The 134,620-nt window shown below is 41.5% G+C and overlaps 4 protein-coding genes and 2 long non-coding RNA genes across 8 annotated transcripts in view; 4 read left to right on the top strand and 2 right to left on the bottom strand.

The window, feature by feature from the left end:
* Positions 1-5,627, bottom strand: part of SNX25 (sorting nexin 25) — a 131,991-nt gene extending 126,364 nt beyond the window's left edge. The window contains exon 1 of one of the 2 annotated variants that reach the window (XM_043558671.1): positions 4,958-5,627. In XM_043558671.1, coding sequence (XP_043414606.1) covers positions 4,958-5,374 — 417 coding nt within the window. In that variant the 5' untranslated portion in view covers positions 5,375-5,627. The remainder of the gene's footprint in view (positions 1-4,957) is intronic. The other variant, XM_043558660.1, reaches the window with a different exon arrangement.
* An 8,713-nt stretch (positions 5,628-14,340) lies between these two features.
* On the top strand, positions 14,341-56,493 carry CFAP97 (cilia and flagella associated protein 97). 2 transcript variants are annotated; one of them, XM_043558620.1, is made up of 5 exons: positions 14,341-14,470; positions 22,573-23,612; positions 41,710-41,978; positions 51,878-52,028; positions 53,380-56,493. In XM_043558620.1, exons 2-5 carry the CDS (start codon positions 22,589-22,591, stop codon positions 53,505-53,507), a joined length of 1,572 nt encoding a protein of 523 aa, XP_043414555.1. In that variant the 5' UTR covers positions 14,341-14,470; positions 22,573-22,588; the 3' UTR covers positions 53,508-56,493. The 2 variants fall into 2 exon arrangements, with proteins under 2 accessions (XP_043414555.1, XP_043414566.1); XM_043558631.1 differs by having other exon boundaries at positions 14,371-14,601.
* A 5,381-nt stretch (positions 56,494-61,874) lies between these two features.
* SLC25A4 (solute carrier family 25 member 4) lies at positions 61,875-65,896 on the bottom strand. The gene is made up of 4 exons (XM_043558646.1): positions 65,650-65,896; positions 63,825-64,311; positions 63,159-63,299; positions 61,875-62,322 (listed from the first exon to the last, which is right to left on the bottom strand). Exons 1-4 carry the CDS (start codon positions 65,758-65,760, stop codon positions 62,165-62,167), a joined length of 897 nt encoding a protein of 298 aa, XP_043414581.1. The 5' UTR covers positions 65,761-65,896; the 3' UTR covers positions 61,875-62,164.
* A 6,834-nt stretch (positions 65,897-72,730) lies between these two features.
* LOC122468571 lies at positions 72,731-84,674 on the top strand. Its single transcript, XM_043555303.1, has 6 exons — positions 72,731-72,847; positions 76,052-76,619; positions 77,464-78,018; positions 83,284-83,379; positions 83,985-84,148; positions 84,448-84,674. Exons 1-3 carry the CDS (start codon positions 72,731-72,733, stop codon positions 77,676-77,678), a joined length of 900 nt encoding a protein of 299 aa, XP_043411238.1. The 3' UTR covers positions 77,679-78,018; positions 83,284-83,379; positions 83,985-84,148; positions 84,448-84,674.
* Positions 84,675-87,798: 3,124 nt separating this feature from the next.
* On the top strand, positions 87,799-104,884 carry LOC122470704. Its single transcript, XR_006293978.1, has 4 exons — positions 87,799-87,848; positions 92,080-92,230; positions 96,130-96,348; positions 104,692-104,884. It is a non-coding gene; the product is annotated as an uncharacterized LOC122470704 (long non-coding RNA).
* A 23,589-nt stretch (positions 104,885-128,473) lies between these two features.
* On the top strand, positions 128,474-129,341 carry LOC122470699. Its single transcript, XR_006293976.1, has 2 exons — positions 128,474-129,055; positions 129,148-129,341. It is a non-coding gene; the product is annotated as an uncharacterized LOC122470699 (long non-coding RNA).
* The last annotated feature ends 5,279 nt before the right edge of the window (positions 129,342-134,620 follow it).

The following is a 134,620-nucleotide window of genomic DNA, read 5'->3' as shown; positions in this document are numbered from 1 at the left end:
CATGTAAAAAAATATTTTTAAGAAAAAAATTTTAAAAACAGTCAGTAGAATACTTAAATTTGCTATCGTCTCAAACAATAATCCATTTACGCAGGCAAAACTGATCTACTGAGAGCCTACCATGTGCCTGGCACAGGCACTGAGCAGCTAGGCAAAAAGTGATCTAACAAGATCGTAATAGCGGCTATTTAACAGGTACTCAGTAAATGCTTGTTAGATTTGATAAACCACTTGAACTTTTCTATCTGCCTGAACTTTGAAGTCTTTCATTAATGTTTTCTTCATATAGTAGTGGACTTTGGTTTCCTACATGCTATTAAGCATTTCACTTTTGTGGATATTCTCGTGTCGGCCTTCTGACCATCGTTAATTGCTTAGTTTTGAATTTATGGAACACAAATCAAGAAACATCCAACAAGTTACAGTGCAAAAGAGAAAATCCATATTATATGTGAATAATTGATGGGTAGAGAGGCTATTCTCTCATCTTCCTATTGTCAAAACGTAAGAAATAATTTTCCTTTTTTCCATTATATGAAGATGCGCTTTGTATTGCTGGTCCAGTAATGAAACTAAGTTTTCTAAACTACTAACTGGCTTCTGCCATATTTCTCTTTCCGTTGCCTTGGTTAGATGAGGTGCTAAGGTCAAGTTAACTGTGACCAGTGAATTGGAGGCTCTTGGTCCAGGTAAGTTAACTGGCCTGGCGCAAGACCAAACACAACCTTGGACCGGGAACGCCACGCTATGACGGCCTGCTCAACAAAGGTGGGCTAACAACTGTTAGTTACCCCCGGGGCAGGCCAACCCCACAGCACCACAGCTCCAGTGTGCTTGCTGGCCTGCCACAAAGTCCACGTTTTTCTAAGTGGGGCCCAGAGAGCAACTGTCAAGACCTTCCTGACCTTACAGAAAAGCTTCCTCAGGACCTGAATACACCACTGGATATTATTTCTACCTGAGTTGAAAATGATTGTTACTACTTTAATCAGCAGTAATTCTCACCCAAATGAAACAAAAATTCTTGCACATAGCAGATGCCCAACAACTACTACTACTGGATTAACTGGAGGGGAAAAAGCATGAAGTAGTGAGAACAGACAGTTTTATCATCATCTGCAAACACTCCCTGAGCTCCTGCTAGATACAGGTATAGCAAAAGGTGTCCATCAGGGGTCCTAATCACATGGAGTTTACAGCCAATAACTACACTGTGAGACCCACAGAAGCATTTTAGACACTCCCTGACACAAAAACCACTTTTCGCTTTCAGTGTGGCTTTTTTAGCTGCCTACTTTGAACGATGTATGCATTTTTTTTCCCTCTACAGGAGACCAAAAAGAAAACGAAGAAGAGGGAAGGAAGGATGGACAGCTAGAAGGACAGCATTTTAGAAGAATCTAAAATGTGTGAGAACAAATGACGATTCCTTCCTTCATGCTGAATCAAAATTTCTGTAGTAATGTACTCACTGTATCTTACAGAGGCACCATTTGGTTTACTACTCAACAGCCTCCCCCTCCACATATGTTAGATGACCTGTGTGGTCCAGCTGCTACCCCCACAGAACTGACAGATATTTTACACTACACCACGTGCTTATGCTTCCATTCATAAAGAACAGAGCATTAAACAAAAACAAAATAAAACTAAACACAAATTAGAAATACAGCACAACTAAAGGCTTGAGTAAATAGCACCAGTACTATTAAAAAAATATAAAATTTTATGTGAAAAATCTGCATTTCAATTACAATACAGACGTAGAAAGTAAAGTTTCTAATGTACTTACTTTCTCGTTAAAGACTATTATAAGGATCCAAGTTCAAAAAAAATGACCAATGATCTACTTTCCATAAATTACATTTCACTTCTTCTGGTACCTGAAATCTTCAGGATTACATATGCTGCGTCATGTTCTGTCACCTTTCAAGTACTATTTTCTCTGGGCGCCTGGGTGGTTCAGTTAAGCGTCCAACTTCAGCTCAGGTCATGATCTCGCGGTTCACAAGTTCAAGCCTTGCGTTGAACTCTGTGCTGACAGATCAGAGCCTGGAGCCTGCTTCAGAGTCTCCTCCTCGCTCCCTACCCCTCCCCACCCCCTGCGCTCTACCTCTCTCGAAAATAAACATTAAAAAAATAACAAAATACTATTTTCTCTAATTCCTCTACTAAACCATCTTTCTGGATGCTAATCCAAGTTTTATCTACCCAGAAGTATAAGTGAGTTGGGAGGTTTGAGGAAATGTATTTTCCAGGAAATAGGATGGTAACTAACCCACAACATGCAGCTTCTAGGCCTTCAGAGGACTAGAATACTACAGGATTTTGACCCTGACCTCACCATCTAAACTTCCTGCTCCCACTTACTAGGCACTCTTAATCACTTAACTCTTATTTTTTGTTTCAAAAGCATTTATCACTAACAAAAAATATCTCCTTTGTTGTCTGATCTCCCATAAGACTATAATCTCCAGAGAGTAGGGCTTTTGTGTGTCTCATTGATTCAACCCCAGCTTGCAGAATAATACTTGGCTCATATAAAACACTCAGTAGGGGAGCCTGGGTGGCTGGGTTGGTTGAGCTTCCAACTTCTGCTCAGGTCAGGACCTCAGGATCTGTGAGCTGGAGCTGGGCGTTGGGCTCACTGCTGTCAGCATACAGCCCGCTTCAAATCCTCTGTCCCCTTCTCTCTCTCTGTCCCTCCCATGCTCATGCTCTCGCAACCATAAATACAACATCAAAAAAAACCAAACTCGATAAAAACATATGGAGTAAATTATTTCTTACAATACTCAAAAGAAATGGAACATCATTTACAAATCAATAAGCCAACTAGTAAGATCTTTTGGATCCTTATTTTTCTGTCATTGTAGAAAAAAATCATGAGAAAAAACACACCTGCTTACCAACTCTTGCTAAATTAGATATGAAAAAAAATGGATAGTTAAATGAAGGTTTTTAAAGGAAATAAACACTACTAATTTTTTTAGAATACCAGGGAAACAGAAGTTCCTATACCTTAATATACTGAATTCCTGATGGATTTACAGAGTGAGGATGCCTGACTTCCTTACCTACAACCCTCCAGCCATTATCTCAGGGCTGCATTTCAAACTGACAGAATGACAGACTCAGGACAGGGTAATTTTGGCGAAGAGGGTGATGATTTTTACAAGAGTAAGTGGATCATATCATAAGCAAATACAAAACCCAGAGGACAATGATCCCTCTAACAAATATCCTTATGAACCACTGCCATTTCCCGTACCCGAATGTGCTTAGGCAACTTCAATTTCATGACAGTATCATTCAGTCCAGCAGCTAGTGCCACATTATGTTGTGTATTGATCTGTTGTGATTTCAAATCCATATTGTTTTGAATTGAGGTTGTTTTGATCTAGTTTGAGAAACCATGTCAAGATGATATCTGCAGAACTGTTGTGCTACTGAGTGCTTCTCCATATGAATATATGGATGAATAAGTATGATATAATGGGCTTTAAATACCAGCAGTTTGTGTGGTCCTACCCAGAGTGTTCAGGCAGGGCAAGGCTACTCTTTGCCGATCTAAACAGCTCTCTGTAGATCTTAAGACACTTGCTCCTGTTGTGGTCAGGCAACTCCCGGTCAGCAGGGGTGTTAAACCATACAGCAGTGTTGGGAAGGGAAGGGACATCTGTTCCTGCCGTGGTGAGGGTATTTCTCACAGGCAGTGGTACAGGCTGTGTAACTGTCCCCAAAGTACTAACCTTCAGGCCAGCCAGCCCTGCCTACCAACACCAATGCCACTGTCACTAGCTACATGTCCCAGCAATTAATACCCAACTTTTGGTTGAAAGGACTTACTCTACCAAGAACCAACTCCTAGAGAGGCACACCTCAAATAAATCTGGACTTTATTTCTCCACTGCCTGGAACAACAGTATAATTCACCTATCATGGGTCTGTGGGGTTTGTTATTTGCTTACCGGATTATTGAGAGACACTACCCTGTAACCTATGGCTTATGAAATAGAACTCATAATTATATTCCCGCAGTAGAAGTTATAATTCCCATAGTAAATCCGTGTTAAATACATTATTAGCAGAAACAAATCTCAGGCTCGGCATAATGTGCCCCGAACAAAACAAGCTACAACAGAATCAAGTTTCCTTATTTGATTTAAAGGGTTACGTATGAGAGAAAGCTGGGAGGCTGAGCAAGTAGCGGTCTGGCACTAAGGAAGAGAAGAGCTCATTTGAAACACTCTCATTTCCTAGATTTTCTAACCACCGCCCTGCTGTCCCACCCCTCCCTGGGATACCTTTGCTTTTGTTGCAGACTGAAGTGCTATCTGACATCCCTTTCAAAATCACAGAAACTAGCTGGGGCTGCGTTCTCAACATGGTGGAAGACAGGATGCCGCGGTAAGAAGTGTCCACAGCCTCGGGTGAGAGGTCCCGGCAGGGCGAGCTAAGCCAGACGAGCCTGTCTGAGCAAGTTTCCGCACCGGTGAAAGGTCATAAAGTTACCTCTCCCAGAAAACGGTTAGAAGCAGCAAACACCATGATCCGCACAGGGCGCAGCGCGTGCGTACAGGGGGGACTCCCCTCGCCAACTGCAGAGCAACATTCAAGATTTGGATTATTCAGCTATCAAGGTTGTGCCTGAGGATGGCTGTGGAGCAACTACACTGCCTAACAACGTGCATCTCGGCGAGCATCCCGCAAGCTCGGAGGAGCCCGGAGCCCGCCCCCTCTCCCCCCACCCCCCACCGGCGCGGGCCGAGGGAACGCTCGCTGCTACCCGCCGGGCCGACCAACCCCAGCCGGGTCTCTCTCCGGGAGGCCAGGCAGAGGGGACCGGCCACGCCGCCGCCACCCGGGGCTCCGAGAGCGGGCGGCGGGCACCGGAAGCGGGGAGGGCCCGGACGAGGCCCCGAGCGCGCGAGGCAGCGGGGAGACCGGTACTTACCCCCGGCCCGCGGCGGGCGGCCGCGGCCAGCCGTCTCCAGGTGGCGACGAAGTCGGGCGGCGGGGCTCGCCGGCTCCGGCAGACGAGGGAGAACAGGGTTCCCAAGAGGAAGGCGGCCGCGGCGCAGCCCAGGTACAGGCTGAGCCGGAGCAGGACGGTGCACGGCCCCGCGCCTCCGGCCGCCTGCCAGCAACCGGGCCCCAGGCAGGAGAGGCACAAGGCGGCGAGTGCGGCCACCGCCACTGACACTCGCCAGCTCCAGCCGCCAGGGCTCCCCGGCGCCGCCGCGTCTTCCCGGGCGTCCGGCCGCCGCTCGCCCGGGGCGCCCGGGGCGCCCGGGGCTGGGCGGCCGCCGGTGGCCGCTGCCGGCACGAGGCTGAGGCCGGCGCCGCTACTGTCGGTGGCATCGGGGTGCATGCTGTTTCCTGTACCGCTAAGGACAGGCACATCTCCTGCCCTGCTGTCCCCCGGCGCTGCCCTGGACGGTGGCCTCTGCGCGGCGCCCCCTCCCCTCGCCGCTCCCGCCGCCGCCGCCGCTCCGGAGGCACAGGCAGTCCGCGATCATGCCCTCGCCGGCGGCCCACCGAGGGAACGGCTCCAACAGACGCCGCCGAGCTCCTCTCAGCGACCCCTCAGCGCCGCCACCCGGCGCCGGCCCCGCAGCCGTCCGGCCGGGCGCGCCCAGGTAGCCGGACCGCGTTGTGACTTAAGCTGGCGAAGCCAGAGGCGGAGCGGGGGCGGGGGCGGCCCGGAGGTGCTCGTCAGGCGGGGGGCGGAGAGCGACCGCGGCCCGCTGAGTGACAGGTGGGAGGTGCCCGGCCTCGCCCGGCCCCCGCCGCCCACCCGCGGCGCGGGGGCGGGGTCCGAGCGCCGCCGCCCCTCAGGGGGGGGGGCGCGGCCAATCGCTGGGAAAACTGCTAGGTCCCTGCCCTCCTCCTCCCCTCCCCCCAGGGTACCGTCAGAGGATGGAAAATTTTGCCGCAGGTGTCAGAAGCGCTTGTAATTAATTCTCCGGCTCAGGTGATCCCTTAATCCTCGCTCTGGGCTCTTCACTGACAAGTAACCTCTTCGCCTGCTTAGGGCTCCCCAAATGTCTGCCTTATTTTCACCTGCTGTTTAGATTCGGGGGGCAAACCATTCCTACGCCTCACTTTCAACACAGGTTCCCTCAACGACCTTCCTTTCCCCACCCAGACGCCTCAGGGAAGGGATCGACGACTGTGGAAGAGGAATGAAGCCTGCAGTTGCTACTTATGGAAAGGCCCAGAGAAGTGGGCCTAGTGCCAGGGAGTGTACACAGCTGCCATAATCACTTTGGCTCCAAGTCCCTATATTTTTGTTACCAGAGATTCAGTACAAATGTTATTACCCACGCAAGTGAAAGCGGTCCAGATCGTTTTTAGAGAACGTATTTTCCTATTCTCCTATCATGGTCCCGTCGTTAATATACAGATAATGTTTACTGAAAAAAATGTTGATATGCTAGATAAATGCTAGTAAGTTACTACTAGGACCAAGAAAGCAGCAGCTGTATCTTTAATAGGTAAAAAGAATTGGAAAGGAAACGAAGGGAATTCTAAAGAGATTAATGATTTAAAAGGATGGGTGATAGGGCAAACCCGGAATAGAAAAAAGGGAAGGAGAGGTAAACAGACTGAGAGAGGCAGTGAGAAAGGACACGGGCAACAAAAGCAAAGTCTCAAAACTCTCTTCAAGTAGGAGTCCTGGAGAATTTCAACAGTTTAACAGCACTATTGTTTTCCAATGAAATGATTTATATCCTGCTTCCCAGGGAGCATAGTTAAGAAAAATAAGCATTGGGGGCGCCTGGGTGGCTCAGTCGGTTAGGCGTCCGACTTTGGCTCAGGTCATGATCTCACAGTTCATGAGTTTGAGCCCCGCATCCGCCTCTGTGCTGACCGCTTAGAGCCTGGAGCTTGCTTCAAATTCTACGTCTCCCTCTCTCTCTCTGCTCCTCCCCAGCTCATGCTCTGTCTCTCTCTCCTTCAATAATAAATAGAAACGTGAAAAAAATTTTCATAAAGAAAAATAAGCATTAAAATAATATTTTCAAATTCCTCTGACTATACTATTTTTCAATAAGGAATCATCTGTTCTTATTTCAACAAAGAAAAAAACACATTCATATGAAGTAAGATGTTTGATGGATATTTTGTGTTTTTACTATTTTTTAATTTTCTTGAAAGTATTGTTTTATGAAGAATAATTTACATACAATGAGCTGTGCAATTGATTTTTATATCTGCCAATTTGTTGTTTCAAGTTTTTATTTAAATTCCAGTTAGTTGTTTATTCTTTTAAAACAAAGTACTCCAGGGGCGCCTGGGTGGCGCAGTCGGTTAAGCGTCCGACTTCAGCCAGGTCACGATCTCGCCGTCCGTGAGTTCGAGCCCCGCGTCGGGCTCTGGGCTGATGGCTCAGAGCCTGGAGCCTGTTTCTGATTCTGTGTCTCCCTCTCTCTCTGCCCCTCCCCCGTTCATGCTCTGTCTCTCTCTGTCTCAAAAATAAATAAACGTTGAAAAAAAAAATTAAAAAAAATAATAAAACAAAGTATTCCAAAGGTTATTATCAGGAAGAAGACATACTGGAAATATGGTGTGTCGATCATCTATTGTCACATAACGAACTACCACCAAATAACCACTTTATTTGCTTATGATTTTGTGGGTCAGCAATTTGGGCTGGGGTCATTAGGCAATTCTGCTCTTGCCTTGGGTAACTAATGAAACTATGGTCTCCTGGTGCACAGGCTGGGCTATTTGGTCTATGGAGTCTGTTGAGATGGCTCGTCTCTGCTTCCTGTGTACTTATCCTCCAAAGGTCAGCTTGCCCTTCTTCACATGACAGTTTCAGGGATGCCCTGTGCAAATTCTTTTTAAGCTTTTGCTTGCATTACACTTGCTAATGTCCCATTGGCCAAAGCAAACATATGGCCCAACCAGTAATTAAACAGGGAGTGGTCTACACATGGACTTAAATATAGAGAGCTATAATTCATTGGTTTTATTACTTTAACAACCTACCTCAGTTTGCTCGACAGAATACACTAATCAGTTTCTCATGGATAATCTGGCTGCTCACCCAAATCAGTGGTATCCAATGACTTATCACTGCAAATATGTTAAAGTTCACATTTCTTTTCCCTGGAATTAATAGTTCTTCATAATCTAATTCCATTTATCTATAAAATAAAGAAAAGGACCTAAGTAAGGATAGGGACAAGGGAGACAGTATTTAATTGTTTGCCAGTAAAGAGTTTGGCAATAGAGCTTTATCATTTACCTTTATTTTACTCTAATATTTTCAAGTTATGAAACATAAAGCAAAAAAAAACTGCACTCACTTAGCTTTTTTTTTTAACGTTTATTTATCTTTCAGAGAGAAAGAGACAGAGTGCAACCAGGGGAGGGGCAGAGAGAGAGGGAAGATGCAGAATCTGAAACAGGCTCCAGGCTCTGAGCTGTCAGCACAGAGGCCAACGCAGGGCTCTAACCTACGAACCGTGAGATCATGACCTGAGCCGAAGCTGGACACTTAACCAACTGAGCCACCCAGGTGCCCCGCACTCACTTAGATTTTAATAGCCAGTATTATTGGGCAGCAGATTATAAAGAAAGAATGTAAATTGTGTTTACTTATTATCTAATTTCTCCAAAATGCATGTGGGCCAAAAATGCTTTTCGAACTCATCTATATGCTGTTTCATGAAATATGAGCTGAGTAAAATATAAAATAGGCAGGGCACAATATTGATTAAATGTACTTGCATAAATTAGGAAAGAATTTTGAATATTTTCAGATTAACACTATGTATTTAATATTTAAAAAAATTTGTTTACATTTATTTATTTTTGAGAGACAGAGAGAGACAGAGCACAAGCAGGGGAGGGGCAGAGAGAGAGGGAGACACAGAATCCAAAGCAGGATCCAAGCTCTGAGCTGTCAGCACAGAGCCCAACCCGGGGCTCAAGCCCACAAACTGTGAGATCATGACCTGAGCCCAAGTCGGATGCTTAGCCGACTGAGCCACCCAGGCGCCCCTATGTATTTAATATTTTATAAAGTTTGTATACCAAAAAGAAGCCAGTGTCTCTCATTTGGCATTTATTTGCTCTAAGAAAGAGAACATAATTATGGAAAATAAAAATTAGTATTAGAGGTTTTTTAAAATGTTTATTTATTAATTTTGAGAGAGAGAGGATGGGGGAGAGGCAGACAGAGGGGGAAAAAGAGAGAGAATCTGCACTGTCAACACTGAGTCTGACATGCGGCTCAATCTCACCACCATGAGATTATGACCTGAGCTGAAATCAAGAGCCAGATGTTCAACCCACTGAGCCACTCAGGTGTCCCCAAAATTAGTATTAGAGTTTTAATGAGTCCTGAACAGGGGTTGCACATAGCAGGCCCCTAATAAATACTTTTGAATGAATAAATCTGATATTCTTCCATGATAATATATCTAGGATAATTGAGTAGAGCAAAAAAAGTAATAAAATAATCTCATATTTTAATGGAAACTTCAACTTTTGAAAATCCTTTTAAAACATATGTCCCCCACTATAACTCTGTAAAGGAGATATGGTAAGCATGATCCCATTTTCCAGAGGAAGAAACTGAGGCTCAGAGAAGTTAAATGAGTTGCTCAAAATCACAGCTAGTAGGTGGTGGACCTAAATTATAGGATTCTGCTCCATTATGCTATCTTTCAAATACAGTAGTTAAAAGTAATGTCAAAGGACAAAATTGCTTCTAAAGTATACAAATAATGTCCTTACCAAACCAGTGCAATAAGAATAGCACTCATCTGGCTTTTAAGTAGACTGTAAACTTCTGTGAGGTAGTATGTGACTTCTATTCATTCTTTCATTCAGTCCAAAAATATTAGGAAGGTGCTTTGTTAAAAAACAGTATAGGGGCACCTGGGCGGCTCAGTTGGTTAGTCTGACTCTGGATTTTGGCTAAGGTCATGATCTCATGGTTCGTGGGTTCCAGCTCCACATTGGGCTCCGGGCCAACACCACCAAGCCTACTTGGGATTCTCTCTCCCTCTCTCTGCCCCTTCCCAGCTTAAGCTCATGCTCTCTCTCAAAATAAATAAACTTTAAAAAATAAAAATAAATTTAAAAATATAAAATACGGTCTTTGTCCTTGAAGAGCTCACATTCTGATTGGGGCAGGGGGGAGGAAGCATTAAGCAATGTAACGTATATTACTAAGGTATTACAAAGTTCTATGATGGCAAGAAGAGAGCTACTAATTCTGCTTTGTGGGAGTTCAGGAAATTCATATGTGAACCTAAGTCATTTTGCTTCCTCAATTTCCTCTATTCCAGCATTTAAATGTGTTGAACTACCCCCTTTTAGATACTTAAAAAATATGAAACCTAACTACATTTAATTTCAATTTGGTTTATAAACTTCAACCCAGTAAAGATTTCATCCTTCAAAACTTAATTCATAAATTAAAAAAAAAAAGTTTTCCATATGCTTATAAGAAGTTTAGTATAGATGAAAAAACCACCCGCTATTATCCCAAGGTCTTTTAATAGCTCTCTACAGAAATAGTCAAGCTCATATTCTGCTTCAAGAGGTATACAATAAGTGAAAAAAAAATGTTTTTTAAGGGGCCAAGGGATATTATTTACATCTTTTCTGATAAAAGAGTTCAGATTCAATGAATTTGGGGAAGAGCTTTTTTACACCTCTGAGTTGATGACCCTCTGTGACCAGAAGTATGAAGAGGCACAGAGCAAAATCTCTGGCCTGAAGGAGTTTGTTTACAATCGACTTCATGCATTCGTTGATTCATTCATTCAGTACAGACTACGGAGGATGTGCTCTTTGCAGGAAAAGAAAACCAGGGAAAAGGTAAAAGCTTACAAATTAATAGCCCAGAAAAAGAGCCGAAATTAAAGTTTAAGATATAAGAGGGGCGCCTGGGTGGCGCAGTCGGTTAAGCGTCCGACTTCAGCCAGGTCACGATCTCGCGGTCCGTGAGTTCGAGCCCCGCGTCAGGCTCTGGGCTGATGGCTCAGAGCCTGGAGCCTGTTTCCGATTCTGTGTCTCCCTCTCTCTCTGTCCCTCCCCTGTTCATGCTCTGTCTCTCTCTGTCCCAAAAATAAATAAACGTTGAAAAAAAAAATTAAAAAAAAAAAATAAAGTTTAAGATATAAGATTTTTTTATTTTTTGTAAGACATACACAAAATTTAATATTTTGACCATTTTTAAGTGTACAACTCAGTGGCATTAGGTACATTCACATTGTTGTACAACCATCACCGGCATCCATCCCCAGCCCCTGGTAATCTCTCTTCCTTTTTCTTTTTTTGAAGATTTTATTTTTAAGCAATCTCCACACCCATCATGGAGCTCAAACCCACAACTTTGAGATCAAGTGTTGCACATGCCACTGACTGAGTCAGCCAGGTGCCCCAATTCTATTCTAATCTGTTACTGTGACTTGCCTATTTTAGGTACCTCATTCATGTGAATGGACTCATGTAATATTTGTCCTTTTGTGTCTGGCTTATTTCACTTAACATAAATGTTTTCAAGATTCACCCATCATTATAGCACATGTCATAACTTCATTCTTTTTTGTGGCTGAATAATATTCTTGTATGGATTTACAGCATTTAAAAAAATTTTTTAATGTTTATTTCTGAGAGACAGAGAGAGAGACAGAGCCTGAGCGGGGAGAGGGGCAGAGAGAGAGGGAGACACAGAATGCGAAGCGGGCTCCAGGCTCTGAGCTGTCAGCACAGAGCCCAAAGCGAGGTTTGAACTCACGAGCTATGAGATCACGACCTAAGCCGAAGTCAGAGCCTTAATGGACTGAGCCACCTGAGGTTTGTTTATCTGTCTTTGGTGGACATTTGGGTTGTTTGTGTTTTGGCTTTGGTGAATTATGCTGCTATGAACATGGGTATACAAACATCCATTTGAGACTCTGCTTTCAATTCTTTAGGGTACCTTCCCAGAAGTGCAACTGCTGGCTCACATAGTACCTGTGTTCAGTTTACTGAGGAACTGCCATAGTTTTCCATAGCAGTTGTACCGTTTCATATTCCCAGGAGCCAAACACAAGGGTTCTAATCTCTCCACACCTTTGCCCACCCTTGTTATTTCCTGTCTTACTTTTATAACAGCAATCCTAATATGTGTGAAGTGATATCTCATGATTTATTTGCATTTCCCTAATGATTAGTGATGTTGAGCATCTTTTCCTGTGCTTATTGGCCATCTGTATATATTCTTGGAAGAAATGTCTATTCAAACCCTTTGGATAGCAAACTTTGACCACAGAGTAGACAATCGTCCCTGGCAAATGGTGCCAGCATAGTTTTACCAAGCAGAGTTAAGTGAAATCCTGGCGGTTAGTCTACAAAAAGAACAAAATGAGTCTGTGTATTTGTTGGTAGTTACAACCGAAAAGTACAAAATGCATTGTGAAGAACAAAAACAGAGCCAATTCCTTAGTGATGCTCCCTAGGCTATGCATAACCCTTAGTTCCCAGCTTTCTTTGCACTTCCTTGTAAAAAAAAAAAAAAAAAAAAAACATTATCAAATACCCATTGAATTAGGTTTTTAAGTGCTGCTATAATAAATTACTACACCCAGTGATTTAAAACAACACAAATGTATTCCCTTTCTGTTCTGGAGGTCAGAAGTCTAAAATCAAGGTATCAACAGGGCTAATTCCTTCTGGAGGCTTCAGGGGAGAATACCTTTTCTTCCTTTTGTCAGCTTCCAGAGGTGCCTGCTTTCCTTGGCTCAAGGCCACTTACATCACTCTGATCTCCTGCTGCTTTCTTTAATTAAAAACATCTTTTAAATGACAGTTAAAAAAATTTCTTTTAATGTTTATTTCTTGAGAGAGAGAGAGAGAGAGAGAGAGAGAGAGCGGGTGGGAGCGGGGGAGGGGCAGAAAGAGAGGGAGGCACATAATCTGAAGCAGGCTCCAGGCTCTGAGCTGTCAGCCCAGAGCCTGACACGGAGCTTGAACCCAAGAACCGTAAGATCATGACCTGAGCTGAAGTCGGATGCTTAACTAACTGAGCCACCCAGGAGCCCCTAAATTGACAGTTTTACTGAGATAAAACTGACATATAACAGCATGTAAATTTAGGGTGACATGATATATATGTTATGAAATGAATACCACAGTAAGTCCAGTTAACAACAATCACTTCACAGTTTTTTTCTCTTGTAATAAGTTTTAAGATCTACTGTCTTAACTTTCAAATATACAACACAGTATTGTTAACTATAGTCACAGTACTATACATTACAATCTTGCTTCTATGGCCACCCCTCCTATTAATGACTTGGAATCTTCTTGACTCTCATTTTTAAGAATCCATCTGATTACACTTGGAGCGCCTGGGTGGCTCAGTCGGTTAAGGGACCTACTCCAGCTCAGGTCACGATCTCACGGTCTGTGGGTTCGAGCCCCGCATCCAGCTCTGTGCTGACAGCTCAGAACCTGGAGCCTGTTTCGGATTCTGTGTCTCCCTCTCTCTCTGCCCCTCCCCTGCTCAGGCTCTGTCTCTCTCTTGTCTCTCAAAAATAATTAAGTGTAAAAAAAAAAAATCTGATTACACTGAACCCTCCTAGATAATCGAAGTTAATTTTCCCATCTCAAGATCCTTAGTCACATAGCCCAAGTCCCTTTTCCCACGTTAAACAGCATATTCACAGGTTCTGGGGATTAGGAGGTGGACATATTTGGAGCACCATTATTCTACCACACCTACTACACAACTGTGAGTTCAAAATCGAAAAATTATGGCATTCAACATATTCCACATTTTTCTCTTATTTTAACTACCCACCTCATTTACCAATAGTCAGAAGACTTTATAATGTTGTCACCAGCTTTTGAATCACACAACTAGTTCTTTGATCTGAACTTTACTGACCTAAATAATCGTAAAGCCACAGCCGCCCTCATTTTTACTACTGTTGTTTCGGGGAGGAGTTACAAGGTCATTAAAGCCACTTTCCCAATTAAATTGGCCACCCTAACAACTAGGTCCACCCGCATTGCTGTTAACAGCGGGGGCAACAGCAGTTAGCACCTTGACGGTGCACCGGGCAACTAAGGGCCTAAAAGGTAAGCTTCTTCCCGTGTCCCTTCCCACCCGAGAGTCGCGGGCCCTGCCTCCCAGTCCCGGCCACCCACCGCACAGCGCGTGGAGCCTCTCTAGGCCGCCGGCGAACCCCCCGCGCTCTATGACGCCCGCCGCGAGGAGCGGGGAGGAACCACCAGGAGCCGCGCCGCTCGCCGGGTCCCCGCCCAGTTCCCGCGTGGCTCGCAGCGCTCCCTCGGCGCCCTCCTTTCCCTTTCCGCTGTCTCCGCCTCCGGAAGCTCGAGCCAGGCTGCTGGGAGCCGCGAGCGGAGATTGCGTGCGCGCGCTAGCGTGTGCGCGCGAGCCTGCAACGCCTCGGGCGGCGCGCCAGGCGGCCGCAGCGGCCCCGGCGCCCAGGTAAGCGGCGCGCGAGCAACCTCTCCTGCCCCGACGCCCCGCCGCCCCGCCCGCGACGCGCCGGCCACCCTTCCCCTCCGGGATCCGTTTCCCCTCTACGGAGCCCAGGCTGCGGCGAGCACTCAGAGTCGGTATGGGGAAGCCAGCGTGGGAAGTTAGGAAGGCCGGCCGGCCGGGACCCCCTCCCCCAGCCCTTGGCTCTGCCGGCCCTACGGCCCGGCCGGCCTCTCGGGTGGCGGGTGTAACCACAACAAAGACGTCCGAGCCTGCGGTCGGCGGGTCCGTGGGGCCGCTCGCAGCCCCAGCCGGCCCCTGTGGGAGCCGCCGGGCCTGCCGTCAGGACGCTTTCGCGGATGGAGTGGGGACCGAGGTCGGCCGGAGTTAAGAAGTGGTTGTAACCAGGAGCTGGGTTCAGGCCACCGCCGCCCACCTCCGCGGCTTTGACTCTGAACCCTGACGCCTGAGGGGCTGTCAGTTTTCTGCTGCCGCCTGGGGCCGTAGGGGTGGGGGAAGGGGGTGGTCCGGAGGAGGTGGTAAACTGACCCTCTCGAGTTCTTGGAAAAGGGATGTTCATTTCGGGCCGAGATTTTCGTGGACCCCACGGGTTACCTTCTTTGGACCGTATTATATACATAATTATAGAAACAGTGTAATGTCACAGTAACAAAATGCCAGTTTAAAAAATGCCAGATTATTTGTGTGTTTTTCTGATGTATCTTGAGCGTTAGTATTTCTGGTTCTGTAAGAGCTAGACAAATGGTGAGTGTCCAGGGGACGCCCAGTCAGCTTTGACACATGCCGGTTTTCATTGAGCCCCAGAAGAGTTATTAAGTGATCTGTCATTTAATTTGTACCCTTTCCCAGTATGTGGTGAAGAGAATCTTTACAGTGTTATTAAATGCATATTTTTATTTACCAATGTAAATGGAATCTCATTAACTTGGAAATAAATGTTATCAGAAGGATTACTTGGTGGATGGGATCACTGGATAGTTTTTCTGTAAATTACGTTTAAACCACTGGAGTGTTTAAATCCTAACGATAACCTTGTCTGTTGGATGTTATGCCTGAAAAATCTCCCAGGGTTTATGCGCCACCTCCCACGAACTGCGACCACTTAGGAAGTTGGGTCCTTACAACTGTTGAGGACGACATGAACCATGTAAATACAAATAAGGGGATAGTTAATTCTGGTGTGGGGGGTGCGGTGGGGATTGGTGGGGGACGATTGTGGGAAACTATCAAGGAAACTAGCTCAGGGAGAAGCATTGATTTTTCTGCTTACATAGCTAGCAAAGAGACTAGGGTTCGGTCTTCAGTCTCCTAACTCCAGACTCCCTCATCGGGTAAACATTCTTTGAATGTCTAATATTTGTCAGATCCCACTTTAGGCACTGGGGATATAAAGATGAGCAAGATGCCAGGAATTCCCAGTTTGGTAAGGAGATAAGGCGGGAAACTTAGCTATGAAAAATAGGGATTTCAAAGAAGTTCCTAATCATTTGGCTTACAGATTGAGTTGGGATTTAGACCTAGTTCATAAAATGTTAAAGTTGGAAAAATCATATCTTCCTAATGCATGAATTCCTTTTGTAGCATCCCAGCAAGTAGACATGTAGTTTTTACTCCAACATTGTCTAGTGACTTCTGGCTCATAATCTTAGAAAGTAGCCCATTCCATTCGAGCAGTTCTTATGTTAATTCCAGAACAGCTTCCTTTTACATTATACATCTGTTGATGCAAGTTCTACCTCTGGAACTACCGATAACAGTTGTAAAATCTTTTTTCATATCACAGTTTTTTGAGTATCTGAATACCTGCTTTCTCTTAGCCATTTCTTTTACTAGCCTATGAATGCCTTGTTCTGTAAACCACTGATCATGACTTAAATTCTAGACTCTTCCCCCTAGCACCCAGAACTAAATGCTTCATTCAAGAAGTAGTTTGACCAGCAGAATATAATTCAAGTTGTCTTAGACTGTATATTACTCTCCCGATATGATTTAAGAGTATTTTGGTCTTTTGGTTCCTAAGTCATGCTTTTGCCGCTTGGTAAGCTCCGCGTCCTTTTTCAAAGAATCTTTTTTTTTTTTTTTTTTCAACGTTTATTTACTTTTGCGACAGAGAGAGACAGAGCATGAACGGGGGAGGGGCAGACAGAGAGGGAGACACAGAATCGGAAACAGGCTCCAGGCTCTGAGCCATCAGCCCAGAGCCTGACGCGGGGCTCGAACTCCCGGACGGCGAGATCGTGACCTGGCTGAAGTCGGACGCCCAACCGACTGCGCCACCCAGGCGCCCCCAAAGAATCTTTTAAGCTGGGGTCCTCTGTGCACCTTCCCTCCTTACCTTCCCTCATTCTGTGCCTGTGCTATTAATTGTGTTATTATTTGGCTGTTTCAGAGTATACCTCCCCATTGGGTTTTTAGCTTATTAATATTCCTCTGCTTATTTGAGTATAGCATAATCAGTAAGACTGCTGACTGGCTGGCCAGACTGCCTGGATCCAAATCCTGACTCTACTGCTTTCTGGCCACGTGGTCTTGAATATGTCAGTTAACCTGTCTGAGCTGCAGTTTCTTCATCTCGAGCCTCAAAGTTGTTACCAGTATTAAATGGTTGATCAGTGAAAAAGTGCTTAGAAAGTGCTTAGTATATAACCTATTATAACCTATATGAATGTTAGCTTCTTTAACATTTATCCAGAACCTTCTGAATCTTTATTTTCAACTGTCCATCTCAGTTTTTTTTTTAATTCACAAATTTGATAAAGCTTGACATCACAAGAAGCATACAGAAACAAACTAATAACTTGAAATTGGTCAGGCCGTTTAAATTTGCTAGGCCTTAGTTCTAGTGTAAGGGGGTACAATCTTTTCCTTTCAGGACTGTTGGGGATCTCTGAGGATACAGGAAGGGTATTAGTTCTAACTTGCATTATTTTGCCATGTGCCATCTTGAGGAACTTCACGTAGGTCTCACTCAAGGTTATCAGGGATCACAAGATTTAACTTGAAATGCCAAATACACAAAGAGGAGGCTTGCTGGAAACATTTCAAGTTTAGTGTCTTCCAGAATTGTCACTCTCCTTGCCAGAAATAACTTAGGAATTCACCACTGTATTTGGAAAGGGGGTTTGGTCACAAGCTCATATTGGATTCTAGGGAGTCACGAGTTAATTCAAAGTTCTGAATTCTTGTTACCTAGGTTAACACTTCTAATTTACCTAAGGATACTAGTTTATTTCATTTGTGGTGCCAGTGAGATTTGTTCCAATTTACTTTGTTAGAGGAACACTGCTACATGGCAGATCAGCAAAATGCATGGCAATCCTCTCCTACAGAGAACTCCTAAACCATTGCTAAACAGGTTCCGTTTTCCTTTCAAAATCCCAATGATGAGAAGAAAATCGTGTTACCTTACCCAGTTTACCATCATATAAATCATAGATATCACAGCCATGTATCTTAAAGGTTAAAAAACAAAAACAGATCCTAGTTCCTTTGGAAGGACCATACTTTGAAGCAGAATAGAACAGTGGTTAATAACAGGATCCTTAAACTATGCCTGCTTTAGAATCCTGGCTGTGCCACTCACTAGTTGTGTGACTCTGGGCAAGTTCTTGCTCTGCTTCATTTTTCTCATTGGTAAATAGGAGTAATAAAACTTCTTAAGCTTAGATACATTTTAGCTGTTAGTTGTACTAGAATACTAGCACTAATACAAATGGGACTTAGTTATGTTAATTTTGTGTATTTCCTGAAAAATGTAAACAGATTTTTCTGAGGATGGAAGGTGAAATGATTTGGATGATTTGTTTTTGAAAGATTTTTTTTTTAATTCTTTTTTTTTTAATGTTTATTTATTTTTGAGACAGACAGAGACAGCATGAACAGGGGAGGGGCAGAGAGAGAGGGAGACACAGAATCTGAAACAGGCTCCAGGCTCTGAGCTGTCAGCACAGAGCCCGACGCGGGGCCCGAACTCACGGACCGCGAGATGATGACCTGAGCCGAAGTCGGACGCTCAACCGACTGAGCCACCCAGGCGCCCCTGAAAGATTTTTTTAAAATGTTTATTTATTTTGAGAGAGAGAGAGAGAGGAAGGGAGGGAGGGAGGGCAGGGGGACGGGAGGAGAGGGAGAGAGAGAGAATCCCAAGCGGGCTCTGCACTGTCACCGTGGAGCCCCATGCCTGGCTCATACTCGAGAACTGGGAAATGATGACCTGAAACGAAATCAAGAGTCGGATGCCCCTGAAAGATTTGTTTTTTAAACTGACTAGGAAAATTTATGCTTTGGGCTATGCCATGAAACCATTTGTTTTGAAAATTTGAAGAAACCTACAAAACATTTGTTTTGTTTTAATCACAAAGGTATTCGTACCCATGTGACAAAATGTGAAAGAAAAAAAAAAACAATAATAACCCCTTTTTATTCCATCCCTTGACATTTTGGATGAAAGAGTTGATTACCTTACAAAAGAGGGTAATGTTTTTTGGAAATTTATGACAATGTTTATAAGAGCTACTTACTCACCATTCAGTGACTATTTTAATTGGTCGTTTTTCTTCTGAACTCAGGTGGGCAGAATTGGATTGACAATGACCAGTCATACTATCTTTTTTCTTTAAGTTTTTCTTAGTTAAGTAGGCTCTGGGGTGCCTGGGTGGGTCCTTTAAGTGTCTGACTTTTGATTTCTGCTCAGGTCATGATCTCATGGTTCTTGAGTTTGAGGCCCTCGTCAGGCTCTGTGTTGACAGTGCAGAGCCTGCTTCGGATTCTGTCTCCCTCTTTCTCTGCCCCTCCCCTGCTTGCACTCTCTCTCAAATATAAATAAATAAACATTAAAAAAAAAAAAAAAAGTAGGCTCTAGGCCCAATTGAGGGGCTCAGACTCACAACCCGGAAATCGAGAGTCACATGTTCTACCAACTGAGCCAAGCCAGGCGCCCCCAGTCACACTCCTTAGGTATGTGATGACCCACAATCACCAGCCTCTGCCAGGTTCTTTATCCTCACCCCACCCCCCAACCGTCTGCGTCCCTTCACAGCTTATAGTTGTTTGATGTATGTCCTTCCAGTCCGTGCTATGTAACTTTGTGCCTGTGAGGAATTTAGTTTTAAGTTTTACATAATTGTATTGTTGTTCATTTAATTTTGCTTTTTTAGTAAACTTTATTTTTACAGATCTCAGCTCACCCTTTTTGACTGACATATAGTATATTACATACAACATTTCGTTTATCCATTTTCCTCTTATTAGACATTGAGTTTTTCCCTACCTCATTTCTATTATAAACAGTAGGGCTATGATGAACATCCTTGTACATGACCCAGAAACACAATTGGGAAGTGGTAGAACCAAGTTTGAGCCTGAGTGTGTCTGACTCAGTTCCTTCTTTTTCGTTGTGCAGACTCGCAGTCATCACTTATTTGCTTAATTTATTGCAAGGACACTATTATAATAACAGTAATGGAAATATAAAAAATGCAGTGGGATTGTTGGTTTTTCTTCTAACAGGTCGACTTAATTTTGCCCTTTTTCCCCCTGGTTTTTATTTAAGTGTGTAAATTGTATTATTAACCCAGTATGGCTAACAGTTTTGTAGTGTTCATTTTTCATGCTGATATAATGATATCATATATCTCTGATATAATATAAGCAGAAATCCACAACCTCCATAATCCACAGTCATTTGGTAAATATTTTAGGCTTTGTGGACTATATAGTCTCATAGCTACTCAACTCCGCAGCTGTAGTGTGTAAAACTTTATTTACAAAAACAAATGGCAGGCCAGATTTGGCTCATGCACAGTAGCTGGCTGACTCCTGATATAATAATAATTTTGATGGAATCATAATATTCCTCTATTCAAGTTTTTTCAGTATTACTGAAATAATATGAGAATTCCATTCCTTCTTTTTAGTATTATATTCTTAGGATAAATTTCTGAAATGAAAGTACTGATTCAGAAGGCTTATGGCTTTCTTACAGCTCTGAAAATCAATTGCCAAAATCCTTTAAAAGAGATGTTTCGATTTTTATAAATTAAGAGAGTAAAAAAAGAGTAGACTTTAATTCCATAATGGATAAATATGACATCTAAAACCTTATTAAATATCTCTTGAGGACTTGTGGAGGAGGCTTCCTTCTGCTGATGTGAGTTTTAAAACTTGAGAGGGCATTGATCTGTGCTATGAGAAATAATATTTTTTCTTTTTTTAGTAAATAATATTTCTTATATTTAATATTTAGGTATAAGTTACCTAATTTTTCTTAAATTTTTAAGATCTACTTACACATCTCAATATAAATCAATTTAATTCGAATAAATGTTAGAATTTTAAAACTTATTTGTACTTTGATTAATCTGACTTAGCTTAAATTTCCCTGAACATTGTATGCCATTTGCAAGCTTGCAGCACAATTCAATTTTAGTATATTTAATTTTCTTATGTACCTTGAACACCTGACCAGGGATACTGACATATCTAATAGAGGAAGTCCTAGTAAGCACTTAGACTTTTTTTTTTTTTAATGTTTTTATTTTATTTTGAGAGAGCGAGAGAGAGACAGTGTGTGAGTGGGGGAGAGGGAGACACAGAATACAAAGCAGGCTCCAGGCTCCCAGCCATTAGCACGGAGCCGAATGGGGGGCTCAAACCCACGAACCATGAGATCATGATCTGAGCTGCAGTTGGACGCTTAACCAACTGAGCCACTCAGGCACCCCAGCACTTAGACATTTTTAATAAACCTAATTATAAGTCTAACCTTACTAATTTAATCAGATTCCCTAAGTGTTTAAAAGTTGATTGTGAATAGTTAAATTTTTTAATATGCCTTATATTCTTCAAAACCTTAAAGGCAAAAAAATTTACCCAATGATAAAATGTACTACCATATATACCTCTAATCTATCATATTAACCTATTGCATTAGTATTAGTAATGTAAGTTTGGTTGATTTTTAAATCATATTTGTACTTGATTTTATAGGTTGCAGTATCACTTCAACAATTAAAGGCTCCAGAGAATATAGATTATATAATCTTTTTTGTTTGATTTTACATAATAGAATTAATCATAATTTGAATATACTGAGCACAAAATTGGATTGTTGGCTATATGTTATTAGTTTATATATGCCTTTCCTTTAATGCAGCTCATATTATTTGCTCTTTTGAATGTCACTATGGACTAAAAGTTATCACAGAAGGACTTTTTCACTTTTGTGTGTATTTTGGGGGGCACCTGGGTGGCTCAGTCAATTAAGCATCTGACTTCAGCTCAGGACATGATCTCAGAGTTTGTGGGTTTGAACCCCGCATCGGGCTCTGTGCTGACAGCTCAGAGCCCGGAGCCTGCTTCAAGTTATGTGTCTCCCTCTCTCTGCCGCTCCCCTGCTCATGCTCTGTCCCTCTCTCAAAAATAAATAAACATTAAAAAAATTTTTTTAAGTGTATTTTGTGTGTTTTGTTTTTCAGTGTTAAATTGTGCAACCTGAACAGAGGAGGCCCCTTAAACTGGAGCCTTTCTTGTATTACCATTATATCAGGCATATTTGAATATTGTGCCTTCTGGTAACAGTAAAATACTCTAGGCCTTTGTTTTTCTTTACCTCCAGAAATAGAATCAGCTACCTTCCAAGTCATTATGATTTTTTGATTGTTGTTTTGTTTTTGGTTTTGGTTTTTGTTTTTAGTGTAGAATGGTGTTAGAGGACAAATTCTGAATTCAAGCTGGCTTAGCTAATTTTAGGAGGTTTTAATATCATCCTTTCTTAGTCTAAATTAATTGTACTTCTAGAAGGCAGATTTTCCTTAGGGTTCACCTAGGTATATGTTTGTGATATGCTTGCCTTGATGACTCGTGAACTGAATTATTAGACTTACTTATTTTTCAAATCATTGGTACAATTTGTTATTACTCCTCTAGCCCCATTATCATTTCACTGAGTTAATATTTTTGGGGTGTTTTTGTCATGTTTCTTTATAATCAAACGTCTGAGTTTGAGATATGCAATTACTGTAAAAAAATGAAAAGTATTAAGAAATTATTCTTCCGTCTGATGGTAACACTGGCCTCTTTTTTTTCAGATATATTTTTGCCATCATGGATCGTTTTGGAGATGTATCAGAAGGTGAAGTGGACCATTCTTTCTTTGACAGTGACTTTGAAGAAGAAAAGAAATGTGAAAGTAACTCAGTTTTTGACAAGCAAAATGATGACCCTAAAAGGAGAATAGACGAAGATACAGAAAATGTCAACTTGAAATTTGGAATACAAAGAAAGGAAAATGAAATAAAAAAGAAAATTCTTCCAGAAGAACACCCGGTAGAAAATGATAATATGCGAACCAGAAATTCTTTATCATTGTCCACTTCAAGATCAAAAAAATTGTGGGATGCTACAACAGGGCATAAAATACACTTACCCACTCCAAGTAGAATTCCCAGAATTGTGAAAGAAGGTGACGATGATTATTATACAGATGGAGAGGAGAGCAGTGATGATGGGAAAATGCAGCATGTCAGGTCCAAGTCAGCTAAACCACCTAATAACCTTAAAAAAAACATAAGTAAAAAGTATTCCAAAAGTAATTCTTCTTCCTCCTCTTCCTCTTTGTCTTCCTCATCTTCAAGTTCAGGTACAGATTGTTCAGATGCAGGGTCTGATAACTGTATTTCTGATACATCTCCATCATTAAAGAAACGTCTGTCTGGTGTAACCCACTTGTCACCAAAACAGAAATATAAATCAGGAGTAAAATCAACAGGAACACGGCCTTCAAGTACTAAACCAAAAGTCAATGACTACACTGAGGAATCTGAAGATACTGTGACAGATGTCACTCCTCTCTCAACTCCAGACATCAGCCCTATTCAGTCTTTTGAACTGGGAGCATCAAATGATCAAAAAGTAAAAGTTAAAAGGCAAGAAAACGTGAGTCAAGAAGTATATGGAAATGTTGAGGATTTAAAAAATAATTCCAAATGTTTGAAATCAACCAAAAAGGGGAAAGAAAAAACTGGGCCTGATCTCACTCCAGAATCTTCAGTGTTAGATTCCAACGTAGACCACAGATATAAACAAAAAGTCTTACATGACACAATGGACCTCAATCATCTTTTGAAAGGTAAGTTTCTTTTCTTTTTAAAAGCTGTATATATTGAACTTACATATTAAACTTCATGGTATATTGAGCTTAAAATATCAATTGCTATGAATTTGCATTGATTTTTCTAAATACATTTTATTGTTGGATAATTGATATTATAGTAACTTTTCCAATTACTCTATTTTACTGTAAAAATATCTGGAATATCATTTATACTATTGAAAAGCTAATTAACTAGGAGTAGAAACTACTTCACCCTAAGTTTTGTTTTAGTGCCTTACAAAATCATAAAACCTAGAGGGAACAGCTAGATAGGATAAGTGGGGGAGGCGGAGCCAGATGTTTTTCACATTTGAGAGGGATGTGGGCATAAGATACATTTCGCTTTTTTTTTTTTTTTTTTTTTAATTTTTTTTTTTTTTCAACGTTTATTTATTTTTGGGACAGAGAGAGACAGAGCATGAACGGGGGAGGGGCAGAGAGAGAGGGAGACAAAGAATCGGAAACAGGCTCCAGGCTCTGAGCCATCCCAGAGCCCGACGCGGGGCTCGAACTCACGGACCGCGAGATCGTGACCTGGCTGAAGTCGGACGCTTAACCGACTGCGCCACCCAGGCGCCCCCATTTCGCTTTTTTCTTTAAGAAAGACAACAGCGCTGAAGTTAAAAATATCCTAACCTGTTGTCTTCATGTCAGAGAAAGTGGTGAGAATGCTGGCAAATGAAAGAACTCAGAATAAACTGTAGGGAACTATTCAGATTTTAAGTTAAATATTAAAGAGCATTATTTGAAAATAATTACCAAGTTGATGAAACAACATAATTTAAGTTTCAGTTCCTTTAAGATTGAAAATTTTTTTTGAAGTATAATTGACATAGAGTATTCTATTAGTTTCAGGTGTATATCATAATGATTTGATACTTTTATACATTATGAAATGATCCCCATGATAAGTCTAGTTACCATCTGTTACCATACGAAGTTATTATAACTTTATTGGCTATATTCCTTATAGTGTTCATTACATCCTCATGACTTAATTTATTTTTATAACTGGAAGTTTGTACCTCTTAATCCCCTTAGCTTATTTCATCCTCCCTTCCCCCAAGCCTTCTTCCCCTCTGGTAAGCAACAGTTTGTTTTCCTGTATCTAAGAGTTCTGTTTTGTTTGTTCATTTGTTTGTTTTTTTAGATTCCACATACAAGTGAAAGACAAATATGGTATTTGTCTGACTTATTTCACTCAGCATCATACCCTCTAGGTCCATGTTGCCACAAATGGCAAGATCTCTTTCTTTTCTATGGCTGCGTAATATTCCATTGTATATATATATATACCACATCTTCTCAATCCATCCATCTGTCAGTGGACACTTAGATTGCTTCCATATCTTGGCTGTGGTGAGCAATGCTGCAGTGAGCATAGGGGTGCATATTATCTCTTTAAATTGTTTTCATTTTCTTTGGATAAATACCCAAAAGTGGATTGCTGGATCATATGGCATTTCTGGGTTTTTTTTATTAAAAAAAAATTTTTTTTTTAATGTTTACTCATTTTTGAGAGACAGAGCATGAGTGAGGGAGGGGCAGAGGGAGGGGGAGACACAGAATCCAAAACAGGCTCCAGGCTCCGAGCTGTCAGCACAGAGTCCGATGCGGGGCTCAAACTCACGAACTGTGAGATCATGACCTGAGCTGAAGTCAGACGCTCAACCGACTGAGCCATCCAGGCACCCCTGGCATTTCCGTTTTTAATCTTTTGAGGAACTTCTGTCCTGTTTTCTGTAGTGGCTGCACCAATTTACATTCCCAACAGTATAAGAGGGTTCCCTTTTCTCTACATCCTCACCAACACTTGTTGTTTCTTGTGTTGTTGATTTTAGCCATTGTGACAGGTGATATCTCATTGTGGTTTTGATTTGCATTTCCCTAATGATTAGTTATGTTAAGCATCTTTTTATGTACCTATTGACCATCTGTATGTCATCTTTGGAAAAATATATATTCAGGTCTTGTGCCCTTTTTTGTTGTTAATTTTTTAATTAAAGTATAATTAATATACAGTGTTATTAGTTTCAGGTGCACAGTGTAATGATTCAACAAGTCTATACACTACTCAGTGCTCATCATAAGTGTACTCATAATCCCTTTTATCTTTTTCACCCATCCCCCCCACCTCCCCTCTGGCAACTACCGTTCTCTGTATTTAAGAGTCTATTTGTCTCTTTTTTTCTTTGTTTTGTTTCTAAAATTGCATGTATGAGTGAAATCATATAGTATTTGTTTTTCTCTGGCTTATTTCATTTAGTATTATCATCTCTAGGTCTCCATGTTGTTGTAAATGGCAAGATTCCATTCTTTTTGATGACTGAATAATATCCCACTGTGTGTGTATTTATATGTATACATATATACACACATACATACCACATCTTCTTTATCCATCTATGGATGGACTCTTGGGTTGCTTCCATATTTGGCTACTGTAAGTAATATTTCAGTAAACATAAGGGTGCATATATTTTCAAATTAACGGTATGTTTTCTTTGGATAAATATCTAGTAGTGGAATTACTGGATCATATGGTATTTCTATTTTTAATTTTTTGAGGAGCCTCTCATACTGTTTTCCACAGTGGCTGCACCAGTTTGCATCCCCACCAACAGTGCTTGTCTTGTTTATTTTACCCACTCTGACAAATATGAAGTAGTATTTCATTGTGGCCTATTCGGGTCTTCTACCCTTTTTTTTTTTTTTTTCCAACGTTTATTTATTTTTGGGACAGAGAGACACAGAGCATGAACGGGGGAGGGGCAGAGAAAGAGGGAGACACAGAATTGGAAACAGGCTCCAGGCTCTGAGCCATCAGCCCAGAGCCTGACGCGGGGCTCGAACTCACGGACCGCGAGATCGTGACCTGGCTGAAGTCGGACACTTAACCGACTGCGCCACCCAGGCGCCCCAATTCTACCCATTTTTTAATCAAGCTTTTTTTTTTTTTTTTTGATAGTTTTTGAGAGTGTAAGTTCTTCATGTATTTTGGATATTAACTCCTTATCAGATGTATGATTCGAATATCTTCTCCCATTCAGTAGGTTGCCTTTTCATTTTGTTGATGGTTTTCTTCACTGTGCAAAAGCTTCTTAGTTTGATGTAATCCTACTTTAGCTTTTATTACCCTTGCCTGAGGAGACTGAGCCAAAAAAATTTGCAAAGACTGATGTCACGGAGCTTACTTCCTATGTTTTCTTCTAGGAGTTACATTCTACAGGTCTTACATTCAAATCTTTAATCCATTTTGAGTTTATTTTTATATATGGTAGAAGATAGTCTAATTTCTTTATTTTACATATAGCTGTCCAGTTTTTCTAACACCATTTATGGAAGAGACTGTCTTTTCCCCATTGTATGATCTCACCGTCTTTGTCATAGATTGACTATGTGTGTGTGTTCTTATTTCTGGGCTCTCTGTTCTATTCCCTTCATCTACGTGTCTGTTTCTGTGCCAGTCCATACTCTTTTGAATACTGTAGCTTTGTAGTAGAGTTTGAAATCAGGAAGTATAATACCTCCAGCTTTTTTATTCTTTTTCAATATTGGCGTGGCTATTTGGGGTCTTTTGTTTTTCCATACAAATTTTAGGATGCTTTGTTCTAGCTCTGTGAAAAATGCCATTGGCATTTTGATGGGGATTGTACTGAATCTATAAATTGTTTTGGGTAGTATGGACATTTTAAGAATATTAATCTTCTAACCCATGAGCATGATATATTCTTTCATAAGCTGTAAATACTTTTTAATTAGTAAAAATCTTTAGTGCTGTATTTCCACATCAATTTATTATTACTTTTTGGATATGTCAATTTGTTGTTATTATTTGGTGTGAAAGAAACTATATTTTAGGTAAAGTAAAAGCAAGTTGAAACGTTACCTTTACACTAGTTAACATAACTGTGAAATATTAGGTTTCCAGGTTAGATTTTAGGTCAGTTGAAGACAACATTTTTATTTATTTATTTTTTAATTTTTAAAAAAATGTTCATTTATTTTGAGAGACAGAGTACATGCAGGGGAGGGGCAGAGAGAAAGGGAGACACAGAATCCAAAGCAGGCTCCAGGCTCTGAACTGTCATTATAGAGCCCGACGCAGGGCTCGAACTCACGAGCTGCGAGATCATAACCAGAGCCAAAGTTGGACACAGAGCTGACTGAACCACCCAGGCTCCCCAAAGACAACATTTTTAAGTTGTAAGTAGTATTTTCCATCTTTGTTTGAAATGTCAGTTGAAAGAATAAATCTTTAGCTACATAATTCACATGGGATGGTAATGTAAGAGCATAAACAAATCCCTTATGTAGTCAAATTATTCTCACAGTCAGATGGATAAGTATTTTGGACATTTGAACGTCCCCTTTTTTGTAGGTTTTCTTTTTTCTTTGCTCTGATTGTATCTATTGATTGTTTAGTATGTCTGAAAAATCAGACTCTTGGCTTTGCCCATCACCATCTATGTTTTAGGCCTCCACTCACTGTTCTGATAAATGCTCCTTCAGTCTCTTAAAACTTTCAGGATTGAGGAGTTTTGTTTTTTTTTTTTTATTCTTGCCCCTTGTGTCTTCCCCTAACAATGAGAGTGATCTTTTAAAAATAAAATCAGTCTTACCAGTTTCCTTCTTAATTCTTCAGTAGGCTTACTCGTACATTAAAAGTAGAATCCAGGGCACCTGGGTGACTTAGGTGAACATCTGACTTGATTTCGGTTCAGATAAGATCCCAGTGTCCTGGGATGGAGCCCCACATCCAGCTCTGCACAGAGTCTGGAGTCCGCTTAAGATTATTTCTGTCCCTCTGCCCCTCTCTTACTCTCACGCGTGCTCTCTCTCTCTCTCTCTAAAATAAGTAAAAGTAAAATCCAAATTCCTTACAGTAGCCTAACAGACTCCGTATTAGTGATTCTTACCCTACATGGTATATTAGTGTCATACTGATGCCTAGGCTCTGCTACAGGAATTCTGACGCAGTTAGTCTCGTATCCTTTAAAGTTGATGAAAACCATTAGTCTACATCATATGGATATCCTGCAACTCCTTTTTTTAAAAATTTTTTTAAATATGTATTTTTGAGAGAGAGAGAGAGGGAGAGAGAGACAGAGTGTGAGCAGGGGCGGGGCAGAGAGAGAGGGAGACAGAATCTGAAGCAGGCTCCAGGCTCTGAGCTGTCAGCACAGAGCCCAACGTGGGGCTTGAACTCACAAACCGCGAGATCATGACCTGAGCTGAAGTCGGAGGCTTAACCGACTGAGCCACCCAGGCACCCCCCCCCCTTCTTTTTTTTAAATCTCTTATTACCTTGCTCCAGTCACAATGCTTCCTTACCATTCTCAGGATGCTCTGTATTTATGGGGCATTTCCACTTGCTGTTGCCTTTTTTCTTTGCATAGGGTGCTTCTTTCTGTTGCTCAAGTCTTAGTTTATATATCACCCACTCAGAGATACTTTTTCTGAATGTTCTGTCTTGAGTAGCTTCACATCTCTATTTCACATCTCTGGCTCTCTGTCACAAAGCCTGTTTCCTTCCATCAGAATACTTACCAGACCCTGGAATTAGTGTAGTTTGCTTACTTATTTCTGCCACTAGAGTATAAGCAACATGAGGGTAGGATCTTGCTCATTGCTGGAATCTCCAAATTCAGCAGGTATTGGCACAAAAGAGACACTATTTGTCAATGAAGGAACTGAGGAACCCAGCTACAGTGTTGGGAACTGTACTTTTCATATGTTTCACTGAAATTTGATTGTTTTTAACAATTACCTATTCTTAGATTTGCCATCTGAAATACACGGAATACATGTGTGCTTCCTTCAAAGTTATAATTGTTAATATATCTGATTAATTTCCTTTTTTAGAGAAAATCTCTATTTCTTTATCAAGCCATCCACTGTAACAATTTAAAAAAAAAATTTTTTTTTTTAATTTTTTTTTTCAACGTTTATTTATTTATTTTGGGACAGAGAGAGACAGAGCATGAACGGGGGAGGGTCAGAGAGAGAGGGAGACACAGAATCGGAAACAGGCTCCAGGCTCTGAGCCATCAGCCCAGAGCCCGATGCGGGGCTCGAACTCACAGACCGCGAGATCGTGACCTGGCTGAAGTCGGCCGCTTAACCGACTGCGCCACCCAGGCGCCCCAAAAAAAAAATTTTTTTTTTAACGTTTATTTATTTTTGAGACAGAGAGAGACAGAGCATGAAGGGGGGAGGGGCAGAGAGAGAGGGAGACACAGAATCGAAAGCAGGCTCCAGGCTCTGAGCCATCAGCCCAGAGCCCGACGCGGGGCTCGAACTCACGGACCGCGAGATCGTGACCTGAGCTGAAGTCGGACGCTTAACCGACTGAGCCACCCAGGTGCCCCACACTGTAACAATTTTTAATTAAAAAAAAATTTTTATGGCCACTTTCCAGTCTGTAAGATCACTTGTATGATTCAAGTCGAGGACTGTACCTACAACTCTTCCAGATTTCCAGCACCAACCCCGGTGCTCTAGCACAACAGTTGACAAACTTTTGGGCCTTAAGACCAAAAGCATTTACACTCTTTTCTTTTGTTTTTAAAAAAGCATCTACACTCTTATTAAAAATTATTGAGGACCCCAAAGAACCTTTTGTTTATGTGGATGATATCTATAAATGTTTACCATATTAGAAATTATATGAGGAATTTAAACAATATTTATTAATTCATCTAAGAATAATGGTAATAAACCAATAATAGTAATAAGTAACATACTTCATGAAACATATTTCCAAAAAAAAAAAAACCAGAGTAATTTTTGCTAATCTCTAATGCCTGGCAATAGAAGATACCTGGATTCTCATATTGACTTCTGCATACAACTGTTGTGATATGTTTTTTTGGCTGAAGTATGTGAAGAAAATCTGGTCTCACACAGATATGTTTGGAAAACGGAGGAGTATTTTAATAGCCTGTTCAATTAATTTTAGATATTCTTTGACACCATACCAAGATTCCACATTAGTTGCATTGTGAAATTTGAAACCAGTTAATTCATAGTCTTTACATTATAATTTACTTGCCAATCGTACATCTTGAATGTGTCTTTCTTTAATTTTTTTTTTAACATTTATTTATTTTTGAGAAACAGAGTGAGACAAAGCATGAGCGGGGGAGGGGCAGAGAGAGAAGAAGACACAGAATCCGAAGCAGTCTCCAGGCTCTGAGCAAGCGGTCAGCACAGAGCCTGATGCGGGGCTCGAACCCATGAACTGTGAGATCATGACCTGAGCTGAAGTCAGACGCTCAACCGACTGAGCCACCCAGGCACCCCAGCAAATTTTTTTTTAATGTTTATTTATTTATTTTTAACGTTTATTTATTTTTGAGACAGAGAGAGACAGAGCATGAAGGGGGGAGGGGCAGAGAGAGAGGGAGACACAGAATCGAAAGCAGGCTCCAGGCTCTGAGCCATCAGCCCAGAGCCCGACGCGGGGCTCGAACTCACGGACCGCGAGATCGTGACCTGACCTGAAGTCAGACGCTTCACCGACTGAGCCACCCAGGCGCCCCCCCAGCAAACTTTTTAATAAAATTTTTTAAATGTAGCAGACTAACATTTGGCATATAAAGTATCTCATAAAATTTTCTTAAAATTAGGTTTGAAAAAAGTGACGTATATTGAAAAGAAATAATGTTACAGAAAATTAATGAAAATGTATAATATGACTTGCAGGTTTTATCGTGTGTGTGTTTTTTTTAATACTGTTTGATTAAGTTATAATTTGCATTTTAAGGGCCCACTGTTGCATTTTTTTTTTTTTTTACATTTATTTATTTTTGAGAGACAGAGAGAGACAGAGCTTGAGCAGGGGAGGGGCAGAGAGCAAGGGAGACACAGAATCTGAATCAGGCTCCAGGTTCCAAGCTGTCAGCACAGAGCCAACGCGGGGCTCGAACCCACGAACCGTGAGATCAAGACCTGAGCTGAAGTCGGACGTTTAACCGACTGAGCCACCCAGGCGCCCCTGCATTTTTTATTTTTATAAGTACTTTTTGATTCCACAAATTACAAGCACCACTCTATCCTAGGAATTGGCGGGGTGGGGGACACATCCAATAAAAAGCTTCTTTTAGGAAGAAAGCCCATGACTCTTTTAGAATTGTCAGATTTTGAAAAAGCCATCTAAAAAAGCCATCATCTCAGTGAATCACTGAGCTTTTTTTTCAGGACTATTGATGATTAACTGTTTGTATTAGGATGATTTTGGAAACGGTATTTCTCACCTAACAAGAATTCCAGAAATAGATCATGCTTGAGGGTTGACCAGTACAGTGGCTCAAAAATGTCCTCAGGGACCCAGGTTCTACCACTGTGTTCGTCCAGCTGTGTGGTGGTGGTTTCATTCTAAGGCTAGTAGGAAATGTCTGCAGAATTTTTAGTATTCATATCCAGACATGATGATGTCCAGGCAAAGGGAAACTGTGTCTTCCTCTGGCTTTCTCAGAGTGGAGGAAACTTTAAAGCACTCTCAACTGACTCACGTCTCACAGCCCAGAATTGGGTAACACTCCTATTTCTAAAACACTCATTGGCAAGAGGAATGGGATTATTGTGGGCTGGTCACTCACCCTAGAGTTAGGGGTGGGAGTCAGGAGAATGGAAGGAATCTTCCCCTTAAGGACAGGGCTTCGTAGGAAAGGGATAGGTAGGTGTCTTTAAAAGGGAAGTGGGGTGGGAAGACTTGTTAAGAAGAAATGAAGAGGAGGGGCATCTGGGTGGTTAAGTGTCCAACTGACTCTTGATTTCCGCTCAGGTCAGGATCTCACGGTTGGGTTCCTAAGATCTAGGCCTGTGTGCACTGACAGCACAGAGCTGGCTTGGGATTCTCTCTGCCCCTCTCCCCCACTCAGTCACGTGTGCATGCTCGCTCACGCATGCACAGGCTCTCTTTCTCTCTCTCTCTCTCTCTCAAAATAAATAAATATGTTTTTTAAAAAAAAAAAAAAGGAGGAGGAGAGTAGAAATGTATACTAATTGGGCATCCACAAGGCCAAGGTTTCTTAAGCTGTAATATGCATACAAGTCCTTGGAGAGCCTCTTAAAATGCAGATTCTGGTTCATTAAATCTAGAGTAAAACCCAAGGAACTACATTTCTAGTCAGCTTGGTGGTGATACCTTGGCTGATGGAGATACCGGTCTCCAAGGACCCTAGTATTGAGATTCAAGACACAAAAAACTATTTGGTTTCGCTGAAGAAACATACAGGTATCTCTCACTATTCCTGTCTAATTCTTTTTGGAAACTTAATTGGATGTAGAAAGCCTAAACATTTTTCCCACCCCAAATCCCTGAAAAGTTTCTCCTCCAAATATAATTGAAGCACTGAAATACTGTTTAAACACAGAAACTGAGCTAAATGTAGGAGGAAAATTTATTAGTACTGCTGCACGGTAGGGAACCCTGATCTGAGTGACCTGGTTATAAGTAGTGCTCAGAGCTTTTAAAGGTACAGGAACAAAGGTGGCATTTTGCCACTTGGTACATCTGTTACTGGAGCCCTTAATCCACAAGGGTTCCTTTATTAGCAGTAAAATACTTTACTTATTTCTTTTTAATTTTTTTTAAGTTTATTTATTTTGAGAGAGAGAGAGAGCGTGCGAGCAGGGGAGGGGCAGAGAAAGAGGGAGACAGAGAATCCCAAGCAGGCTCCACACTGTCAGCACAGAGCCTGATGCCAGGCTTGAACTCATGAATTGTGAGATCATGACCTGAGCCAAAATCAAGAGTCGGACACTTAACTGACTGAGCCACCCAGGCACTCCTTTAACAGTAAAAGATATGAAACACTAATCATGGCCAACAGTCTATTGCAAAAAGTATTTCTGTCTTTCAAAATTATTATTCGTGCTCGATTGACCCACTGTTTTTCAGATCCAAGAATGTTTTTGTAAGGATTCTTGGTTTTTCCCTGTAAAACTAAAACATTGGACCTGGTAAGATAGAGATGTGTGCATGGCCAGCCTATCTATGCCTTTTCTGCACGCATTTCTCAATATACTTTATCACTTTCAACTTACACTTTTTGGGCTCTTCTAGGCCTCTTAGGCTCAACTAATTTCTTCATAACCTTTTCCACTTCAAATGAAGAAGACAACAGTGGCATTGCATACCACAGCTCAGAAATTGTGAGCAGGAGAGGTGCCTGGGTGGCTCAGTCGGTTAAGCACAAAGACCGACTTTGGCTCAGGTCTTGATCTCACGGCTTGTGAGTTCCCAGCCCCGCATCGGGCTCTGTGCTGACAGCTCAGCCTGGAGCCTCTTCAGATTCTGTCTGTCTCTCTCTCTCTCTCTCTCTCTCTCTCTCTTTCTTTCTCTCTCTCTCTCTCTCTCTCTCTCTCCACCCCTCCCTCGCTCATACTCTGTCTCTCTCTGTCTCTCAAAAATAAATAATCATTAAAAAAATTTAAAAAAGAAATTGTGAGCAGGTAATGTGAAGCCATCAGAGAACAGCTGAGGTGGGAGCACAGCATACTCTGCACCCTCTCAATTTAAACATCATGTTAAAATGGTTTATTGTTTTGATTAAAAATTTAGTGAGCTATTAGAGGAACTATTGGGCCAGAATTCAGATAGTGAGGGATGCCTGCACAGCTAACCGTGTTAATGTTATTTACTGGTTTCAAATAAACTTGTTAACAAGTTTGTAAATTCGAACTATAAAATATTAAGCCTGGGAAACAAAGGTTAATCAAAGAATGTAAAATCAAGTCTCCCAGTTATAGGCCAGAGAACAGTGATACAGTATTAAACTTGGTTACTTACAAAATGTGGTGAAGAAAATTCTAGAAGTGGAATCAGAAGATTTTTGGCTTCTGGGTCTCATCCATGTGACCATAGACAAGCAGTTAACTGTGCCCTTCTTCATTTGTAGGATTAGGTAATTGATGTAGGTTGCTAAGGTATATTCTAAGTTCAGAGTTCTGGGGTTCTATGAGAACTATTAGAAGGGAAGATTAGTGTGGACTAGCATTATTAAGTGTCTGGCTTTATTTACTTAGTTACCTATTTATTTTCTTATTTGTTTATTTTAGATATCTTACTTTAAAGTAGACCTTGAAAGTTTAGTAGGATTTCTAAATATTTCAGCCTCTTTTAGCTCAATTAGGTGGCTGCTTTGGGGAGACTTCCCACCCCACCCCAAGCCTGCCTTGACTATTTAAATGTTCATAAGGTGTGGTTGGAATTAAGTTCTTCGGCCTTGGTCTGTAAAGCACCGAATAGGCAGGCAGAGAGGACATTTTTTTTTTTTTTTTAATTTTTTTTTTTCAACGTTTATTTATTTTGGGGACAGAGAGAGACAGAGCATGAACGGGGGAGGGGCAGAGAGAGAGGGAGACACAGAATCGGAAACAGGCTCCAGGCTCCGAGCCATCAGCCCAGAGCCCGACGCGGGGCTCGAACTCCCGGACCGCGAGATCGTGACCTGGCTGAAGTCGGACGCTTAACCGACTGCGCCACCCAGGCGCCCCCAGAGAGGACATTTTGAAAGTGGAGTAAACAAAAGTTTATGCGTTGGGTTATGGCATGAATCTCATGTTTGGAGAACAGTGAATAAACGGACATGACCACATTGGAAGGTATGTTTCGTACTTTGTACAGGTGAAATTAGGTCAGTTTAGGAAGAATCTGCAGGACAAAATTGACACATTTTGGAAACGTACCACCTAGATTCTATGTGAAATAATTAGATACATCATGAGAGGATGTATCCTGAGAAGAACAACTAATGTAAGAGAAAGATAGCATTAAGGCAGCATTGATGAGTGAAGAAAGTGGTTGCACTTACTGTTCAGCTGATGGCACCACCCGGGAATGAAGCAAGCGCCTTACTGCAGGGGAGGGCGTGGGCCTGTTACACTCCTGGGGAAGAGGCTGCCTGTCCTGAGAGTAGCTCCTGCCCCATCCCCCCGGGCAGCACCTCATCCCTTTACTGGCAGGCTTCAGCGAACAAGGTTCAGATAGGTGAGTAGGAAATCTCAGACATTGTCAGCTCACTACCAAGTATTAGTACCTTTGGAGAAAAGCTAAAATCAGCCAGAGGCACCAGACTCGTAGATGAAGGACATAATACTTGAAATAGAGCTCAGTGATTTTTTTGGAGAGTAGCTGCAGGACCCCACTATTTCCACTAATAAAACAAATTTGCCTTTTACCTCACTCTCCTGTCTCGTGTGCACAGTGGCTTTTCTAGGGGCTGTACTACAGTGACAGGCAGCACACTACACTGAATGCAGAAGCAGACGTGGATCCAGCTGCCTTCTACGAAGGCAGGCATTAAAATATTTGCAAGAATTAAATCTGCCATTCTCCTCGCCAATTATTGTTTTTTTTGTAAAAGAACTATTAACCTATCACTGGTTTATTATTTCCAGATAAATGAAGATCTTTAAATGTTTTTACTTTTAACTTTGAAGTTTGTTTTGAGAGAGAGAATCTCAAGTAGGTTCAACACTCAGCACAGAGCCCCATGCAGGGTTCTATCTCATGCCTGTTATATCATGACCTGAGCCAAAGTCAAGAGTCGGGGCCCTCAACTGACTGAGCCACCCACACACCCTACTTTAAAATTTCTTTTAATGTTTACTTTATTTGATTGATTGAGAGAGAGCAATCGTGAGCCACAGAGGGGCAGAGAGAGAGGGAACAAATCCCAAACAGGCTCTGCATTATCAGTGCCGAGCCCGACATGGGGCTTGATCCATGACCCTGGGATCATGACCTCAGCTGAAATCAAGAGTCAGACGCTTAACCGACTGAGCCACTCAGGTGCCCCCTACTTGTAATTTCTAACATAGTAAATATTGATAGATGTAGCTCACATAAACATTCTTTGGGGTCCTCAATAATCTTTAGGTGTGCAAAAGGGTCCTGAGACCAAAAAACATAACTTCTAGAAGGATGTAATTAGAATATTTGATTTGCAGTGTATTAGAGGAAAAAAAAATTAACAATCTTTCTAAAGGGGAAACAATGGGAAAAAATAAAAAAAGTATTTAAAAAAAAGATAGGGCACCTACGTGGCTCAGTCAGTTAAGCGTTACACTCTTGATTTTGGCTCAAGTCATGATCTTACGGTTTGTGACGTCAGGCCCCGTGTTGAACTCTGTACTGACATCATGGAGCCTGCTTCAGATTGTCTCCCTCTCAGTGCCCTTCCCCTGCTCACTTGCTCACTCTCTCAAAATAAATAAACTTTAAAAAAATGAAAAAGATTGTAGGAAGAGATCAAACAGTATAAGTAGGTGGTTTCAACTTACCAGAAGATGCTATCAGAATATCTTTAAGAATTTAAATCAAATCCAACCTAAAAAGACATTTTAAGTCGTAGGAAGAATGGAAAAATAAAGGCTTGAAAAAGATATGCTTAGGCAGGTATTAACAAGGAGAAAATAGAAGTATCAATCCTAACAGTATGCAAAATAGAATTCAAGAAGTGAATTTGTCCCACTAAAGGGACAAAGAAGTATTTTACATTAATAAACTGACCACTTGGGGCGCCTGGGTGGCGCAGTCGGTTAAGCGTCCGACTTCAGCCAGGTCAGGATCTCGCGGTCCGTGAGTTCGAGCCCCGCGTCGGGCTCTGGGCTGATGGCTCGGAGCCTGGAGCCTGTTTCTGGTTCTGTGTCTCCCTCTCTCTCTGCCCCTCCCCCGTTCATGCTCTGTCTCTCTCTGTCCCCAAAATAAATAAAAAAATGTTGAAAAAAAAATTTTTTTGAAAAATAAACTGACCACAAATCTACCAAGGAGATTGATAAAAAGCAAAACAGAACTAGATCATGAAATGGTCGGAGCCGTAATCGCTAGGGAAGACTGATTGATTGATTACATCATACACAGAGAAAACTTAACTGCTTGCTTATGGGATAAATGTCATCCACATGTGTTTTGTCTGTTACACAATATTTAAAGTGATGAAATGCCAGTTACTGTTGCTACATAACCAATTAGCCCAGCACTGGGGTGTGGAGAGACTCCAGGGTAGGGTGACTTGATGGCTGGGGACTGGAATCAGCTGGGTGCTGATTTATTGATTTGTCAGGTGTCTGGGCTTGCGATGACTTAAAGACCAGACTTTGCATGGGTCCCGACTTCTTCATATATGATGGGCTCAGTGTAGCTAGATTTCTTATTCTTAACACAGTGGCTCAGAGCTCCATGTACAGTGTTGAAGGAAACAAAGCAGTAACCTCATCCCCTTTTATGACCTAGTCTCAGAATGTGATCATGCTAGTCCTATAGCATCATTTCTTCCACATTCCTTTAGTTTAAATGGTTATAAACCTTCCCAGATTTAAGAGGGAGGGACATATACCCTCCATCCTAAGGGGAGGACTGTCAGGTAGCTTATGGACATGTTTCAAAACCTCTTTAGTCCAACATACTGCTTTACATTCCTTCAAACGTAAAAAATACATTCCCCTTTTCAAAGATCCCCCACCCCCAACCTTGACATCGAGGGTCTAAATCAGGTCTAAGTGCAGCTGAACCTCACTCGTGGGTCCTCGGTCATATATCTTTGAGTACTGGGACAGGCTTCTGCCAGGAGAGATTAGGAAGGCCTAGTAGTTATATTTTTGAACCCCGTAAGTCCTAGTTCTTCTGTATTCTGTGTTTTAACTGAAAACTGATCGGTTCTTGTTTTTAGCTCCTCTCTCTCCTTTTTCATTATGGATACGATCAACCATTAATAACTCTCAGCATCCTGCACGGGGATCTACTTAGCCAAACCCGCCAGTGGTGGGTATTGTTTCCATTTTCCTAGTCACCACTGGCAACACTTTTGCTAAAATTCTGTCACTTCATCCTCTACATCAGCAGTCTCCTCCAGACCTTTCCAGCTCTGGTCTCAAAGCTAGTATTTTAGGTTTTTATTGCAGTAGTACTCCAATTACTGGTACCCGGTTTTGTGTTAGTTATTGTTGCTTTGCTAACAAAACACAAAACTTAGATGTGTAAAAGCAGCAACCTAGGATGACTCGAAAGACTAGGATCGTAATGCCTGCCCGTGGCCCCTTTATGTGGTTCAGTTTCCTCACAACATGGCAGCTTCAGGCTAGTCAGACACAGGGTGGCTCAGGGGCCCAAGTACAAGTATTCCAGCAAACAAGGTTGGGGGGCTCTAGGGGGTGCATCTCCTCCTTTGCCTAGCCTTGAAAGTCACACTTTTGGCTATATTGTTTTGGTCCACACAGTTTCAAGCCTGCCCAGATTCAAAGGAAGGGGGTGGGAAGAATGTCACAGAATTTCTTATCTGACGAGTTCATGAAGACAAATTTAATAAATTCAGTTGTTATTCCTTGCATTGAGACCTCTCAGCTACAGGTGTTGATTTTTTTCTTTAAACCTTTAAAAATAACTTTATGTTTTTAGGTTTATTTATTTTGAAAGAGAGATTGCTCACATGCAGGGAAGGGTGGAGAGAGAGGGAGAGAGAGAATATAAAGCAGGCTCCACAACATGAGTGTGGAGCCCGATGTGGTACTCAAACTTGTGAACTGTTGAGATCATGACATGAGCCAAAGTCAGATGCTTAACCGACTGAGTCACCCAGGCATCCCTAAAAAATAACTTTAAAAAGAAAATACCATTGGTTTTTTTAATAGGGATCATGAATATCCCTACAGGATGTTTTTTTGTTTACGTTTATTTATTTTTCAGAGAGAGAGAGAGAGCACATGCACCCACAAGTGGGGGAGGGGCAGAGAGAGAGATCTGAAACAGGTTCCACGCTGTCAGCAGAGCCCAATGCGGGGCTGGAACCCATGAACCATGAGATCATGACCTGAGCTGAAGTTGGTTGCTTAACTGACTGAGCCACCCAGGTGCCCCCAGATGTGTGTGTGTGTGTGTGTGTGTGTGTGTGTGTGTGTGTGTGTTAGGAACAGATATTATATGAGAAAGGATTTATATGGCTTAGAATAAAATTTCCAGTGATAGCATCACATGTAAATTTTTAGAACTGCTGTCTGTATCTCAGCCTAGGTGAAAGCAAAGCTGATTGATACATCTAGTGACTTGTGTTAGATGACTGAGTAACTGACTCTAGCGATGATGGGCATGATATTGAAATACGGTAAAGAGTTGGAACAAAACTGTTTCATTAAAGAAAACTAGGGAAAGCAATGTTTCTTAAATATGTGAGTTTAAATATTTATATACATACTTACATAAATGTGTTCCTGAAAGTTTATTCAATTTACAAATTTTTTTAGATTTCAATTGAAAAACAAAGGATCAAGTATTTGAGCATGCCTCATGTTAAAGCATACATAGCCACTTTAGAAAAATGTACTAGTGATAACTAGCATGAGTATATGAGTACTCTATATATACTTTTTCCATCATGGAGCGTTAGAGTGCTATTATTTTCAATGTATTAGATTGAACTTTATTTTACTTATTTTTTTGCTATTGCCTTATTTTACTTGTAAAAACTTTAAGATTTTTTTTTTCAATTTTATTTAATTTGAGAAAGAGACAGCACGAGTGGGGAAAAGGCAGAGAGAGAGAAAGAGAGAATCCCAAGCGGGCTCCACACTGCCTGTGCAGAGCCTGATGTTAAGCTCAAACTCACGAAATCACGAGATCATGACCTGAGCCGAAATCAAGAGTCGGATGCCTAACTGACTGAGCCACCCAGGTGCCCCCTAAAAACTTTTTTTTTTAAATGCCATTCAGAAAATAGCTTTTAATTCCCTTTAAGATTTAATTTTTTTTTTTAATTTTTTTTTTCAACGTTTATTTATTTTTGGGACAGAGAGAGACAGAGCATGAACGGGGGAGGGGCAGAGAGAGAGGGAGACACAGAATCGGAAACAGGCTCCAGGCTCTGAGCCATCAGCCCAGAGCCCGACGCGGGGCTCGAACTCACGGACGGCGAGATCGTGACCTGGCTGAAGTCGGACGCTTAACCGACTGCGCCACCCAGGCGCCCCCAGTCACATTTTAAAATGGGGATTAAAAAATGTCTCTGTGGATTTAACAGTGTAAAATGCTGAGGAAGTTAAAGAATTAAAGGTACTCAAGTAAAAACAAATAACAGCTACTTTAAAAAAATATTGTAAAAAACAAATCACATGTTCCAGTCAGTTAATCTGATACATTGTACTCATTGGTAGTACAGAGTTAAGTTGAAACATTTAGCAATCTTAGTATTTTTAGAAACTTTTAACAAGTGTTTCGTAATAATTGTCACTTAACTGAAAATTGGTGAAATTTAAGAATTAAGCATGTTGGTAAAATTTCATTTGATAATAATAGTATGCAAAACATTTTTATTGGTTAAAAACTCCTTTTATATAATGTATTCATTTTAGCTTATGTTTAATTAGGAATAAAATGTTTGATTTTTCCTGTAGAAGTATTTGTTTTAATGTCAGTATTAAGACCATAAAGTATTTTCAGATTAAGTTGAAAGTTTCAGAATATTCTGGGTTTGTTTTTTGCCAGTTGTTAGCCATTGTTTCCATCAGTCATTGCTGAGGACTGACTTTATTTATTTATTTATTTATTTATTTATTTATTTATTTATTTCTAAGATTATTTGCTTATTTGAATAATCTCTGCACCCAATGTGGTGCTTCATCTCATGACCCCAAGATCAAGAGTCGCATCCTCTCTACATGTTGAGCCAGCCAGGTACCCCGAGAACATTTTATTTTCTAAGTATGCCCTCCAACTCACAAACTGTCTCAGTTGAAGTATTGTATTACATTTGTGTATTTGGTGCACTCAACCAGAGGTTTCTAACCTCCCCAGCTACTAAGCTGCCTTAGGGAGACATCTACATTTCTTATTAAAATATTTTTATGGTTGAATGTATGGTTTTTACTCCCAAAGAACCCAACCAAATGTGCAACTCTAGGCTGCCTCTGATTTTTTTTTTACATAGTTGTAGTAAGGATGTCATTATTTCATACATGCCTTTTCATGACACTAACATAGTCTCCGTTTCTAAGAGTTGAAGTGTCAGTTTGTGCCGTCACGTTGCCATGTGCCTTGTTCAGTCATCTTTCCTTGTCTTGTTCGCTTCTCTAGCTTTTCTGCAATTAGATAAAAAAGGACCGCAAAGACACCACTTTGATCAGCCTTCAGTAGCACCAAGGAAAAACTACTCTTTCACAAGAGAGGAGGTGAGACAGATTGATAGGGAAAATCAGAGGCTTTTGAAAGAACTCTCAAGACAGGCTGAAAAATCAGGAAGCAGAAGTACGATTCCTAGAAGATCGATTGTTCATCCCCCTAAGTTATATCACAGTGCCCTCAACAGGCAGAGGGAACAACAAAGGATTGAAAGAGAAAATTTGGTAAGTAACTAAAATTTTTTAGTCCTCAAAGAAAATAAATGGTAATGATTTATAAGGCCAACTGACAGGAAATCAGATACACCCACATTTTCATAATTATATAAAAGTAAGTATGGATGTGTATGGTGTGAAATACATAATGAGCCACGAGCTGGAAAGTACAGTAGGTGTTTCTTGTTGGGTTTTTTTTGGTCATCAAGCTAGATTTTGAGGGAACGTTAGATGAAATTACTGAAAGCTGTATTATTTGGCCAGGTGTGTTAAATCTCTGCAGTAGTGTAGGAAATGGCATTCCAGGGGTCAGATACACGTATCTTTTGTGAAGTATTCAGTCACTAGCCAAATCTGTTTTACTTTATTGTATCCTTGAAGGCTGAAACAATTTACATATTATTTATTTTAAAGGATAAATACATCTCAAAGAGGTCAAATTTTGGTGATCTGCTCCTTGAATTAAGAATCAGATATTAAGAATCAGATAACTAAACTGTGATGTTCCAAGGAATATAGGGACTGTTGAAAATCTTCACATTAAAAACTATTACTCGTATCATTTTCTTCATAAAACTCCATTCATAACAATTGTTGGTGTTTACTGGGCTCTTACCTAAATGCCGGGCATTGCTCTAAGTGTCTCCAAATATAAGCTTATTGAATCCTAACAGTATCTTTCAGGTAGGTACTGTTTTTATCCACATTTTACTGATGACATAACAGAGATCTAAAGGAATTAAATAATTAGCCCAGGGACACAGAGCTGGTGAGTAAATGGCTGAGCCAAGATTTTAAATACAGGTAGTGTCTTAAACCAAAATTAGACCCTAATGGGCACATAAATTCAGAGCTAAGATAATTGATAAAGCTATCATTAAAATTATTAAAACGGTTTCCAGAATTCATCCTCATTGTATTTCGTCACCCATACGGTTCTGTTTGACCATGTGCTTACCTGAACTTGTACTAACACTTGTAGAAATTTTTACTGTTGTCACTAATCTCAAGAGCCGGGGAGCTGGGATGGTGTATTTACAAAAACCAGTAACCCTTACGGGCATGTGGCAACAGGTAGGTGGCAGCAGAGCAAGCTGAATGAGGCTGTGGGCAGTGAGCTACATGCCAGCTCTGTGCACGTGACCGTGACAATTATTTAAGGTTCATCCATGACTTAGGAAGATTTGAAATTATGTCCTGAACATTTGGGTTTGCCTTTTTTGTTTATTTTGACTCTCCTGCATGACTCTGGAGCCTCTTTCGCAAGTAGTTCATAGTGTATCCTGTTTTACAAAGTTTAGGTCATTTCATCCTCACAGCACCCTAATGACATAGTTACTGTTGTTGTGGAGGAGCAAATGAGACTCTGATTGGGACATTGGGATTGTTCAAGGTCAGGAGTCATAGTAGCAGAGTCATATGCGAGTTACCTAGCTTTGGGGTTACTTTTTTTTTTTTTTTTAACAGCTTTTTGAGATACAGTGTGTATACCATAATCATTTAGGGTACAATTCAATGGGTTCTGGTGTCTTACTAATTTTTTTAAGTTGTAGTAAAACAGATATAATATAAAATGTGCCATTTTAACTCATTTTTGTGGTCAGTTCAGTGGCACTTTCACTGTTGCCAAAACTTTTATTGTCATCCATATAGAAGCCCTGTACCTATTAATAACCCTCTTTTCCCCCTTCCCCTCAAGTAACCTCTAATCTACTTTCTGTCTCTCTGTATTTGCCTAATCTGCGTTTCATGTAAATGGAATAAGACAGTATTCATGGTTTTGTGTCTGGCTTATTTCACTCAGAATAATGTTTTTAAGGTTCATCCATGTTGCAGCATGTGCCAGAGCTTCATTCCTTTTTCTGGCTGAATAATATTGCATTATATGTGTGCACCACAGTTTGAATATCTGTTCACATGTTGATGGACACTTGGGTTATTTCCTCCTTTTGGCTGTGAGTAATTTTGTAGCGAATACTGATATATAAATGTCTGTTCAAGTCTCTGCTTTCAGTTCCTTTGAGCGTCTACCTAAGAGTGGAATTGCTGGATCATATGGCAGTTCTGTGTTTATCTTTTTGCAGAACCCAGGTTTACTTTTGAACAGTTGAAACCATTCGTGTAGAGTGACAATTCCGTGTATGACCAGGATGAAAACTATCAGCAGCCTCTTTTTACAGCTTCGGTCATCCCTGAAATCAGTTGTACATTACAGCTATTTTAATAAACAGTGGGAAATTACCAGTTTTACTCTTTTTACATACACTTAGTAGTTTGTATATGTGAGCAATATTTTTGTCCCATTTGATAGTAAGATCTTATTAGTATACTTGAGAACAGTAGAAATAAAATGTGGGCCACATGAATAGTTCAAAATTTTCTAGTAGTCATATTAAGAAGGTAAAAAGAAACAGATGAGATTCTGACAAACTATTTTATTTACTGAGTAAATTCAAAATACTACATTTTAAAGTATGTAACCAATGTAAAAAAAATTAATGATGAGATTTTTTTTTTCTTTTTTGTGTACCAAGTCTTTGAAATCTGTTGTACATTTTCCATTGAGTGCTCATCTCTGTCTGGACTGGCCATATTTCAAATGCTGTGTAGCCTCACAGTGGTTAGTGGCCTTGGGCATTTAGCTCTAAATCAAATACTAATTCATGCAGAAGTGAAAAAAAGTAACTTCAAGCTGAATAGGAAAATAAACAATTTATTATAAAATATCATTTATTATGTTATTGTTTGGAGAGTTTATCATCTGCATTTATGTTTAACGCTTCATTCTCTAAACCAAAACAAAACTTTTCTTGACTGTTTCTACAGTTATTCCTCATAATGACTGTTTATTTTTTCTTTTTTAAAAAAAATTCTAGGGGTACCGGGATGGCTCCGTCCGTTAAGCATCCGACTCTTGGTTTCAGCTCAGGTCATGATCTTGAGATTTCATGAGTTCAAGCCCCATATAAGTCTCTGTGCTGGCAGCATGGAGCCTGTTGGGATTCTTTCTCTCCCTCTCTGCTCCTCCCTCACTCATGCTGTCTCTGTCTCTCTAAATAAAAAAATAAACTTAAACATTTTTTAAAATTCTATTATAAATTTCCATTAGAAGTATGTCAAATTTATGTTTTAGTTTGAGAGTGTTTGGCGGTCTTAAAATATTATCTTCTTATGGTATGTCTTTCCATTTATTCAAGCTTTCTTATATTCTACCTTAGTAAATTAAAAAAAAAAATTTTATGTTTATTTTTGAGAGAGAGTGTGAGCAGGGGAGGGGCAGAGAGAGAGGGAGACACAGAATCTGAAGCAGGCTCCAGGCTCCGAGCTGTCAGCACTGAGCCTGATGCGGGGCTTGAATTCATAGACCATGAGATCATGACTTCAGCTGAAGTCGGATGCTTAACTGACTGAGCTACTCAGGTGCCCCTTCCTTAGTAAAGTTTTGTGGTTTTCTTCAGAACTATGTATTTCTGTGCTTTTGTACATGAAATTTTAAATTTTTTTGTAGGTTATTTATTTTTGAGAAAGCGAGGGAGCAGGGGAGGGGCAGAGAGAGAGAATCCCAAGCAGGCTCCACACTGTCAATGCAGAGCCCGATGTGGCGCGTCAAACTCAGGAACTGTGAGATCATGACCTGAGTCAAAATCAAGAGTCTTAACCGACTGAGCCACCCAGGAGACCCTGTGCATGAAATTTTTTATTACATTTTCTGTTTGCTCTTGTAAACTGTTAATTTTTGCATATGTATTTTATAATCTGCCACCTTCCAAATGCTTCTTTAGATCTATATTAGCTCTAATAGTTCCTCTGTGTGAGCTGGTATATTTTTTAATCTGTTTGCTAGCCTGTTCATAATCAAAATACACGCATGCATACACACGTGTACACACCCACACACGTTCGTGGTTATTTCTGTGTCAGATGTAGTGCACAGGCAGGGTCCATTACCTCTAAATGTTTATGATTTGTATTTCTTTCATTCCTGTATCTCCAGTGACAGAGACCAGTCAGACAGCCAACAGGCATGATGACTGAAGAGTTCTGTTCCAGTACTTTAGCTTGCTGGTAGTCCAGAGGCTGTTTAGAGTGACATAATCCAAAACAAAGAAATAGTGCTGTGCTGAGTGGGTAGAACAGGAAGGCAAAGATCCTGTATAAAATCGAGTCCTGTGCTTCAGAGTTAAAAGCATATTGTTAATCTTTCTGGTGAAGTTCACAATTTTCATTATGTTTCAGGAGGCAAATATTACCTTTCCTTCTCATTCAAAAAGGAAACAAATAAAAGGAATAATAAAGAAAAAGTAATTTTATCTAGTAGAGGGCATGCTTGCTACCCTACATAGACTCGATTAAAATTTGTGAATTTCCAAAAATGGGTCTCATTTTTAAATTCGTGAATTTTGAAATACTCTCATTAAGCCATATTTCCTTAATTCATTTGAATATAATATGAATCCTATTTTTATGAAAGAGTACCACAATAATCTTAGCAGAAGGAGAGGGTGATCAGGTGAGTAAGGGTATTTATACTTCGCTTTGCTGTCTAAAAGAAATGAGATTATTTCTTTTTTTTTTCTTAACACGTATTAATTATTAAGAGACAGAGAGAGACAGACCGCGAGCAGGGGAGGGGCAGAGAGAGAGAGACACAGAATCTGAAGCAGACTCCAGGCTCTGAGATGTTAGCACAGAGCCCCATGTGGGGCTCGAACTCATGAACCATGAGATCACGACCCTAGCCGAAGTCATGACTGAGCCACCCAGGCACCGGGAGATTATTTCATTATTTAAATGTATGTCAATTGCCTTCTTTGTATGTGAAAGAAGAGGATGAGGGGAGGTGAGTATTTGAAGCAACATTAGGGAAGAAGGAAGATTCCGTAAGGAACAGATAAGGATTAGAGCCTAGGGTTCAAATGGAATTAACTTGTTTTTCTTTTTTTTAACTTTCTGAGAATACACACACACATACATATATATGTAATTAGTTTTAAATCCAGAGAAAGTAGGCAGTAAAGTAGAACATAATCTTTCCATTCAGGAATTCTTCTGTTAAAATATTTTTTTTTTTGTTAAAATATTTTTAAAATAAAAGTAATGCATATACAAATTCAGAAAATGCAGGTCATTCTTAAAAACATTAAATGAAAGGTAGAATCCTCCTTCCATCTTCTGTTCTTTGCTAGTCCAGAGGAGGAATTTTATTTTATTTTATTTTATTTTATTTTTTAATTTTTTTTCTTTTTTTTTTTTTTAACATTTATTTATTTTTGAGACAGAGACAGAGCATGAACGGGGGAGGGTCAGAGAGAGAGGGAGACACAGAATCGGAAACAGGCTCCAGGCTCTGAGCGGTAAGCACAGAGCCCGACGTGGGGCTCGAACTCATGGGCCGCGAGATAATGACCTGAGCCGAAGTTGACCACTCAACTGACTGAGCCACCCAGGCGCCCCAGAGGAGGAATTTTAGACCTCTTAGATAGAATGTGAAAACTATCAAGCGGAGAGTGATACGTTGTCACAAAGATGAAGATTTATGGTAAAGCTCATATAGGGGCTCCTGGGTGGCTCAGTTGGTTGAGTGTCCGACTTCGGCTCATGGTCATGATCTCATGATCTCAAAGATCTCGTCATCTTCAATCAGGTCATGATCTCATGGTCTGTGAGTTCAAGCCCTGCGTCGGGCTCTGTGCGGACAGCTCGGAGCCCGGAGCCTGTTTCAGATTTTGTGCCTCCCTCTCTCTCTGCCCCTCCCCCACTCATGCTCTGTCTCTCCATCAAAAATTAACATTAAAAAAATTTTTTATGGTAAAGCTCATACCTAGTGTAAGAATTCAAGTGTGATTCATAAGATCTTGAAATAATTTATAGTTCACTCTGATTTTCTTCCTTCTCTGGTTATTGTCTGTGTCTCCTATCATACAAGAAAGAAAGCTAATGATAACTAAGGGTGGCTTCAGTTACAGGAAAATATGAAGAACAATCCTGGTTTTCCCTGACTGTAGGATGCTTGTTACTCTTTAATGTCCTTCGGGGTCTTTGCTTTATCACTTTAGAAACAATGAAGCACCTCCCCTCTGCTGACAACTGCAGAAATCATTAACACATTAGTCATTCATTTGTTTTAACTTTTCTGTTTCCAGAGATGGACAGGATTCAGGTTGGGTTAGTTTTCCTTCCAAAAAGAATACTTCCTAAATAGAAAAACAAATATTTGGACAAACTATTTGGGATTCTTTATTAGAATTTGATTTGAGTAGCAGATTCTAAGATTGAAAATACTAAGAATTTGTAAACCACAAATTGGAATGTAAGTAACCATTCTTATCATTTCTCAATTCATGAAACATATTTATTTAATGTCTGCTGTGATCTATGTAAGACACTGAAGGAATATAAAAATGTCTATAAAATACTGTCCTGTCATATAATATATAACATAGCTAGGAAGGTAATACTAGTGCATGTCAAAAAACTAGAAAATAATACAAAGCAATATGAATGGTAGCATTAATGTTTGATAACTCTGTACCAAATGCCGGGGACTGCTGTGAGCATTCTATATGCATTATCTCTATTACTGCTTAAAACTGACTCTTGGAGATTATTTCATTAATACCCACATCAAGTCATACGGTCATATAATCATTGGAAGAGCCAGGATTTAAATGCACGTCTTTCTGACTAGATAGCTTACATTTTTGTTCACTCTGATGCAAATGTTAAAATATTTTGAACTGTCATTTTTTTAAGTTTTACCCAGAAGTACTGAATTATTCACTAGATTAAAATGTATCTACTTTTGATTTTACACTTTATACAGTAATCAGTACTTCATATTTTGATAGTTTCTATAAGCAAGAGCTGTTTCTAGTAGAAATCATCCCTTTAACTTCTCCTTAACTTATTCGTGACATACAAATGATATAGTTCCATGTAATTTAGATAGCTGATCTCTCTCTCGTTTTCCAAAGTTTCTGTCTGTAAACTTGATAAGTGACATATCAGGACAACAAAATGGGTTTATTCTTTGCCTTATTGTCAAATTATTTCAGAATTGATTTTGATTATATTACTTTATATGTTTTATATCTGATGAATAAGCGTCGCAGTTTTCTTAAAATTTAAAAAAGAAAAACCTACATCTAGCCAAATAAACAAATTTAGGAAATTAGTTTATCCAAAAAATAGTGAGGCTTCTACTAGCAAAAAACCAAAGTTAGTAGTTAACTGAAAATAAATTTTCTGTCCTGTCCCCCCCACAGCTCAGAGGGTAGTTAATAGGATAATCAGATGACACGGCAAACGATGCCCTGCCTAGCAGAGTACATGGTGTGATACGTAGGAAGTTTCTTACTCACTTATAAATGTGTCACTCGGGCATGCAAGAGTATTCTCTTCTTATGCAAACTATAAATGACAGGGCAATATTTTGTATTTTTTCTTCTGTTCCTTCCAGTGTCTTACATAACTCAGAGCAGTTACAAACTGTAGGTAGAAAAGGTATAATCCTAGGAGGTTTTGCCCTTAAAATACACAGCCTCACTATGTACAGTGAGAAAAAGACCACATATGGTCTTGTGATGGCAAGACCATAGACTTTACAGACGGAACCATGTTTAAATTGTAAGTCTGGGCTCAGCAGAGAAAACCGCTAACTCTAGTGGAGTCTGGCTTCCTGAGGGAGTTAGGTGTGCTCTAGCCTTAGAAGGTAAAGACTGAGAAAGGCCATCTCATGCCAAAAAGAGCTGGCAGGCCGAGATCTCTCACTTGGTCGGTGTCCTGCTTCATGTGCTCTAGATCACTGCCGTTTGTCTCCAGGTTCCATGTATTTCTGTAACACCTTCCTTCTCCCTTTTCTAAACAGCTCTCTGGAGTATTTTGACTTGTTCTACTACCATCTATCCCTTCTCAGGAATTACTCAGAACACCAGTCAGAATAGAAGGGTGAGGGTGAAACTGATGAGAGCAAACACAAAGTTGAGAAAAAGTTCTGGATATGGTTGGTGGTCATGGTTCACAGTGATGTGAATATACTAAATGCCACTGAACTGTAAGCTTAAAATGGCAAATTGGTAAAATGGTAAAAATGGTAAATTTTATGTATTCTTTGCCATAATAAAAAGAAAACAACGTTGAGGCAGAAGGAAAAACAAGGTGTGCAGAAAAAAATTTGTCCTGTGACTGAATTCAAGAGGCTGGTTTTTTAATGGCAATCTGAGTGCTGAACAAGCATTCTCTTTTCAAATAAAGATCAACTTGCTACAGAGATAGTTTAACTCGATAAAGAGATAATAAAACAATCATAGATCAATTCCTTGATCCATTTGGTCTGCTCAGATATTCCCTTCTCTACGATACCTTTGAAAATGAAACAAACTTTCTACCTTTTAATATATGAGGAAAGAAAATAAAATTAGGAATGTTTACACATTAGATTCTGTTACGGAATCATATTAAAATACAATGTTACTGGATATTATGTTGCCTTGGCTAGTTGGTTTATATATCTATTTAAAAGTTATAGTAGATGATTTTCAAACTTAAGAGTAAAAACTTTTTTCTTCCAAACTAGATTTTATGCAGAATATTTAGTATATGAAGCAGGCAACATGGAGAGCACAGATGGACCGGTAGAAACTGGGAGCGGGAGACCTGAGAGGCCACCCCCTTGGCCTCTCCTCAGTGTCCAGTTGGGGCACAACTGGAAAGTAAACAGCTAGAAAGCCAGTGCTCTAAAGTCATATATAGAATTGATAGTAGCTTAGATAGGTTTGTGGTGATGTCTAGGTTGAACGAACACACTGGCCTTTTAGCATTATATTACTCCCGTTTTGTCCATTCTCTGAGAAAATCAGGTTTCATGCATTTCCATTTATAACACCTTTCCAAACATTGTAACCTGACATAAAAGAGAGATGTGCCTGTGATCAGTTGTTAAAACCATACTGGTTTTATAGGATAGGTGAAACCCTTAGATTTTCCTAAAAAAATTTTTTAATGTTTATTTATTTTGGAGAGAGAGAGAGAGAGCAGAACACGAGCAGGGGAGGGATTAGAGAGAGAGGGAGACACAGAATCCAAAGCAGGCTCCAGGCTCTGAGCTGTCAGTACAGAGCCTGATGTGGGGCTCGAACTCCTGAACTGTGAGATCATGACCTGAGCTGACATCAGAGGCTTAACCAACTGAGCCACCCAGGTGCCCCAAACCCTTAGATTTTCCTGAAAGTATATTATTTGAAATATTTTTTCACATAGCATCTCAAAAGTGATTTTAAAATCTTTATTTCATAAATTTCTATTAAGTATTTACTGATTTAACACTAATTTGAAGAGCTATCTGTACCCCTATATTTATTGCAGCATTATTTACAATAGCCAAACTATGGAAGCAGCTCAAGGGTCCATCAATAGATGAATGGATAAGAAAGGCATGGTATATATACAATGGAATATTACTTAACCATTAAAAATAATGAAATCTTGCCATTTGTAACGTGGATAGAGCTAGGGAGTATTGTGCTGAGTGTGTCAGATAAAGACAAATACCATATGATTTCACTTCTATGTGGGATTTAAGAAACCAAACAAAGGGGGAAAAAGAGACAAACAAAAAAGCAGACTCTTAACTGTAGAGAACAAACTGATGGTTGCCAGAGGGGAGGTGGGGAGACAGGTGAAATAGGTGAAGGGGATTAACAGTACGTTTATCATAATGAGCACCAAATAACAGAATTGGTGAATCACTATATTCTACACCTGAAACTAATACAACACTTTAATGTTAACTGTGCTGGAATTAAATATTTTAAAGTGCCTTTTTAAAAACTTACTGCTGTTGTTTTCCTGAGTTATTGCTATCACTTACTTCTATCTAACGTTGACTTTTGAATTGTCTTTAAATGAAGGCTCTATTGAAAAGACTTGAATCTGTGAAACCAACAGTTGGTATGAAACGCTCTGAACAACTGATGGACTATCATCGCAATATGGGTTATCTCAGCTCATCACCATCCACCAGACGAGTGAGATCAACTCTTGGCCAGTATAGCCCGTTAAGTAAGCATGCTCAGAATTATTTTGTTCTTGTGTGTATTTTATCCTTTTTAAAAAATATAACTTATGTTCTTGGATAGAGTTTGAAAATGGCTGACTTCTGGAAGGCATTGTATTATTTTTCACTAGTATGCTCTTCTCTTGTGTTAGTTCACTCAACTTCAGGTTTCACTCACAGCATGTAATAGTAGCACAAGAAAGAAACAAGAAAAACGGTTGAAAATATCAATACTGTCTTCAGTAGTAGACACTTTATTACATTTGTTAGAGGAAGAAATGAATAGATAACGCTGTTTAAAAGTGGCTGAGACATTCCCCCTAACAAGCTAAGGATTATTGGTAATAGCCTCCCGCCCCTATGTGTGCTTTGTCTTCCTCACTGGTTAACTAAAACAGGAATCAGCAGTCTGTAGAGTCATCACATATAATCCCTCCTAATGCCTGACCTGTGATCAACACACACCCAGCTAGTGGTGCGTCCCACAGAATGTAGCATGGAGTGGCCACCTCATGCTAGGGTGTGTGACACAGGAAGTTTATGCTGTCGCTCCATGTGTGCATTCTAAACCATAAAAAAAGAAGCCGAGGCACCTGGGTGACTCACTGGGTTAAGCACCCGGCTTCAGCTCAGGTCATGATCTCACTGTTCGTGAATTCCAGCCCCAGGTCAGGCTCTGTGCTGACAGCTCAGAGCCCGGAGCCTGCTTCAGATTCTGTGTCTTCTTCCTGCTCTGCCCCTGCCCTGCTCACACTCTGTGTCCTTCAAAAATAAATGTTAAAAAAAAAATTAAAAAAAATTAAAAAGAGTGAGAGAGAAGCCAATGTTAGAAGAAAGCTGTAACCACCTATGACATCCCAACTTCCCAGTGCTCTTGTGAGTCTTAAACACTCAAATGACTAGTGAATCCATTCATTCATCTCATTCTTCAAGCGTCACTTCCTTGCTATAGTCATTGACTGACATAGGGTCTTAATCCAGTAATTCATACTCGGCATTATGCCTTGAACATGGTTAATTATTTCTTGAACAAATTTGTAAATAGTTATATAAAGTGGCTTCTTTTATTGCTTGAATCATTTGAGCAGCTTTTTAAAACATGTATTCCCATCCCAAATCTGTTGAATCTGAACCCCCCCAATGTAGAGTCCGGGCATGTTTATTATTATTTTTAATTTCCACAGGGAGTTCTGAAGTGCATTCCTGTTTGAGAATCATACTAAACTACTAAAAATTCATGTGAGATAGGGAAGAAAAATTTATTCTGAACTTTAAATTAGGAGAGGAAGTTTATCAAGGGTTAATGGATGTATTTAGTTTAAATAAAATTATTTCTTGTTCTTCATATATTTTCAGGAGGAGCTTCTAGAACATCCAGTGCTACCAGTGGTCTCAGTTGTAAGAGTGAGCGACCAGTTTTTGACACATCCAGTGGCCTGTTGCTAAGACCTAAGCCCCCTAATGTTCGTACAGCTTGGTTATAAAAACTCTTTTTACTTTAAACATTGTTCATCCAGTTCTTACTGAAGTGCTCTTGTATATTATTATAATTCTCTGTGTAAACGTCTATAATGTAAAATTTACGAGTTGTAATTTTATTGTAATTCAATGCAAAATTGTTTAAAAAAACAGTTTAATGTAAAATCAGTGTTTCCTGTGAGGATGTATTTCTATGAGAGGTATATGTATTTGATAGAAAAATGGTAGTATGCATGTATATTTTCTCAACATAGAAAATGATTCAGCTCTTACACTGACAAAACAGTTGTGATAATATCACACTGTATGTTGGACCCAAGATGTTAACTATGTTGTTCTTGTTTTATGTTTTTTTTTTAATTTTTTATAAGTTTTAAACCATGATCATAGCTCCTAAATATAACTGTTTTCTCTTTGCTCCAGAATTCAGGTGGTATAACTCTTAATTTGATTGTAAGACTTGATTGTATACTTACTGTGAAACGAAACTTGAAATTTGTTTCCATTGGTGGAGCTGATTTAGATTTGGTGAGCAGACTGAGAGAAGCTTGTACTAGGGCAGCCCTTGTGATTGACCAAAGGCATCTACTACCTCCATATGAGTAAGTGTGCTGAGTTAGATCTTAAAAATGTGATCAACCATTCCAAACCGTTTCAAACTGTGAGTATTAGAAAGTTCATCTTGGAAGCAAGCTCCTTCTCTTCCACGTTCTTACACATTCAGGTAAAGTACCACTAACGATTCTGAGAAATGAGGTAGACTTTAGAGTCACAGTCCGCTACGTTGTGAATAGGTTGTCCAAGGACCAGATCACCACAAGCAAAAGCAACTATTTGTCGAGCACAATAGCACCACCAGTTTGAAAAGGCAAGAAACAGATCCTGAGTTGTGTCAGAACAGTGTTTTAAGTGATACTGTTAACAAGTTGTGTTACGTTTCAGTGTTTACTATATTCAGAGAGGAGATAAATAAGAAATGTGTGGTCTTAAAGCTTTGGAAATTCCAGCTACTATTTTTAAGGACTGAGAAAGAAAATTAAAATATGAATGGTAGAGGAGAAATAGCACACATTTTGTTGAGGCTACTTTAAATGATGTCAGCTAATTTTCTTGTTTGGTTGGGGCTTTTGAGTTGAATTCTGGCAGAACCATTTTTGCCAGTCCCACTTTGCAAATCCTGGTAATCTTAATGGAATTAGTAAGGGCAAATAGGGTGTCATATAGTTGACGAATCAGAATATTTCTCTGTCGATCTGTGGGCTCTCATTTCATATACTGGGAAGTTTCCATATTAAATGCCAAATCTTGCTTTTTTTAATGTGAGTTCTTGCTCTGTAGCCGTGATAATATTTGTTGTTTGTTTTTCCAAGTTAACTCAAGCTTTTGTAGCATGTGGACTGAACTTACTTTTCTAACCACCTTGGGCAGTAAGCCAAACATCATGTTGCTAAATATCTATTCAGAATTTCTTGGTCTTAAGTTGGCATTGATAGATTTTGTCAGAAGATAGGGCCTGTGAAGTGTGGCAACAGTGGTGTTGAAAAAAATTCATGTGAACACAACCTGACACATTTTTCTGCTTCTTTCTTTGGGCTATAATGTTCATTCATTGCTATTTGAAGCTCTCTTCTGGTGCCCACGTTTTTACATCATTTAGCAGTCTGCTTTATTTATTAACTTTAGCTCTGCTAAACCAGGGGTGTTTTGTTTTCTTTTGTGTTTAGCTTACTGCACTTTTAATGTTTGTATAACAACTTATCTTTAAGAAGAGATAAGGTAATGCCGAATTTGGACACCCGCCTGATATGGTAAGCCAGTTTTTAGAAATTGATTTTTAAGTTGTTAGGGAATATCTATCTATATATATCTATATCTAGATATAGATATATATAGATAGATTGATATAGATATCTAGATATAGATATATAAAAATATAAACCTTTTATGTTCATGACATTAGTCTCTGAATATATTTTATATGGCCTTTGCTGTCATAGGTCAGGATTACAACACATAATTTTTATAGATCAAGCTATATTTGGATTTTAGATACTAATTTCATGCCTTCAGTTTTTACTGCTTTGACGGCGGGTTCATCAAAGTATCGCTGATAGCTGGGATCCAACTTGGAGTAAAAGTTGGGAATTCCGAGCAGCAATGTTCGTCCTTTCAAAGCAGAATTCACAGGTCTGTCGTCATGAGTGCTTATATACGATAAGTAAAAATAGAAGGATAGGAGTGGAAGAATACACTATTTTCTGATATAAGCCAAGCTACTTTGAAGGTTTAAGGGACACTTTTATGAAGGAATCGTAAGTGTACTATTTTTATTTTCAAGAACTTCTAAAAGGTGAAGGATCACCTAGCACCACTACATATTAGGTTCACTTGGACCTAATATATATACTTTGGAAATTTACATCTGCAACTGGAAGTTATAATCCAGAATCTAAAATTATCAGGCAAGATTCTTATTGAGAGTTATTTTCATATCTGTCAAATGTTCAACTAATGTTGCCTCCATTTTAACAAGATTTTGAACTATTGAGATTATTTCCTAAGGGATACCTATTTTATCTCACACTTTCCCTACTTTGTTCAGTCTCCATTAAAAGGCTGCTTTCTTAGCTACTACTCCGAATAAAAGTTTTCTGGTTTGCTTATAAATGTAGTGTAATGCAGTTCTCAAACCATTAACCCAGTGTCCAAAAATGGTACGGGAGCAACTTTAGAAAGAGGTCATCATGATACGTGTGCGCTTCTCCTGTTCAGATTCAGGCACTGCACACTATGCAAAGTGTTATGGCCAGTATAAGTTGGAGACACAGTTGAATTTATTATATTTTAATAATTAAATTTATAAGATGTTTAATATCTTAAACGCCAAAATCTTAACCTATAAATGATTGTATACCATCCTAGGAAATGTGCTTAATGCTAATGGCTACTTTATTTCCATGAATAAAGATTAGTAATAAACTTAAAAATCAACATCTTTTTTTAACTTCCCCATCTGTTACGTGTTTTAAGCCTGAAGAATTAGCTTGACATAGTGAAGACAGAAAGAACAAAAGATAACTGGAGCTCCAGGCTGTCGGCACAGAGCCTGACGCGGGGCCCAAACTCATGGACTGCGGGATCATCACCTGAGCCCAAGTCAGACACTCAACTGACTGAGCCACCCAGGTGCTCCTTACCTTTCCCTTTTAGTCATGCGGTTCATTTGGCATTGTTGTCTCTTTTTCAAGAAAGAATTCTACTGTTACCTTAATTATTGGCTTCCAGCTTTATTCTTTAGGTTTAATTTGCCATTATTTTTCTAATTACTTGAAATGGATGTGTAGTTCACTGATGTTCAGGCTTTTTTTTTTTTTTAAGTAAACTCTGTGCCCAATGTGGGGCTTGAGCTCACAACCCCCAGATCAAGAGTCACATGCTCTTCTGAGTCAGCCAGGTGCCCACAGCCTTTTTTATTTTCATTAAGTTCAAAATATTTTTGAGTTTCCATTGTGATTTCTACTTTTTAACCCATGGGCTCTTTAGAATATATTTTTATTTTTATATTTATTTATTTATTTATCTATCTATTTAAGACAGTGCACAGGCACACAAGTGGAGGAGGGACAGAGGAGGAGGGGGGAGAGAGAGACAGACACAGAGAGACTGAGAGACTGAGAATCTTAAGAAGGCTCCGTGCCCAGCTCAGAGACCAACATGTGGCGGGGTACCATCGCACGAACTGTGAGCTCATGACCTGAGCCAAAATCAAGAGTCAGTGTCTTAACTGACTGAGCCACCCAGGCGCTCCTAGAATATATTTTTAATAGGATGTTTTAAAGTTATGTTTGTGTTTTTGGTTTATATGAAAAATTGTAGAAAGATCTTAAAACTCTACATCAGGGGTCTGCAAGTTTAAAGCCTCTGAGCCAGCCAGGTTTCAAAGGCTTTTACCTTTTTAAATGTTTTTTTATTATTCAGAAGAATATTTGTAACGTGAATATTATGCAATTCACATTTCAGTGTGTGTACATAACTTTTATGGAACACAGCCATGGTTATTCATTTTCTCGTCCAAGGCTGCTTTTGCAATACAGCAAAGCCAATGTGTCAAAGACCATCTGGCCAACAAAGCCTAAAATATTTACTGCCTTGTCTTTCAGAGAAAGTTTGTTGACCCCTGCTCTGAATGGTGTTTTCTTCCAGACAGGATTTACTTTTGCTTCTGGCAGGCAGCAGGGTGCTCGAAGTTGCAAATCGCATTAAAACAGAGATTGAGTCGGCATCAGTGACTGCAGGCTTCCAGTTCCCTTATTGTCACAGTGTCACCCTTCGGGGGTCCCAGTCCAAATGGGTGTTTATCTAGGGCTCCCCTTTCTTGGAAGGCCCTGGGTTCTGGTTTTTGTCCCTTTTCCCTCAAGAGGTCTTTCAAATTGTTTCTAGTTCCTCAGCACTGCAGCTATGTTTTCCACAATTTGAAGATACTCCATGGGGAAAACTGACCCCCAAATACTAGGCTCACTTCTGTGGGTTCAGATCTTGGCATTGGCCCCATAATATCACATGCCTTATTAGTTCTCCAGTGCCTTCGAGCAGATTTTTATTTTAAATATTAGTTTGAATCCCTTTTCTAGTAGTTTTCAGAGGGAGCATTGGTTTGCACTTACCTAGTCTGCCAATGTGGAAACCTTTATAAACCACAGACCCACTTGTTTTTGAAGAAAATTCTTAGATCTTACGGTGAAACTGACAAATGACTTGTGCTGATCTTGAACCTGAAGGTGTTTGGCCCACTGTCTAATGAAGCAGCCCAATTTTCTTTTCCCCCACTGTGTCCTTTCCAGGGTCGGGGATGGTGATTAACATGATCCTATTGTCTTTTCATACCCATGACAGAAGCCTGAGGGTGAGCCTAGCCTCTTCCCTCTGGCTTCTTTTAACCAGCACTCCAAGCCCCTTCTTAGCCTTGCTGTTATGTTGCTCTTTTGTTTCCGCTGCTATCTCCTTGTCCCCCAAGTCATTGTCTACACTGGTGCCAAAGTGCTGCAATGGAAATTTGATCATGTCACTTCCCTGCACAAAAAGCTCAGCGACTTTTTTTTTTTTTTTTTAAACTAGGCTCCACATCCAACAAGGGGCTTGAACTCGAGATCCTGAGATTGAGGCACGTCCTCTACCACCTGAGCCACCCAGGTGTCCCCCTTCAGTGGCTCTTTATAGATTGTTGTATATGTCTCATGCTTGAAGGAAGCTTAGCTAGCACACATATTTTCTCCATAAGGAACATCACTGCCTTCTTGTACTTAGGAACCCAAGACATCACTTCAGTACTGTGCTGGGGGGCCATTTTAAACAGTGAAATCATCGACAAAACACAGAAATGTAAAGGCCTCTTTCTTAAGAGTATGACAGCTGGGGCGCCTGGGTGGCTCAGTCGGTTAAGCGTCCGACTTCGGCTCAGGTCACGATCTCGCGGTATGTGAGTTCGAGCCCCGCGTCGGGCTCTGTGCTGACTGCTCAGAACCTGGAGCCTGTTTCAGATTCTGTGTCCCCCTCTCTCTCTGCCCCTCCCCCGTTCATGCTCTGTCTCTCTCTGTCTCAAAAATAAATAAACGTTAAAAAAAAATTAAAAAAAAAAAAAGAGTATGACAGCTGAAACTAGAAGGCAGATCCTATCTGGCCTTGTTTGACCCGTTTTTCGCCACTCGGTGCATACCCAAGAATGAACACAGAGAGGTTAGAAATAGAATTTTAAGAGGAGGCCAGTTTGCAAATACATGATCTTCGATGAGGGTCAACTGTACTTTATCATGGATTGATTAAAAACTGACAATCAAGAGAAACAAAACTTTTAAAAGGAATTCATGGCATGAACTTTGTAAAAATGTATTTTTAAAGACTTGAAAATTGAATGTAAGGCAGCCAGAAATTTCCATCCATTATATGCCCCCACATGCTTGTCCCCTTGCTATACATGTTGAGGATTCCCCCAAACTGGAGGACTTGACCTTCCCCAGATATTCTGCTGGTTCTTTGTGGGTTTTTCTGCCCTTCCCCAGATATTCTGCTGGTTCTTTGTCTGTGGGTGCATGTCTTCCTCATTCTTGCATTCAACAAACACTAAACAGTGTCTGTTCCCAGGCACCCTTCGAGGCTCCAGGCACGTGGCAGCGAGAAAAATAAGGATCACTGCCCTAGGAGAGCTTCCATTCCCTCCCAGCCCTGCACGTTGTAGGTGTTTGTAAATTTTGCCTCAGCACAAGCCGTGCTGCGTTATTTTATACAAAGTAAAATGGAAAGGAAACAGTTGAGATTTAAACACAGAACAGTTGAGGCAAGTTTGTAAATGTTACCATCATGGGCTAACCTCTGTCATCTTCCATGGTTTTTCTCCTAGACTCAAAAAAAAGAAGATGCCTACAGGTGAGCCTGTAAAGGAGAAAATACATTAAAAAGGAAAAGTGCTTTTTTTTTTTTTTTTGGCACCGGGGCGTGGGTGGTAGGTAAGAGGGCTGCATTTCGGGAGGAAGTTTTGCAGGAAAGGGGGCTAGTAAGAAATTCCTGGGGGCAGGACACTCAATTCTGAGTTGTTAGTTTAATGTAAACCCTTTTCATCTTCTCAGACTTTCAAGTGTGACAGCTTTGCCCAGTGACAGTGCAGTGAGAGGATTTGTAAAGACAGGATGTCCCCAACCAGATGACAGCAATTCTGACAGAGGCTTAGTTCTGGGAGTTCCTGATGAATGGAGTAGCTGGAAGGAGAAACTGAGTCAGTATGCTCTGGCTCTTCTCTTTAAGCAGATCTCCTTTCCCCCAGGGCAGTAGAGGTAACTTTAGCAAAAAAGAGGGGGGGGGGGGGTGAAGCTGACATCTGGGTCACGTGCAGAAGGCAGATAACGTGTTACTATTTAATAAATGGGATTCCTCTTCTCCATTTCCCGTCCCATGCCAGGGAGGACCTAGTTAAAGACTGGAAAACAATTTCAGTCCTTGGTTGGTCTAGGAAGACTCACTGATCATTCGTTGCTTTCAGTTCCCAGCTGTGTTTCATGGCTCCTCCGTCACCTATTCTTAGGTTTCAAAATACTGCAAGGGCTGCTGGCCTTACTTGAAGATAACACTCCACAAAAGTATCTGCCCTACTAGCCTGGCCTGCTTTTCTTTCCTCTCCATCAGCACCGGAATTTGGACCATTCATATCCTAAGGATGAAAACAACATGAGGATAACGTATCCAGAAGGCCCCAAACGCTACATGTTTGTGACCTGGACTTGAAATGGGATCGAGAGACTTTCTTTGTAGTTCCTTAGCCTGTTTCCATCGGCATAGATATACACTACATTAGGACAGATGTAACCTCGGCTACCGTGGCAGAACAAGCAGTGAGTTTTTGTCCTTGGGAGGAAGAGTGAGTAGGCACAAGAGCCTGGGAAGGAGGGTAAGGAACAGAAGGTGCAGAGGCGCACCCCCCTCAAACCACCCCCCAGGAAAGATACACAAGACGTGTGCCTGCCTTCCAAGCTTGGCCTCGGACGCAGGGACTGGTTTCCAGCGAATGGCTAACAAGCTAGAGCTGCATCAACTATTTGGACTTCAGAACCAAAAGTACTTTCCAACTGGAAAGTGTCCTGACTTTTCTCTTGCTCACCAACTTATGAGAGTCAAATCCAAAACTGTCTATGCCTCCGGGTCTTGCTAAGTTGTCACAGAGAAGACTGCTGGCGGGTCCTTTCTATACCCGTGTATCTAACTCTAGCTGTTTTCTTTCAGGCCCACATCTCCTGCCACTCCCCCCATTTCATCTGCCCCCTTCTAGTCCTACTCAACCAAGATTATAGTAGACATTACATTATTTAGTAATGGCCATTTCACTCCTCTCCCTACCCGCGTTTAAGCTGCTTTCAGAATGAATTCCCGTCTTCCACAGAGCCTAACAGGTATTAAATACTAACCTGTTAACTGACTCTCAATGAATGGTGTCCACTTGTGAGATTGAAGTATCACAGTTCTCTAAAGGCACTAAGACAGAACATTCCCTAATCTCACAAAATTCTTGAAACTGCTCAGTGTATACCCTCAGAGTCCCTGGAGATTGCACGAAAGCACATAAAATAAGGTGGGATTCTGAAAGCTATGATCCATGCCACCATGTTGGAGCCTCAAGCACCATGGTATGAGGCAAGACAGAAAGCGCATAAACTTAAAGTGTGAAAGCCCAACTTGAAGCATTGTAGGTACTCACAAGATACATACTATGATATCTGACATTCAGAAGCTGGGCCACAGAGTTATAAACGAGTCCTGCTAGGAGATCTGCATTGCTGGTCTTATTTTTAAATCCACACAGCAGTTAGTAAGAACTCAGTAAAACAAGGTGTGTTAAGTGGTCTTTATTGGGGTGTCACATTAGGTTATCTTCTTCATTATCAGTTCTTCAGTTAATTGTACAAGTATGATAAGTTATTTTATATCTGACGTGGGAATTTAAATGTAAAATAAATACAAAATACATCTGTGGTTTAATGAACACTCGATGAAGCATTTTTTTCTGAGGTATTCCTTTCAGTCTGGTTTTATCCCAGATCTATCTTTTTTACTTCCCATAGGAAAAGTCTATTAAACCACACAATGGATCTGGAACCAATGAACTTGAGTTTTGATTACATTAGACGTATTTTTTGATCTCATCATACAATACCAATACGAAAGCTCCGCCCATGCCTCTCAACACATTGGACCAGGCACCTTTGAAGAAAGCCTTGGCTCCCTCATCTTTTGCAATCTTCCTCCAGCAGTCCACCGTCCCAGTGTACATAATATCCGCTGTGGAAACAAATGTCGGTAAGGGCTCCAGAATTCTGGAGAAAAGAGGCTTTTCCTCTGAAAGACATCTGCACAGTTAGAAAAGTCAGTCACTTCAGCTCCAGGCATCCTGCTAAACACCCCCTTCCTTGCATAACTAGCAGGCAGCAGCTTTTGTCAAGCCTACTCCTTCAACCCAAGATCAAGTGAAGAACTGGGGCGATTAACCAGCTCACCCACACGTGGTCAAGCTGTACAATCAGGGGATCGGGTGGAGCGGGAAGTATGAAGCTAGATGGTCCCTTTTTTATGGGTGAGAAAACAGGTGGAGTCTCAGATTCTGCTGGCCAAGAGGACACCGTTAAAAGAGACACAGCTATTAAGCTGAACCATATGGCACTAAGGTTTGACTTTTTGACCTCAAAAATGGCAATTTCCTATGTTTCGATCTGTGGCAGCCAAAACCGCTTCAGGCCATCTCACCCAACAAAAACATCCTCTCCCACTAACACCTATAGTAGCAAGATGACAGAAGCAAGAATTATTTTTAAATAAACTAATTAATTCATTTTCTGTGTTTCTGTACCCAGGCCCTAAGGGAAGAGGGCCTAAGGCCTCTATAATACTAGCCGAGTCACATCTCGACATCTCATTTTTGATGTTCTTATCCCTTCGAGAAAAGCAAATTCTCTTCTCTAAAGGACCAGCTGACCGTGCGAGGGGGGACTGATTGTAAGTTTTCTTTCCTAAGTCCTTATCCCATCATTTTAACAAGGAGAAGAGTGAAGACTGGAAGGAGCACTGACTGGTGTTCTCCTTGGGCAGAGAAATGAGAGACCCACAGGTGTCAAGCTTACCCCCTTTCCGGCCAGACTGCATCATCATCCTACGGCGGACAGTGTCAAAGGGGTAGGACACCAGCCCCGCGACCGCTGTCACGCTCTGGGCAATCATCCAGCTCACAATAATGTGCACATTCTTGGGGTCAGGCAACATCCCTGTGTGCAGAGGCAAGAAGCCAAATGGCTATGAAGTGATTTCTCTCAGCAGCTCAGCAAAAAGCAGGAAGGGATGGAGAAGAGGCTACCATGCCTCCACCTCCATGCCCTACCCTTCTGGAAGGACCTGACCTTTGTGGGGCGCCTCACAAATAACCAGGCAGCCAGCCAAAGCCGGGGGCTGCCCTCGGGATCCAGGGAACCCCGAGTTCTGCCCAAGGAACAGGGCATGTGAAGGAGGTCCCCAAGTTCCAAGTCGTGAGTGACAGAGCTGTGGCAAGGGGGAAGCAGGCTCCCCTTCTCCCTCTCTGAGTAACTCCAGGCCAGAGTTTATTTCAGTAGAGGACAAGGAGAGCCCTTTAGCCATTTATCCACACCGTACCACCTCATTCAGAAGCTTCAGTTTAGCCCAGGGGCTAGGGGAGAAAAAACCCAAGATTAATAAATAGAAGGTCCTCTGTGAGTGACAGACCCCTAGGGACCTTCCTCCTCCCCACTCCGCACCCCCTGAGGCCCCTCGCTCACCCTTGGCAGTATCATAAACTCCAAAGTAGGCAGCTCTGTAGATAATGATGCCCTGGACAGAGACGCTGAAACCCTGGTAGAGACCCTTCAGGCCATCAGACTTGAAGATCTTGGTGAGACAGTCGCCCAGACCACTGAACTCACGCTGGGCAGCACCCTTGCCCACGTCGGCAGCCAACCTGGTCCTAGCAAAGTCCAGCGGGTAGACAAAGCAGAGGGAGGTGGCCCCAGCTGCCCCACCGGAAGCCAGGTTACCGGCAAAGTAGCGCCAGAATTGCTTATGCCGGTCCACGCCCCCCAGGAAGATCTGCTTGTACTTGTCCTTGAAGGCGAAGTTGAGAGCTTGGGTGGGGAAGTAACGGATCACGTTGGCCAGGTTACCCCTCCAGAAGGAGAGAAAGCCCTGCTCCTTGGGGATTCTCACCACACAATCAATGATCCCTTTGTACTGCTTCTCAGCACTGATCTGTTTGCTGGCATGCTGGACCTGTGGGGGAAGGAGAGGGGAGGGCGGAAGGAATTGGGTGAGGACGGCCAGAGCAGGGCGGGGGGGGGGGGGGGGGGGGGGTGGATGGAAGGAGGATAGGAGGAAAATGAATGCTTACCATTCCCTGATTTTCTTTCTTAAATAAATGGGAAAATCAGATATCAAGTCCAAATAAATATGTCGGCTACTTGGATAACAAGCCAAAAAAATACAATTTTGCCCCACTTATCAGGGCATTTGAGAGCAACGGGTCTTCCCCAAATAAACTGAAAAGATTTCATTGTAAAGAGAGTCATGTATGCACTGCATTTTCCCTAGGTTCCGGAACTGTACTGGGGGCTGAAAGGGAGGTAAAGGGCCCTGCCCTAAAGGGCCCCTGCTCTAATTTAACAGACAGGATGGGCAGGAGCTAATGATTCCTCAATTTCACGGAGTCTCCCTGGAGACCAGGATCTCTGAGTACTAGATGCTCTAACAGAAGAAGGAGAATAAATCCACCAGATATTAGAGCGTGAAAAATTTCAAGCAGATTATCCAAGTAATTAATTGTTGAGGGGTCTGTTGCTGTTTGCAAGTGAGCAGTTTGTTGGGGTTTTTCTTGATGATAACGTTGACTCCCAAACTGAGGAGGCCCAGTTTCTCATTGAGGGGCCCTTGCCTTCGGGTTAAGTAGAGAAAAACACGATGGAGATGATGATAAACCAGAGATCAGGCTGCAGAGGAAAAGATTTGGGGACCGGGTAAGAGAATCTGAATTTATTCTAAAAACTGCTACTTAATCTCTCAAAACCTGTTTCTTCCGCTGCGAAACCGGGGAGAAAATTCCTTACAGAGGTTATGCAAAGATAAATAATACATATGTCAGCCTACAGCATTAGTGCATGGGTCACAGTAAGCTGGCTTTTGAGTAACAATTATTTTGAGGTTTTTATTGTAGACGGTGGATGCACGGGGGAAAAGGTGCAACGAACACTGAAAATCAAAAGGTGAGGCCGACCTATGAGGCCTAAGCGGAGCGTCAGTGCCGTCCCAGGAGCAGGATCTGGCTGGCGGTAACCCACTCGGGGTGGCTTTCCATATATAGACACTCGAACGCAGGGCGCCACCCGACACCAGGAATCTGCTACTGACGCTGGACCTGTCTCTACGCAGAGGGCACCTTCCCCTTCCAGTAGGCCGGGCGGCGGAGCCTGTGGCCTAGCACAGATTTGCGGCGGCCGGCCCGGCCCCGCGCCCGCGCGCCCCCGCGCCGCCGCAGCTCGCCCGCGCCCCGCGCGCCCCGCCGGGCCCGCACCAGGCTGGCCGCGCCGCGCCGCGCCGCGCCCGCGCCGTCCTTACCTGCAGCAGCAGTTTGACCCTCTCGATTGGGGCGACCGCGGTCTTGGACACGGCAGCGGCGACGCCGCCGGCCAGGAAATCCTTCAGGAAGCTCAAGGCGTGATCAGTCATGGTGACAGCCGGGCGCACACAGCCTCCGGGAGCCGCGCTCTCGCTCTCGCCTCCGCCCGGCCAGGCACGGCCGCCCGCTCTCCGTCCCTGCGCGACGCGAAGGGGCCGCTCGCGTCGCCCCGCAGCCCTCCTTATATCCCCCGCCCAGTCTCTCGCGAGAGGAGGAGGGACCCCGGGGCCGTGCGCGCCGTGCGCATTGGCTGGGCAGGTGCCTGGACACCCCCTCGCCGTCCCCCTCCTCGGCAGAGGGCAACCGGGGCGAAGGCGCTTCCGGGAGGCAGGGGTGGGCCGGGGGCTGTGCCTTCGGCTTGGGACGTTTAAAGGGCAAATTCATGTTATCTGTCCCGGCGAGCGGAGGGAACACCATGTCTCCGCAGCATGTGGGCCGCTGTATTTATAGCACAAGGAGGCTTAGGCTGGGGCCGACCTGGGGACCGACGCCTCAAGCAGGGCTTGCTTTAACCTCGGGCCTGCACGGGACCCGCTCCTAGCCAAGGGATTTCAGGCTGGGGTTTCCCCCACCCCCCCTTCCTCCTAACGGTTTCCCTCACCAGGCTCACTGCTTGGATTTGGGCCCCTTCGGAGTTGCGTGCTCTCGAAAATAAACCAAGATCCTCCAAAATAAATGCTAACGTCGCTTGATGCTGTGATTACCTCATAATCTGGCAACCTGCCGAATCCCCTCTTCCCTCCATTCAGTCATTCAATCATTGATCCTACCATGAAATACTTACGTCCTGGCATTCAATGCCACCAGGAAAGGTCGAGTGCAGAGGGGACTCCAAGAACGGGGGCCTTACAGGACACTTCTTTTGAAAATCCCTTAAGGGCTTAATGTGCTGTTTTGCTGTCAACGGAATCTCAGGACATTTTCTGGGCAGAATGTTCTCAGGCAGCTGTCGGCTTCTTGAGGGTCACTGCTGTTAGCCTTTCCATTGGAGTTGCTGGGTGAGTGAGGTATCGAGTAAGAGAAGGTCGAATCCTTGACTGTATTTGCCCCTTTTTAATAGACACCTGGGACATATGTTCTCTAGTCTTAGGAAACTGATTGCAACTTCGTGTCGGGTTGGTGGGTTTTTTTTTTTTTAATGTATTACTATGAGCTTTGATTTTCCTTTTTTTTTTTTTTGTAGGCCGTTCATAAAATCATGCAGGTTTACAAATACAGCTGTTCCTTCCCCTAGAATGATTGCAATTGGCTTTTAACTCTAAACGCTTCACTCAAGTTTCTTCCCATGTTTGTACATTTGACAAAGTTTATGCGTTTTTTCACAAGCTTGCTGATGAATGCAGACCTCATGTTAGGTAATTGAACTGCAGCTGTGTGACGCCCTGGGTATGGAAACTTCAGTAGAGAGAGGTCACTGGTTGGGTGCCAGGACCACAAAGGGTATGCATTTATCTGAGGTCGGGCAGGCAAGAGTCCAGAAAGCTAGGTGAGCAGTATGAAGGCAAGCAAATGCACGTTTACCAAGGTCAGAGCAGCAGAAGGTTAAGAATTCAGCATAAATGGAAAAGCCATTTATGCATTCATTCAACAGTCACGCGCATTTATAGTGTACTAGGAACAAAGTTTGGCCCTGTGCATTCACTATGAGATGGTTCATTCTCCCAAGAAACTAACAGTTTAGCAGTGGACATATTTATCCCTTGTTGAGCTTTATTTGTTACAGCTTCACATACAGATTTTCATGGATCAACAAAATGCACATAATAGTGTACTGCGTTCCATTCTGCTAACATTGAGCAGTTGCCTAAACCATTTTCCTTATGCGTTAGAGATGTTTCTTATTTTTACGATGAAAAATAATGCTGTTACATACTTGCACAAAGTTCATTTTCCCCTTTGTGATCTTTCCTTCTCTTTTCTCCTTCCTAAAGTGGAACAGATTAAATGCCTTAAAAGATTTTTAGCTCTTGCTACATATTGAGAAGTTGCTCTTCAGAAATAATGCAGCCCGCCAGCAGGGTCAATGGGTTATGGATCCTCCTCCAACACTGTCTTAAAAAAAAAAAGCATCTTTTAGTTATTTGTGCCATTTAATTAGTTCTAATTTGCACATCTTTGCTATGGAACTGCACATACTCCATGTGATTCCATTTAGTTTGTCAGGGTTTTCCTTTTATATAAATTTTTTTTTAATTAAAAATTTTTTAACCTTTTTTTTTTTTACTTTATTTATTTATTTATTTATTTATTTATTTACATCCAAGTTAGTTAACATACAGTGCAATAATGATTTCAGGAGTAGATTCCATAATGCCCCTTACCCATTTAGCCCATGCCCCCTCCCACACCTCTTCCAGGAACCCTCTGTTTGTTCTCCATATTTATGAGTCTCTTATGCTTTGGTCCCCCTCCCTGTTTTTATATTATTTTTGCTTCCCTTTTGTGTAAATTTTTAATCTTCGGTGACTGCCTATGGCGTGAAAGCAGGGTATGTTTCTGTATTTATAATTCTTTATATATTTGGAGCAATAAATATGTGTTGAGCAGTGTTCATTTTGTTTTCTTTTGATACTTAAAAAAAAATTGTTTTAATGTTTATTTTTGAGAGAGAGAAACAGAGAGTGAGCAGGAGAGGGGCTGAGAGAGCGGGAGACACAGAATCCCAAGCAGGCTGCAGGCTCTGAGCTGTCAGCACAGAGCCCTACATGGAGCTTGAACCCATGAGCTGTGAGATCATGACATCCAACGTCCGGTGCTTAACCGACTGAGCCACCCAGGTGCTTTGATTTACTTTTTTTTCTTTTGATACTTTTTATTACATTGATCTAACAGTGCTATATATTTAAATACAAACCGATCCCTGTTACAATGATATACTTCATGTTCTGATATAAATGTATCTCTTTTGCAGATTAGTCTATCTGTCCTACTAGCCTATTTCCTTCTACTTCTTTTGATCTCATCTCATACTATACCATTCTCAGGTATCCCAACACTAAATCTTAAGTAGATATCTTCTTTTCTCCATTATTTGTCTTAGATTACTAATGCTAGTTTGTCATATATGAAGTTCTTAAGTAGTTTTAATGAATGAAATCACCACATCATGACTTATTTATTTGATCACTGATCTTTAAAAAAATAAGACAACTTATATGTGATTCTACAACCACTTAAAAAACAGAAACTTTTGTCTGCCTATATGTCTGGATTTGTCTTTCCTATCAAGGTATTCAATTATTTAAATATCACTAGACAATTTTTAATAGATATTAAAATGAAATATTAGCATATTCACTCAGGAAGTATTATCATCTTTTTACACTTGATTTTACTAGTCACAGTTTTTTATGTTTTCTAAATGGAAGGTATCGCATTTCTCCTTGGCTTCTGTCCAACTATCCTGTCGTGTCAGGTGACCTATAGCTGGAATCCTTGACAAGAGGTTTTCCACGGAAATTCATACACTGTCCTCTCCCTCCACGGGCTTTCTCAGAAAAGAGAGGCCTCAGATGTCCTCAGGAGCATGAGCTGCCCGCGATCACAAGATCCATGTATCACTTACACAGGCAGGGCAGAGAATGGCACCCAGCAGAACATGTGTCCACCTGCCAGTCCCAGCACTCTGTGGCTTTCTGCCAGCATGAGAATGGGCAAGGTATCTAGGAGATAAGAGAGACAACTCTGCCTTCAAATGTGGCATAGAGTCCTGGAGGCTGGCGGGTGGGGCGACAGGGCTATATAGAAATGAAAGCAAGGTATTGAGCTAGTCTCTTTTGAATTTGAATTTGAATTTTTAAATTCATGTTTATTTATTTTATTTTGAGAGATAGAGAGAGAGTGAGCATGAGCAAGGGAGGGGCAGAGAGAGACAGGGATAGAGAGAATCCCAAGCAGGCTCTGCCCCATAAGCACAGAGCCCCCCGTGGAGCTTGATCTCACGAACTGTGAGATCATAACCTGTGCCAGAATCAGGAGTTGGAAGCTTACCCAACTGAGCCACCCAGGCGCCCCATCTTTTTGGCTTTTTTTTAGTGGAAACTTTAAAGAATCTTTGATATTTTACCAGACTTGGAATAGAGAACGGGAGCTGCTCAAGAGGAAAAGGTACAGGAAATAAAGAAAAACACTTAAGGGTTTGCTGATCGTGGTGATAATGCAATGCCCGTGTGTAGGTATATATCTAAAACTGTTACTAATTAGTACATACCATTACTATTTGTTAATGGTAAATTTCCCCATTAAGCAAAGAGGAATTAATTCTGAGAACCTATTGTTTCGATAGCATAAGACCACATATGAATTTCTGAATTTCACTCAAAAGTATTCACACTGATGCATTGCTTCCAAAAAGGCAAAAGAAAAGAAATGCAATATTTCTCTGTCATTCTTGCTCATTAGCTTATCAAGTGAGAACAATGCCTTAATTAACAAATCCTTCATAACCAGGTGCCATTAGAGTAAAGTCCTTATCAAAGCACACACAGGGTATGCCTACAAAATGCTTCAACTACTAGTCCCGATTGTAGCTAATGCCAGGGAAAATTATGAAACTACAAAATGCGTCTTTTTTTTTTTTTTTTAACCCACGGTTCATTCTAGAAGCTTTTTGCCCTTTAGTGGTCCACTCCTTAGGGTATGTGTTTTCCTCCTACTCTCCCACACCGAGATAGAAATGATCGGAACCATTAGCACCCAATTGATTCACATTCATTTACTTTTTTTCTTTTTTCCTCTCTCAACAAACGTTATCGGATCCTCACTTCAGACACCCAAAACTTTGTAGGGTACGGGTGATATGAAAATCAGAGAGGTAAGATTGTTGCCCTGGAGAAGCTCAGATGACAGGAACAGACATACTTGTGGTGTCTACAAGGCCATTCCGTGCAGGGGGTGACAGGGTCCAACGAGGGCTCCGGTGGTCTTCCCAGGTGAATAACTTTCAATGTGGCGCCTCAGAGTTTGTGTTTTTAACAGCGTATGAATGCTTCTGAAACAAAAAGCTTTGTTAGAAAGATTTTAGGCACCATTATTTAAAGGCTATGATTTCTGGGGGCAGAGGAGCCCCGGAATCATAAAATAAATAAATGGTCAGAGGGACTTGTTTTCCTGGAAAGCCCTTATCCCTGGAGAGTTCGCTCACTGGGCTGCCGGAGGCAGGGGAGCCTGGCACCCCACTCCCCCACTAACGCAGGCAGATCCCCTCCTTCCTAAAGAAAATTCCAGGGGTGCCTAGGTGGCGCAGTCGGTTAAGCGTCCAACTTCAGCCAGGTCACGATCTCGCGGTCCGGGAGTTCGAGCCCCGCGTCGGGCTCTGGGCTGACGGCTCAGAGCCTGGAGCCTGTTTCCGATTCTGTGTCTCCCTCTCTCTGCCCCTCCCCCGTTCATGCTCTGTCTCTCTCTGTCCCAAAAATAAATAAACGTTGAAAAAAAAAATTAAAAAAAAAAAAAAAGAAAATTCCATAACTTCTCTCCCATTCACAATCTTAGCACCCCTCCTTACTTTCTCCAAGACTCCAACAAGCATATTCAGTATTTTATGGCGCAAGTGAGCTTAATTGTATGGATAGTGATAACGCCTCCGACTATAAGTATCTATTTACCTTCCATGTGGACACTTCTCGTTTCTGACTTGCATTCTCTGTGAATAAAGCCATTATTCACTGGGAGTTGACTTGATTGATTTTTAAGTACGTTTTGAACTGGCTTCCCTAGTAGTTAGTGTTTCATACAGCCTACCAGCTGTGTTTTTTAAAAGTTTTTGTTTGAGTAACCTTCACACCCAAGGTGGGGCTTGAATTCGTGACTCCAAGATCAAGAGTCGCTCACTATTCCTACAGAGCCAGCCAGGCACCTCCCCCCCCTTACAAATCATTTTTCTTTTAATTTTTTTTTTTAACGATTATTTATTTTTGGGACAGAGAGAGACAGAGCATGAACAGGGGCAGAGAGAGAGGGAGACACAGAATCGGAAGCAGGCTCCAGGCTCTGAGCCATCAGCCCAGAGCCGGACGCGGGGCTTGAACTCATGAACCGCGAGATGGTGACCTGAGCTGAAGTCGGACTCTTCACCGACTGAGCCACCCAGACACCCCCGACAAATCATTTTTAAAAACATTTCAGTGAATTCTGTAAGTCTGTCTCTGACCTGTATACTAAAATGCCATGGCATCTTTTTTATGATTTAGGGGCTCACCTGCTTTCACTTCATTAACAGGACAATCCCTGTTACTATTAAAATCAATGTCATCAGAGAGGCCATTTTTGCTCTGTACTGTTGAATAACAATATTTTGCTATTTTAACGCATAAGGGTTTTTCCCCCCATATGCTTCTTTTAGCCCATGACCCTTTCTCATGCAGATAGATAGATATTCTGTGTTGTTGCCTCAGAAAAAAGAAAACACTCAGAAAGCAGAGAGAAAATAAAAACAATTCCTGGCATTAAAATTTCCAAAAGAAGAGAAAGATTTCAAGTATAAGCAGTAGATTTGGGAGAATACCTAAAGGAAAGTGAATTTTCCTGCCCACCCCATCCTTCTAAAGAGTATATCAAATTTTCCCAAGCCTGGGGAGAAAGGAGGTTATGTTAGAGAGGAAGCAAGGAGCAAGATGTTAGTGGGGGTCCTTGAGAAACAGGGACTCTGTACTCTCCCCCGCAGCTCAGAGAGGCAGCAAGAAGCAGGAGAGAAAAGGCTGGGTGATGTTTTAGTATGCACGTCTATCCAAGTAGCATAAGGGAGGAGGTGAACAAATCCCAGCCCCTATCAGTCGGTTAAGTGTCCGACTTCGGCTCAGGTCATGACCCTCGCGGGGGTCATGGCCCCGCGTCGGGCTCTGTGCTGACAGCTCAGAGCCTGGAGCCTGTTTCCGATTCTGTGTCTCCCTCTTTCTCTGACCCTCCCCCGTTCATGCTCTGTCTCTCTCTGTCTCAAAAATAAATAAACGTTAAAAAAAAAATTATACAAATCCCAGCCCCTGTAGGTTAGTCTCCCAGTGTGAAGGGCCCCAGATAGCCCCCATGAACTTTCTCCTGCCCCAGGAGGTGTGGGAGCAGCAGAATAACATTTTGTACCGAAGGACAACAAGGTTAGCTGAAAACAAGCCAGACCTGAAGAGCTTCATGGTTGGAAATGAGGCAAATGTCGAGTGACCTTGATGGAGCAGTGACTGAAGACCAGAGGTGATAAGGACCTGGCCTCTGATGCCAGCATGGATAGGTGAAGATCAGACCATATGCTCCCCCCTTCCTACCCTTAGTACTACAGAAATCCCTGGAATTTAGATGTAGATCATTGCAAAAAGGGGAGAGAGAAGGGGACCCCAATTGTTTTCACCACTTGGCAGAATGGAGTCTCTTAATAGAGATTAAGTTGCCTCATACAGTTGAGTTTCTAGGCCAGTATTTGTACTTGCTATAGTATTTTCTTCGTTTTAAAAGAAAATATATTGAAGACATATCATAATTTTGGAAATTCTTTACTGTTGCTTGTTCCATCAAGCACATTTATTTAAGAAGGAGATACAGACTTAATTGACAGAAAGTGAGAGAGAGAGAGAATGGCGGTGGAGGGACTTCAGGGCTATAACTATAGTTATAGAAAACTATAGTTCTTTTGAAGTTCTATGAAACTCCAGCTTATGCATTATTTAAATGGCTAAACTAAATAGGTACAACTTACTCTTGGAGCATATATGTTCCATGATACGTAAACATAATAGTGGTTCCACAAATGCTGTTGCATGAATAAGAAATGATGTGCCTCGATTTCTAGTGCAATAGTTCTCAACTTTTGCAGAAGCGGACCACATGTAACCCGCCATAATTTTTGTGGAGCCCTATGAAATATAGGCATATGGAATTTCATCATATAAAGTAGGAGTAATTATACTAGCAGAAATATGATTGTAATAATGGTCTGCCATATAAAACTCACAGCCACTTTAATGGTTGGCTTATCAATCTCTCCTTGTAGCTCTAGCAAATTTTCCTTTACGTATTTTAGGCTTTAATTTTAAAGGAATACAAGATTTGAATTGTTATACTTTCCTGGTATATTTAACTTTTTATCATTAAGTTGTGGTCCTTTTTATCTGCAGTGATGTTTTTGCCTTAAAGTCTTTTCCCTCTAAAGGAACAGGGCAATACCTGCTCTCATTTGGTCTGCATTTTCCTAGTTTATCTTTTTCTAACCCTTTACTCTGAACTATTCTGTGTGTTTTATGTATGTGCCCTGTAAAGTTCTGTATGTTATTTTTTTCCTTAAAAAAAAAAAGTTGATACTTTTATTCTTTTAGCTAGAGAGTTTGGATCCATTTCCACTTATCATGACAACTGATATGTTTTAAATTTTATGTTGAAGTAATTGTAGATTCAAAGGAAGTTGCAAAGAAACTACTATACATATTTAAAATTTTTATTTCTGTCACTTTATTTTATGCTTTCTATTCGTCTTCCTTCTGAACGCTTTTGAAAGTCAACATTTACATTACTTACTTTCCATGACTATCCTACATCAACCATTTTTTATGTTTCTGAGTTACTTACTAAGGTATTCATAACACCATCATTGTTATTAATTACTTGGGGTGGCTATTATTTTGTCAGGTTTCAAGATTGCCAAGTTTCCTTTCTTAGCTTATTTTGGCACTGGGCATCTCTTGGGACCATGAGGCAGGTTATTCACTGCTATGGGAAGCACTAAAGTCAAGTTGACAAGGAATTGACCCAGCCCTCAAGTACACATAGCTTGCCATGGAGAAGTTGTGCTCTGGGAGAAAATGATTGAATTTCATAACATTATTCAACGTGGCCACTAGGGGGAGATCACATGTAGCTATTCTCAAAAGAGTACCTATTCGAGGTCTCCAATTTTTACTAAAAACCTGTCAATAGTACACTAAGGAGAAACTAAGGGGAAAAAAACCCTCCCTACTTTTAAAAAGGCATGCAAGTGAAGTCTCAAAATAGTAGGCAAAAATAATGAAGTCAAAGCAGTGACTGTCATATGGGAAAAGAAAGCAAGACCCAAGTACGTGCCTGCGAGAAGAAACGCACTGTGCACATAGGATACAAATAGGTTAAAAAATAAAAAGATAGGAAAAGGTGTAACAGAGAGAGTGTTATCAGGAATGAAAAAGATCATTTTATAAGGAGAAAGGGGTTGGTGTCTCAAGAGGACATAACAATTCTGTATGTTTAAACACAGAGCTTGAAGATACATGAAACAAAAATTGATATAATTGCAAGGAGAAATAGATAAATCCACAATTAGGGTTTGGGAATCCAACATCTCTGTATTCATTTCCTAGGGCTGCTGTAACAAATTTCCACAAACTGGGTGTTTTAACACAGCAGAACTTTATTCTCTCACAGTTCTGGGAGCTAAAAATCCAATATTAAGGTTTAGCAGAATAAAAGGTCAGTGTACAAAAATTAACTGTATTTCTTTTTTTTTTTAATTTTAAGTGTTTATTTATCTCTGAGAGGGAGAGAGACAGAGAGACAGAGAGAGACACAGTAGGAGCAGGTGAGAGGCAGAGAGGGGAGAGGCAGAGAGAGAGAGAGGGAGATACAGAATCCCAAGCAGGCTCCAGGCTCCGAGCTGTCATCACAGAGCCCGAGCCAGGGCTCCAACCCACAAACCCGGGGACCATGACCTAAGCCGAAGTCGGATGCTCAACCGACTGAGCCACCCAGGCGCCCCAACTGGATTTCTCTCTACTGGCAAAAAACACTTGGAAATTGAATTAAGAAATAACATTTACAATAGCATCAAATTTTTACTAAATTTACAAAAACATGAAATATTTAGGAATAAATTTGACAAAATAGGTCCAATACAACGCTGATCAAAGTCTGCGCAAGCTCTTTGGGGGGCAGAAATTGACAAACGGATTCTAAACTTTATGTGGAAATGCAAAGAACATAGGATGCCAGCAGACTCTCCTGGTAAGGAAAAGATCTCTTTATCCTAATCTTCCGGAAGACGCTGTGTAGAGAGGTACACGGTAGTTTTTGTGTCGAGGAAACAGAGACAGCTAGGGGAGGAGGTAGAAAGGGTTTCTGCCTCGGGACCCGCTGCCTGACTCTCCGTCAAGCTTGACTGATTTTTTTCTGATTTATCCAGAGGGGAGCGCAGTGCTTTGTCTTAATACAGAAAGAACGTAGCTACCTACAGATTAATTCCTTTCTTGCAGGTACCCTCTCCTGCCAGGCCCGTTCTTAGGGCTGAGAGAACCCCGACCTCCGTGCGTCGGCAGGCGCCCCAGGCGCAGTCCCCCACCCGGGCCACCGACCCCGCTGCGCCACCGCTGCGCCCTGCGGCGCCTCCGGGGGTAGCTCGGGCCCTGCGGCGGCAGACACACCCCGAAGCGCGGCGGGGGTCGGTCTCCTCCGCTCAGCCCCGAGCCGCCCGCGTTCGAGGGCTCTTCCCTAGGCTTCCGGAGACGCGCCGCGGGGAGGGCCTGCCGCGTGCCGGGACACAAGTCTCCGGGGACAGCGGCCCCGGCTGCGCGGCTGCGGTGGCGCAGACGAGGGCCCTGGCCGGCAAGGGCGCCGGCTGTGATCAGAGCCCTCTGCATTCTCGGTGCCCCCTTCCCAAGCCGCAGCACCCCCAAACCGCCGCCGCGGCAACCCCGAAAGCGGGGCGCGGCCTCGCGCGGGTCCTCCCGGCCGCTGGGTGGGACCGGGCGCGCCCCCTTCCCGCCGGGGGCGGTCGCCCTCCGGCTCCGCGGGGAGAGACGACGTCCCGGGCGAGCCCTCCCGGCGCCTCACCCGCCCCAGAGGCGCCTTCGTTCGCTTTGTGAGTCCGCCGCTCCGAAGGCCTCACGCCTCCCGCAGACTGAGTTCAGCGACCGCTTCGCCCTCGGCCTGGGTGGGCGCGTTCGGTTCTCCCCGCCGAGCCGAGGTAGGCGCCCTTTCCTCCCCCCGGAGAGCGACTCTCTGGGCTGCGCGGAGGCCCGTCCGACCTCCCCCCGGCTGGGGCGGGACTGGGACCAGTTACCCCCCCACCCCCACCCCGGGGCCTGCGCTCAGCCTTCGCGCGGGTGCAGCCGTTCAAAGCCCCACCGTTCGCCTGGGTGGCTCAGTGGGTTCAGGCTCAGGTCAGGACCTCACGGTGCGTGGGTTCGAGCCCCGCAGTGGAGGTTCAGTGTCTCCCTCTCGCTCTCTGCTCCTCCCCCAGGCTCGCTCGCGCTCTCTCCCAAAAAATAAACGTTAAAAGTGAAAAACAAAACAAACAGCCGCACCATTCCTACCTCTGCGTGAGTTTGGCTCATTCAGCAAAGTTTCGTCCTCGCTCCCTGCCTCCTTCCTGTCTCTTTTTTTAACCACCGCGTACTGCGCTTGACAAGAAGGAAACAAAAATGGCTAAGCCCCTGACCCTGCCTTCAGGGAGCCTACAGTGTAACTCAATGTATCTCCTTTGAAGGATGTCTGCGTTTCAGGGCTCCTGTGTCACTGCGAACTGAAAGGCTCCTTTATCTCCCCACCCACCCTTCCATTCGAGAATTGACCTCCTTCTTGGTTTGTGGGACTTCCAGGCGTTACTTTCTTGCTTGGAGGCCTTTAGGACGTCTCCCTGCTTCCTACAGAATTAAGGCCTAATGCCTCGGCTCCTGGCAGGTGTTCAAAGCCCTCTCACCCCTCCCCGATCTCCAGCCCCATGTAGCTTGCACATGAACTGCCGCGTGGACCCCTGATTTCTTGCATCAAACTATTCGTCCGCTTGAATTCTTTTCCTTCCTTCCTAGCCACCCAATTTGACCTAATTCCTCCTTCTCAACGAAGCGTCCTAAACTGCCTGTTAGAATTGATCTCTCCCTGCTCGGTTTCCCCGTCGCCTTTTTGGTCTACTCTGATGTCTACCGCAGTGCTGTTGTTAAGTCACCTGTCTGACCCCAGGCTCCGGTGCGAGGCCCTGGAGGACAGTGGCCACATCTTTGCTGCGCTCAAGCAGATCTTGTAAGAACGCTTGCTACTTACCGAAGTGACATTGCAGGAATGCACTAAGTCTGCAAATCGGCACAATCTAGGAAACCAGGTTGTCTCCAGCTGTGTCTCCCCACCACCGGGATCATAAAATGGGCACTTTGCAATTCCCCACTCAATTCTATCCGTGCGTGAAGCCTCTCTGCATCAGTTAAGCCCACAAAATAATCTTTGAGGGCCCCAGCTAGGACACGGGATCTGTCTACACCAGCCACGTGAACTGGTCAAGAAGAGAACAGACATGTGGCCCTTGGCGTTGTGCTGGGACCAAGCCGAAGCCACGACAGTTGGCTCTCTCTCTCCTTACCCTGCAAGAGGTAACGGAAAACAATCTATTTAAGTTTCTGGTTGTAGAATGCTCAGTGATCCGCAGCATTAATCTTTATTAACGTATAGAAACCAGCTTTTCTAATTGTGTAACACTTGGTCATTACAAAGGTCTCTCACTTTATTACATTTCGTGTCATGCTCACAAATTACTCCACGAGGCAAGTTATTATCTTTGTTTTATGCAGATGTAAACCAAAGCCGTGAGGGCGAGTAGCTTTGCCCAAGCTTTGCACACAACTGGAAGGCTGCAGGCTTCCTGATTCCTTATTTCATGCCCTCTCCCGTGCTGGGGGCAACATAGACATTCCTACAAAGTATTGTGCATGCAGCCATCAAAATATACACAAAGCTACTCGACCTATTATTCAGGTGATTTTTCAGGTGAAGAAAGGAAAGAAGCACAGGACTTGGAGATTCTGTTGTAACCAAGTAATTTTTCTTTTGTGTAGTTTGAAATATCTGTCAAAATGTTTCAGAGTTCCTTGGGGCGCCTGGGTGGCTCAGTCGGTTGAGCATCAGCTCTTGATTTGGGTTCAGGTCATGATCCAGGGTTGTGAGATTGAGCCCCGTGTGGAGCCTGCTTGAGATTGTCTCTCTCTCTCTCTCTCTCTCTCTCTCCCCCCTCTCCCCTGCTTGCACACACTTTCTTTCTCTCTCAAATAAAAAAAAAAATGCATATTTATATAAATATAAATTTGAGTTCCATTTTAAAAGTGATGAATATAACTTAGAGGCAATAGCTCACCCAAATCCTAACTACCAAGTGTCACTTTTGAAGTCAGTTCCTGGAAACAACTCTCTCTAGACTTACGGAACAATGCCATATGTATAAACTCAGCCATATGAAAATGATGATATTTGACTGATTTTGACCTACAAAACTGCAGTTTCATGTGGTTTCACCTAATGGACATATCAGTTTTTTTAGTATACCCTCTTGACCAGGTTTTTTTTTCCCCCCTACATATTTATTTCTCTTGGGGGGGTAGGGTGGAGATTTCACTCTGACCTGTCCTAAGAAAATTTTTTTTGTGAAAGGAGCCCTCAGTAATATAAGAAGTCTTTTCTTTTTTTTTTAATTTTTAAAAAATGTTTATTTATTTTTGAGACAGACAGAGCATGAACAGGGGAGGGTCAGAGAGAGAGGGAGACACAGAATCTGAAACAGGCTCCAGGCTCTGAGCGGTCAGCCCAGAGCCTGACGTGGGGCTTGAACTCACGGACCGCAAGATCATGACCTGAGCCGAAGTCAGACGCTTAACCGACTGAGCCACCCAGGAGCCCCGAAAGGCCTTTTCATTTTGTGCCTCTCCTTTCCAAGAGGCGCACGTACTGTCCTTCATGCTTGTTATAGGTGGTTACAGGCACGTGCAGCCAGCCCAGAGCTGGTACTCGATCCTTAACATATTAATTGAACTGTCTTCCAGCTGAAGTTCGTTTATGTTTTATAACCTGAAAAGAAACGAAACTAAGGGATCATGAAATCTCTTCCACTCTTCCTGCCCCCTCATCATGCACACACATCATAGTTTCCTCTGGTTTCGCTGATGTCTGGTGGTTATCAACGCAGCTTCCTTTCAGGGGATCCTTTGAACAGAAGCAATAAAATTAATTGCCCAGATGAATTCACTGTGTTGTGCTTTTCTCTCTAAACAGCCAAGTGCAAGTCAGTAAAAACAATTGTCCAACCCCATAAATAGTTTTAATAATGACTAAGCCCCCCCAAAAAACAGAAAAGTGTCCTCCTGCATGTGACGATACAGTTTAGTATTTGAATTGTGTCTTGGCAACTCGAGGACATTGCTTCCCCTCCTTATCTGTGAAATCTGAATATCTGTGAAGCACCTCATGGTAGTGTGTGTGTGTGTGTGTGTGTGTGTGTGTGTGTGTGTGTGTATAATTAATACGTGTAAAATACAGGCTTTGGGTAAAGGTTAGTGTCTTCTTGCCTCTTTCCTTCTATGTCTCTCTTATGTGTGGCTAATTCTACCCATATCTTGCTCAGTGTGTGTGAGACATAGTAAGTCTGTGAGTTAAAAGCTTGATAGCGAGAAATGCTTTCATTACACAAGTAAGATAGGACGGGTATGTATTATCCTTATTTTTTCGGATGGGGAAGCTGTGAACAGAGATGGTAAATAATTTGCATAAGGAGAAAATAGAAAAATATATAAAACACTAGCCCTGTTCAGAAATGCGGTAACAGTAACAAAATGCAGCAAATATCTACTACTGATTCGATTACATAGTATCTAGTGAGTTCTAGAAGCCAAATACAAACAATGTGCCTGGATGGTACAGTTACCCACTTCACAGGCCTCATGGTTAAGATGTTTCAACCATGACCAAATGCCTGACTAATAGGAAATGCAACAAACCTGAAGTCTATTTTATTCAACAGTGGAGGGGCACCTGGGTGGCTCAGTTGGTTACTGTCCGACTTTGGCTGAGATCATGGTCTCCAAGTTCATGTGTTTGCGCCCCGCGTCGGGCTCTGTGCTGACAGCTCCGAGCCTGGAGCCTGCTTTGGATTCTGTGTCTCCCTCTCTCTGGTCCTCCCCGGCTCATGCTCTGTCTCCCTCTGTCTCTCAATAATAAATAAAGGTTAAAACAATTTTTTAAATAAAATAAAAACACCGGAAAAAGGAATAGCAGAAGGGAAGAAGGAACTAATATTTGGGTTGAACACCTCCTATGCACCATAACGTATGCCAAATTACACATTACATCTTTTAAATTTCATAATTCTGTGAGGTGGGCACCTCCATTCTATAGTTAACAAAGCTGAGGCTCAGAGAGGTTACATGAGTGCCCCCAAATAATTCAGTCAATAAGTAGAATTAGTTTCAAGTTCATATCTTGGCACTCTTACACGTTGTTGGGGAAGGCACTTTTGTCAAGAAGGTTAAATATTTTCTTTGATTCAATTATTCTACTAATGTAAAGTTATTTTAAGAAGATAATTGAGAATACAGAGAAAAGCTGGTTGTGTAAAATTCCTCGTTAGAGAGTTATTCATAATAGACAGAACTTGGAATGACTCTAACAACCGACATTCGGGAAGTGGCTAAATAAACAGTAAAGTGTGGAACTTTCACTTGATGGAATATTACACAGCCAGTAAAATAGCCCTCCCCCCGACGTTTGTAATCACATGAGAAATGTTCATATAATAAGGTTAAGTGAAAAGAACAAGATATTAGGATCTATCTGCATAAAACTATATAATCATAACCTCAACTGTTAATAATACACACAGAAAAAGAACAGGAATGCTAACACCGAAATGTTAGCAGCGATGATCTTTGGGCAGTATAATTATATTAATTACTTTTCTCCTTTTACTTTTAATTAAATTGGTTCTTATTTTTTAAACATTAACATTTTTCTGTAAGGATTGCAAATTGTGTCTGGGCCCGGCTGAGAGAAAGAGTTTCCAAAATGATATAGAGCATAAAGGGCTAGGACCTGTCTCTGTAGTTTCCTGCTGACATTCTCAGAAGGTACTCAGATCATTAAAGACTCAAAGTAGGTCCTCCTGGCTCTCATGCCAGGCAAGATGACCAAGCTCCTGACGGGAGGAGAAGTGGGGGTGGGCAGGGGGAGGGGGGTGGTTTGGAAACCTGCCAAGGATTTAATGTTGATCCATTAAAAAAAAAAAAAAAAAGGCAAGCCAACAAGACCAGTCAGGAGCTGAAGTCACAGTCAAGCACTTAGGGTATATTGCCTCACTCTGCTTGAAAAGTGTATTTCTCAGACTCTAAAAGGGCCAAAGCTCCTTGACTGTGCTGGAGGCGGGTGGGTTCCATGAAGGAGGGTGGAGAGAAATTCTTTCACATTTTCACCTAGCCCTGCTGTGTCCGTCCCCTCCTCTCTACGCCACCACTTGCCAGCTCTCACCTAGGTTATGTCAGTAACTCCCGGCTATTTGCCTGCCTCTGGCCTGGCTCTTTGCTAGGCCAGTGACTTCGCTGCAGCCAAAGCCATCTTTCTGTGACATCAACCTGATTTTGCTTCTCCGCTGCTCCTCCTTCTGTGGTGCTCCCCAGCTTTGGGGGTAAGAAGCAGTTCCTTACCTGCTTCTGTTCCTGCGGCTGCTACTTTTTTTTTAAATTTTTTTTTCAACGTTTATTTATTTTGGGGACAGAGAGAGACAGAGCATGAACGGGGGAGGGGCAGAGAGAGAGAGGGAGACACAGAATCGGAAACAGGCTCCAGGCTCCGAGCCATCAGCCCAGAGCCTGACGCGGGGCTCGAACTCCCGGACTGCGAGATCGTGACCTGGCTGAGGTCGGACGCTTAACCGACTGCGCCACCCAGGCGCCCCACCTGCGGCTGCTACTTAAGGTCTCTGTCAACCTGATCCCACCCACCTCTCTGGCCTCGTTTCTCTCCAGTCTCTCTCCACACCTCCCTGCATCTTCCATCGCAGCCCTACGGATTCACCTGCAAACCCCTGCAACGCTATCTCTCACTTTCTTCTTCAGCTGTTTCCTGATGTGACTTCTGTCCAACTCCCTACCGCCTGCTCACTCCCATTTGCAGACACACACACGCACACACACACACACACACACACACACACACACACACTTTTTGCCCAGTCAACTGCTGAACTGTTGTTCCTCCTTCAAAATTCACCCCAAGATTGTCTTTTCTGGGTAACCTTCCCTGACACACATTCTTCACCCCAGCCCTTCATCCTGATTCAAGTGGCTGGTATTAGGGTCCTACTAGCTTCTGTACTCTGCTGTCAGCACTAATCATGATATACTCAGCTGTCTCCAACTAGACCAACATTCTTTTTTTTTTTAATTTTTTGGGGGAGAGAGAGAGAGAGAGAGCGAGTTGGGGAGGGCTAGAGAGAGAGGGAGACACAGAATCCGAAGCAGGGTCCAGCCTTGAGCTGTCAGCACAGAGCCCAACATGGGGCTTGAACTCACGAACTGTTAAGATCATGACCTGAACCCAAGTCGGATGCTTAACCGACTGAGCCACCTAAGCGCCCCTAGACCAATATTCTTGATAGCAGAGACCATGTCTTAATGACCTTTGGATCCCCAGTGTTTGCAAAGCATTCAGTTCTCAATAAATTTTTATTGAATTTCTGAATTATTTACATAGGATCTGGAAGAAGGAGAGTTTGAGGTAATACCATTTCTATGCTGGAAACAAATCCCAATACCGTCTATGATCACCAATGCCAGCCTTTCTTCTTTGCTTATCACCATATCTTATTTTTGTTCCTATAGATTCTTCAATGCTTACAGAGATGTGCTTCTCCTGGTGTTATCTCAATTTCTGAGGAGATAGATCAGTCCCAAGGAGCATCAACAGCCCCTGCACAGGTATGTCACCTGGCATAGGGCCTTTGACGAGGACAAGCCATCTAGTCCACACAGAACCGGAGCACAGGTAGGGTGGACTGAGGGTTGTGTAGTGGGGGGAACGCTGGAGGCTGGTTCAGCTGGGAAAGCATCAGAGGAGTTAGGGATGCTTCCCTGCTGTCAGGCTTGCTCTCTGTCTTCTGCAGTCCCATTTCTACCGTAGGAAAACACAAAGCCCAATCCTGCCATGTAAGCAAGCAGGATTATAATCGGTCCTGCCTTTCTCTGTCTCTCTCTCTCTCAGCCCCCTTTGCTTCCCTCACACACAACATATGTACTTAGAAAGAAATTGCTCTTTGGTAATCCTGTTTCAAAGTCTTCTGTCCTCATGTTACTTTTTCATGTAAATTACTAGTTCTCTTCCACACCCAGTTGGATAAAATCATAAAACTCGAAACAACACTTTAAAAGCTACAACATAGTGTCTGAGCTAAACGGGGTAAATGTTTTGGGAAGGGACCTGGTTTTTATGTCTGCTGGAATACGAGTCTGATCTTATGTTTGTATATCAGAGATGTCTCAATGTTTCTTCTTTTCCTTTCCCTTATCTTCTTAATTTCTCACAGGCTGAAACTCCAAGACGAGATCACGGTAAGTTTCGACGAGTTCTACACAGCAGCTCGGGAACCCATTCCTTCAGGAATTCCTACCTGGTTTGACCCGGCAGGCAGGGGGCGCTGAGGACATCCTCACAGGTCCATATTGACCTCAAAGGAAAAGCCCTCAAAAGGTGGACACTTCTCTCTGCTCTTGGCCTGATGAACAAATCAGTGCATGCCTTTAATCCATGCATGCAAGCAAACTAAAAATGTCCAAGAGCTCATATCAGAATTTATAGAGTTAATTGTTTTACCGGAGACATTTGTCTTGGACGTGCATGATTTTATTGGTTATTTCTTCTCTCTTTCACATTAATAACCTAAATAATACAGTTCAAAGGACCAAGACCCTGGGAGTCTATATAGAGGTATCTGTGGTGGAATGTATTTCACATTTTAACCAACCCATTGTTCCTTTTGTTAAAAACAGGTTTTCCTGAATCTCACGCCACGGAAAAACACAGAAGAAAGAGGAACAATACTCGGGCAAGAATCTAAGGAAATTCTTAACAAACTAGGTTTTCATGTGAAGGAAATGGGGTTTGAAAACTGGCAATGGTAACTTTCATCTTGATTTTTAAAAATTTTTTAATGTTTATTTATTTTTGAGAGATAGAGGGAGAGACAGAGCACGAGCAGGAGAAGGGCAGAGAGAGAGGGAGACACAGAATCCCAAGCAGGCTCCAGGCTCCGAGCTGTCAGCACAGAGCTCGATATGGGGCTCGAACCCATAAACCGTGAGATCATGACCTGAGCCAAGGTCGGACGCTTAACCGACTGAGCCACCCAGGCGCCCCACAAAGTTCCTTTACTTCTTAACAACTCTGTGAAGTAGGGATTATTCTCTCCATTTCATAAGTGAAGAGACTGAGACTCGAGAGAAAATGAGAAGAACTTACAAGCTGCTGAGTCAGGACGTAGACTCCTAGCCTACTCAGTGTTGAACTCCAGAGCCTGTGCCATTGACCCATCATGTGTGTGCTGCTTCACTTGTATTCTTTATTTCTGATCTTTACCTCGAGTTCAGGATGATTCTCGTATATTGGATATCAGGAAGGGTAAGATGAACCTGTTAATAAGCCAAAGGTTTATGGTCATTCTCTGAGGGCAAAGCATTGTGGATATATTTCTCCATAATTATGTATGTAGGGGTATATGTGGTGTGCATACAGTGATGATATTTTTTTTAACTCAAAATCAGGACACATGCCTGGCATAGAATTTTTAAACACTTGTTCATTTTAAAAATGATAAGAATAGGGGCGCCTGGGTGGCTCAGTCGGTGAAGCATCCGACTTCGGCTCGGGTCACGATCTCACGGTCCGTGAGTTCAAGCCCCACGTCTGGCTCTGTGCTGACAGCTCAGAGCCTGGAGCCTGTTTCAGATTCTGTGTCTCCCTCTCTCTCTGCCCCTCCCCTGTTCATGCTCTGTCTCTCTCTGTCTCAAAAATAAATAAATGTTAAAAAAAATTAAAATAAAATAAAATAAAAATGATAAGAATAGACATATCTACTATGTATGTGTATATGTGTTTATGTCTGTGTGTATACATATGTGTACACACACACACACACACACACATATATACAGAAATAAATATATACCATGCTGTATACCATTGCCAGACGTCTGGTAGAAGTTGAGAAAATTTCTGAGGCTGAGTTTAGGCTTAACAAAAAGAACACTATGATTAATAGTGGTATCTGATTTGGGTCCTCAAGGGGAAAGTGGTGGCCCAAACGTCTGACATTTGCCATCTTGAGATCATGTACTTACGGTTTCATAAAACTTACATATTAAATTATATGCGTCATTTCAACTAATGCAGGTATGATGGTAACGGAATAGGTGTAACTCTTAAAAAACTGGGGATTGAGGATCACGATGGATCATGGAAAAACATAAAAGTTTCAGGTAAAAACTAAACAGATGGAGAAAGCCACCTATGTTTATACTTTGACATCGTAAAGTGTGTGCATGTGACAAAAGTCACCTTTCTTCGGAGAACAAAACCAGAATGTCCAGGGTGAGCACTGAAAAGAGAATGTCCTCGTTGAATCAGCTGGACTGGAAAATCCCCCTCAGAAGGACTGCTCTCCCCGGTGGTGGCCTAAAGGTCTTCCTAAGATTCTCTGAGGCACCACTGAGACAAAGTAGGCTGTTCAAGAAGACCTTACCAAAGGCTAGTGGATTAAAAGTAGAAATCAAAAGAGATACTGTAATTTGAGTATGCCTTGTGAGACCAGGCCCCTCCCAGGAGTGCACAGGCCCCATCCTTCCCCACACGCCGTGGTGGGAACATGGAGAGGCCTCTCCCGGGATGGTTCTCCTGACTTCTAGCCTGCCTCCGATGAGGGCAGAAATTAGCTTAACTTACACGATTTGGATGCAGTCTGACACCTCAACCAACTGAGAGCCCCCGAGTTCCCTATCACACCATAGATCAGGATTCTTACGTGATAACGTGTTTTTCCTTTTGGATTGATCTGGGGTAGTGACCTTGCCAGGTAATCACATCTCAGTCTAGTAAAATACACGTGATGAAAGGTAAGGGTTCATGGTAACGAGGGGGTCATTGACAAATCGCAGAGGGGGTCATAAACCAAATCGTAGTTTTGGTTTATATACAAAGTCATTCTCAGGACATGGGTTAAATAAGAAGAAAGAGCAGCATTCTATGACTTGAGAAGTAATCTTCTAAGTTTTACTCATACCTTCGACTGAAATGAAAATAAATCTTTGAATTATTTTTAATCGATTATTTTTTATCGATCTTTCTTGGATTGCGGAAGGGTGACCACCTGTTCCATTTTTTTGTCTGAGACTGAGGAGCTCTCAGGACTCGGGGCTTTGTGTGGCTAAAAGCCACAGTAGTGGGTAAGCCAGGATAGTTGTCACCGCAATTAGAGACCTGACTGAGAACCTGATTAAACTGTGAATTCACTTTCTATGAAGATCCACATACACTTGATATTTTGCATACAGTTTCGTGAATTGCAACTTGAAACACATTTGTGAGCCCCAGATGTTCACAGACCCTGGGTAAAGAAATTCTGGCCCAAATAAATACATTTTGGATTTTATGTAAGCTTATTTAAATCTTTAATTTCCTGAAGTAAAATGATACTACGTGCAAAGGGTCAAACCTAATTACCTTTTTTCTAATTTATTTTTGTAAATTCACATGCAGGTTAGTTATCGTATAGTGCAACAATAATTTCAGGAGTAGATTCCTTAATGCCCCTTACCTATTTAGCCCCTCCCCCCTTCCCACAACCCCTCCAGTAACCCTCTGTTTGTTCTCCATATTGAAGAGTCTCATGTTTTGTCCCCCTCCCTGTTTTTATATTACTTTTGAAACCTAATTACCTTTTTGAGATTTTATATAATTTTCAAAAACTTTACTATTAAAGTACGGCTGACATACAGTGTTGTATTTAAGGTGTACAGATAGTGATTCAACAATACTATACATCACTCACTGCTCACCACGATAAGCATAATTATCATCTGTCACGATTCAACATTATTACAACGTTATTGGCTATATTCCTTCTGCTGTACATTTTATCTTCATGACTTACTTATTTTATGACCAGAAGTTTGTACCTCTCAATTCTCTTCACCTATTTTGTCCATCCCCCCACTCCCCACTCCCTCCCTCCCAACCCCCCCAACCACTAATTAGTTTTCTGTATTTAAGAGTCTGTTTGTTTGCTTGTTTTTTTAGATTCCACATGTAAGTGAAATCACATGGCATTTGTCTTGCTCTGTCTGACTTATTTCACTTGGTTTAATACCTTCCAGGTCCATCCATGTTGTCGCAAATGGTAAGATTTCATTCTTTTTTATGGCTGAGTAATATTCCATTATACATATACATATATATAATGGAATATACATATATATATATTCTATATATATATCCATCCATGTTGTCGCAAATGATGTATATGTGTGTGTGTGTGTATACACATACCTCTTCTTTATCCATTCATCTGTTGATGGACAGTTGGGTTGCTTCCGTATCTTGGCCATTGTACCTAATGCTGCAATAAACATAGGAGTGAATATATCTTTTTTCAATTAATTTTTTCATTTTCCTTGGGTAAATACCCAGTAAAGGAATTACTGGATCATGTGGTCTTTCTGTTTTTAATTTTTAAATAACTTCTGTTTGTTTGTTTGTTTGTTTGTTTGTTTGTTTGTGTGTATTTATTTTGAGATAGAGAGCATGTGCAGGTATGAGTGTACATGAGCTGGGGAGGGGCAGAGAGAGAGAGAGTGGGAGAGAGAGAATCCTAAGTAGGCTCTGTGCTAAAAGCACAAAGCCTAACATGGGGCTCAATCTCACAAAAAGTGAAATCATGACCTGAACCAAAACCTAGAGTTTGATGCTTAACTGACTGAACCACCCAGACACTCCTCTATTTTTAATTTTTTGAGGACCTCTATACCTCTACAGTGGTGGCACCAATTTACATCCCCACCAATAGTGCACAACTGTTGCCTTTTCTCCACATCCTTGCCAACGCTTGTTTGTTTGTTTGTCTTTTTGATACTAGCCATTATGACTGGTATGAGGTGATATCTCACTGTGGTTTTGAGTTTTAGTTTCCTGATGATGAGTGATGTTGAGCATCTTCTCATGTGTCTGTTGGCCATCTGTATGTCTTCACTGAAAAAAATGTCTATTCAGGTCCTCTACCTATTTTTTACTACACTTATTTTTGGGGGGTTGTAAAGTTCTTTATATACATTGAATATTAATCCCTTATTGGATATATCTGATATTTGCATATATCTTCTCCCATTCACTACATTGCCTTCTCATTTTGTTCATGGTTTCCTTAGCTGTGCAAAAGCTTTTTATTTTGGTGTAGTCCCAATAGTTTATTTTTGCCTTTGTTTCCCTCGCCTGAAGAGACAGACCCATGAATAGGTTGCTTAGGGTGATGCCCAAGAGATTACTGCCTATGTTTTCTTTTAGGAGTTTTATGGTTTCAGGTCTCACAGTTAGGTATTTAATCCATTTTCAGTTTATTTTTGTGTATGGTGAAAGAAAGTGGTCCGGTTTCATTCTTTTGCATATATAGCTGTCCAGTTTTCCCAACATCATTTATGGAAAAGATTGTCTTTTTCCTGTTGTTTATTATTGCCTCCTTTGCCATACATTAGTTGACTGTCCCACTGATCTATATGTCTATTTTTATGCCAGTATCAATCTTTTTTTGATGACTGTAGCTTTGTAGCATATCTTGGAATCTAGAATCTGATACCACCAGCTTTGTTCTTCTTTCTCAAGATTACTTGGCTATCTGGAGTCTTTTGTGGTTCCATACAAATGTTAGGATTATTTGTTCTAGTTATATAAAAATACTATTGATGTTTTGATAGGGATTGCGTTGAATCTGTAGATTGCTTTGTGTAGTATGGACATTTTAACAATATGAATTCTTCCAATCCATGAGCATGGTATATCTTTCCATTTGTTTGTGTCATCTTCATTTCTTTCATCAGTGTCTTATAGTTTTAAGAGTACAGGTCTTTCATCTCTTTGGTTAAGTTTATTCCAAGGTATTTTATTCTTTTGGGTGCAATTGTAAATGGGATTGTTTTCTTTTTTTTTTTTCCAGTTTATATACTTTTTTTTTAATTTTTTTATTTTTTTATGAAATTTATTGACAAATTGGTTTCCATGCAACACCCAGTGCTCATCCCAAAAGGTGCCCTCCTCAATACCCATCACCCACCCTCTCCTCCCTCCCACCCCCCATCAACCCTCAGTTTGTTCTCAGTTTTTAACAGTCTCTTATGCTTTGGCTCTCTCCCATTCTAACCTCTTTTTTTTTTTTCCTTCCCCTCCCCCATGTGTTCCTGTGAAGTTTCTCAGGATCCACATAACAGTGAAACCATATGGTATCTGTCTTTCTCTGTATGGCTTATTTCACTTAGCATCACACTCTCCAGTTCCATCCACGTTGCTACAAAAGGCCATATTTCATTTTTTCTCATTGCCACGTAATATTCCATTGTGTATATAAACCACAATTTCTTTATCCATTCATCAAGTGATGGACATTTAGGCTCTTTCCATAATTTGGCTATTGTTGAGAGGGCTGCTATGAACATTGGGGTACAAGTGGCCCTATGCATCAGTACTCCTGTATCCCTTGGATAAATTCCTAGCAGTGCTATTGCTGGGTCATAGGGTAGGTCTAGTTTTAATTTTCTGAGGAACCTCCATACTGCTTTCCAGAGCGGCTGCACCAATTTGCATTCCCACCAACAGTGCAAGAGGGTTCCCGTTTCTCCACATCCTCTCCAGCATCTATAGTCTCCTGATTTGTTCATTTTGGCCACTCTGACTGGCGTGAGGTGATACCTGAGTGTGGTTTTGATTTGTATTTCCCTGATAAGGAGCGACGCTGAACATCTTTTCATGTGCCTGTTGGCCATCCGGATGTCTTCTTTAGAGAAGTGTCTATTCATGTTTTCTGCCCATTTCTTCACTGGGTTATTTGTTTTTCGGGTGTGGAGTTGGGTGAGCTCTTTATAGATTTTGGATACTAGCCCTTTGTCCGATATGTCATTTGCGAATATCTTTTCCCATTCCGTTGGTTGCCTTTTAGTTTTGTTGGTTGTTTCCTTTGCTGTGCAGAAGCTTTTTATCTTCATAAGGTCCCAGTAATTCACTTTTGCTTTTAATTCCCTTGCCTTTGGGGATGTGTCGAGTAAGAGATTGCTACGGCTGAGGTCAGAGAGGTCTTTTCCTGCTTTCTCCTCTAAGGTTTTGATGGTTTCCTGTCTCACATTTAGGTCGTTTATCCATTTTGAGTTTATTTTTGTGAATGGTGTGAGAAAGTGGTCTAGTTTCAACCTTCTGCATGTTGCTGTCCAGTTCTCCCAGCACCATTTGTTAAAGAGGCTGTCTTTTTTCCATTGGATGTTCTTTCCTGCTTTGTCAAAGATGAGTTGGCCATACGTTTGTGGGTCTAGTTCTGGGGTTTCTATTCTATTCCATGGGTCTATGTGTCTGTTTTGGTGCCAATACCATGCTGTCTTGATGATGACAGCTTTGTAGTAGAGGCTAAAGTCTGGGATTGTGATGCCTCCTGCTTTGGTCTTCTTCTTCAAAATTCCTTTGGCTATTCGGGGCCTTTTGTGGTTCCATATGAATTTTAGGATTGCTTGTTCTAGTTTTGAGAAGAATGCTGGTGCAATTTTGATTGGGATCGCATTGAATGTGTAGATAGCTTTGGGTAGTATTGACATTTTGACAATATTTATTTTTCCAATCCATGAGCAGGGAATGTCTTTCCATTTCTTTAAATCTTCTTCAATTTCCTTCATAAGCTTTCTATAGTTTTCAGCATACAGATCCTTTACACCTTTGGTTAGATTTATTCCTAGGTATTTTATGCTTCTTGGTGCAATTGTGAATGGGATCACTTTCTTTATTTGTCTTTCTGTTGCTTCATTGTTAGTGTATAAGAATGCAACTGATTTCTGTACATTGATTTTGTATCCTGCAACTTTGCTGAATTCCTGTATCAGTTCTGGCAGACTTTTGGTGGAGTCTATCGGATTTTCCATGTATAATATCATGTCATCTGCAAAAAGCGAAAGCTTGACTTCATCTTTGCCAATTTTGATGCCTTTGATTTCCTTTTGTTGTCTGATTGCTGATGCTAGAACTTCCAGCACTATGTTAAACAGCAGCGGTGAGAGTGGGCATCCTTGTCGTGTTCCTGATCTCAGGGAAAAAGCTCTCAGTTTTTCCCCGTTGAGGATGATGTTAGCTGTGGGCTTTTCATAAATGGCTTTTATGATCTTTAAGTATGTTCCTTCTATCCCGGGGATTGTTTTCTTGATTACTCTTTCTGCTACTTGAAGTTAGTGTATAGAAATGTATTCTTTTGGGTGCAATTGTAAATGGGAAAACATTCTTAATTACTCTTTCTGCTACTTTGAAGTTAGTGTATAGAAATGCATTTCTATATATTAATTTTATATCCTGCAACTTTAGTCAAAATTTACTTTGGCGTCTTTCCTTTTCAGTGATATCTGGAAGCCATGTCAGAAAAATACCAAAAATAGAGGAAGAACAAGAAGATTTACTTGATTAAAAAAGTGGCTGAAAGACAAGTTCAGAGAGGGATTCAGGAACATGAGAGAATTTGAAAAATATGATCCAGAAAAAATAGGCAAGGTAAATGTATTTTAAGAATTATACTAGTTCCATATTTAATTATTTCACACTTAAAGATTTTCCAAATTAAAAAAATAGTACATATTCATTATATAAAAATTTGAACCTATGGAAAAATATACCCAAGAAAATGTAAATCACCTAATAACTTAATCACTCGAGATCTTTGCTATGATCATGATGGTACATATTTAGTCTTTTAAAAATTAAATAAATGAAAAATTAGGATTACCCCAATTATTTTTATTTTGTGAACATAGTTATTATTAGATTGTGGATATTTCAACAAATCATTAACTAGAACTTTAGCATGATTTTCATGTATGCTTAAGATTTTATCAAATGATATACCATAACTTATTTCCCATTCCTGAAAGGAAAAATTTCCATTTTTTCTACTTTATTCTCAACATTCTCCACTCAATACTTCACATCCGGTCACCAAATGTGTGTGGGTTTTTCCCACACCAAGCAATTCTCCAGTTCTCTGTGGACACCACCAACTGGGTGTCCTGCCATTTAATTAAATTTTCCTACTTGGAGTTAGCATCAGATCCTACAGGTTAAGACCTCAGTCACACAAGACTGCCCTCATCCCCAACTCCAGACACCAACCCCAAGTTGTCACTTGTGCTTCTGATCAATCAGCTGTAAGTCATGACCCCTCCTTGCATTTAGTAGCTTTCTAGAATGGCTCACAGACCTCAGGAAAACAGTTTACTTACTAGATTACTGGTTTGTTATAAAAGGATACAACTCAGGAACGGGCAGATGGAAGAAATGCATAAGACAAGGAATGGGAGTAGGGGGGAAGGGATTCAGAGCTTCCATGCTGTCTCTGGGCATGCCCCCCTCCCAACACCAACACATGTTTACCAACTCAGAGGCTCTCCAAACCCCATACTTTAGAAATATTTTTGGAAGCTTTGTAATATGTGCAGGATGGATTATTAACTCAATCCCCAGGCCCTAGCCCAAGGATGGGAGATGGGCCGGGACATTTTAAGCTTGGTCTTTCTGGTGACCAGCCCCCATCCTGAAGCTATCCAGGAGCCCACCAAGATTTGCCTCATTAGAACAGGAGACGCAAGTATCACCCGGGAAATTTTAAGGGATTTTGGAACTCTGGGGCAGGAACTGGAGTCAAAGACCAAACGTTAGAACAAAAGATTCTCCTAGAACCTTTATCACTTAGGAAATGCCAAAAGTTTTAGGAGCTCTGGCCAGGAGCCAGACTTAAAGACTAAAATCTGTATTTCTTATTATATCACAATTTCCCAATCAGTGTTGGGCATGTAGGTTGTTACCAGTTATTCGCTGTTTTATTTATTACATTGAATACTTTAAAAAATATACCTCAATTTTTGTGATCGTATTTCCTTAGCGCAAATTTTCATTTTTAGGGTGAAAAAAATTTAAATATCTTCAGGAATAGTGCCAAAATTGCTCTCAAGAAATTTATACCCATTCACATTCTTACTAACACTATCAATGTGCACAGCATTAGCTTTCACCCTGGCCTATATTGGGTGTATTAGTTATCTAGTGCACATTAACAAAGTAGTCCTCAAAATTTGTCAGCTGGAAACAATAAGATTTATTCTCTCACAGTTTCTGTTGGTCAGGGATCTGGGCTGGGTGTTTCTGGCTCAAGGGATCTCATGAGACTGCAGTTCAGCTATTGGCTAGGAGTGATGAATCAAGGCTCAACTTGGGGAGGAGCCACATCTAAGTTCGCTCACTGGCTGATGACCAGACACATTTGTTCCTTGGCACATGGGCCACTTTATAGGGCAGTTCACAACATAGCAAGCAGCTGGCTTGCCTCAGAACAAGTAAGCAAGAGAAAGAGAGTGCCTGAGAAGGAAGCCTCGCTCTTTTTATAACTTCATTTTGGAAGCAACGTCCCATGATGTTGCCATTTTCTGTTTGTTACAGCAAGTCAGTAGATGCAGGCCACACTCAGGGGGAGGGCATTATTCAAGGGTGCATGTACCAAGGTCTAGAGATTGCCTATCACAGTACATTGCCTATCATAATATTTTCTTTCTTTCTTTCTTTTTTCATGTTTATTTTTGAGATAGTGCAAGCCAGGGAGGGGCAGAGAGAGAGGAACAGAGGATCTGAAGCATGGTCTTCACTGACAGCAGTGAGCCCAATGTGGGGCTTGAACTCACAAACCACAAGACCATGACATGAGCCGAAGCTGGACACCCAATTGACTGAGCCACCCAGGTGCCCCTCTTTTTTTTTTTTTTTTTGAGACAGGGAGATAGAGGGCGCAAGTGAGTGAGGGGCAGAGAGAGAGATGGGGAGAGAGAGACAGGGAGAGAGAGACAGGGAGAGAGAAGCGGGTCTCACCTGAAGTGAGGCTCATGTTCACCCAAAGCAGGGCATGAGTTCACCCAATGTGGGACTCAAACTTACAAACCATGAGATCATAACCTGAGCTGAAGTCATATGCTTAACCGACTGAGCCACCCAGGTGCCCACCTGTCATAATACAGTATTTTCATTTCAAGATAAAGCTTGGCCAAAAATAACCACTCAATTTTATTTTACTTTGTTTACATTTGGTTACCTGTATAGTTGAACATATGTTTATTTACTAAGTTAGTATTTTACCCAGTAAGCTAATATATATTGAGCATTTACTATGAGCCAAGCACCAAGCTAAACATTTTTTTTGTTTAAAAAAAATTTTTTTTAAGGTTTATTTATTTTTGAGAGAGAGACAGAGCATGAGATGGGGAGGGGCAGAGAGAGAGAGGGAGATACAAAATCTGAAGCAGGCTCCAGGCTCTGACGTGAGGCTTGAACCCATGGACCGTGAGATCATGACCTGAGCCGAAGTCAGATGCTCAACCGACTGAGCCACCCAGGCACCCCTAAACATTTTCTATACATTTTCTCATGTAGACTTCCCAACAATTCAATGAGATAGGCACTATTATTAACTTCATTTTACAGATGAGGAAACTGAGGCACAGAGAGATTGAAGTTATCAAAGTTTATGTAACTGGTAAGCAAGGGAGCTCCAGTCTGTATTCTTAACTACAGTCTTATCTTAGTTACCTTTCATGTCCGTGTATGTATTTATAATTTAAACATTTGTATGTATCCATAAGCAATACATACAACTCTGTTTCTTAAAAAATTTTTTTAAATGTTTATTTATGTTTTTTTTAATTTTTTTTCAACGTTTATTTATTTTTGGGACAGAGAGAGACAGAGCATGAACGGGGGAGGGGCACAGAGAGAGGGAGACACAGAATCCGAAACAGGCTCCAGGCTCTGAGCCATCAGCCCAGAGCCTGACGCGGGGCTCGAACTCACGGACCGCGAGATCGTGACCTGGCTGAAGTCGGACACTTAACCGACTGCGCCACCCAGGCGCCCCTAAATGTTTATTTATTTTTGAGAGTGAGAGAGAAAGAGAGAGCATGAACAGGGAAGAGGCAGGAAGAGAGGGAGAGAGAATCCAAAGCAGGCTCCAGGCTCTGAGCTGTCAGCACAGAGCCCAACGCGGGGCTTGAATCCACCAACCGTGAGATCATGACCTGAGCCAAAGTCGGACGCTTAACCGACTGAGCCACCCAGGCCCCCCCATATACAACTCTGTTTTAAAATTACACACAAATGTTATTAAACCTACAAATACCTTTGCAATTTTTTTTTTCACTGAGCATTGGCTTGGAGATTTATCCATGTGGGTATAGGCACGCACATGAGTTCAGTCATTCTAATTCTTTACTATTCCATTGTATGAATGAAATAAACCAGTTTCTTTTCCTACCAAGAAAGGGTTATTTGGTTCAAGGTCTTCACAATTAGAGGTAATGCTGCACTGAACAACCGTCTACATGTTTTCTTGGACATATTTGTGAGACTTTCTGCAGGGTGGACACTTCAGATGAAATTGTTGGCTACCAGGGCTCCTGCCTCTCCAAAATGATTGTAACGGTCTATTAACCAGCAATGTAGAAAAGTTTCCTCTGCCGCTATCTTTGCTGTATGAGCTTGCTGAAGCTGCTATAACTGAATAGCAGACTGGCCTAAACAACAGAAATTTACTTTCTCGTATTTCTGGAGACTAGAAGATCAAGATCAAAGTTTTGGTAGGTCGGTTTCCTCTGAGGCCTCTCTCTTTGGCTGGGAGATGGCTGTCTTCTCCCCATGTCCTCACAAGGTCTTGCCTCTGTGTCTGTGTCTTGATCTCCTCCTCCTCTTCTTCTTTTTGTTAATGTTTATTTTTTGAGAGAGAGAGAGACAGAGTGTGAGCAGGGGAGGGGCAGAGAGAGAGAGAGGGAGGCACAGAATCTGAAGCAGGCTCCAGGCTCTGAGCTGTCAACACAGAGCCCAACGCCAGTCTTGAACTCATGAACCACAAGATCATGACCTGAGCTGACGTCCAACGCTTAACCAACTGAGCCACCCAGGCACCCCTCCTCTTCTTATAAGGACACTGGCCATATTGGATTAGGGCTCACTCTTTTGACCTCATTTTACCTTAATTACCTTTTAAACAGTCCTATTTCCAAATACAGTCACGTTCTGAGTTATCCTGCGGGTTAGAATATCAATATGTGAATTTTAGGGGAGCACAATTCAGCCTCTAATACTTACTTGCCAACCCTTGGATTTATCAATCTTAATGGTTTTAAAAATCAGTTGAATGTTTGCAAATGCTATTATGTTATTTAACCTGTATTGGCATGTCCACTTTCCCTACTAGACAGTAGTTCCTGAAGTTTGGGCCTTTGTCTTACTAACCTTTATAACCGCCACTGGGAAACCATAGTTAGCATTTAGTAAATGCTTACCACTGGAATTGCATTTTTTAAACCAACCTGAAGACAAAGAGGCCAGTAGGTTCTGTAGACTTTGCCTGGTTTGACCTTGTATTGCCAAAATACTTTTTAAAGTTGTTTTCACTAATTTCAAGATTCATTAGGCACATAGTTGTTATTCATGTAAATAGTTCCCTGACTCTATTATCCAGTTTGCATTTTTATCAAAGCTCTCTGCTTTTCTTCCTCTTTTGCTGTGAGTCTCTGAAAAGCATTTCCTGGATCCTTAGAAATCCCAGTATATCTAGTCAAGCTGGGGACACTGTGTAAGCAAAATACAAAATCGACCTAATTCGCTTGGATTTTTAGTTCTGCCAAAGGGGATGAATCAGCTGAGTTAAATGAAGTCTGAGAATGAACCTATAGATTAAGTTATCTAATCAGGAAAGTTATGTGATCTAAGTGTGGAGCATTTTTTATATATTCCTTTTATCATTGTATGAATGATATAATTTTATAAAATTGTAAATTGTTAGTCTTAAATATACAGGCTCTATTTAGAAAGAAATAACCTTTCATTAAAAAATTTCCCTGCTATCTTCTTCTTCCTAGATGTCCCAGCAGGAAGTGAGCCCCGCCTCTTGGGGGCTGTTGTAGCACCTGATAGGTAATCGTTACCTTGCATACTTGTAATAATTGTTATCGTGGAGTTTTAGCTCTGCAATTATATTGTAAGCCATAAGAAGACAGTCACTATAACTTTATAACCCCATTGTATTTTATACTTACATAGTAGATGTTCTAAAAAATATGCTGAATAAATTCCCCAAATTGTTCTCCACCATCTTCCCCATGACTCTTAGTAAGGAGAAAAAATTAAAAAACCCAAATCTATGATTCACATGGAAACTCTGTAAAGTACTGGTGTTCGATCCCTCTCTGTCTCTTGTCTCTCTGCTCTGTCCCTCTGTCTCTCTCTTTCTCGCAGACATTGGAAAAGAAGATTTCTTTTCAGTCCTGAAAAAATTTGACTCGCATCTGAAGGAGGAATCCTTTAATGATTTCCTGAAGAGACGCAATCTTATATGCAATGCAACTGACAGTAGTTATCTGGAGTTCCTGTGGAACCTCCAGGACAGTGATGAAGGGATCAAAATCCTCTCCAAGTCCATGCACAGTTTGTACGGACCCTCCACATGGCTACGATAGTCTTCTAGTCCGCTGACCATTGGTAAACTTTCAGGGAGACTCAGATTCCTCACCTTCGTGGTGCTGTATCTCTCTCAGGACCCGTGTTCATGGACATGGGCTAGCCTGGTCCATAGATGGTTCGTGAGAATTTGGCCTTTGGGAACAGAGTGTGACAGGAATGAAACTTCTCTGTCTTGTTACTAAAATTATTAGAATTATTATTAAAATTCGTTTCAAGTAAGAATTGGTCTACTTTCCCTGGCTGAGGAGGTTACACAGTGTCTTGGGAGGATACACATGTGCGAATTTAGTATGATTCACTTCTCCCTTAATGCTCCCTGAAACAGCTCCTTAATGTTCCCAGTGCCACACTTTATTTTTAGCTTTGGTCTTCTGCAGCACTTGACCTTTTGCCTGGATAGAGCAACTGCACTGTGGAGCTCAAACCCACAGTCTCCCCTGTCCTGTGCAATATGGAGAATGTTATTTATACCTTCTTTGGAAGGTCTGGCATCCAGAATGGCCTTTTAGGACAAAGTAAAGCTGTGTACCCACACACACACACACACACACACACACACACACACCCCTTTGGTAACATTGCCTTCTATGCCTGGATTATAATCATCTCTTTTACATATCTTCTGCCATTGCTGCAAGGCATTATATAATCTGAACAATTATGAAAATATTTTTAAAATGTAGATAAGGATCTTGTACCAAAATAATCATCCCTCTTGTTTCAGAATAACAAAAACTTAGGGGTGCCTGGATGGCTCAGTCCGTTAAGCATCTGACTCTTGGTTTCAGCTCAGGTCATGATCTCTCAGTTTCACGGGTTGAAGCCCTGCATCAGGTTCTGCCCTGGCAGCACAGAGCCTGCTTGGGATTTTCTATCTCCCTCTCTCTCTGCCCCTCCCCAATTGCGCTGTCTCTGTCTCTCTCAAAATAAATCAATAAACTTAAAATATTTTTTAATAAAAAATAAAAAGAATCACAAAAACTTGGAAACAACATTCAAACATAGACGAGTAGTTAAATCAATCATAGAATTTCCATACCATGAAATACCATGCAGCCATCAGAAAGGATTACCACAATTTTTTTTTCCTGAAATGGGAAAATGCTAATTATGGAATACTAAGTGAAAAAACTTAAGTCCCAAACTGCAAATGCAGCATGACCGTGGCTGTGCCTTTACCTGTCTCATCATGCTGGCTCACCGCCACCTAACGGGTCTCCCTCGACTGAGTGTGACCCCTACCATCCATTCTCTGCATCCAAGCCAAGAGATCTTTCAAAATTCAAATCTAATCTTGTCCGTTCCACACTTACCGCTCTCCATCGGAGCAACAGCATTTAGAAAATGTTCGGGCTTGGGGCGACTGGGTGGCTCAGATGGTTAAGCGCCGGACTTCGGCTCAGGTCACGATCTCATGGTTCGTAGGTTCCAGCTCCACATCAGGCTCTGTGCTGACAGCTCAGAGCTTGGAGCCTGCTTCAGATTGTATCTCCCTCTCTCTCTCTGCCCTTCCCCCACTCGCACTCTGTCTCTCTCTCTCTCTCTCTCTCAAAAATAAATAAACATTTAAAAAAAGGAAAGAAAAAAAGAAAACGTTCGGGCTCATGAACACGGGGTCCAGAGCCCCTTGTAATCCTGCCCCTGCTGCTCTTTGGCACCTCATCTCTGAAGGTCCTCTGTCCCCATCGGTAGTAGCATGCTTGGCTTTGACCAGACTTCTTCCATCCGTGCTTTCTGGCCAGAGTGCTGTTGCCTTCTTTTTGCCTTGATATCTTCTCATCTTTTACATCTCAGATGGGAAGCTTTTCCTCATCCCTACCCTGGTTTGCTTGCTCCTTCTCTATGCTTCCATTACTCTCTGTGTGTCCCCTTACCATAGAACTTATTACTGCCCTTTACTGTAATTGCCACTTCCTTACCCGTGAAGGCTGGGTCTATGTCATGCCCATTATTTTGTTTCCAGCAGACAGAACCACAGGGTAGGCACTCGTTAGCTGTTAAAAAAAATAATGTTGAGGGGTCCCTGGGCGACTCGGTTGGTTAAGCGTCTGACTCTTGAAACTGGCTCAGGTCATGAACTCACAGTTCGTGAAACTGATCCCCGCATCTGGCTCTGTGCTGACGGTGTGGAGCCTGCTTGGGATTCACTCTCTCTCTGCCCCTCTCTTGCTCTCTGTCTCTCAAAATGAATAAAAATAAACATTTAAGCAAATAATAGTGAACATATCTGGCAGACAAGCATCAACTGGTTAATAGAAATTTTTCCTTCAGTGGTTGAATTTTGGATGGCTTTAAATTTCTTTCTCTTTATACTAAGACAAAATTATTTTTTATTGTGGTAAAAAAAATGCATACCATTAAATTAACCATCTTAACAATTTTCCAGTGTACACTTCAGTAGTGTTAAGTGTAATTGCGTTGCTGTGCGACTAAAACATTTCATCTTGCAAAACTGAAACCCTGTATCCACTAAGCACTAACCACCTCCGCCTCCCGCCCCTTTCCACCACCCTTGATGATTACTTTTCTACTTTCTGTTTCAATGATTTTAGATGCTTCACATGAGAGGCATCATCCTGTATTTGTCCTTCCATGCCTGGCTTCTTTTGCTTTAGCATAATGTCCTCATTAGCATCCATGTTAAAACCAATTTGTGATATGAACTCTGTGACCTCTGGAACCAGAAAAGTAGTATTATGGAGAATCATAGGAGCTAAAGGTGACTCTCAAATTTATCTGGGCCATTTTTCCACACTCCAAACTTTACTTTTTTCTAGATGAGAAATCCAAAAATAGAAAACTAACTTGTCCAAGGTGAAAGGTTCCATAATGGCAAAACTGAGCTCAACAAATGTAAAAATAAGTAATAGAGGTAGGCGTTTAGTTCTTTTACACCGTTTACAGCATGTCCTATTTTATTTTCTGCACATAGCTGCTTAAGTATAATTTTATTTTCTATTATTCCATTTTATATTTGAAGTGAAAATCACAGCTGCCCAGGTTATTTCTCTGTTTGGAAGGCCCACTACAGTTCTCTTTGTTTGGGATTATGCTTCTGCAATTTTGTCTGTAAAATGCATTCCCCAGGTGGTCCAGATTTTGCATTTGGGGCATGCAGATCCTGTTGGCATTTACGAGTAAAAGGAATTCTTTATGTTTCTGAGAGACTTTGATATTTGAGCCATGCAGATCTAACAGAGCTGGAGTCACCAGAAATATTTTAGAAATATTTTAGTCCAGCTGCTTGCCACTGTGTGACTTTCTCTCCTACTCTGAAAGAAAAAGATCTCGTAAGCTATACTTTATCATATAATTACCAAAGAGCCTCTTGTTCTCAGTATCCAAACTAGTTAATTAGTTTAAAGAGCATGTATTATGAGTCTACCAGGTGCCCTGTTGTGACTTAGAGGCATGTTTAAGATATGTATTAACTAGTGAAAAAAACCCCAGCGATTTTCAAAGTTAAGGCAAAGACCTCTTAGCATTGCTGCAGGCAAATCCCCTCATTCTGTGTGTGAGAGACAGAAGCCCAGAGAGGGACCCAGAGTGAAACAGCCAGTGAGTCACATACTAGAATTTCAGATGCCTATTTCTGACCACCGGGCCAAAGAGGACATCACAAGCTCTTGGACTATATCCGTGGGCTTGATTTGAAGAGGGACACAGAGACTCTCACTCAGCTCGCTTTCCATTAACATTTTATTCTTTCTTCCTAATTTACTTGTCAACATGATTTTTAGCCTGGTCTTGATATCTGGTTTTGAATCACGAGAAGAAAACTCAGGAGATTTCTAGCCCATAGTGATTTAGAATAGCTTGACAGTGTGTTCCGACACTGAAGGGATTAGTTTTCTTCACTCCAATTGGTAGAACCAAGAAAGGAAATTCCAAACCCCAGCTGAGACTAGGCCCTGTGATATATAATGTATGTGCCTAGGTTTTTGGGAAAGAGTGACTAAAGCCTGCTTTGGGAGGGATCTTTGGCTTGAAGCTTTCGGTTTTGTTTATGACTGGAAGAGAGGAGTTCATTTATGTCTAAGTGTAAGGTTGCAGTCTGCTTTGGCAGTCTTTCTAACATAAACACCACATTTGATGTTAGGATTTGAGAGGAAAAAGACTCCCGAATGTTTTACTGTGATTTGCCCTTAGAGTCCTCTCAAACACTGTGAAAATAACTTTAGGAAGTTTTGTTAAATGGAAGAATGCTTTACGCTTCATACTATTTTATCAGTTTATTTTACTGATGTGAAACTTAGTGAGTATACGTGTAAATAAAGACTTGCACTTCTCTGAAAGGTGGGAAAAAGTTTATATCATTATGATACTTTGTTCTGTAGGGTTCCAAGAGACCAACTAATATTCTTTGAACCAAAAAATACCCCTAAGCTATAGCTAAATGCAGAATATTTGTAGTAATGTGGAATGTGTTTACATTTATGTAAATTAACTTAAGGAAACATATACTGTAACATTTGTTAAATATTGTCCTGTGACTAGTACTATAGATCTAGGTACTTAAAGTAATACAAGCCATTGACAGGACTCAGTGCTCCTGGGTCCCTGACATCTTCCACAATCCCTCAACAGACATAGGTTCAGAATCACCTAGAATGTTCTTCTCCATTGGGCAGAAATTCTCTCTGTGTTGCTTCCCAACACACAGATGATCAGAAGTCCTGCATTTCTCCGTCTGGTGGTCAACAGATTGATTTCATACTACATTAGGTGCACATCAGGTCCCTGTTTGCTGGACTGTTCTCTCTTCAGAGATAAAAGCTGACGTGGATCTTCTCACAACATGGAGAGTGGGAAACCCACTCAGGCAAACTCAGTGAAAAATCAACCAACCAAGCTGCGGTGCTTGAGCAATAGGTCTGGAAGCGAATGACCGAGGCTCTTTCAATAGGTGTTCCTGGAAGACTAAGTAGTTGTCAAATAGTTCTCTTTTTTGTTGTTGTTAAAAAATTTTTTTAAACATTTATTTATTATAGAGAGATAGAGAGAGACAGAGCATGAGTATAGGAGGGGCAGAGAGAGGGGGAGACACAGAATCTGAGGGAGGCTCTAGGCTCTGAGCTGTCAGCACAGAACCCAATGCGAGGCTCGAACTCATGAACAGTGAGACCAGGACCTAAGCCGAAGTCGGACGCCCAACCGACTGAGCCACCCAGGCGCCCCAGTTGTCAAATATTTCCGATTGGTGACCTCAAAGGAGTGGGGCATCTTGGCCAGCACTTACTTTCTACCTCTCAATTTTATTTATTTATTTATTTATATGAAATTTATTGTCAAATTGGCTTCCATACAACACCCAGTGCTCATCCCAACAGGTGCTCTCTTCGATGCCCATCACCCACCCCCCTCCCTCCCACCCCCCTCCCTCCCACCCCCCCCCATGAACCCTCAGTTTATTCTCAGTTTTTAAGAGTCTCTTATGGTTTGGCTCCCTCCCTAACTTTTTTTTTTTCCTTCCCCTCCCCCAATGGTCTTCTGTTAAGTTTCTCAGGATCCACATAAGAGTGAAAACATATGGTATCTGTCTTTCTCTTGTAGGACTTATTTCACTTAGCATAACAATCTACCTCTCAATTTTAAACCAGAATTCAACTTCAACGTAATTTACTTGGGCGATTGCACCCTGCTGTGTTTGCTTATTTCCAGACTCCTGGGTGAACATGGCGAAAACCTTTCCTGCAAACCTAGATTCTCTTCCAGCATCTTTCTACCTTCTGTGTCCCTGGCAGACTCTTTCTGAAGTGCCATTTGCTCTCCACTCTCTCATTCGCGACACAATCCACCGGCTTTGGTTCTCCTTCCCCTTGGAGTTACTCTTGTTGAGGTCTCCTGGGACCTCCACGCTCCACGATGCCAGACAAAAGGCATGTTCTCCAGTCCCTGGTTTATATGACTTCTCTGGAACATTTACCTCTACCGAACACCCACTTCTTCCTAAATCTGTATTTACTCTTGGCTTTACTGTACGACGTCACATTCTTTTGGTTTTCCACTCTCCTCTCCGGCTGCTTCTTTATAGGTTCCATGGTGGGTTCTAGCTTCTCATTCGTTACATGCCAATACTGCCCAGATGCTATTCTCATTTATACGTTCTTAGAAGCGCGTTCACGCACACGCATAGCTTCAATGTCACTTCTGTGCTGGTGACTCTCATATCTACCTGGCTAGCTCAGACCTCTTTTGCTTGAGTGTCAGACGCATACGTGTGTTATAAGCTTCACCTCAAACTTACTACTTTCAATGCCTGCTCCACCTCCCAGGTCTCCTGTCTCTCTCTCGGCGTCTGTCCAAATCAGATAAAACTAAAAAGCATCCTAGATTCCCATTCTTCCTCGTCTCGCACTTAACTGGTCACCAAGGAATGTAGAGACTACTTCCTGGCCATCTCACCCATCTTCTCCGTCCTCTCTCATTTTGATCAGACACTGTTTCTCCTCTCCTAGATTGCAGCAGGCCCTCGGAGCTGGTCTACCTGCCTCCAGTCTGCCCACCTCTTCTTGGACCGGCACACAGTGCTATGTGGATGACCCTTCTAAACTGCAAATGTCATCATGTCACTTCCCCGTGTACCACCTGTCGTTCCCCCGACTTAAGATTAAAGTAAAATCCTTCTGGTTTTGCATGCCAGGTCTTGCATTTTCTGGATATGGCCTTTCTCTCTTGCCTCATCTGCTATCACCCCCCTACACACACACACACACACACACACACACACATCCTCCTCCGTCTCAGCCACTCCACAGTGTGTGTGAATTGCATGATTTCTTACCTCCACTTCTTGTGTGTTGATCTTGAAATACTCTCCTCATCCCCTTTGTTTCTTATTTTATTTTATTTTGTTTTATTTTATTTTATTTTATTTTTATTTTTATTTTTGAGAGAGAGAGAGAGACAGACAAAGCATGAGCCGGGGAGGGGCAGAGAGAGAGGGAGACACAGGATCCGAAGCAGGCTCCAGGCTCAGAGCTGTCAGCACAGAGCCCAATGCAGGGCTCGAACTCACAGACCACGAGATCATGACCTGAGCCGAAGTCAGACACTTAAGTGACTGAGCCACCCAGGTGCTTCCCCTTTGTCTCTAATTAGTTAATATTCATCCTTTAAATTCAGTTGAAGGGTCACCTCCTCCAGGAAGCCTTCTTGGAGCCTCCCATCTGATTTAGATGCCCTCCTCTGTGTTCTTATAACTGTCTCATAAAACCTACTGTATATTCCATTATAATTGTGTCTGCATTGTAAACTCCTTAAAGACTGAATGCATTTTTGGCCTGGTGTGTTTACATTGGATTTACAAATGTTTCCAACTTATTTAGCATATTCATCTATCACGCGGGGTGATTATGCTCCTAATTTTACTTACTTTCCGTGGTTCCCAGGTATGGGGTCTGGAGACATGACCAGGGCCCGTGGTCCATTCCTCAGAGCCGGGAGTTGTGTGTCCTGCTCTTCTCCCCCAAATTGTCTCACCATGTCATCTCCTCCCTTCCCTGACAAGTTCCAATGTCAAGCAGCTTGTAACCAGGAAATGAGATGTCGGCATCCCGTGCTTCTGGACCTCCACAGCTTGACGTGTTGTTTTCTTGGCCGCCTTCCCACGCAACTGCCCCCTCCCTGCTGGGCAGGTGAAATGAGTGACAGGGACAGACTTTCTTCGTGACCATCAAACTTTTCCTGATCTGGGTCCACTGTCATATTGACTGGGGCCAGAGTTGAGGAAAGAGAGGGTGTCGGTGCCTGTGCTGTTGACTGGCCCCAAGAGACAGTGGTTCTCCGAGCTTAGAATTTGAAAGGCTTGGTGCCTTTTTTTCCCTCTCGGTCAATTCCAGAAATAACAGTAGTAGCTGTGCATTTACTGTCCACCAGGAACAATTCTGATGTTTACACTTAATCTTTATGACAGCGTCGTCTGACAAAAAATGAGTCGTTCTTCTCAACTGACATACAAAGGAACTGAGGCAAGGAGAGGGTAAAGAATCTGCCCAAAGTCATCAGCTGGTAAATGCAGCCCAGACTCAAACCAGCCTGGTGCTACAGCTCATTTCTGTAACCTCTGGGCTGCACTGCCTCACTTTGCCACTAGCCTGTCACAGTTAGATTTGCTGCTCCCAGTAGCGATTGTCCAGCTTTGTGCCTGGTCAGCGGGAGCCCCTCCTCGTGCCTGGGTGACTCGAGGAGGCCGTATGGTGTTCTCCTTTGCCTCCCCTCCTCTTCAGGGTTACCTGCTAAATACGGCTTTCGAGGTGTGCCGTCTCTTGGCTGGCCCACTGTGTCTTCAAAAAATTATCTTTTATTTATTTACAGTTTTCATGCCATTTACTTTCATTGGTTTTTTACTAACTACTTTTCTTTTTAAGTTTATTTATTTATTCTGAGACGGAGAGACAGAGAGCAGAGGAGGGACAGAGAGAGAAAGGGAGAGACAGAATCCCAAGTAGGCTCCACACTAATAGTCCATCCAGAGCCTGATGCAGAGCTCAAATTCATGAACCCGTGAAACCATGACTCGAGCCAAGGTTAAGAATCAGACGGCTTCCCCACCAACTGAGCCATCCAGGTGCCCCAACCAGCCACTTTTTTTAAATTGAAGAAGTAATCTGTACACATGGTAAGATATTCAGACTATAAAAGGTATCCACAGAAAGCAAACCTACCTCCAGACTCCCGGTCTCCCAGTCTGTCCCCAGGACCCTCCCTCATCCAACACCCAGGCGAAACGCCATCACTTTCCTTATGAAATAGTCGATATAGCAAGGTTATAAATTGAACTCACGTTACAACGTACGTGTGCTGCTAAAACGTTTGCTCTTTTTGTCTATAATGAATCCAGCCTTCCAGCCCCGCCCCCAACTCCTCTCCATCACCCCTGCTCACAGGCTGATGGCAAAAATGAACAGTTTCCAGTCTTGTTAAAAAAATTTTTTTTTTTTAAATTTTAGAGAGAGAAAGAGAGTATGAGTGGGGGGAGGCAGGCAGAGGGAGAGAGAGACAAAATCTCAAGCAGGCTGCATGCTCAGTGCTAGAGCCCGGCATGAGGCTCAGTCCCACAATCCTGGGATCATGACCTGAGCTGAAATCAAGAGTCAGAAGCTTAACCGACTGAGCCACCCAGGCGCTCCCAGGCTCGTTTAAACCTTAGTCTACCTGGTAGGTTGTCTCTTTTAGGGAGGTATTCAGGCTGACTTGGATGAAAGGGTCAGTCTCCCAGAGATTCTGTCCTCCGGGCCTGCTGCTTTCAACAACAAAGGAGAGGGAGGGAAAGAGTGCAGCTTATGTGACCTGCAGCCAGTATTCTCTCGCCCGCTTAGCGTGTGTCTGCTGTCCTCTGGCCTCTGGGCAGTGTTCTTCAGCCATCTGGTCAGGGATGCCCTGCGGGTCTCTGGTGCAGAGGCGAGTGTGGACAGTCAGGGTGTGTTGTTGGTGCCGTGCTCCTGGCGGTTGTCCCTGGCTGACGTGAGCTCAACCCAGCGTCTGATGGCTGTCACCCTGCAGGATTTGGCTGACATGCCCATTCAACCCTGCCCAGCTAGTGTTTCTCCACAGAGCCGTTTTGCCCATGGCATGGCAGCTGCCTCTGGGGAAACTTCCTCACCGGGGTTCTTGGTTACTTCTGGGGCCTGGCAACACACGAGACCTAGCACACGTGGCTCAGGAAAGCTAGGGCTTGGGTTAAACCTCCCACCTGACCACGACGCGTAATGAAGTTTACCCTGCCCCATGAGGGTGCACCCTCCCAGAACCCAGACAGGGAAGTTATGGAGGGGATCCGCCTCTCCCTCTGACCCCACTGTTATCTGTACCCCCACCAGACGTCACGTGGTAGAAGACAAACACAACGTGGTCCGACTGTCACTGACAGAGCCGCCATCTTCTTTACTCTGTGAAGGGACCCAGTGTGCGTAGGCCCTCTGGGCGAGGATGCTGATTATACCCAAGGGACAGATGGCGGAGGGGGGGTTGAATGATTCTGTTGTCAGGAACATCCTTCTGTAATGTAGAAGCTGGAATGATTTTGGCTACCTGTGACATCTAACTAAATGTGGCTTAAGCAATAAAGACATTTCGTAATCTTGCAAGATAAAAACTCTCTGGGAGTTAAGGGTTCCAGGGTTGTTTTGGCCACGCCATTATGGCACCGGGGGCCCTAGACCCTGTGCTCGGCCACCGGCAAGCTGACTTGTCATCTTTGGTCTCATCACTTCAGGGTCACAACTGCTCTGGGCATCACGTCATCAGACAGGCTCGTTCAAAGGCTCAGGGTTGAGCACATCTCGTCTCTGTCCTTTTTGTCAGTGTCAGCTGACTGACACTGGGTTCCTGATACCATATCCCTTTTCAACTTAAGACATGATGATAATTTTTATGTTATATTTCTTAAGTTTATTTTTATTTATTTTGAGGGAGGAGAGGAGCAGAGAGAGGGAGACAGAATCCCAACCAGGCTCCGCACAGTCAACGCAGAGTTGGACACAGGGCTTGAACTCACGAATTGTGAGCCAATCATGACCTGAGCCAATATCAAGACCTGGTCCGCTCAACAGACTGAGCCTCTTTATGTTACATTTTTAAAAATATAGATTTTGTGACTAGAGAGGGTTCGGCTCCACTTTAATTGGAATTGAAGTCAAATTGGCAAATTTGTTTCAAATTGGTTTTCTCTTACTCTTGACTACTTTCAAGTAAGATTTTACTCAAGGTGGATGTTCCACTTTTGGTTTTTTGTTTCTGTATTGGTGACTTTCTCCTCTGAAGGACGTTGCAAAGCCAGCCATGTTTACAGTACCTAGTAAACGGAATCTGGTTTTGGACAGGGATGTGAGAGAAATATACTTCAGCTGGCACTTCTGTGAAAGGGACTGAGAGCTCTGAAATCATCTGCAGTTTGATTTGTGTGTTATCAATAACTCCGAAGATTGTGAAGCTGCATCCTGAGACTATATTTTCTTTTCTGTCTGTTCCAAGTTATCTAGAGAATGTGGTAGAAGAATACCCACAGAAGTTCAAATCACACATCCTGGAAATGGGGCCATTTTAAAATGCTATCACCTTGTAAGTTTGAGGACTTGTCGAATGATTTTCAGGAAGTTAGAAATACAGCTACCGGATTTACTATGACTAGCTCTACATTTTCTTATTTTTTGCTTATTTTTGACAGAGAGATGGACAAGTTAAGAGAAAATGTCATTAGTCAACAGGAATTTCAATCGGCCATTGAAAGCAAGTAACAAATTTACATATATGCTTTCTCAGTAAAGTACTGTGCATGATGGAATCTTTGGTGATTTCGCTTCTACATGGCACATAGTGGATCAATTTTTTTTTTCATGTTAAAATAACAACGAAAAGTTGCTTTTACTTAAGTTCACAAAAGAAAACTACATAAACGAGTGGATCTTAGGTGAGAAACTTTAGATATTTTCCTACCCAGTAAAAAAAAACTACCAATGATAAGTTCCTGGATTTCCAATGATAATATTCAGAGTGAGCCACTTTATTTATTCCTCTGTCCCCGTACATCTTGTAATCAAATAAGTCATGTCCCTAATTCTATTTATTATGAATGAGTTCATCATCATGCCTGATGTGAGAAGAGGCTTTTATTTCTGCTTAGTGACCATGAAAATTTCTAAGCCACCAGGTGGCAGAGTGCCCTCGGCTTAGATTGAATATTGCATTTTCCCACTGATTGCCAAACGTAGTCTATAGCTAATGTGAGTGGCTTTCAAACCTTTGGCTCATGTGACCCTAAAATAATTCTGAAAACGTAGGCCCCCCAAACCTTCAACTTTATGTGTAAAATTATTCAACAAAAGTTTACGTAACAGAAGAGATGCAATTTCTGGCATAGTGGGAAGAGTGACATTTTAAAATAAAATTATTATATCACTCTTAAATGAATCTAATTGAATGCAAAATACCACAGGGGTTTGATAGCCACCGTCATCTATTTTAAAAATTTCAAGACAAGCTCATCTTTTATAGTTGGATACTTTACATTTCTCCTTTGTTTTCTGTGACATCTTACTTTCCATTTTATTTCCTCTATAGAATTTTATACTATTGTAAGTGTTTTAGGGGTTAAAAGCTTTGACCATATTATTCTTCTTCTCTGCAACAAGAGTATGTGCATACATGAAACAAGGTGTTTTGTATTTCCTGTGACTGTAAGGTTCTATGTGTCACATTTTTATATTTCTGAATTTCTAATATATGTTAGTATATATTTCTAAAATTTGCCCGGTATACATTTATTTTTCATGAATTTGAAAAATCCTGAAAAATATTAAGAGACAAAAATGATTCTTTTTAAAAAATGTTTATTTATTTTTGAGAGAGAGAGTGAGAGAGAGACAGAGTGCGAATGGGGGAAGGGCAGAGAGAGAGGGAGACACAGAATCAGAAGCAGTCTCCAAGTTCTGAGCTGTTAGCACAGAGTGCAGGGCTTGAACCCATGAACCATGAGATCACGACCTGAGCCAGAGTCAGATGCTTAACTGACCGAGTCCCCCAGGGGCCCCCCAAATAACTATTAATTGTACCACTTGAATAATATTTATAGAAAATAATAAATGACAACCCTTGGTTTGCTTATCTCTTCCCACTTCCTACTAGGTAACTGCTGTGAGTTGAGGTCTGTTCTTTCATATAAAGATGCTATCTATGCCTTTAAAATTTGGAGCACAAAATATTAACAGGCTTTCAAAATTTTTAAGAGATTCTTTCTTTCCTAGCATTAAAAGCAGTGTTTCATTGGAGATGTATGTGTCTACAAACATATCCATATGTGTACATACATAGGTAACCTCAAAATACATAGATGGGGGTAAAAGACCACATTAAAAATATATATATTTACTGAGATATGACATTGCCAACATTTAGAGCTAACTCCCAAGGAGAGTTAGTGCAGACACAGTTCTCCACAAGACCACTCTCACTTCTGACACCAATTGCACGTTCAGGGGGGTTCCCAAAACTACCCTCAGGCTTGATCATTTGCTAACAGACTCACAGAACACACTGGAAGTTGTTTACTCATAGTTAGGCTCTACTATGGGAAAGGATACAGAATAAAAGAAGCTAAGGAAAAATTTCACAGAACAGAATCCAGGAAAAGAACTAAATACGGAACTTCCATTGTCCTCCCCCCACGGAGCCTTGGATGTATTATTTTCCTCCTGTCTGTGTCTGAATCATAGAATATTGACAGGTAGAGCAGTACACCTATGCCTTCAGGTTCAGGGTTTTATTGAGGCTCCATTTTGTACGCATTATTAGTTGCCTACGTTGCTAATTTTACTCTCCAGGCTCCATTCTCCTTCATTCTCCACTCTCCTTTGGTCAGGCTGCTATTGTGTGACCCAAAGCCCCTATCCTAGTTCAAATTGTTGGTCTTTCTGATCAGCTCCCACCCTAAATGCTTTCTGATGTGGTCCGCTCCAACACTCTATCACATTATTAGACTACTGGCAGAATCCAAGACCCCAAATAAACAAAGACACTCTTATCACACACGACATTCCAAGGGTTTAGAGGTTACATCCCAGAGGCTGAGGGAGAAGTCCAGACCCCTTTTTGGGTGAAGTTAAAGTCTTTACCGTACAGATACACATATATACAATAAAAGGCACCCATTTGAAGTATATTATAGTTCAGTGAATTTTGACAATGGTACATCTGTGTAACCACAATCAAGATAGAGGACATTTCCATCACTCTAGAAAGTTCCCTGATGTTCCCTTGCAGTCAATTCCCTCTCCCCCAGCTGATTTCCTATTTTTAGCATTTCATACATATATGTGAATCATACAGTATGTTTTACTTGGTGTCTGTCTTCTTTCACTAGTAGGCTTTGGAGATTTACCCATCGTGTGTTAGTAGTTTGTTAATACTGGCTAGTATCCCACTTTTTGCATATGCCACAATTTGTCTACCTATTCACCTGTTGATGAGTATTTGGGTTGTTTCCAGTTTGGGGCTGTTGTGGACAAAGCTGGTGGTCTTTGTGTATAAAGATCTCTGTATAGACATATATTTTCCTGTCTTTTGGGTAAATACATAGGAGTAGAATTGCAGGGTTGGATGAGAAGCATCAGTTTATTTTATAAGAAACTGCCAAGCTGTTTTCCAAAATGGTCATGATATCTTACATTCCTACCAGCAGTGTGTGAGAATCCAATTGCCTCACAGCCTCTCCAATACTTGGTATTGTCAGTCTTTCTGATTTTAACCATTTTAATGGTTGTGGAGAGTAGTTACTCATTATGGTTTTAATTTGCATTTTCCTGATGACTTAGGAAGTTGAATGTCTTTTCATGAGTTTATTGGCCATTCATGTGTCTTCTTTTCTGCATCTGATAAAATACTTTGCCCATTAAAAAAAATTATTTATTTTGAGAGAGACAGAGATAGTGGGGGGGTGGGAGGGGTAGAGAGAGAGGGAAAGAGAGAGAATCCCAAGCAGGCTCCATGCTGCCAGCGCAGAGCCTGGCATGGAGTTTGAACTCATGAAACCGTGAGATCATGACTTGAGCCAAAACCAAGAGTTGGAGGCTTAACTGACTGAGCTACCCAGGTGCCCCATATTTTGCCCATTTTTAATTGGATTGTCTATCTTCTAATTGACATATAAGGCTTCTTTACATATTTTAAATATAAGTCCTTTTTCAGACATGTGTGTTTGTGGCTTGCTTTTCCATTTCTTAAGGATATCTTTCGAAAAGTAGAAGTCTTAACTTTCATGAAACTGAGAAGAACACATTTTTAAAAAGTGCTGTGAACTCCAGCTATTTTTATGGCTATTTGGCTGCCATCCCCAAATTCTACAAATGTTATTGAACTGGCGACTGATGAATTTGGGGGATGTAGCCACTTACAAAGCCTTTTTCTAAAATGAAGTAAGGTGGTATTAATAGTAATATTACATGGTATTTCATATGTCATCATCAACAAAGTCCTTTGGTAGGAAGGGTGGATACTCTCTGAGAATTAGGTATTAGTTCTACCTTCCAGTTTGTTTTTTCTTAACATATCAGACAAATAGAGACTATTCAAGAAATTAACAGTAATAATACTGGTACTTTCTTTGGGCTGCTACATTCAGAACCTGGGCCAAAAATAATTAATCCTCGTGATGACCATGCAAAATAGATATTTTCATCCTTATTATTTGCATATTCAGGTGAGGAAAATGAGGTTCAGAGAAATTAAATATCTTGACCAAGATCGCATAGCTAGTAAGTGGCTGAGCTGAGCTTCCAGACTACGTTTGTCTAACTCTGAAACTCATGTTCTTCATTACTTCTCTATATATGTTCTGGACTCGTCTGCTTTTAGATATATTGAATATAGATATTGGCAGGTTATGGAGAGAGCAGAGGCTGGGGGAAGGGCATGGGGGAAAGAGATCGGGTCTGGGACTTATTTGGGCGGTGGCTGTTCATGCTTCCAGTTCCTAATTCCCTATACAGACTGGGTAACTTTATGGAGGGTCCAGGGTAACCAGGCCAAATTGGACCAACATAAATACAAATCAGGGAATCCAACCGGTTAGCAAGCCATTTGGCTTACCGCATGACTGTGCCAGCATTTTAGAAGATCCTCCTTCTGTTACAAAATGTTAGAGTGACTTCTTCAAACTTCAATTACGCGAAGTCTTGCTCTATAATTTTACAAGTAATCAATACTTTTGTCGGTACCACTTATGTCAGAGCTCCTCAATAAAGCCATGTAGTTATTTGGAACTTTATCCTAGTGATTGTGTTTACACTCAACTCCCTTCTGAAATCTTTAACACACTGTTATTTTCCAACGTGGTAGGCATAAAGTGCTTTTAGTTAAGTTAGGCTGTAAGTTTGGGACGTTGGAAGCGTCAATTACTAGTCACACATTCTATGCTCTTTCCTTCTACTTGATGGGCTGAAGCTCTGTCATTTGTACAGCAAAGATGACATGCTCAGCGAGATCATTAAATTATAATCACTTTAATCAGCATGATCATGTCCACTATGGCCTAATTCTACTGAATTCTGAGTCTTTAGGCTTTCTTTTATTACAGTGAAGTGTTGTATTTGAAAATCCAAATGATGTTGAATATTCAGACTGTTGTGAGTCATGAGATTGTGTATAATCTATAGAAGTTATGGTCTTATAAATAAAAAGAGAATTTTGCATTTTTCCCCCTTCCTCAGGAATCAAGGGCCAAAATAATACTTTAGTTTTGGAATTCATTGGTATGGCATTAAAATGCATTTGGGAACGAAGAACTAATTTGGAGAGGAAGGGTGGTTAGAAATGGGTCATTTTCAACTAAGAAAAAAAAGAACCGTTATACATTGGCCAAGGCTCTTTATATCATTGAGAAAATATTTTCATGACCATTAAAATAGAATTTCTCAGGCTTTTCATTCACCATAAACTCTAACAGGAGATGAGATCTGCAATTTTCTGAAAATTTGTCCCACGTAAGCTCCTAACATGTTTCTTAGTTTTAAACCTGAAAAACTCTAAAACATCTTCGTCCCGAGGAGTTTAGTGTCATGGTTAGATTGGTTTTAATCGACCCAGAATCTGCTATCTGATTATTAGAAGAGAATTGGCATTTGGCATCGAAGTTCCACCAATATTAAAGTTGGAAGATTCAAATACAGAGAGATTAAGACACTGGTCAGAGTCAATCCAATAATGAGTTGATTTAGGGATTTGATTTGGTTTTCCTGACCGATTTATCTATGGCTTGGAGGAATTACTCTAACTTCCGAAGCACTTAAAATCAGGCAAGAACACAGTCTCCCTTTAAAGTTTTTGTGCTTATTTGAATGTCGCCACTTAGAATTAAGACCTCAATAGTCATAAAAGCATTCCAGAGAATGCTTCGGGTACAAAAGAAATTTGGGCAACATAAAAAAAATTAGGGTTTAAGAAAATGACAACAGTCGTGTCTTTCTCCCTCCCTGAACCCACCCCACCTCCTCAAAAAAAAAAACAAAAACAAAAACAAAAAAACCCACCAACAACAAAACAAAGACCAAAAACACCTCTGCCGAAAGAAGGTCTCAGTGGAGACGAATATATTGTACGTATTCCATAAATGAGAATTAACTCGTGAGAAGGAATAGGTAGGGATGGCCGAAAAAAAACAGAAATGAGAACAAGGAAGAAAAGGGAAGCCAATTAAAATTGTATGTACCCAAAAAGGGAGAGGAGACATGTAAAATAGTAAACTCCATTTCTCTGGAATCTGACTTTCAAAGCGTTTTATAGATTTTCATTTTTATAGTATTCCATGAGCTAAGTGGACAGTTAATACCCTTGGGATTTGGTAATCAAGATCACAAAGAGGTAAAACATACTGACTTTCTCCACAGCCTCGGAGCCTGCAGCTGAAGTGGTAAGAGAACCCGTGTCCTAAGACCCCGCCTCGAACTTCGTCCACGCTCTGCTCCCCCCCTGTGGCACTCTGCCTAGGGGACGGAGAGCGCCATCCCACCCTATAGGGGTTAGCTGGGCCAACTGAGAAGGGGCCATGACAAAGAATAGCTTAGGCATCACTCCACGTCAGGCATAGAAAGAGAACAACTAATGGGTAAGAAGAGTCAAGTGATATTGATCGGTGGCTCCCCAGGGTTGAATTCAGAACATGTTCTGCTGTCTCCTGGGTGCCAAGATTTGACAGAAAGGGCAAAGGACAACTTGAACAATGTGGGGTGGGCGGGCGAGATCTCCATTCATTGTTGTTCACGTGGGAATGGAGTGCTCAGAATGAGGGGGATCTTGACAAGGCTCCCTGCCAGTAGCAGTCTCTTGTTTCTTACCAGAAGCCCCATACTCAGTGCCTCTTTCTCGTCACTGCTGGGGTTGGAGAGAGTGTGAGGGGTGCACACTTGTACCAGAGGGGAGAGATTTTGTGTCAGAGGACCTTTGTCCTTAACGAGAAGAAAATAGGAGAATGAAAAGAGAAGATTCAAAAGGAAGGGACGAGTCAGAAAAACATTTCAGAAAACAGGCTAAATGAAAAAGGAGTAAAGTGGCCCTGGGTCACTAGAAAACACCAAACTAGTGGTGACAGGAGGTGGTAGAGACGTAACGACAAGAAAAAAACAAAGATAGTTCAGGAGGCAAAACTGTAAGGAGAAGTCAGACCAAACCAATATATACATTGGTAAGAGGTTGGCTATTTAAGTGGTGTATCAATCCACACAATGGAATACCATATAGCTTTTAAAAAGAATTAAGTATACCAATATTAGCACAGCTTATCTGAGATCAACTTGGTGAAAAAATAAAATGACAGAGTAACTGTTCAAACACACTTTTGCCGTAAAATAATGATATATGTTAGTATACGGATGCATGAAAAAAAAATCTAAAGGATGAAGCCTCAAACAGCCAAAGGTAGTTATTTTGGGGGGAGAGGGGGAGCAGTTATTGTGGGAGGGGGTAATGTTTTAGATTACGCATTCTGATGCTATTCAAGACATTGTGGTGAAACTCCTATAATTTCCATTGTGCTGTAAGGAAAAAAAGTCATAACTAGTACAGAAATAAGCTGTATTGTCCAGAAGAAACAATGAAGTTGAAAAAAGAAAATTTTATTTATTTGCATTGAAACCTAACATTGAAGAAATTCATACAGAATTGTGCCTATGTCTGTACCTCTAGCTATACCTCTATCTTTATCTGTGAAGTGGTGATCCCAAAGTAAACGTTGTAATTTCATTTAAAATGTCTGTTAAAGTGATGCAGGTGGCAGACTTAACAGGTGATGATTATGGTCATAAACGTGTTCTATAATATACTGTATTTGCTCAAAAATGGAATATTAAACATGATCCATAATAACAACAGAACTTACATTTGACATAATTAATATTTTTTCCAACGATTGAATATTTTCCTTTGATTACTTTGAAATATTCCCTTCAGCTCTTCTCTTATATTTTGTAAATCTCATAAGGCAACTCCAATTGCTTTTGATTTACAGACAGTCTTTTCCACGAGAGAATCACAAAGCACTGACAGGCAAGGGAGAACAAGAAGATTTCACAAATCTACTACAATACACCTAACAGAGTATTTTAAATCAGACTTTTAGAAAATAGCAGGAGTGGAGTGTAATGGTTTGCACAGATGGACCTGATTGCCCTAAATTTTGACCTAGATTAGGTTACATATGAAAAAAAGAGTAATGATGATAATTTCACCTGGGAGTTAAGGATATTCTTCCACTTATCACTTAGGAAAACCTCCAGTGTGAAATCAGACCAAGAATCTATCTAGTGCATTGTCAAATCTCAGCCGGTCATACCCAAGAGTGGGGGACAGGGTGGGGGAGTGGAGAGAAAGTATAAATCCTTTGTTGTGTTCAAAATGACGCAGAAGCACGTATTCCAATATGGGTGTCATGGTCAGGTCAGAGTTCTGTTTAGTGGGATTTCATCCATAATCCACTCACATAGGCCTGGGGCTCTCCCAAATTAACGCAAGCATAAAATGAACTTGTCTAAGATGGAAAAAAAAAAGGTAACACTGGGATTTGAAATACGATTTTGGACACTTTGGAGGGCCTGTATTATTTACACCAGGTGGAAGAAAAGTAAAACTTCAGAGGCCTTTCTCCCTGCAGGGCTGTAAAAAGTCAGAGCCCAGGCAGAGAAGACTTAAAGGGCCAGGATGAGGAAGTCAGCACAGGTGGGGATCGTTAACACTGGGGAAAGTGGGGAGAGACCCCAGGAAACACACCCCTTCAGGCCATCTGGACCAAGCGGAGGAACTTCGGAGAACCCAACAGGGAAAACACATCTTTGACTGGAGAAGAGACGCTGGTTGAAAAGCATCCAAGCTGCCTTGCCTTGTAGGAACAGCTCTAAAATGGACACTATCAGGGCAACTTCACTTCCGAGATAACTGAAAACCCGCATCCAGGGCCATCCTTCGTCCCAAGAGGCCCCAGGGCCCCGGGAGCCCTCCTTCCCAGCATGCCCTTCCCATCCCGGCATGCCCCACTGCCACGCCCACAGCAGGCTTTCCCAGAGGTCTGTGCGGTTCATTGTCCCCGGCCGGGCTCAAACACAGGCTGGAGTCTCCGACTCTTAGTTCAGGAAGAGGGCTCGTGGGCGGTAACGAGACTTTCTCAAGGTGAGATCTCCGCCTTAATGGTTGGAAAACCCCCCCTAACCTCCTCCCGCAGGACCTCAGGAGACCTTCCAAATCTCGAAAAACCAGTGGCCCTAAGGCTCACCCACCTGGGAACAAGCCGTAGTTCCCAAAGTCCGTCGACCCCACGTTAGACAATCTAGGGAGAACACCTGCACAGGATCAAACCTTTCCTCATCATTCTTTTGCACAAACCTTCAGCTGTATCCTGTCTGGGCTATTAGTCATCGTCTAATTGCTTGGTTTCCCGCTGACGCAAATTAAATCATACTCGGCAGAAACGGAGTTTACTAGGTCTGGAGGAGCAAGGAATGCAAAGGGAGTGTGAGGAAACCAGCCACCCACTTTTTTCCCCCGTTAAGTTGAAGTGAATGCAGACTTTACCCAATTGTATTGTTAACATTATGTATATCTGACACCAAGAGACTGCCTTAGAATTTATATGTAGCAGTTTTTGTGTTTATTAAGCAACTTGACCCCGGAAGGAACCCTGCAGGTTAAATGTGATTATCTTGGTCATTTTACAGATGAAGAAATAATCTATGAGAGATTAAGAGACTTACTAAAGTCTCACATCTAGTAAGTGGCAGAAGTGAGGACTCAAACCCAGGACTTGCACTTTATTACCTGTGCTAAGAGATGCTTTAAAAAAAAAAAAAAAAAATCCACTTTCCAGAGCTCTTTTCTTATGTTCATTTTGGTTAACATAAGGACTACCCTATAATATCAAATATCCTTCTGTTTTTAAGGATAACTAATTAAAAAATAAAAAACAACATTAGCTTAAATTATTTCTCCATTTTGAATTTTTTTTAATGCTTATTTATTTTTGAGAGAGAGCACAAGCAGAGGAGGGGCAGAGAGACAGAGGGAGACACAGAATCAGAAGCAGCTCAGCTTCAGAATCAGTGCTGACAGCTCAGAGCCTGACGCGGGGTTTGAAGCCACAAACCTTGAGATCATGACCTGAGTCAAATGCTTAACCGACTGAGCCACCTAGGTTCCCCTCTCCATTTTAAAATAAAGGCTGAAGGTACTTTTTTCAGAGCCTGGGAATTTATTTTATAATAGTATCCGGATGTTTTCTGAGAGAGCGTAGTAGTAAAGATTTTGACAATATGAAGGAAACAGAGGTGATGAAAAATACTTTTTTCCTGAACTGTATATCCTTGTCTATATTTTAAATATATAGTTGTCTAAATGGAAAAAAGCTTAACGTAAGAAATTAAAGACTTAAAACAACCCCCAAATACTTCTTAAAAAATTTTTTTTTAATGTTTACTTATTTTTTGAGAGAGAGATAGAGTGTGAGCAGGGGAGGGGCAGAGAGAGAGGGAGACAGAATCCAAAGCAGGCTGCAGGCTCTGAGCTGTCAGCACAGAGCCTGACGCGGGGCTCGAACTCATGAACTATGAGATCGTGACCTGAGCTGAAGTCGAATGCTCAATGACTGAGCCATCCAGGTGCCCCTAGCCCCAAATACTTCTTTAGAGAAAAGAGTATCATCTTTAAATGCTTTTTTTGAATATTAAATATAATTTAATAACACAAATAATCTAAGTATCCAATTAAACATAGATTGATCAGGAAAATATATGGTCCTATCTCTAGGGATTTGGCTGAAGAATCAATGCTAAAATGCCATGAAACAAACCCAAAATTATGATAACAGACATAGTATTATCTCTATTTTGAAATACTTAGCTAATATAGAAAGTATTTTTTTGTTTGTTTCTGAAGAATCCCATTTACAAAGTCCTTGGTAAAGAGCTCAAAAATAATATATATATAAACACTTTAGTTTTTTTTTTTATTAAAAAAATTTTTTTTAAACATTTATTTATTTTTGGGACAGAGAGAGACAGAGCATGAACGGGGGAGGGTCAGAGAGAGGGAGACACAGAATCCGAAACAGGCTCCAGGCTCTGAGCTGTCAGCCCAGAGCCCGATGCGGGGCTCGAACTCACGGACCGCGAGATCGCGGCCTGAGCCGAAGTCAGTCACCCAACCGACTGAGCCACCCAGGCACCCCTAAGCACTTCAGTTTTAAGTAAAGCCTTCCTATTGTAGTTAACTGTTGGAGTAAATAAAAGGCCTTCATTAAATGTGAGGCCTTCCTTATACCACATCTTTTTTATTTAAGTCTTTTCGGTTTTTTGGAAATGTCACACATCAAAAACAAAATCTGACTGCTAAATCAGTATTAACATAGAATCCAACTATGGTTTGTTCCTTTGCTGGGTTTTTAACTTTTATTACTTCGTGCATGCTATACACAGATACTGTACTTTGATATTTTAAAACGGTTAAATAACAGAAAGGGGGAATTTATATAATGGGATTTCTGCTTACTTTATATGTATGAAAGCTACTTTGATTGTTTACTATATACTGAAAAGTGTATGGAGCTAAAAACATCCCTCAGATATTATGTTATGGAACTTAAAACAATAAGGCTGACAGTAACTTGTGCTTTGTGCTCAGGGAGAAATATCAGAAACCAGTTTCCACCCTGACAACAGAATAAAGTTATTGTGTGATAAAATTTTTTAAACACACTAGATTGGTGCTAAAATACTATCTTTGAGCTGTATGCCTTAAGCCTACCCTGTAAGGAAAGGAGGTCTTTTGGGTAGTTAAAAATGGAAGTTCTCTTGGATAAAGTCCAAGGTGAATTGTCCTTATTTCAAGATCCATTTATAGAGTATGGTGTTAAAGGTTAGCTATGGATGTATTGACATTATCATAAGCTTATCATACATTGACATTTAAGTTTCTCTGGAAGGATTGTGGAGAGACCTTTTTCTGCTAGAGAAAGCGTGTGGTGTAGGAAAGACAGCTGTAGGGAGAGAAATGACAGCCCTACTCAGGCAGTGAGAATGGCAAAATGGCAAGCGTTAGGGCTCCAAGTCAGTTAGCAGGGCTCAAGTTCAAGCTCTACCAGATGCTACCTATGTAAGGTTTCACTGTACAATGGAGATGATAATAGTATGTACTGCTTTTTGAAAATGTTTATTTATTTTTGAGAGAGTGCATGCATGCATGCATGGGGGAGCATGAGGGGCAGAGAGGGAGGTGGACACAGGATCCAAAGCGGGTTCTGTGCTGACAGCAGAGAGCCTCATGCGGGACTCGAACTCATGAACCCTGAGATCATGACCTGAGCTGATGTCAGATACGTAACAGATTGAGCCACCCAGGCACCCCAGTACTTCATATTATTGTTGTGAGGATTAAGGAAATTAGTACGTGTAACGTCTGACAAGTGGTAAGAGGTCAATGAATATTGGCTACTACTACAGTCTGAGAATTTAAGTTACTTACCCACTGCGTGCAGGGACAGAATGAGTGATGAGATGAAAATAGGGGCTGGATGGTTATGTTTGAAGGTTTCTTCTAGATTCTAAATCCATGTGGCCTCACATGCATTTTTGTTGTCATACTACCCATGATGTGAACCTCTCAACTGTCTAACCTATGTACCCTCTCAGTGTTCTCTTAGCCTAAGGTTTATCTGGGTTTCTCGTTCCCTCTTTCACGCTCTCACTCCTGTCCTCCTAACATTCTCCCACTGTGCCTGACGGAAGCTCCAATCCAGGAGGAGTACGGTCTACTACATTTTTAACTTCTTTGAAATATTACAATCTAGTTTAACCAAATCTGGCTCTCTGCTAAGGACATTGCTTCCTGGAAGTCCTGACAAGAGCCCATCGTCCTCATTCTTCAGTGTCATTTCCAGACACATTTCTCTCCTGCCCTCTTTAGGCACCTCAGGGATCTCACTGTTACTGCCAGGACAGTGTTGGCAATGATAATAATAATTGATGGTTGCAGGGATTATATGGGGACAGTGCATGTAAAATGCTCAGCACAGTGCTAAGAACTTATCTTTTACAATTATTTATTTACTTAAATTCAGGTTAGTCAACATACAGTGTGTTATTGGTTTCAGGACGCTAAGAAACATACTAAATTCTCGGTAAATTTTAGTTTTTACCCTTACATCTACCTGACTCTCCCAACAGAGTGTGTCATCATCCAAAACAGCTGTACCTATGAAATCACACTTTCAGCCTATTTCTGACCAGTATCTCCTATCTAGTCCATTGACCGCCCTGTCTGAGCTAGAGCACAGCTTAAAATCTGTTTTCCCACATGGTAGACATTTTCTTGTCAATATCATAAGCCATCTTTTATTCACATCTATGTGGCAGGTTCCCAAATGTGGATGAACCCAACTGTCCATTCCATCTTCACCTGCACCCAGGTTACTGGGGACAGTCATACTACTGAGTAGATTTATATTACAGTAAATTCATTGTCACCAACCTCAGCTGGGCTCTCAACTTCTCTGTCACTGCCTACTATGTTCTCTCCGTCAGCTCTGTGTCCCAGTCTCCACTCTGCATATTTCAAACCTTTTTCAGTTTCTTCAAAACACATGCCCTTTCACTTACCTTCCTCCCCTGCCCCACTCTCAGTAAAGTAGCCTTGCATCTCCACAGTAAAATTAGAAAAGGAGGAACTCCTGATATTTCAAATCCTGTAAACCCATTGTTTCCTTATTTCCCCGTTTCAGTGGAAGAGGTGTTCTTTCTCCAGTCAACCTGTGGTCTTTGATCTTTCATAGAACCCATCAATGATTCCCTCTCTGTTTTTAACCTTTGCCTTGATACTGCTCCCGCCGGTATTTAACAGTGTTCACGGTACTCATCTTCTTTTTCTTTTTTTTTTAATGTTTATTTATTTTTGAGAGAGAGGGAAAGAGAGAGACAGAGCCCAAGCTGGGGAGGGGCAGAGAGAGGGAGACGCAGAATCGGAAGCAGGCTCCAGGCTCCCAGCTGTCAGCACAGAGTCCGACGCGGGGCTCGAACCCACAAACCGCGAGATCTGACCTGAGCTGAAGTTGGACGCTTAACCAACTGAGCCACCCAGGTGCCCCTCATATTACTCATCTTTAAAAAAACAGCTCCCTTGACTCTACCTTTCCTTCCTGTTTGCCGCCTTTTTCCTTCCCTTCCTACCTAAGCTTGAAAGAGATATGCATTCTGTCTGTCTTCCCTCAAGTTCCACTTGCTCCTCAACCCTCTACACTATGGTTGTAGACCCCATCACTCTACCAGCAGCTCTCACCAGGTCATTGGCTTCTTACTTCCAAATTCGATAGAAATTTAATTTGCTTGATTTCTTGACTGCTTTTGAAATGACTGATCACAGTCTCCTTTTCAAAGCCCGTGTTCTTGGCTCCTGTTATCATTTCTCTGGGCTTCCTTTCTGCCATTTTTTCCCATGACTCCTTAGATTCTGTTGCAGATTCTCTTCCTCTGTTCTTTCCTTAAGTAGGGTCTCTGTTCTGTGTCCTTTTCTCAACTCACTGTGTGTATTTTCCTTTGTAATGTCATCTAATCCTCTAGCCTCAGATCACCTTTATATACAGGTGACTCTCAAATTTAGATTTACAGCCAATGGCTTTCCTGAGCTTCAGACCTGCTTCTACCTGCTTACTGGACACTTCGTGTTGGATATCGCACAGTCCCAACTCAGCGTGTTTAAAACTGAACTCGAGACCTTCCCTTGCACCATCACAACCTGTTTCTCTTCCAGTGTTCCTTCATCTCAGTTAATGACCCCCCAGCTACCCAGTCATCCAAGCCAGAAACCTAGGAATTATCCTGGACTTCTCCTTCACTTTCTACCAATTCTTCCAATTAAAAAAATAAAATCTTGTATCTTTTTTTTTTCTTAATTTTATTTTTTTAAGTTACATTCAAATTAGTTAGCATAAAGTGAAACAATGATTTCAGGAGTAGATTCCTTAATGCCCCTTACCCATTTAGCCCATCCCCCCCACCCCTTCCAGTAACCCTCTGTTCTCCATATTTATGAGTCTCTTCTGTTTTGTCCCCCTCCCTGTTTTTATATTATTTTTGTTTCCCTTCCCTTATGTTCATCTGTTTTGTCTCTTAAAGTCCTCATATGAGTGAAGTCATATGATTTTTGTCTTTCTCTGACTAATTTCACTTAGCATAATACCCTCCCGTTCCATCCACCTAGTTGCAAATGGCAAGATTTCACTCTTTCTGATTGCCGAGTCATACTCCATTGTATATATATACCGCATCTTCTTTATCCATTCATCCGTCGATGAACATTTGGGCTCTTTCCATACCTTGGCTGTTGTCGATAGTGCTGCTGTAAACATGGGGGTGCACGTGCCCCTTCAAAACAGCACACCTGTATCCCGTGGATAAATGCCTAGTAGTGCCATTGCTGGGTCGTAGGGTAGTTCTATTTTGAGTTTTTTGAGGAACCTCCATACTGTTTTCCAGAGTGGCTGCACCAGCTTGCATTCCCAAAATCTTGTATCTTTTACTTCTAGAATATCCCCAACCCATTGTTTCTCTCACTCATACTTTTACTATCTTAATCAAGCTCCCATCCTCTCTAATGGGGATTGTTTCAACAGCTTCCTTCTGAAGTGTCTATTTGGTTCAAGTATTACTCTCCCTCAAATCCGTCTCATTTCAGACAGAGTGCTTTTAAAAACACAAATTTGGTTTCACTATATGCTTTAAATCCTTTAATGATATATTAGTTAGGGTTCAACCAGACAAGCAGAAACAACAGGAGATGTATATTAAAAGATTTGTTTCAAGGATTTGGTTTACACTGCTCGAGGCTGCCTAGGCAAGTCTAAACGCCATAAGGCAGGCTCTCAGGAAGGGCAGGCTGGAATTCTCGGGCCTCTCTCCAAACCTGGTCTCTCTCCCTTCTCTCACCTAAACTCCAGGCTTTAGTAAGATTGAGATCCTTTCATGTCCAGAATGTGCCTATTCTCTACCTATAATGCTCTTTCTCCTTCTCTGCCTAGGTAACTCTCAGCTCATCTTTTCCTCTGGAAGCCTTTCTTCATCTTTAGTCTGAGTTAGGTCATGTTGTTAAAAGCTCCCTTAAAATCCTGTATTTCTTCTATCATAATCATGTTTTGTAAGTAATACTCATTTACTATTTTCCTTGCTCTACAGTAAGGTATGTCTTATCACTGTATTCCAAGCATTTAATATATTGCCTAACACATAGTAGGTGGTCCCAAAATATTTGTTGAATAACCAGAAGGATGAATAAATGCAGCTTTATTATTTTATTAGAGGTCTGTTTAAATCTGTTAATATAGGACATCCATGCTTAATGGGGAGCATAAAATGTATTCCAAAGCAAACATGTCTGACTTTAATTTTTTACTGTTGTGGGCCATCCAGCTACCTTCTATTAGGATGGATAATGGAATGGTAGCTTTTAAAGGTTCCTCTTTTTATGAATATATATCCTCTTACAGGAGACATGAGTTATTCATTCATTCATTTATTAAATATTTATTGAGCACTTTCTGGTCATTGTTAGAAGTTCTAGGGATACAGTGAAACACATGGCAGGCAGGGTACCTATTTTTAAAGCAAAGGATAAGGAAAATAATAAGAAGAAAGGCATGATATAATAGTAACTAGGTCACTGAGGTGGCACTGAAGTTAAGTGGTTAGAGAAAGCCTCATTTTATCCATCAAAAAAAGGAAGGTAATTTAAGAAAATACAGATTCCCCTCCCCCAACCCGCCCAAAATACACTTCTCATTAAAGAGAGTATGTGCATATTATATGTATTAAATTTTTCAATTTTCTAAGTAACCTTTCTTTTTTTTTTTTTGCTTTTTTTAATTTTTTTTTATATATGAAATTTATTGTCAAATTGGTTTCCATACAACACCCAGTGCTCATCCCAAAAGGTGCCCTCCTCAATACCCATCACCCACCCTCTCCTCCCTCCCACCCCCCATCAACCCTCAGTTTGTTCTCAGTTTTTAACAGTCTCTTATGCTTTGGCTGTCTCCCACTCTAACCTCTTTTTTTTTTTTTCCTTCCCCTCCCCCATGGGTTCCTGTGAAGTTTCTCAGGATCCACATAAGAGTGAAACCATATGGTATCTGTCTTTCTCTGTATGGCTTATTTCACTTAGCATCACACTCTCCAGTTCCATCCATGTTGCTACAAAAGGCCATATTTCATTTTTTCTCATTGCCACGTAGTACTCCATTGTGTATATACACCACAATTTCTTGATCCATTCATCAGTTGATGGACATTTAGGCTCTTTCCATAATTTGGCTATTGTTGAGAGTGCTGCTATGAACATTGGGGTACAAGTGGCCCTATGCATCAGTACTCCTGTATCCCTTGGATAAATTCCTAGCAGTGCTATTGCTGGGTCATAGGGTAGGTCTATTTTTAATTTTCTGAGGAACCTCCACACTGCTTTCCAGAGTGGCTGCACCAGTTTGCATTCCCACCAACAGTGCAAGAGGGTTCCCGTTTCTCCACATCCTCTCCAGCATCTATAGTCTCCTGATTTGTTCATTTTGGCCACTCTGACTGGCGTGAGGTGATACCTGAGTGTGGTTTTGATTTGTATTTCCCTGATAAGGAGCGACGCTGAACATCTTTTCATGTGCCTGTTGGCCATCCGGATGTCTTCTTTAGAGAAGTGTCTATTCATGTTTTCTGCCCATTTCTTCACTGGGTTATTTGTTTTTCGGGTGTGGAGTTTGGTGAGCTCTTTATAGATTTTGGATACTAGCCCTTTGTCCGATATGTCATTTGCGAATATCTTTTCCCATTCCGTTGGTTGCCTTTTAGTTTTGTTGGTTGTTTCCTTCCTAAAAGCTGTGCAGAAGCTTTTTATCTTCATAAGGTCCCAGTAATTCACTTTTGCTTTTAATTCCCTTGCCTTTGGGGATGTGTCGAGTAAGAGATTGCTACGGCTGAGGTCAGAGAGGTCTTTTCCTGCTTTCTCCTCTAAGGTTTTGATGGTTTCCTGTCTCACATTGAGGTCCTTTATCCATTTTGAGTTTATTTTTGTGAATGGTGTGAGAAAGTGGTCTAGTTTCAACCTTCTGCATGTTGCTGTCCAGTTCTCCCAGCACCATTTGTTCAAGAGACTGTCTTTTTTCCATTGGATGTTCTTTCCTGCTTTGTCAAAGATGAGTTGGCCATATGTTTGTGGGTCTAGTTCTGGGGTTTCTATTCTATTCCATTGGTCTATGTGTCTGTTTTTGTGCCATAACCTTTCTTTTTATAGGTACAGAAACTGAGACTCTGGGAATTAAGTAAATTTCCCAAGGCTACATACAGCTAAATGGCAGAGCTGGATTCGAATGTTGGTTCAGTTAATCTGAAGCCCACGCTTTTTCCACGATGTATTCCACTCAGAAGGAAAACCTCTGGAGAAAAAGGGCTTTTTGTGTCACTGTTAGGTTTAAGCACTATATTCTAGTATTTTTTTGAAGATTTTTAAAACTGTACTCTCTATCAGTAATAACAATACACAATACACAATATACTTCTTTTACAATACACAGTATTTTTATGATATTCTCGTTTTTCAAGGCACTTTTATTTTCATTCTCTCCTAATCCTGTGGCCACCTAAGTAAGATACAGAGAACTTACAGACCACTTGAGAGTTGAGAAAACTGAAATATGACAAGCCTAGTGTTTTTGCCGTGAGTACATAACCGTGAACAGAATAGATCCAGTTCTCTTGAGTTTTGGTCTGGTATTTTTTCAGTAAAAAATACCGGTAAAAATTTCCTAGGGAAAACCTGTTTATTTTCTCTTCTAAGTACTGACTTCAGGAATTTAAGTCCAAATAAAACCTGAGAATTAATTTTAACTTCTCGGGAAAATGCCAAAGATTTGTTCATTAGTACCGGTAACATCATTGCTAAAGAAATGAAAAAGAAGAGAGAAAAGCGAGGAATAAGATATAGTGTGATGTGTTATGTTAAATAATTGATTCTATCCTTTTTTTCCTAATTTGGTGCAAGTGAAAAAAGGACATCCAACTGCAAAGCCTCTGAGACACTATACATATTCAAGTACTTCTGAAATACGAATATGTGATAGCTCAATTCTTTGTAGCCTATGAAAAAGCCATTTTTGTTTGTTATTCTTGATGGTGTATATGTTTTGTTTTATAATTATCAAGGAAGTCATAATGAAAATAGAAAAAAAAAAAACCTTTCTCCTGTTATTCTTAGCATTGCCCAAAGAAAATCTATTCCTCCTCTTTTCCAAAAGTCAGCTGGGTCTTATCAGCTTTGCAGAATGATGAATGAATGCCTTGTTCATTATTATTGCTTAAGTCATTCTTATTTATGCCAGTAATTCAAGGATTATGTTTTGATTGTTCTTGGGAGATGAAAACACTTTCTTGCTGATGAATAAACACTGCCACTTTTTAAATATTTGTATGCAAAATGTCTTTAAAGCCATTATGAAATGCTTTGCAAGAGCATTAGGAAGCTGTTTTTCGAAAGGCACTTTTTTTCTCTACCTTTTCTTTCATGCTAAGCAGTCCAGTTGAAAGGCCTTTCAGAGTTAACTTGTTTAAGCAATACCAGTGTTTTAGCGTAATGAATAACTTTTTACAGAAGACAATCACACACAATTCAACATGCCGGTATTTCTGTTTCTGTGCACCACCAATGCAGGGATTCTGTGGTAGAATCTCTTTCTTTGAGAAAGCTGAAGCGATCAACACCCTGATTAACCTCTGATATTCACGTGGTGCTCTTGATCTTGAGGACTGCAGCAATAACAAAGCGGTAATGGCAGCCATATGCTTAGGGTATTGTGGGTACGGGTGACCCAGATGTGAACTTGGGGGGTGACTGATGCTAAATGCTATTCGTTTCAGGTTTGGTGTGGAGATTACTGGTGAAGAGTTTGAGTTGTTACTTGACAGAATCCCCCTTGATGAAGATGGAAATGTCAGATACCTCCAGTTCACGGCCACGGTTGATTCTCGGTACTCCTCTTCCACATTTTGTCACTCCGCACTGGTTTTCTGTTCATGTTGTTTTTAATACAGAGAATGAACCCCTAGGAGAATTAGGATTATTTGAAATTTCTCTTTATTGATTTGTATCTCATTTATTAACATTTTATAAGTGAGATTTTCAAAATAACCATGTTGACCCAAAATGTGGCATGCTTTAATGCTGATCCATGGCAATTCATTTTGAAATATTTACTATCTCAACATCTGGAAAATGGCCATGAGAGGGGACAGCGCGATGACAAAGGAGATAGTGTAAAATTGTGTTGCAGAGTTGGGAAGAAAACTGCTGTACGATGGCAGAAATCAGGTCCTGGAGACGAACTGTCCCAACTTGCTCTAAACATGCTCTTACCGCGCCGACCTTTTACACCCTCACTCACCTCCCAGGTACTGTCCATTCACAAGACTTCTTACCACTTTCTTCCAGGGGGGTCCAGCCTGGACATAGAGCAAGTACCCTGCTATTGCCAATGGTTGTGTTAAAGGCAGAGCAAGACTGCTGTGCAGAGTATTCCCATTCTGTATTTCTCTATGACAGAACCTCTTTTCATGGAGTTTAAAGAGTAATTCAAGGCTTAACTATTTAAAATTCTGATCACTCTCGACTATTTTATTCTTCAGATATCTTAAGGAATATTGCAGTCCTGGGCATCTGATTGTTTGGGGCTGAGACCACTGAAAGTGAGCTCCTTCTTCCTAAAGATATTTCTTTTCTCCAGAGCAGTTTCAGAAAATAACAGTCATCATCCCATATACCTCCTGCACTGTCCTCCAAGTCTCAGGACTACACTCTTGAACCAAGAAACCTACCCATAATTTCCTGTTAGCTCTTGATAGCAGAGTAGACAGTTACCAACCTGACCTGATTTGAAGGGTTTGACATAAGACACGCGCTTCCAAATTATTTTCCATCACATCTACCATAGAGCCTGACGTTCTCATCTAAAGGGATCCAGTTCTTTGAGTGAGAAAGTACTGATTTGCAGAAGCTGTTAAGATACTGATATCTCTGAGAGGGATAATACTCTGTCAGTCATTAATGCTTCAGTCAGTGTTTCCCAAAGTGTATACCAAAGAGGAACACTAGTTTCACAGGATCAAAACTCTCACCCTTTTAAAAAGGTTCCCGTGGGGGCGCCTGGGTGGCGCAGTCGGTTAAGCGTCCGACTTCAGCCAGGTCACGATCTCGCGGTCCGGGAGTTCGAGCCCCGCGTCGGGCTCTGGGCTGATGGCTCAGAGCCTGGAGCCTGTTTCCGATTCTGTGTCTCCCTCTCTCTCTGCCCCTCCCCCGTTCATGCTCTGTCTCTCTCTGTCCCAAAAATAAATTAAAAATGTTGAAAAAAAATTTAAAAAAAAAATAAAAGGTTCCCGTGGGACATCTGGTTGACTCAGATGGTAGAGCATGCAACTCTTGATCACGAGGACGTGAGTTCAAGCCCCACATTAGGCATGGAGCCTACTTAAAGGAATAAATAAATAAACAAATAGGGTCCCATGGAATCTACGTAAATACATGAAGGAAGGAAGGAATAAATAAAAAGGTTCCCATGGCCAAATAAGTTTGGAAAACTTATTAAATAAAATTTCTGATTAAATATAGTAAATGAATTCCTTTCCCCCAAAGATTTCCCATAGTCTTTAATATTGCTAGTGTGTGTCATGAATCTCGAAGAAAGAAAAACAGATCCTAAGACAAGTGGTTTATTTCAAAGACAGTCCTATGAAATTCTAGTAAGGTATTAGGGAGCTCAGACAGAAGGGGGAAAAGCCAATATAAATAGGATGCATTAATGAGCAAGCCCTTGCTATGGGTGTCTGGGGTGCTCTCCTGCCAAGGACCTCTGGGAGACTGTGTAGAGTCCATCTCAGGGCTGTGCCAGTCGAGGACAAGGAAGCTGGAGTAGATACACCTGTCAGATCTCACCTGCCATTGTCTGCGGCTCCTCTTGGCAGAGGACTGTGTCCAGAGGCTTGGCAGAGTGAGCTCCCGGTCAGAATGTTCTCAGGCCGAGGCGTAGGTGCTTGCGGGAGGAAGCCCTTAGTGTAAAAGGGAACCAGGAGCGCTGAGGAGACACTGGTCGGCCTTATCTACAGGCGGGATTGTAGTGGGATTTAGTCTGTAGCGTTTCTCAAAGTTATTTGACCTTTTCCCATGGAGCGTCTTAGAGGCTAGTGTTCCACAGAACAGGATTTGGGAGTGCTACCTTAGTTAGGTAAGTTAATCTGCTAAGTAGTCTTTACCTTATAAAGTCAAAATAAGATGCTTGAGAGAATGAGGTGCACGAAGGGAGAGTTTTTAAAAACAGGGGAGCCTAGAGAGAAAAAGACATAAGCAGGGTGCTCCAAGGGGAGTTCCCGAACACCCAGGAGGCAGCAGGGTAAGGGCACGCAGGCTGAAGCGTCAGTGCCCCGGGAACGGCGTGAGGTGGCCAGTGAGCCAGGTGTAGGAGTGCTGCGGGTGGACTTGACGTGGGCCTGGCCTCCTCCTTTCAGTTTTAGGGGATACGGGTTCATGACAGGAGACTGCTATATAAAATATATAAATATATAATATATAAAATTCTTTATATTCTTGATTCAAGGTACCAAAGAACAGACTATAACTTCATTGCTAGTATTAACAAACGCCTCTGCTTATCCGATACGCTTTATCGCTTTGTCACCCCCATTTTGCTTGGGAGAAAGCAGACGTATAGAAAGTTTAAGTGATTTGCCCAGATGACTTAAGCCGCTGAGGGAGCACTACCGGTAGAACCCTGGTGCATCTGATATGAAAGTCCACAGCCTTTCCGGGACCCCACATCGCAGCTCTGAGTTATACAACGCCAGGAGTAGTTCCATTTAACAAGTAGTTAAAATAGGTCCGCACCGGCTGAGACCTTTACATGCATTATCTCATTTAACGGAAAGACTGTTTTTCTAAATTCCACTTAAGTTCACTTCCATTTGATAACTCCGTGACCTTGGTCTAGTGTTTAGCATTCCTTTGCTCTGGTTGTCTCATCTGTAAAGTGGAAATATCTCCAAGATTGTCTCTAGGTCTAAAGTTCTACTTGAAGCAGTGTATATTCTTATAAATATTACTAGAAATTTGAAGGGGGTATCTAATATACTTATATAATGAATGCTATAGGAGAAACATGTTTTCACTGAAATAAAAGTATTTTAGGATCATCAGATTAAAATCAGTCTAGTAAACACTGAGTATTTTCTGTGTTTCCAGTCAGCCAGGCATTTCTGACTCAGGAAAACAGGTATTTCTTTTAGAGAAATTATTTCTTTGCTAAATTTGTCACAAAATCTGCATATGTGATTGAGAACTTCATTTTTTAAGTGTATATTTGGGAAGAAAAGGAACATAGCTGTTAATTTAGGAGGATGAAAACTGTAGAAATTAGCACATAGAACAGTTAGCAGTGCTAGTATTAAAAATAAAAAAATTCACTTGAGTTTTTTTTTAAGTTTTCTTTATTTATTTTTGAGAGAGAGAGAGAGAGAGAGAGAATATCCCAAGCAGACTCTGCTCTGTCAGCACAGAGCCCAATGTGGGGCTCAAACCCACAAACCATGAGCTGAAATCTGAGCTGAAACCAGGAGTTGGACACTTAACCGACTTAGCTGCCCAGGGGCCCCCAGATTATTTTTATTTTCCTCCTTTGTGTGCTCCACTGTTAGTGCCTAGTTTTTAATGATATGCAGGAAAACTTCTTAAAGAAACCAATTAAATTTAGTAGATTTTGATCACAATAGCGTGTTAGGGGAAAAAATGTGGCCTAAAAGGGACCAAGTCCTTTAAAAAAAATGGTAGAGACTTCCATTTATAAAATAAATAAGTCATAGAGATGAAAAGTACAACAGAGAGAATATAGTCAGTAACATTGTAATAACGTTGTACGGTGACAGATGTTGACTACACTATCATCAGCACTGAGTAAGGAATAGAATTATTGAGTCCCTATGTTGTACACCTGAAACAAATGAAACATTATATGTCAACTATACTTCAACTTAAAAAAATGGTAACCTTTATGACCTGCTCACACCAGTGTAATTCCCAAGGAACCAATGGCATTGTTTCTCTGGGTTTGTGACTTAGCTCAATCATTTTACAGGCAGCTGTCTCACTAAGATACCCTTGCTAAGGGCAGGATTCTCCTTCCAAAGTATGTATACGGAGTTAAGAACCAGCCTAAGAGCACTTGGGAAGGTGGGATTGTCCAGACTTTATAAAAGCTCCACTAACTCTGGGAGACTTTGCAGTTGCCTAGTTGTCAGTCATCCAAACCTTGGCTGTTTGTAGGACGGAGTGCTTCCTTCTGGGTGAGGAACTCTGTATTAGTTTCCTGGGGCTGCCGTAACAAAGTACCACAAACGGGATGGCTTAAAACAACAAAAATTTGTTCTCTCATAGTTCTGGATGCTAGAAGTTCAAAATCATAGTATCAGCAGGGCCATGTTCTCTCTGAGACTCTGGGTAGAATCCCACCTTGCTTCTTCCTAGCTTCTGATGGTGACTGGCCATCCTTGACATTCCTTGTCTTACAGCCGAATCACCTCAATCTCTGGCTTTCTTGTCACGTGATGTTCTTCTCCCTGTATGTCTCTGTTTCCAGGGCCTTTCTTCTCCTTATAAGGGCACAGGTGATAATGTGTTAAGGAACAAAATATAAAAAACCAATGTGACTTCATTTTAACTGATTATATCTCCAACTACCCTATTTCCAAATAAGGTTCAGTTCTTAAGTACTGGGGTATAAGGACTTCAGTATATCTTACGGGTGGAGACAGTTCAACACATAACAAACCCTGTAATAGATCTAATGTGTTTGGTTTCTTATACATTTCACTGGGTGGAGGATACAAATAAGAATTTGTTGGGGCACCTGGGTGGCTCAGTCGGTTGAGCGTCCGACTTCGGCTCAGGTCATGATCTCGCGGTCCGTGAGTTCGAGCCCTGCGTCGGGCTCTGTGCTGACAGCTCAGAGCCTGGAGCCTGTTTCAGATTCTGTGTCTCCCTCTCTCTGACCCTCCCCCGTTCATGCTCTGTCTCTCTCTGTCTCAAAAATAAATAAACGTTAAAAAAAAAAAAAAAAGAATTTGTTCCTATGTGTTCTATGACAAAAGCAATAACAATAGCTAACATTTAACACCTAGTGCTTGTCAGGCACTAAATATTAACTCATTTCATTCTTGAGATAACCCCATTAAAGATTTTACATGTAAGAAACCTCTGGCACAGAAAGCGAGTTGCCCTTTGTCACTCAGTTAGCAGTGGTGGATCCAGGATGGAAACCCAGACTGGCTGATTCCAGAACCCACATATCTAATA

Source organism: Prionailurus bengalensis, chromosome B1, assembly GCF_016509475.1.
Source record: "Prionailurus bengalensis isolate Pbe53 chromosome B1, Fcat_Pben_1.1_paternal_pri, whole genome shotgun sequence".
Classification (NCBI taxonomy): domain Eukaryota; kingdom Metazoa; phylum Chordata; class Mammalia; order Carnivora; family Felidae; genus Prionailurus; species Prionailurus bengalensis.
Note: the sequence above shows the minus strand (reverse complement) of the source record. Positions and strands in the feature narration are given on the sequence as shown.

Bases quoted from the DNA above. Each gene is read 5' to 3' on its own strand.
- CFAP97 (XM_043558620.1), top strand. From the start codon at position 22,589: ATGGATCGTTTTGGAGATGTATCAGAAGGTGAAGTGGACCATTCTTTC. The intron at 23,613-41,709 runs GTAAGTTTCTTT...TCGCTTCTCTAG, and splicing joins CCTCAATCATCTTTTGAAAG to CTTTTCTGCAATTAGATAAA. The intron at 41,979-51,877 runs GTAAGTAACTAA...CTTTAAATGAAG, and splicing joins GGATTGAAAGAGAAAATTTG to GCTCTATTGAAAAGACTTGA.
- SLC25A4 (XM_043558646.1), bottom strand. From the start codon at position 65,760: ATGACTGATCACGCCTTGAGCTTCCTGAAGGATTTCCTGGCCGGCGGC. The intron at 63,300-63,824 runs GTGAGCGAGGGG...CTCTGCACACAG, and splicing joins AGTTTATGATACTGCCAAGG to GGATGTTGCCTGACCCCAAG. The intron at 62,323-63,158 runs GTAAGCTTGACA...TTGTTTCCACAG, and splicing joins GCAGTCTGGCCGGAAAGGGG to CGGATATTATGTACACTGGG.
- LOC122468571 (XM_043555303.1), top strand. From the start codon at position 72,731: ATGAACTTTCTCCTGCCCCAGGAGGTGTGGGAGCAGCAGAATAACATT. The intron at 72,848-76,051 runs GCAAATGTCGAG...CTCCGGGGGTAG, and splicing joins GCTTCATGGTTGGAAATGAG to CTCGGGCCCTGCGGCGGCAG. The intron at 76,620-77,463 runs GTAGGCGCCCTT...CTTCCTTCCTAG, and splicing joins GTTCTCCCCGCCGAGCCGAG to CCACCCAATTTGACCTAATT.